Consider the following 144,179-nt stretch of genomic DNA (forward strand, 5'->3'; position numbering starts at 1 on the left):
AGGATTTGAGCACACCCTGGGAAAGCCTACGCAGGCACAAGGGAGCCCCTGGTGCGGACTGCTTCAGGCCATTGGCAGAGCAGGCCAGGGACCTCTTTCCCACTTTCCTGAGGATAGCAGTACGCAAGGCATCCCCACTCAGCATCTCTTGCCTCTCTCTGGATGTGTTCCTTCTCTGAAATCTCTTCCTTCTCCCCCTTGTCACTTGACACCTTGGAGTGCCTGACAGAGGGCCTAGAGATCAAAGAGCAAAGGGGGAAGGCCTCTGGCTCTCCTGCTTGCCCATGGGTAGAGAAGATCTGCTAGTCTATCTGGAAGGTCTAGAGAGTAGCCATTGACTGGGGACCTGCATCACGGGCTGATCCTGGCCAGGTGAAGCTTGCTGACGTGTGGCAGCCTCTCCGGAGACTACTAATTCCGCTCATAACATTGTATGCAAATACCCGGCTGAGTGCCACGGGCAGAAAACATTGACACATACCTGCCAGAGGCCTATCCTGGGTCTGAAGAGTCCACCCTGGTCTCCAGCGACTCATCATCTCAGCACACACTTTGCCTGCACACATGGAATCCGCCTCTCTCCACGAATGCCTTCTCCGGCTAGGAAACACACGATGTCACTCAGCCAAAGGAGAGCACAGGCAAAGTCAACCGAAGCCCCCATCTTCAAGAGTTTGCCCTCTGCTGGGCCACAGCCTCCGCTGGCACAGTGCATGTGTGGCACTTCTCCGAGGATAAGGCCGAAATCCGGGCATCCAGGGCCCCAGCAGTCCAGGGTCTGCGCGTGGCGGCATATGGATCACCTCTTTGCCACGTACAGGAGGGAGGCCTGGGCCCTAGACTGGCTCTGCTAGAGCTCCACGACCTCAGCTATTTTCCCCCACCTTTGGTCCGTGCCCTCGTGACTGTGTGATCCCTAGTGACACTTCTTCTCCGACCACTCTGAATCCGCCACCTGCGGACACTTGAGCATGAAGATGAACATCTGTCACTGCCTGCAGTGTCACAGGTCACTAGGTGTCTAGGCTCAGGCTGACGATGGCTGTCTTCTGCCCAGGCAAGGAGCCTAATCCTTCAAAGGCAATGAGGACATGCGGTCATTGGCCGACATTCTTTCTTTCATCCACACAGCGGTCTAGATGAGGGGAAAGAGGCCAGGTAGGCCAGCTGAAGGCTGAGTGCGGGGCCTAAGGCTTCTTTCCCAATCACCATGGAGACGGCCACCGGAAGGCTGGCCGGAACTTCTCACGGGGACGGGTCACAAACACTGAGCCAATAGGAGAGGTCCAGCCTAACCGGCCAGTTCCGCAGAGCCCTCCATTTCACCCACGGACACACAACGGCCCCTTCTGTTTTGGGCCACAAATTCGAGGCCACCCGGGGAATCACTTCACACTAGGCAGCCCCTCATGTGGACACGTTCGACACACTCGGCCAGCAGGCAGCTACCTCTTTTCCACTTACGCTACCATATCAGTAGGCAAGGCGCCCTTCCTCAGCATCTATGGCCCCTCTCTGGATGTGTTCATTCAGAGAAATCTCTTCCTTCTACCCCTGAGACACATCACAAGTATGAGGGGCCTGAGAGAGAGCCTAGACGTGAAGCGGGGGAGGCTTCTGGCTGTACTGCTTCCCCGTGGGGAGAGAATAGCAGGTAGTCTCTCTGGAAGGTCTTAGCTTCTGTTGCTTGACATGGGCGATACAGTAGGGGCGGACCCTGGCCAGGTGGAGCTTGTGGGCAGACGCAACCTCTCCGGCGACGAATAATTCCGCTGCTGCTTTCTATGCTGAAGACCTCCCCCCGCCGGGTGGGATGGGTAGAGAACATTGACCCACACCTGCCAGGGGCCTTTCCTGGGACTGAAGATCCCAACATGGTCTCAACGTCGTCACCCTCTCAGCACACACCTTTCCTGCACACATAATGCTGCCTTTCTCCGTCAGGGCCTTATCCTACCAGGAAAAAAAGCAAGCCGCTCAAAAAGGCCGATGCCAGGGAAATCGAGGAAACACCGCCATTTTCCAAATGTTTGCTGTCTACATGTCCCCGCCTCCGGGGCAAGGCCGCGTATGCGGCCAGGCTCCGAAGGCAAGGCCGATATCTTGGCAGTCAGGGCCCCAGCAGTCCAATGGTTTATGGACGTGGGGACACGGATGACCTGTTTGCCGCATACAGGAGGGATCCTTGGGCCCTTCACTGCCTCGCCATTCAGCTCCACGACGTCCACTACTGGCCCTGGCCTTTGCTTTGGCTGGTGCCCCAATGAACGTGTGCTCCGCAGCCATCTTTCTCCACCCATCACTATCATTCTGCCACCAGGGGATATGTGAGTGTGGGAGTCACCATTTGTCACTGGCAGCAGTGTCACAAATCACCAGACTTCCAGGTACCAGCTGACCTAGGCTGCCTTCTGCCCCAGGCAAGATCCCGATTCCTATATCCCAGATGCTGACTGACACCTGGGCACTGGGGAACATTCATTTTGATCAACACAGAGGTCTGAGTGAGGGTCAGCGGGCCCGGTAGCTGAAGTCAAGGCCAGGTGGGCGGGGCTGAGGCTTCTCGGCCATCACCATGGAGACAGTCCCCCCACCGGAAGAGTGGGCGGGCCTTATGATGGGCCTGGTGACAAGACTCAGCCAATGGCAGAGATCTGGCCCGCCAGGCAGATGACACAGGGCCCTCCACTGTGACCCATGACACCTAGTGGCCACAGGATTTGAGCACACCCTGGGAAAGCCTACGCAGGCACAAGGGAGCCCCTGGTGCGGACTGCTTCAGGCCATTGGCAGAGCAGGCCAGGTACCTCTTTCCCACTTTCCTGAGGATAGCAGTACGCAAGGCATCCCCACTCAGCATCTCTTGCCTCTCTCTGGATGTGTTCCTTCTCTGAAATCTCTTCCTTCTCCCCCTTGTCACTTGACACCTTGGAGTGCCTGACAGAGGGCCTAGAGATCAAAGAGCAAAGGGGGAAGGCCTCTGGATCTCCTGCTTGCCCATGGGTAGAGAAGATCTGCTAGTCTATCTGGAAGGTCTAGAGAGTAGCCATTGACTGGGGACCTGCATCACGGGCTGATCCTGGCCAGGTGAAGCTTGCTGACGTGTGGCAGCCTCTCCGGAGACTACTAATTCCGCTCATAACATTGTATGCAAATACCCGGCTGAGTGCCACGGGCAGAAAACATTGACACATACCTGCCAGAGGCCTATCCTGGGTCTGAAGAGTCCACCCTGGTCTCCAGCGACTCATCATCTCAGCACACACTTTGCCTGCACACATGGAATCCGCCTCTCTCCACGAATGCCTTCTCCGGCTAGGAAACACACGATGTCACTCAGCCAAAGGAGAGCACAGGCAAAGTCAACCGAAGCCCCCATCTTCAAGAGTTTGCCCTCTGCTGGGCCACAGCCTCCGCTGGCACAGTGCATGTGTGGCACTTCTCCGAGGATAAGGCCGAAATCCGGGCATCCAGGGCCCCAGCAGTCCAGGGTCTGCGCGTGGCGGCATATGGATCACCTCTTTGCCACGTACAGGAGGGAGGCCTGGGCCCTAGACTGGCTCTGCTAGAGCTCCACGACCTCAGCTATTTTCCCCCACCTTTGGTCCGTGCCCTCGTGACTGTGTGATCCCTAGTGACACTTCTTCTCCGACCACTCTGAATCCGCCACCTGCGGATACTTGAGCATGAAGATGAACATCTGTCACTGCCTGCAGTGTCACAGGTCACTAGGTGTCTAGGCTCAGGCTGACGATGGCTGTCTTCTGCCCAGGCAAGGAGCCTAATCCTTCAAAGGCAATGAGGACATGCGGTCATTGGCCGACATTCTTTCTTTCATCCACACAGCGGTCTAGATGAGGGGAAAGAGGCCAGGTAGGCCAGCTGAAGGCTGAGTGCGGGGCCTAAGGCTTCTTTCCCAATCACCATGGAGACGGCCACCGGAAGGCTGGCCGGAACTTCTCACGGGGACGGGTCACAAACACTGAGCCAATAGGAGAGGTCCAGCCTAACCGGCCAGTTCCGCAGAGCCCTCCATTTCACCCACGGACACACAACGGCCCCTTCTGTTTTGGGCCACAAATTCGAGGCCACCCGGGGAATCACTTCACACTAGGCAGCCCCTCATGTGGACACGTTCGACACACTCGGCCAGCAGGCAGCTACCTCTTTTCCACTTACGCTACCATATCAGTAGGCAAGGCGCCCTTCCTCAGCATCTATGGCCCCTCTCTGGATGTGTTCATTCAGAGAAATCTCTTCCTTCTACCCCTGAGACACATCACAAGTATGAGGGGCCTGAGAGAGAGCCTAGACGTGAAGCGGGGGAGGCTTCTGGCTGTACTGCTTCCCCGTGGGGAGAGAATAGCAGGTAGTCTCTCTGGAAGGTCTTAGCTTCTGTTGCTTGACATGGGCGATACAGTAGGGGCGGACCCTGGCCAGGTGGAGCTTGTGGGCAGACGCAACCTCTCCGGCGACGAATAATTCCGCTGCTGCTTTCTATGCTGAAGACCTCCCCCCGCCGGGTGGGATGGGTAGAGAACATTGACCCACACCTGCCAGGGGCCTTTCCCGGGACTGAAGATCCCAACATGGTCTCAACGTCGTCACCCTCTCAGCACACACCTTTCCTGCACACATAATGCTGCCTTTCTCCGTCAGGGCCTTATCCTACCAGGAAAAAAAGCAAGCCGCTCAAAAAGGCCGATGCCAGGGAAATCGAGGAAACACCGCCATTTTCCAAATGTTTGCTGTCTACATGTCCCCGCCTCCGGGGCAAGGCCGCGTATGCGGCCAGGCTCCGAAGGCAAGGCCGATATCTTGGCAGTCAGGGCCCCAGCAGTCCAATGGTTTATGGACGTGGGGACACGGATGACCTGTTTGCCGCATACAGGAGGGATCCTTGGGCCCTTCACTGCCTCGCCATTCAGCTCCACGACGTCCACTACTGGCCCTGGCCTTTGCTTTGGCTGGTGCCCCAATGAACGTGTGCTCCGCAGCCATCTTTCTCCACCCATCACTATCATTCTGCCACCAGGGGATATGTGAGTGTGGGAGTCACCATTTGTCACTGGCAGCAGTGTCACAAATCACCAGACTTCCAGGTACCAGCTGACCTAGGCTGCCTTCTGCCCCAGGCAAGATCCCGATTCCTATATCCCAGATGCTGACTGACACCTGGGCACTGGGGAACATTCATTTTGATCAACACAGAGGTCTGAGTGAGGGTCAGCGGGCCCGGTAGCTGAAGTCAAGGCCAGGTGGGCGGGGCTGAGGCTTCTCGGCCATCACCATGGAGACAGTCCCCCCACCGGAAGAGTGGGCGGGCCTTATGATGGGCCTGGTGACAAGACTCAGCCAATGGCAGAGATCTGGCCCGCCAGGCAGATGACACAGGGCCCTCCACTGTGACCCATGACACCTAGTGGCCACAGGATTTGAGCACACCCTGGGAAAGCCTACGCAGGCACAAGGGAGCCCCTGGTGCGGACTGCTTCAGGCCATTGGCAGAGCAGGCCAGGTACCTCTTTCCCACTTTCCTGAGGATAGCAGTACGCAAGGCATCCCCACTCAGCATCTCTTGCCTCTCTCTGGATGTGTTCCTTCTCTGAAATCTCTTCCTTCTCCCCCTTGTCACTTGACACCTTGGAGTGCCTGACAGAGGGCCTAGAGATGAAAGAGCAAAGGGGGAAGGCCTCTGGCTCTCCTGCTTGCCCATGGGTAGAGAAGATCTGCTAGTCTATCTGGAAGGTCTAGAGAGTAGCCATTGACTGGGGACCTGCATCACGGGCTGATCCTGGCCAGGTCAAGCTTGCTGCCGTGTGGCAGCCTCTCCGGAGACTACTAATTCCGCTCATAACATTGTATGCAAATACCCGGCTGAGTGCCACGGGCAGAAAACATTGACACATACCTGCCAGAGGCCTATCCTGGGTCTGAAGAGTCCACCCTGGTCTCCAGCGACTCATCATCTCAGCACACACTTTGCCTGCACACATGGAATCCGCCTCTCTCCACGAATGCCTTCTCCGGCTAGGAAACACACGATGTCACTCAGCCAAAGGAGAGCACAGGCAAAGTCAACCGAAGCCCCCATCTTCAAGAGTTTGCCCTCTGCTGGGCCACAGCCTCCGCTGGCACAGTGCATGTGTGGCACTTCTCCGAGGATAAGGCCGAAATCCGGGCATCCAGGGCCCCAGCAGTCCAGGGTCTGCGCGTGGCGGCATATGGATCACCTCTTTGCCACGTACAGGAGGGAGGCCTGGGCCCTAGACTGGCTCTGCTAGAGCTCCACGACCTCAGCTATTTTCCCCCACCTTTGGTCCGTGCCCTCGTGACTGTGTGATCCCTAGTGACACTTCTTCTCCGACCACTCTGAATCCGCCACCTGCGGACACTTGAGCATGAAGATGAACATCTGTCACTGCCTGCAGTGTCACAGGTCACTAGGTGTCTAGGCTCAGGCTGACGATGGCTGTCTTCTGCCCAGGCAAGGAGCCTAATCCTTCAAAGGCAATGAGGACATGCGGTCATTGGCCGACATTCTTTCTTTCATCCACACAGCGGTCTAGATGAGGGGAAAGAGGCCAGGTAGGCCAGCTGAAGGCTGAGTGCGGGGCCTAAGGCTTCTTTCCCAATCACCATGGAGACGGCCACCGGAAGGCTGGCCGGAACTTCTCACGGGGACGGGTCACAAACACTGAGCCAATAGGAGAGGTCCAGCCTAACCGGCCAGTTCCGCAGAGCCCTCCATTTCACCCACGGACACACAACGGCCCCTTCTGTTTTGGGCCACAAATTCGAGGCCACCCGGGGAATCACTTCACACTAGGCAGCCCCTCATGTGGACACGTTCGACACACTCGGCCAGCAGGCAGCTACCTCTTTTCCACTTACGCTACCATATCAGTAGGCAAGGCGCCCTTCCTCAGCATCTATGGCCCCTCTCTGGATGTGTTCATTCAGAGAAATCTCTTCCTTCTACCCCTGAGACACATCACAAGTATGAGGGGCCTGAGAGAGAGCCTAGACGTGAAGCGGGGGAGGCTTCTGGCTGTACTGCTTCCCCGTGGGGAGAGAATAGCAGGTAGTCTCTCTGGAAGGTCTTAGCTTCTGTTGCTTGACATGGGCGATACAGTAGGGGCGGACCCTGGCCAGGTGGAGCTTGTGGGCAGACGCAACCTCTCCGGCGACGAATAATTCCGCTGCTGCTTTCTATGCTGAAGACCTCCCCCCGCCGGGTGGGATGGGTAGAGAACATTGACCCACACCTGCCAGGGGCCTTTCCTGGGACTGAAGATCCCAACATGGTCTCAACGTCGTCACCCTCTCAGCACACACCTTTCCTGCACACATAATGCTGCCTTTCTCCGTCAGGGCCTTATCCTACCAGGAAAAAAAGCAAGCCGCTCAAAAAGGCCGATGCCAGGGAAATCGAGGAAACACCGCCATTTTCCAAATGTTTGCTGTCTACATGTCCCCGCCTCCGGGGCAAGGCCGCGTATGCGGCCAGGCTCCGAAGGCAAGGCCGATATCTTGGCAGTCAGGGCCCCAGCAGTCCAATGGTTTATGGACGTGGGGACACGGATGACCTGTTTGCCGCATACAGGAGGGATCCTTGGGCCCTTCACTGCCTCGCCATTCAGCTCCACGACGTCCACTACTGGCCCTGGCCTTTGCTTTGGCTGGTGCCCCAATGAACGTGTGCTCCGCAGCCATCTTTCTCCACCCATCACTATCATTCTGCCACCAGGGGATATGTGAGTGTGGGAGTCACCATTTGTCACTGGCAGCAGTGTCACAAATCACCAGACTTCCAGGTACCAGCTGACCTAGGCTGCCTTCTGCCCCAGGCAAGATCCCGATTCCTATATCCCAGATGCTGACTGACACCTGGGCACTGGGGAACATTCATTTTGATCAACACAGAGGTCTGAGTGAGGGTCAGCGGGCCCGGTAGCTGAAGTCAAGGCCAGGTGGGCGGGGCTGAGGCTTCTCGGCCATCACCATGGAGACAGTCCCCCCACCGGAAGAGTGGGCGGGCCTTATGATGGGCCTGGTGACAAGACTCAGCCAATGGCAGAGATCTGGCCCGCCAGGCAGATGACACAGGGCCCTCCACTGTGACCCATGACACCTAGTGGCCACAGGATTTGAGCACACCCTGGGAAAGCCTACGCAGGCACAAGGGAGCCCCTGGTGCGGACTGCTTCAGGCCATTGGCAGAGCAGGCCAGGTACCTCTTTCCCACTTTCCTGAGGATAGCAGTACGCAAGGCATCCCCACTCAGCATCTCTTGCCTCTCTCTGGATGTGTTCCTTCTCTGAAATCTCTTCCTTCTCCCCCTTGTCACTTGACACCTTGGAGTGCCTGACAGAGGGCATAGAGATCAAAGAGCAAAGGGGGAAGGCCTCTGGCTCTCCTGCTTGCCCATGGGTAGAGAAGATCTGCTAGTCTATCTGGAAGGTCTAGAGAGTAGCCATTGACTGGGGACCTGCATCACGGGCTGATCCTGGCCAGGTCAAGCTTGCTGACGTGTGGCAGCCTCTCCGGAGACTACTTCCGCTCATAACATTGTATGCAAATACCCGGCTGAGTGCCACGGGCAGAAAACATTGACACATACCTGCCAGAGGCCTATCCTGGGTCTGAAGAGTCCACCCTGGTCTCCAGCGACTCATCATCTCAGCACACACTTTGCCTGCACACATGGAATCCGCCTCTCTCCACGAATGCCTTCTCCGGCTAGGAAACACACGATGTCACTCAGCCAAAGGAGAGCACAGGCAAAGTCAACCGAAGCCCCCATCTTCAAGAGTTTGCCCTCTGCTGGGCCACAGCCTCCGCTGGCACAGTGCATGTGTGGCACTTCTCCGAGGATAAGGCCGAAATCCGGGCATCCAGGGCCCCAGCAGTCCAGGGTCTGCGCGTGGCGGCATATGGATCACCTCTTTGCCACGTACAGGAGGGAGGCCTGGGCCCTAGACTGGCTCTGCTAGAGCTCCACGACCTCAGCTATTTTCCCCCACCTTTGGTCCGTGCCCTCGTGACTGTGTGATCCCTAGTGACACTTCTTCTCCGACCACTCTGAATCCGCCACCTGCGGATACTTGAGCATGAAGATGAACATCTGTCACTGCCTGCAGTGTCACAGGTCACTAGGTGTCTAGGCTCAGGCTGACGATGGCTGTCTTCTGCCCAGGCAAGGAGCCTAATCCTTCAAAGGCAATGAGGACATGCGGTCATTGGCCGACATTCTTTCTTTCATCCACACAGCGGTCTAGATGAGGGGAAAGAGGCCAGGTAGGCCAGCTGAAGGCTGAGTGCGGGGCCTAAGGCTTCTTTCCCAATCACCATGGAGACGGCCACCGGAAGGCTGGCCGGAACTTCTCACGGGGACGGGTCACAAACACTGAGCCAATAGGAGAGGTCCAGCCTAACCGGCCAGTTCCGCAGAGCCCTCCATTTCACCCACGGACACACAACGGCCCCTTCTGTTTTGGGCCACAAATTCGAGGCCACCCGGGGAATCACTTCACACTAGGCAGCCCCTCATGTGGACACGTTCGACACACTCGGCCAGCAGGCAGCTACCTCTTTTCCACTTACGCTACCATATCAGTAGGCAAGGCGCCCTTCCTCAGCATCTATGGCCCCTCTCTGGATGTGTTCATTCAGAGAAATCTCTTCCTTCTACCCCTGAGACACATCACAAGTATGAGGGCCTAAGAGAGAGCCTAGACATGAAGCGGGGGAGGCTTCTGGCTGTACTGCTTCCCCGTGGGGAGAGAATAGCAGGTAGTCTCTCTGGAAGGTCTTAGCTTCTGTTGCTTGACATGGGCGATACAGTAGGGGCGGACCCTGGCCAGGTGGAGCTTGTGGGCAGACGCAACCTCTCCGGCGACGAATAATTCCGCTGCTGCTTTCTATGCTGAAGACCTCCCCCCGCCGGGTGGGATGGGTAGAGAACATTGACCCACACCGGCCAGGGGCCTTTCCTGGGACTGAAGATCCCAACATGGTCTCAACGTCGTCACCCTCTCAGCACACACCTTTCCTGCACACATAATGCTGCCTTTCTCCGTCAGGGCCTTATCCTACCAGGAAAAAAAGCAAGCCGCTCAAAAAGGCCGATGCCAGGGAAATCGAGGAAACACCGCCATTTTCCAAATGTTTGCTGTCTACATGTCCCCGCCTCCGGGGCAAGGCCGCGTATGCGGCCAGGCTCCGAAGGCAAGGCCGATATCTTGGCAGTCAGGGCCCCAGCAGTCCAATGGTTTATGGACGTGGGGACACGGATGACCTGTTTGCCGCATACAGGAGGGATCCTTGGGCCCTTCACTGCCTCGCCATTCAGCTCCACGACGTCCACTACTGGCCCTGGCCTTTGCTTTGGCTGGTGCCCCAATGAACGTGTGCTCCGCAGCCATCTTTCTCCACCCATCACTATCATTCTGCCACCAGGGGATATGTGAGTGTGGGAGTCACCATTTGTCACTGGCAGCAGTGTCACAAATCACCAGACTTCCAGGTACCAGCTGACCTAGGCTGCCTTCTGCCCCAGGCAAGATCCCGATTCCTATATCCCAGATGCTGACTGACACCTGGGCACTGGGGAACATTCATTTTGATCAACACAGAGGTCTGAGTGAGGGTCAGCGGGCCCGGTAGCTGAAGTCAAGGCCAGGTGGGCGGGGCTGAGGCTTCTCGGCCATCACCATGGAGACAGTCCCCCCACCGGAAGAGTGGGCGGGCCTTATGATGGGCCTGGTGACAAGACTCAGCCAATGGCAGAGATCTGGCCCGCCAGGCAGATGACACAGGGCCCTCCACTGTGACCCATGACACCTAGTGGCCACAGGATTTGAGCACACCCTGGGAAAGCCTACGCAGGCACAAGGGAGCCCCTGGTGCGGACTGCTTCAGGCCATTGGCAGAGCAGGCCAGGGACCTCTTTCCCACTTTCCTGAGGATAGCAGTACGCAAGGCATCCCCACTCAGCATCTCTTGCCTCTCTCTGGATGTGTTCCTTCTCTGAAATCTCTTCCTTCTCCCCCTTGTCACTTGACACCTTGGAGTGCCTGACAGAGGGCCTAGAGATGAAAGAGCAAAGGGGGAAGGCCTCTGGCTCTCCTGCTTGCCCATGGGTAGAGAAGATCTGCTAGTCTATCTGGAAGGTCTAGAGAGTAGCCATTGACTGGGGACCTGCATCACGGGCTGATCCTGGCCAGGTGAAGCTTGCTGACGTGTGGCAGCCTCTCCGGAGACTACTAATTCCGCTCATAACATTGTATGCAAATACCCGGCTGAGTGCCACGGGCAGAAAACATTGACACATACCTGCCAGAGGCCTATCCTGGGTCTGAAGAGTCCACCCTGGTCTCCAGCGACTCATCATCTCAGCACACACTTTGCCTGCACACATGGAATCCGCCTCTCTCCACGAATGCCTTCTCCGGCTAGGAAACACACGATGTCACTCAGCCAAAGGAGAGCACAGGCAAAGTCAACCGAAGCCCCCATCTTCAAGAGTTTGCCCTCTGCTGGGCCACAGCCTCCGCTGGCACAGTGCATGTGTGGCACTTCTCCGAGGATAAGGCCGAAATCCGGGCATCCAGGGCCCCAGCAGTCCAGGGTCTGCGCGTGGCGGCATATGGATCACCTCTTTGCCACGTACAGGAGGGAGGCCTGGGCCCTAGACTGGCTCTGCTAGAGCTCCACGACCTCAGCTATTTTCCCCCACCTTTGGTCCGTGCCCTCGTGACTGTGTGATCCCTAGTGACACTTCTTCTCCGACCACTCTGAATCCGCCACCTGCGGACACTTGAGCATGAAGATGAACATCTGTCACTGCCTGCAGTGTCACAGGTCACTAGGTGTCTAGGCTCAGGCTGACGATGGCTGTCTTCTGCCCAGGCAAGGAGCCTAATCCTTCAAAGGCAATGAGGACATGCGGTCATTGGCCGACATTCTTTCTTTCATCCACACAGCGGTCTAGATGAGGGGAAAGAGGCCAGGTAGGCCAGCTGAAGGCTGAGTGCGGGGCCTAAGGCTTCTTTCCCAATCACCATGGAGACGGCCACCGGAAGGCTGGCCGGAACTTCTCACGGGGACGGGTCACAAACACTGAGCCAATAGGAGAGGTCCAGCCTAACCGGCCAGTTCCGCAGAGCCCTCCATTTCACCCACGGACACACAACGGCCCCTTCTGTTTTGGGCCACAAATTCGAGGCCACCCGGGGAATCACTTCACACTAGGCAGCCCCTCATGTGGACACGTTCGACACACTCGGCCAGCAGGCAGCTACCTCTTTTCCACTTACGCTACCATATCAGTAGGCAAGGCGCCCTTCCTCAGCATCTATGGCCCCTCTCTGGATGTGTTCATTCAGAGAAATCTCTTCCTTCTACCCCTGAGACACATCACAAGTATGAGGGGCCTGAGAGAGAGCCTAGACGTGAAGCGGGGGAGGCTTCTGGCTGTACTGCTTCCCCGTGGGGAGAGAATAGCAGGTAGTCTCTCTGGAAGGTCTTAGCTTCTGTTGCTTGACATGGGCGATACAGTAGGGGCGGACCCTGGCCAGGTGGAGCTTGTGGGCAGACGCAACCTCTCCGGCGACGAATAATTCCGCTGCTGCTTTCTATGCTGAAGACCTCCCCCCGCCGGGTGGGATGGGTAGAGAACATTGACCCACACCTGCCAGGGGCCTTTCCTGGGACTGAAGATCCCAACATGGTCTCAACGTCGTCACCCTCTCAGCACACACCTTTCCTGCACACATAATGCTGCCTTTCTCCGTCAGGGCCTTATCCTACCAGGAAAAAAAGCAAGCCGCTCAAAAAGGCCGATGCCAGGGAAATCGAGGAAACACCGCCATTTTCCAAATGTTTGCTGTCTACATGTCCCCGCCTCCGGGGCAAGGCCGCGTATGCGGCCAGGCTCCGAAGGCAAGGCCGATATCTTGGCAGTCAGGGCCCCAGCAGTCCAATGGTTTATGGACGTGGGGACACGGATGACCTGTTTGCCGCATACAGGAGGGATCCTTGGGCCCTTCACTGCCTCGCCATTCAGCTCCACGACGTCCACTACTGGCCCTGGCCTTTGCTTTGGCTGGTGCCCCAATGAACGTGTGCTCCGCAGCCATCTTTCTCCACCCATCACTATCATTCTGCCACCAGGGGATATGTGAGTGTGGGAGTCACCATTTGTCACTGGCAGCAGTGTCACAAATCACCAGACTTCCAGGTACCAGCTGACCTAGGCTGCCTTCTGCCCCAGGCAAGATCCCGATTCCTATATCCCAGATGCTGACTGACACCTGGGCACTGGGGAACATTCATTTTGATCAACACAGAGGTCTGAGTGAGGGTCAGCGGGCCCGGTAGCTGAAGTCAAGGCCAGGTGGGCGGGGCTGAGGCTTCTCGGCCATCACCATGGAGACAGTCCCCCCACCGGAAGAGTGGGCGGGCCTTATGATGGGCCTGGTGACAAGACTCAGCCAATGGCAGAGATCTGGCCCGCAAGGCAGATGACACAGGGCCCTCCACTGTGACCCATGACACCTAGTGGCCACAGGATTTGAGCACACCCTGGGAAAGCCTACGCAGGCACAAGGGAGCCCCTGGTGCGGACTGCTTCAGGCCATTGGCAGAGCAGGCCAGGTACCTCTTTCCCACTTTCCTGAGGATAGCAGTACGCAAGGCATCCCCACTCAGCATCTCTTGCCTCTCTCTGGATGTGTTCCTTCTCTGAAATCTCTTCCTTCTCCCCCTTGTCACTTGACACCTTGGAGTGCCTGACAGAGGGCCTAGAGATGAAAGAGCAAAGGGGGAAGGCCTCTGGCTCTCCTGCTTGCCCATGGGTAGAGAAGATCTGCTAGTCTATCTGGAAGGTCTAGAGAGTAGCCATTGACTGGGGACCTGCATCACGGGCTGATCCTGGCCAGGTGAAGCTTGCTGACGTGTGGCAGCCTCTCCGGAGACTACTAATTCCGCTCATAACATTGTATGCAAATACCCGGCTGAGTGCCACGGGCAGAAAACATTGACACATACCTGCCAGAGGCCTATCCTGGGTCTGAAGAGTCCACCCTGGTCTCCAGCGACTCATCATCTCAGCACACACTTTGCCTGCACACATGGAATCCGCCTCTCTCCACGAATGCCTTCTCCGGCTAGGAAACACACGATGTCACTCAGCCAAAGGAGAGCACAGGCAAAGTCAACCGAAGCCCCCATCTTCAAGAGTTTGCCCTCTGCTGGGCCACAGCCTCCGCTGGCACAGTGCATGTGTGGCACTTCTCCGAGGATAAGGCCGAAATCCGGGCATCCAGGGCCCCAGCAGTCCAGGTTCTGCGCGTGGCGGCATATGGATCACCTCTTTGCCACGTACAGGAGGGAGGCCTGGGCCCTAGACTGGCTCTGCTAGAGCTCCACGACCTCAGCTATTTTCCCCCACCTTTGGTCCGTGCCCTCGTGACTGTGTGATCCCTAGTGACACTTCTTCTCCGACCACTCTGAATCCGCCACCTGCGGACACTTGAGCATGAAGATGAACATCTGTCACTGCCTGCAGTGTCACAGGTCACTAGGTGTCTAGGCTCAGGCTGACGATGGCTGTCTTCTGCCCAGGCAAGGAGCCTAATCCTTCAAAGGCAATGAGGACATGCGGTCATTGGCCGACATTCTTTCTTTCATCCACACAGCGGTCTAGATGAGGGGAAAGAGGCCAGGTAGGCCAGCTGAAGGCTGAGTGCGGGGCCTAAGGCTTCTTTCCCAATCACCATGGAGACGGCCACCGGAAGGCTGGCCGGAACTTCTCACGGGGACGGGTCACAAACACTGAGCCAATAGGAGAGGTCCAGCCTAACCGGCCAGTTCCGCAGAGCCCTCCATTTCACCCACGGACACACAACGGCCCCTTCTGTTTTGGGCCACAAATTCGAGGCCACCCGGGGAATCACTTCACACTAGGCAGCCCCTCATGTGGACACGTTCGACACACTCGGCCAGCAGGCAGCTACCTCTTTTCCACTTACGCTACCATATCAGTAGGCAAGGCGCCCTTCCTCAGCATCTATGGCCCCTCTCTGGATGTGTTCATTCAGAGAAATCTCTTCCTTCTACCCCTGAGACACATCACAAGTATGAGGGGCCTGAGAGAGAGCCTAGACGTGAAGCGGGGGAGGCTTCTGGCTGTACTGCTTCCCCGTGGGGAGAGAATAGCAGGTAGTCTCTCTGGAAGGTCTTAGCTTCTGTTGCTTGACATGGGCGATACAGTAGGGGCGGACCCTGGCCAGGTGGAGCTTGTGGGCAGACGCAACCTCTCCGGCGACGAATAATTCCGCTGCTGCTTTCTATGCTGAAGACCTCCCCCCGCCGGGTGGGATGGGTAGAGAACATTGACCCACACCGGCCAGGGGCCTTTCCTGGGACTGAAGATCCCAACATGGTCTCAACGTCGTCACCCTCTCAGCACACACCTTTCCTGCACACATAATGCTGCCTTTCTCCGTCAGGGCCTTATCCTACCAGGAAAAAAAGCAAGCCGCTCAAAAAGGCCGATGCCAGGGAAATCGAGGAAACACCGCCATTTTCCAAATGTTTGCTGTCTACATGTCCCCGCCTCCGGGGCAAGGCCGCGTATGCGGCCAGGCTCCGAAGGCAAGGCCGATATCTTGGCAGTCAGGGCCCCAGCAGTCCAATGGTTTATGGACGTGGGGACACGGATGACCTGTTTGCCGCATACAGGAGGGATCCTTGGGCCCTTCACTGCCTCGCCATTCAGCTCCACGACGTCCACTACTGGCCCTGGCCTTTGCTTTGGCTGGTGCCCCAATGAACGTGTGCTCCGCAGCCATCTTTCTCCACCCATCACTATCATTCTGCCACCAGGGGATATGTGAGTGTGGGAGTCACCATTTGTCACTGGCAGCAGTGTCACAAATCACCAGACTTCCAGGTACCAGCTGACCTAGGCTGCCTTCTGCCCCAGGCAAGATCCCGATTCCTATATCCCAGATGCTGACTGACACCTGGGCACTGGGGAACATTCATTTTGATCAACACAGAGGTCTGAGTGAGGGTCAGCGGGCCCGGTAGCTGAAGTCAAGGCCAGGTGGGCGGGGCTGAGGCTTCTCGGCCATCACCATGGAGACAGTCCCCCCACCGGAAGAGTGGGCGGGCCTTATGATGGGCCTGGTGACAAGACTCAGCCAATGGCAGAGATCTGGCCCACCAGGCAGATGACACAGGGCCCTCCACTGTGACCCATGACACCTAGTGGCCACAGGATTTGAGCACACCCTGGGAAAGCCTACGCAGGCACAAGGGAGCCCCTGGTGCGGACTGCTTCAGGCCATTGGCAGAGCAGGCCAGGGACCTCTTTCCCACTTTCCTGAGGATAGCAGTACGCAAGGCATCCCCACTCAGCATCTCTTGCCTCTCTCTGGATGTGTTCCTTCTCTGAAATCTCTTCCTTCTCCCCCTTGTCACTTGACACCTTGGAGTGTCTGACAGAGGGCCTAGAGATGAAAGAGCAAAGGGGGAAGGCCTCTGGCTCTCCTGCTTGCCCATGGGTAGAGAAGATCTGCTAGTCTATCTGGAAGGTCTAGAGAGTAGCCATTGACTGGGGACCTGCATCACGGGCTGATCCTGGCCAGGTGAAGCTTGCTGACGTGTGGCAGCCTCTCCGGAGACTACTAATTCCGCTCATAACATTGTATGCAAATACCCGGCTGAGTGCCACGGGCAGAAAACATTGACACATACCTGCCAGAGGCCTATCCTGGGTCTGAAGAGTCCACCCTGGTCTCCAGCGACTCATCATCTCAGCACACACTTTGCCTGCACACATGGAATCCGCCTCTCTCCACGAATGCCTTCTCCGGCTAGGAAACACACGATGTCACTCAGCCAAAGGAGAGCACAGGCAAAGTCAACCGAAGCCCCCATCTTCAAGAGTTTGCCCTCTGCTGGGCCACAGCCTCCGCTGGCACAGTGCATGTGTGGCACTTCTCCGAGGATAAGGCCGAAATCCGGGCATCCAGGGCCCCAGCAGTCCAGGGTCTGCGCGTGGCGGCATATGGATCACCTCTTTGCCACGTACAGGAGGGAGGCCTGGGCCCTAGACTGGCTCTGCTAGAGCTCCACGACCTCAGCTATTTTCCCCCACCTTTGGTCCGTGCCCTCGTGACTGTGTGATCCCTAGTGACACTTCTTCTCCGACCACTCTGAATCCGCCACCTGCGGATACTTGAGCATGAAGATGAACATCTGTCACTGCCTGCAGTGTCACAGGTCACTAGGTGTCTAGGCTCAGGCTGACGATGGCTGTCTTCTGCCCAGGCAAGGAGCCTAATCCTTCAAAGGCAATGAGGACATGCGGTCATTGGCCGACATTCTTTCTTTCATCCACACAGCGGTCTAGATGAGGGGAAAGAGGCCAGGTAGGCCAGCTGAAGGCTGAGTGCGGGGCCTAAGGCTTCTTTCCCAATCACCATGGAGACGGCCACCGGAAGGCTGGCCGGAACTTCTCACGGGGACGGGTCACAAACACTGAGCCAATAGGAGAGGTCCAGCCTAACCGGCCAGTTCCGCAGAGCCCTCCATTTCACCCACGGACACACAACGGCCCCTTCTGTTTTGGGCCACAAATTCGAGGCCACCCGGGGAATCACTTCACACTAGGCAGCCCCTCATGTGGACACGTTCGACACACTCGGCCAGCAGGCAGCTACCTCTTTTCCACTTACGCTACCATATCAGTAGGCAAGGCGCCCTTCCTCAGCATCTATGGCCCCTCTCTGGATGTGTTCATTCAGAGAAATCTCTTCCTTCTACCCCTGAGACACATCACAAGTATGAGGGGCCTGAGAGAGAGCCTAGACGTGAAGCGGGGGAGGCTTCTGGCTGTACTGCTTCCCCGTGGGGAGAGAATAGCAGGTAGTCTCTCTGGAAGGTCTTAGCTTCTGTTGCTTGACATGGGCGATACAGTAGGGGCGGACCCTGGCCAGGTGGAGCTTGTGGGCAGACGCAACCTCTCCGGCGACGAATAATTCCGCTGCTGCTTTCTATGCTGAAGACCTCCCCCCGCCGGGTGGGATGGGTAGAGAACATTGACCCACACCTGCCAGGGGCCTTTCCTGGGACTGAAGATCCCAACATGGTCTCAACGTCGTCACCCTCTCAGCACACACCTTTCCTGCACACATAATGCTGCCTTTCTCCGTCAGGGCCTTATCCTACCAGGAAAAAAAGCAAGCCGCTCAAAAAGGCCGATGCCAGGGAAATCGAGGAAACACCGCCATTTTCCAAATGTTTGCTGTCTACATGTCCCCGCCTCCGGGGCAAGGCCGCGTATGCGGCCAGGCTCCGAAGGCAAGGCCGATATCTTGGCAGTCAGGGCCCCAGCAGTCCAATGGTTTATGGACGTGGGGACACGGATGACCTGTTTGCCGCATACAGGAGGGATCCTTGGGCCCTTCACTGCCTCGCCATTCAGCTCCACGACGTCCACTACTGGCCCTGGCCTTTGCTTTGGCTGGTGCCCCAATGAACGTGTGCTCCGCAGCCATCTTTCTCCACCCATCACTATCATTCTGCCACCAGGGGATATGTGAGTGTGGGAGTCACCATTTGTCACTGGCCGCAGTGTCACAAATCACCAGACTTCCAGGTACCAGCTGACCTAGGCTGCCTTCTGCCCCAGGCAAGATCCCGATTCCTATATCCCAGATGCTGACTGACACCTGGGCACTGGGGAACATTCATTTTGATCAACACAGAGGTCTGAGTGAGGGTCAGCGGGCCCGGTAGCTGAAGTCAAGGCCAGGTGGGCGGGGCTGAGGCTTCTCGGCCATCACCATGGAGACAGTCCCCCCACCGGAAGAGTGGGCGGGCCTTATGATGGGCCTGGTGACAAGACTCAGCCAATGGCAGAGATCTGGCCCGCCAGGCAGATGACACAGGGCCCTCCACTGTGACCCATGACACCTAGTGGCCACAGGATTTGAGCACACCCTGGGAAAGCCTACGCAGGCACAAGGGAGCCCCTGGTGCGGACTGCTTCAGGCCATTGGCAGAGCAGGCCAGGTACCTCTTTCCCACTTTCCTGAGGATAGCAGTACGCAAGGCATCCCCACTCAGCATCTCTTGCCTCTCTCTGGATGTGTTCCTTCTCTGAAATCTCTTCCTTCTCCCCCTTGTCACTTGACACCTTGGAGTGCCTGACAGAGGGCCTAGAGATCAAAGAGCAAAGGGGGAAGGCCTCTGGCTCTCCTGCTTGCCCATGGGTAGAGAAGATCTGCTAGTCTATCTGGAAGGTCTAGAGAGTAGCCATTGACTGGGGACCTGCATCACGGGCTGATCCTGGCCAGGTGAAGCTTGCTGACGTGTGGCAGCCTCTCCGGAGACTACTAATTCCGCTCATAACATTGTATGCAAATACCCGGCTGAGTGCCACGGGCAGAAAACATTGACACATACCTGCCAGAGGCCTATCCTGGGTCTGAAGAGTCCACCCTGGTCTCCAGCGACTCATCATCTCAGCACACACTTTGCCTGCACACATGGAATCCGCCTCTCTCCACGAATGCCTTCTCCGGCTAGGAAACACACGATGTCACTCAGCCAAAGGAGAGCACAGGCAAAGTCAACCGAAGCCCCCATCTTCAAGAGTTTGCCCTCTGCTGGGCCACAGCCTCCGCTGGCACAGTGCATGTGTGGCACTTCTCCGAGGATAAGGCCGAAATCCGGGCATCCAGGGCCCCAGCAGTCCAGGGTCTGCGCGTGGCGGCATATGGATCACCTCTTTGCCACGTACAGGAGGGAGGCCTGGGCCCTAGACTGGCTCTGCTAGAGCTCCACGACCTCAGCTATTTTCCCCCACCTTTGGTCCGTGCCCTCGTGACTGTGTGATCCCTAGTGACACTTCTTCTCCGACCACTCTGAATCCGCCACCTGCGGATACTTGAGCATGAAGATGAACATCTGTCACTGCCTGCAGTGTCACAGGTCACTAGGTGTCTAGGCTCAGGCTGACGATGGCTGTCTTCTGCCCAGGCAAGGAGCCTAATCCTTCAAAGGCAATGAGGACATGCGGTCATTGGCCGACATTCTTTCTTTCATCCACACAGCGGTCTAGATGAGGGGAAAGAGGCCAGGTAGGCCAGCTGAAGGCTGAGTGCGGGGCCTAAGGCTTCTTTCCCAATCACCATGGAGACGGCCACCGGAAGGCTGGCCGGAACTTCTCACGGGGACGGGTCACAAACACTGAGCCAATAGGAGAGGTCCAGCCTAACCGGCCAGTTCCGCAGAGCCCTCCATTTCACCCACGGACACACAACGGCCCCTTCTGTTTTGGGCCACAAATTCGAGGCCACCCGGGGAATCACTTCACACTAGGCAGCCCCTCATGTGGACACGTTCGACACACTCGGCCAGCAGGCAGCTACCTCTTTTCCACTTACGCTACCATATCAGTAGGCAAGGCGCCCTTCCTCAGCATCTATGGCCCCTCTCTGGATGTGTTCATTCAGAGAAATCTCTTCCTTCTACCCCTGAGACACATCACAAGTATGAGGGGCCTGAGAGAGAGCCTAGACGTGAAGCGGGGGAGGCTTCTGGCTGTACTGCTTCCCCGTGGGGAGAGAATAGCAGGTAGTCTCTCTGGAAGGTCTTAGCTTCTGTTGCTTGACATGGGCGATACAGTAGGGGCGGACCCTGGCCAGGTGGAGCTTGTGGGCAGACGCAACCTCTCCGGCGACGAATAATTCCGCTGCTGCTTTCTATGCTGAAGACCTCCCCCCGCCGGGTGGGATGGGTAGAGAACATTGACCCACACCTGCCAGGGGCCTTTCCTGGGACTGAAGATCCCAACATGGTCTCAACGTCGTCACCCTCTCAGCACACACCTTTCCTGCACACATAATGCTGCCTTTCTCCGTCAGGGCCTTATCCTACCAGGAAAAAAAGCAAGCCGCTCAAAAAGGCCGATGCCAGGGAAATCGAGGAAACACCGCCATTTTCCAAATGTTTGCTGTCTACATGTCCCCGCCTCCGGGGCAAGGCCGCGTATGCGGCCAGGCTCCGAAGGCAAGGCCGATATCTTGGCAGTCAGGGCCCCAGCAGTCCAATGGTTTATGGACGTGGGGACACGGATGACCTGTTTGCCGCATACAGGAGGGATCCTTGGGCCCTTCACTGCCTCGCCATTCAGCTCCACGACGTCCACTACTGGCCCTGGCCTTTGCTTTGGCTGGTGCCCCAATGAACGTGTGCTCCGCAGCCATCTTTCTCCACCCATCACTATCATTCTGCCACCAGGGGATATGTGAGTGTGGGAGTCACCATTTGTCACTGGCAGCAGTGTCACAAATCACCAGACTTCCAGGTACCAGCTGACCTAGGCTGCCTTCTGCCCCAGGCAAGATCCCGATTCCTATATCCCAGATGCTGACTGACACCTGGGCACTGGGGAACATTCATTTTGATCAACACAGAGGTCTGAGTGAGGGTCAGCGGGCCCGGTAGCTGAAGTCAAGGCCAGGTGGGCGGGGCTGAGGCTTCTCGGCCATCACCATGGAGACAGTCCCCCCACCGGAAGAGTGGGCGGGCCTTATGATGGGCCTGGTGACAAGACTCAGCCAATGGCAGAGATCTGGCCCGCCAGGCAGATGACACAGGGCCCTCCACTGTGACCCATGACACCTAGTGGCCACAGGATTTGAGCACACCCTGGGAAAGCCTACGCAGGCACAAGGGAGCCCCTGGTGCGGACTGCTTCAGGCCATTGGCAGAGCAGGCCAGGTACCTCTTTCCCACTTTCCTGAGGATAGCAGTACGCAAGGCATCCCCACTCAGCATCTCTTGCCTCTCTCTGGATGTGTTCCTTCTCTGAAATCTCTTCCTTCTCCCCCTTGTCACTTGACACCTTGGAGTGCCTGACAGAGGGCCTAGAGATCAAAGAGCAAAGGGGGAAGGCCTCTGGCTCTCCTGCTTGCCCATGGGTAGAGAAGATCTGCTAGTCTATCTGGAAGGTCTAGAGAGTAGCCATTGACTGGGGACCTGCATCACGGGCTGATCCTGGCCAGGTCAAGCTTGCTGACGTGTGGCAGCCTCTCCGGAGACTACTAATTCCGCTCATAACATTGTATGCAAATACCCGGCTGAGTGCCACGGGCAGAAAACATTGACACATACCTGCCAGAGGCCTATCCTGGGTCTGAAGAGTCCACCCTGGTCTCCAGCGACTCATCATCTCAGCACACACTTTGCCTGCACACATGGAATCCGCCTCTCTCCACGAATGCCTTCTCCGGCTAGGAAACACACGATGTCACTCAGCCAAAGGAGAGCACAGGCAAAGTCAACCGAAGCCCCCATCTTCAAGAGTTTGCCCTCTGCTGGGCCACAGCCTCCGCTGGCACAGTGCATGTGTGGCACTTCTCCGAGGATAAGGCCGAAATCCGGGCATCCAGGGCCCCAGCAGTCCAGGGTCTGCGCGTGGCGGCATATGGATCACCTCTTTGCCACGTACAGGAGGGAGGCCTGGGCCCTAGACTGGCTCTGCTAGAGCTCCACGACCTCAGCTATTTTCCCCCACCTTTGGTCCGTGCCCTCGTGACTGTGTGATCCCTAGTGACACTTCTTCTCCGACCACTCTGAATCCGCCACCTGCGGATACTTGAGCATGAAGATGAACATCTGTCACTGCCTGCAGTGTCACAGGTCACTAGGTGTCTAGGCTCAGGCTGACGATGGCTGTCTTCTGCCCAGGCAAGGAGCCTAATCCTTCAAAGGCAATGAGGACATGCGGTCATTGGCCGACATTCTTTCTTTCATCCACACAGCGGTCTAGATGAGGGGAAAGAGGCCAGGTAGGCCAGCTGAAGGCTGAGTGCGGGGCCTAAGGCTTCTTTCCCAATCACCATGGAGACGGCCACCGGAAGGCTGGCCGGAACTTCTCACGGGGACGGGTCACAAACACTGAGCCAATAGGAGAGGTCCAGCCTAACCGGCCAGTTCCGCAGAGCCCTCCATTTCACCCACGGACACACAACGGCCCCTTCTGTTTTGGGCCACAAATTCGAGGCCACCCGGGGAATCACTTCACACTAGGCAGCCCCTCATGTGGACACGTTCGACACACTCGGCCAGCAGGCAGCTACCTCTTTTCCACTTACGCTACCATATCAGTAGGCAAGGCGCCCTTCCTCAGCATCTATGGCCCCTCTCTGGATGTGTTCATTCAGAGAAATCTCTTCCTTCTACCCCTGAGACACATCACAAGTATGAGGGGCCTGAGAGAGAGCCTAGACGTGAAGCGGGGGAGGCTTCTGGCTGTACTGCTTCCCCGTGGGGAGAGAATAGCAGGTAGTCTCTCTGGAAGGTCTTAGCTTCTGTTGCTTGACATGGGCGATACAGTAGGGGCGGACCCTGGCCAGGTGGAGCTTGTGGGCAGACGCAACCTCTCCGGCGACGAATAATTCCGCTGCTGCTTTCTATGCTGAAGACCTCCCCCCGCCGGGTGGGATGGGTAGAGAACATTGACCCACACCGGCCAGGGGCCTTTCCTGGGACTGAAGATCCCAACATGGTCTCAACGTCGTCACCCTCTCAGCACACACCTTTCCTGCACACATAATGCTGCCTTTCTCCGTCAGGGCCTTATCCTACCAGGAAAAAAAGCAAGCCGCTCAAAAAGGCCGATGCCAGGGAAATCGAGGAAACACCGCCATTTTCCAAATGTTTGCTGTCTACATGTCCCCGCCTCCGGGGCAAGGCCGCGTATGCGGCCAGGCTCCGAAGGCAAGGCCGATATCTTGGCAGTCAGGGCCCCAGCAGTCCAATGGTTTATGGACGTGGGGACACGGATGACCTGTTTGCCGCATACAGGAGGGATCCTTGGGCCCTTCACTGCCTCGCCATTCAGCTCCACGACGTCCACTACTGGCCCTGGCCTTTGCTTTGGCTGGTGCCCCAATGAACGTGTGCTCCGCAGCCATCTTTCTCCACCCATCACTATCATTCTGCCACCAGGGGATATGTGAGTGTGGGAGTCACCATTTGTCACTGGCAGCAGTGTCACAAATCACCAGACTTCCAGGTACCAGCTGACCTAGGCTGCCTTCTGCCCCAGGCAAGATCCCGATTCCTATATCCCAGATGCTGACTGACACCTGGGCACTGGGGAACATTCATTTTGATCAACACAGAGGTCTGAGTGAGGGTCAGCGGGCCCGGTAGCTGAAGTCAAGGCCAGGTGGGCGGGGCTGAGGCTTCTCGGCCATCACCATGGAGACAGTCCCCCCACCGGAAGAGTGGGCGGGCCTTATGATGGGCCTGGTGACAAGACTCAGCCAATGGCAGAGATCTGGCCCGCCAGGCAGATGACACAGGGCCCTCCACTGTGACCCATGACACCTAGTGGCCACAGGATTTGAGCACACCCTGGGAAAGCCTACGCAGGCACAAGGGAGCCCCTGGTGCGGACTGCTTCAGGCCATTGGCAGAGCAGGCCAGGTACCTCTTTCCCACTTTCCTGAGGATAGCAGTACGCAAGGCATCCCCACTCAGCATCTCTTGCCTCTCTCTGGATGTGTTCCTTCTCTGAAATCTCTTCCTTCTCCCCCTTGTCACTTGACACCTTGGAGTGCCTGACAGAGGGCCTAGAGATCAAAGAGCAAAGGGGGAAGGCCTCTGGCTCTCCTGCTTGCCCATGGGTAGAGAAGATCTGCTAGTCTATCTGGAAGGTCTAGAGAGTAGCCATTGACTGGGGACCTGCATCACGGGCTGATCCTGGCCAGGTCAAGCTTGCTGACGTGTGGCAGCCTCTCCGGAGACTACTAATTCCGCTCATAACATTCTATGCAAATACCCGGCTGAGTGCCACGGGCAGAAAACATTGACACATACCTGCCAGAGGCCTATCCTGGGTCTGAAGAGTCCACCCTGGTCTCCAGCGACTCATCATCTCAGCACACACTTTGCCTGCACACATGGAATCCGCCTCTCTCCACGAATGCCTTCTCCGGCTAGGAAACACACGATGTCACTCAGCCAAAGGAGAGCACAGGCAAAGTCAACCGAAGCCCCCATCTTCAAGAGTTTGCCCTCTGCTGGGCCACAGCCTCCGCTGGCACAGTGCATGTGTGGCACTTCTCCGAGGATAAGGCCGAAATCCGGGCATCCAGGGCCCCAGCAGTCCAGGGTCTGCGCGTGGCGGCATATGGATCACCTCTTTGCCACGTACAGGAGGGAGGCCTGGGCCCTAGACTGGCTCTGCTAGAGCTCCACGACCTCAGCTATTTTCCCCCACCTTTGGTCCGTGCCCTCGTGACTGTGTGATCCCTAGTGACACTTCTTCTCCGACCACTCTGAATCCGCCACCTGCGGATACTTGAGCATGAAGATGAACATCTGTCACTGCCTGCAGTGTCACAGGTCACTAGGTGTCTAGGCTCAGGCTGACGATGGCTGTCTTCTGCCCAGGCAAGGAGCCTAATCCTTCAAAGGCAATGAGGACATGCGGTCATTGGCCGACATTCTTTCTTTCATCCACACAGCGGTCTAGATGAGGGGAAAGAGGCCAGGTAGGCCAGCTGAAGGCTGAGTGCGGGGCCTAAGGCTTCTTTCCCAATCACCATGGAGACGGCCACCGGAAGGCTGGCCGGAACTTCTCACGGGGACGGGTCACAAACACTGAGCCAATAGGAGAGGTCCAGCCTAACCGGCCAGTTCCGCAGAGCCCTCCATTTCACCCACGGACACACAACGGCCCCTTCTGTTTTGGGCCACAAATTCGAGGCCACCCGGGGAATCACTTCACACTAGGCAGCCCCTCATGTGGACACGTTCGACACACTCGGCCAGCAGGCAGCTACCTCTTTTCCACTTACGCTACCATATCAGTAGGCAAGGCGCCCTTCCTCAGCATCTATGGCCCCTCTCTGGATGTGTTCATTCAGAGAAATCTCTTCCTTCTACCCCTGAGACACATCACAAGTATGAGGGGCCTGAGAGAGAGCCTAGACGTGAAGCGGGGGAGGCTTCTGGCTGTACTGCTTCCCCGTGGGGAGAGAATAGCAGGTAGTCTCTCTGGAAGGTCTTAGCTTCTGTTGCTTGACATGGGCGATACAGTAGGGGCGGACCCTGGCCAGGTGGAGCTTGTGGGCAGACGCAACCTCTCCGGCGACGAATAATTCCGCTGCTGCTTTCTATGCTGAAGACCTCCCCCCGCCGGGTGGGATGGGTAGAGAACATTGACCCACACCTGCCAGGGGCCTTTCCTGGGACTGAAGATCCCAACATGGTCTCAACGTCGTCACCCTCTCAGCACACACCTTTCCTGCACACATAATGCTGCCTTTCTCCGTCAGGGCCTTATCCTACCAGGAAAAAAAGCAAGCCGCTCAAAAAGGCCGATGCCAGGGAAATCGAGGAAACACCGCCATTTTCCAAATGTTTGCTGTCTACATGTCCCCGCCTCCGGGGCAAGGCCGCGTATGCGGCCAGGCTCCGAAGGCAAGGCCGATATCTTGGCAGTCAGGGCCCCAGCAGTCCAATGGTTTATGGACGTGGGGACACGGATGACCTGTTTGCCGCATACAGGAGGGATCCTTGGGCCCTTCACTGCCTCGCCATTCAGCTCCACGACGTCCACTACTGGCCCTGGCCTTTGCTTTGGCTGGTGCCCCAATGAACGTGTGCTCCGCAGCCATCTTTCTCCACCCATCACTATCATTCTGCCACCAGGGGATATGTGAGTGTGGGAGTCACCATTTGTCACTGGCAGCAGTGTCACAAATCACCAGACTTCCAGGTACCAGCTGACCTAGGCTGCCTTCTGCCCCAGGCAAGATCCCGATTCCTATATCCCAGATGCTGACTGACACCTGGGCACTGGGGAACATTCATTTTGATCAACACAGAGGTCTGAGTGAGGGTCAGCGGGCCCGGTAGCTGAAGTCAAGGCCAGGTGGGCGGGGCTGAGGCTTCTCGGCCATCACCATGGAGACAGTCCCCCCACCGGAAGAGTGGGCGGGCCTTATGATGGGCCTGGTGACAAGACTCAGCCAATGGCAGAGATCTGGCCCGCCAGGCAGATGACACAGGGCCCTCCACTGTGACCCATGACACCTAGTGGCCACAGGATTTGAGCACACCCTGGGAAAGCCTACGCAGGCACAAGGGAGCCCCTGGTGCGGACTGCTTCAGGCCATTGGCAGAGCAGGCCAGGGACCTCTTTCCCACTTTCCTGAGGATAGCAGTACGCAAGGCATCCCCACTCAGCATCTCTTGCCTCTCTCTGGATGTGTTCCTTCTCTGAAATCTCTTCCTTCTCCCCCTTGTCACTTGACACCTTGGAGTGTCTGACAGAGGGCCTAGAGATCAAAGAGCAAAGGGGGAAGGCCTCTGGCTCTCCTGCTTGCCCATGGGTAGAGAAGATCTGCTAGTCTATCTGGAAGGTCTAGAGAGTAGCCATTGACTGGGGACCTGCATCACGGGCTGATCCTGGCCAGGTCAAGCTTGCTGACGTGTGGCAGCCTCTCCGGAGACTACTCATTCCGCTCATAACATTCTATGCAAATACCCGGCTGAGTGCCACGGGCAGAAAACATTGACACATACCTGCCAGAGGCCTATCCTGGGTCTGAAGAGTCCACCCTGGTCTCCAGCGACTCATCATCTCAGCACACACTTTGCCTGCACACATGGAATCCGCCTCTCTCCACGAATGCCTTCTCCGGCTAGGAAACACACGATGTCACTCAGCCAAAGGAGAGCACAGGCAAAGTCAACCGAAGCCCCCATCTTCAAGAGTTTGCCCTCTGCTGGGCCACAGCCTCCGCTGGCACAGTGCATGTGTGGCACTTCTCCGAGGATAAGGCCGAAATCCGGGCATCCAGGGCCCCAGCAGTCCAGGTTCTGCGCGTGGCGGCATATGGATCACCTCTTTGCCACGTACAGGAGGGAGGCCTGGGCCCTAGACTGGCTCTGCTAGAGCTCCACGACCTCAGCTATTTTCCCCCACCTTTGGTCCGTGCCCTCGTGACTGTGTGATCCCTAGTGACACTTCTTCTCCGACCACTCTGAATCCGCCACCTGCGGATACTTGAGCATGAAGATGAACATCTGTCACTGCCTGCAGTGTCACAGGTCACTAGGTGTCTAGGCTCAGGCTGACGATGGCTGTCTTCTGCCCAGGCAAGGAGCCTAATCCTTCAAAGGCAATGAGGACATGCGGTCATTGGCCGACATTCTTTCTTTCATCCACACAGCGGTCTAGATGAGGGGAAAGAGGCCAGGTAGGCCAGCTGAAGGCTGAGTGCGGGGCCTAAGGCTTCTTTCCCAATCACCATGGAGACGGCCACCGGAAGGCTGGCCGGAACTTCTCACGGGGACGGGTCACAAACACTGAGCCAATAGGAGAGGTCCAGCCTAACCGGCCAGTTCCGCAGAGCCCTCCATTTCACCCACGGACACACAACGGCCCCTTCTGTTTTGGGCCACAAATTCGAGGCCACCCGGGGAATCACTTCACACTAGGCAGCCCCTCATGTGGACACGTTCGACACACTCGGCCAGCAGGCAGCTACCTCTTTTCCACTTACGCTACCATATCAGTAGGCAAGGCGCCCTTCCTCAGCATCTATGGCCCCTCTCTGGATGTGTTCATTCAGAGAAATCTCTTCCTTCTACCCCTGAGACACATCACAAGTATGAGGGGCCTGAGAGAGAGCCTAGACGTGAAGCGGGGGAGGCTTCTGGCTGTACTGCTTCCCCGTGGGGAGAGAATAGCAGGTAGTCTCTCTGGAAGGTCTTAGCTTCTGTTGCTTGACATGGGCGATACAGTAGGGGCGGACCCTGGCCAGGTGGAGCTTGTGGGCAGACGCAACCTCTCCGGCGACGAATAATTCCGCTGCTGCTTTCTATGCTGAAGACCTCCCCCCGCCGGGTGGGATGGGTAGAGAACATTGACCCACACCTGCCAGGGGCCTTTCCTGGGACTGAAGATCCCAACATGGTCTCAACGTCGTCACCCTCTCAGCACACACCTTTCCTGCACACATAATGCTGCCTTTCTCCGTCAGGGCCTTATCCTACCAGGAAAAAAAGCAAGCCGCTCAAAAAGGCCGATGCCAGGGAAATCGAGGAAACACCGCCATTTTCCAAATGTTTGCTGTCTACATGTCCCCGCCTCCGGGGCAAGGCCGCGTATGCGGCCAGGCTCCGAAGGCAAGGCCGACATCTTGGCAGTCAGGGCCCCAGCAGTCCAATGGTTTATGGACGTGGGGACACGGATGACCTGTTTGCCGCATACAGGAGGGATCCTTGGGCCCTTCACTGCCTCGCCATTCAGCTCCACGACGTCCACTACTGGCCCTGGCCTTTGCTTTGGCTGGTGCCCCAATGAACGTGTGCTCCGCAGCCATCTTTCTCCACCCATCACTATCATTCTGCCACCAGGGGATATGTGAGTGTGGGAGTCACCATTTGTCACTGGCAGCAGTGTCACAAATCACCAGACTTCCAGGTACCAGCTGACCTAGGCTGCCTTCTGCCCCAGGCAAGATCCCGATTCCTATATCCCAGATGCTGACTGACACCTGGGCACTGGGGAACATTCATTTTGATCAACACAGAGGTCTGAGTGAGGGTCAGCGGGCCCGGTAGCTGAAGTCAAGGCCAGGTGGGCGGGGCTGAGGCTTCTCGGCCATCACCATGGAGACAGTAGTCCCCCCACCGGAAGAGCGGGCGGGCCTTATGATGGGCCTGGTGACAAGACTCAGCCAATGGCAGAGATCTGGCCCGCCAGGCAGATGACACAGGGCCCTCCACTGTGACCCATGACACCTAGTGGCCACAGGATTTGAGCACACCCTGGGAAAGCCTACGCAGGCACAAGGGAGCCCCTGGTGCGGACTGCTTCAGGCCATTGGCAGAGCAGGCCAGGTACCTCTTTCCCACTTTCCTGAGGATAGCAGTACGCAAGGCATCCCCACTCAGCATCTCTTGCCTCTCTCTGGATGTGTTCCTTCTCTGAAATCTCTTCCTTCTCCCCCTTGTCACTTGACACCTTGGAGTGCCTGACAGAGGGCCTAGAGATGAAAGAGCAAAGGGGGAAGGCCTCTGGCTCTCCTGCTTGCCCATGGGTAGAGAAGATCTGCTAGTCTATCTGGAAGGTCTAGAGAGTAGCCATTGACTGGGGACCTGCATCACGGGCTGATCCTGGCCAGGTCAAGCTTGCTGACGTGTGGCAGCCTCTCCGGAGACTACTAATTCCGCTCATAACATTCTATGCAAATACCCGGCTGAGTGCCACGGGCAGAAAACATTGACACATACCTGCCAGAGGCCTATCCTGGGTCTGAAGAGTCCACCCTGGTCTCCAGCGACTCATCATCTCAGCACACACTTTGCCTGCACACATGGAATCCGCCTCTCTCCACGAATGCCTTCTCCGGCTAGGAAACACACGATGTCACTCAGCCAAAGGAGAGCACAGGCAAAGTCAACCGAAGCCCCCATCTTCAAGAGTTTGCCCTCTGCTGGGCCACAGCCTCCGCTGGCACAGTGCATGTGTGGCACTTCTCCGAGGATAAGGCCGAAATCCGGGCATCCAGGGCCCCAGCAGTCCAGGTTCTGCGCGTGGCGGCATATGGATCACCTCTTTGCCACGTACAGGAGGGAGGCCTGGGCCCTAGACTGGCTCTGCTAGAGCTCCACGACCTCAGCTATTTTCCCCCACCTTTGGTCCGTGCCCTCGTGACTGTGTGATCCCTAGTGACACTTCTTCTCCGACCACTCTGAATCCGCCACCTGCGGATACTTGAGCATGAAGATGAACATCTGTCACTGCCTGCAGTGTCACAGGTCACTAGGTGTCTAGGCTCAGGCTGACGATGGCTGTCTTCTGCCCAGGCAAGGAGCCTAATCCTTCAAAGGCAATGAGGACATGCGGTCATTGGCCGACATTCTTTCTTTCATCCACACAGCGGTCTAGATGAGGGGAAAGAGGCCAGGTAGGCCAGCTGAAGGCTGAGTGCGGGGCCTAAGGCTTCTTTCCCAATCACCATGGAGACGGCCACCGGAAGGCTGGCCGGAACTTCTCACGGGGACGGGTCACAAACACTGAGCCAATAGGAGAGGTCCAGCCTAACCGGCCAGTTCCGCAGAGCCCTCCATTTCACCCACGGACACACAACGGCCCCTTCTGTTTTGGGCCACAAATTCGAGGCCACCCGGGGAATCACTTCACACTAGGCAGCCCCTCATGTGGACACGTTCGACACACTCGGCCAGCAGGCAGCTACCTCTTTTCCACTTACGCTACCATATCAGTAGGCAAGGCGCCCTTCCTCAGCATCTATGGCCCCTCTCTGGATGTGTTCATTCAGAGAAATCTCTTCCTTCTACCCCTGAGACACATCACAAGTATGAGGGGCCTGAGAGAGAGCCTAGACGTGAAGCGGGGGAGGCTTCTGGCTGTACTGCTTCCCCGTGGGGAGAGAATAGCAGGTAGTCTCTCTGGAAGGTCTTAGCTTCTGTTGCTTGACATGGGCGATACAGTAGGGGCGGACCCTGGCCAGGTGGAGCTTGTGGGCAGACGCAACCTCTCCGGCGACGAATAATTCCGCTGCTGCTTTCTATGCTGAAGACCTCCCCCCGCCGGGTGGGATGGGTAGAGAACATTGACCCACACCTGCCAGGGGCCTTTCCTGGGACTGAAGATCCCAACATGGTCTCAACGTCGTCACCCTCTCAGCACACACCTTTCCTGCACACATAATGCTGCCTTTCTCCGTCAGGGCCTTATCCTACCAGGAAAAAAAGCAAGCCGCTCAAAAAGGCCGATGCCAGGGAAATCGAGGAAACACCGCCATTTTCCAAATGTTTGCTGTCTACATGTCCCCGCCTCCGGGGCAAGGCCGCGTATGCGGCCAGGCTCCGAAGGCAAGGCCGACATCTTGGCAGTCAGGGCCCCAGCAGTCCAATGGTTTATGGACGTGGGGACACGGATGACCTGTTTGCCGCATACAGGAGGGATCCTTGGGCCCTTCACTGCCTCGCCATTCAGCTCCACGACGTCCACTACTGGCCCTGGCCTTTGCTTTGGCTGGTGCCCCAATGAACGTGTGCTCCGCAGCCATCTTTCTCCACCCATCACTATCATTCTGCCACCAGGGGATATGTGAGTGTGGGAGTCACCATTTGTCACTGGCAGCAGTGTCACAAATCACCAGACTTCCAGGTACCAGCTGACCTAGGCTGCCTTCTGCCCCAGGCAAGATCCCGATTCCTATATCCCAGATGCTGACTGACACCTGGGCACTGGGGAACATTCATTTTGATCAACACAGAGGTCTGAGTGAGGGTCAGCGGGCCCGGTAGCTGAAGTCAAGGCCAGGTGGGCGGGGCTGAGGCTTCTCGGCCATCACCATGGAGACAGTAGTCCCCCCACCGGAAGAGCGGGCGGGCCTTATGATGGGCCTGGTGACAAGACTCAGCCAATGGCAGAGATCTGGCCCGCCAGGCAGATGACACAGGGCCCTCCACTGTGACCCATGACACCTAGTGGCCACAGGATTTGAGCACACCCTGGGAAAGCCTACGCAGGCACAAGGGAGCCCCTGGTGCGGACTGCTTCAGGCCATTGGCAGAGCAGGCCAGGTACCTCTTTCCCACTTTCCTGAGGATAGCAGTACGCAAGGCATCCCCACTCAGCATCTCTTGCCTCTCTCTGGATGTGTTCCTTCTCTGAAATCTCTTCCTTCTCCCCCTTGTCACTTGACACCTTGGAGTGCCTGACAGAGGGCCTAGAGATGAAAGAGCAAAGGGGGAAGGCCTCTGGCTCTCCTGCTTGCCCATGGGTAGAGAAGATCTGCTAGTCTATCTGGAAGGTCTAGAGAGTAGCCATTGACTGGGGACCTGCATCACGGGCTGATCCTGGCCAGGTCAAGCTTGCTGACGTGTGGCAGCCTCTCCGGAGACTACTAATTCCGCTCATAACATTGTATGCAAATACCCGGCTGAGTGCCACGGGCAGAAAACATTGACACATACCTGCCAGAGGCCTATCCTGGGTCTGAAGAGTCCACCCTGGTCTCCAGCGACTCATCATCTCAGCACACACTTTGCCTGCACACATGGAATCCGCCTCTCTCCACGAATGCCTTCTCCGGCTAGGAAACACACGATGTCACTCAGCCAAAGGAGAGCACAGGCAAAGTCAACCGAAGCCCCCATCTTCAAGAGTTTGCCCTCTGCTGGGCCACAGCCTCCGCTGGCACAGTGCATGTGTGGCACTTCTCCGAGGATAAGGCCGAAATCCGGGCATCCAGGGCCCCAGCAGTCCAGGGTCTGCGCGTGGCGGCATATGGATCACCTCTTTGCCACGTACAGGAGGGAGGCCTGGGCCCTAGACTGGCTCTGCTAGAGCTCCACGACCTCAGCTATTTTCCCCCACCTTTGGTCCGTGCCCTCGTGACTGTGTGATCCCTAGTGACACTTCTTCTCCGACCACTCTGAATCCGCCACCTGCGGATACTTGAGCATGAAGATGAACATCTGTCACTGCCTGCAGTGTCACAGGTCACTAGGTGTCTAGGCTCAGGCTGACGATGGCTGTCTTCTGCCCAGGCAAGGAGCCTAATCCTTCAAAGGCAATGAGGACATGCGGTCATTGGCCGACATTCTTTCTTTCATCCACACAGCGGTCTAGATGAGGGGAAAGAGGCCAGGTAGGCCAGTTGAAGGCTGAGTGCGGGGCCTAAGGCTTCTTTCCCAATCACCATGGAGACGGCCACCGGAAGGCTGGCCGGAACTTCTCACGGGGACGGGTCACAAACACTGAGCCAATAGGAGAGGTCCAGCCTAACCGGCCAGTTCCGCAGAGCCCTCCATTTCACCCACGGACACACAACGGCCCCTTCTGTTTTGGGCCACAAATTCGAGGCCACCCGGGGAATCACTTCACACTAGGCAGCCCCTCATGTGGACACGTTCGACACACTCGGCCAGCAGGCAGCTACCTCTTTTCCACTTACGCTACCATATCAGTAGGCAAGGCGCCCTTCCTCAGCATCTATGGCCCCTCTCTGGATGTGTTCATTCAGAGAAATCTCTTCCTTCTACCCCTGAGACACATCACAAGTATGAGGGGCCTGAGAGAGAGCCTAGACGTGAAGCGGGGGAGGCTTCTGGCTGTACTGCTTCCCCGTGGGGAGAGAATAGCAGGTAGTCTCTCTGGAAGGTCTTAGCTTCTGTTGCTTGACATGGGCGATACAGTAGGGGCGGACCCTGGCCAGGTGGAGCTTGTGGGCAGACGCAACCTCTCCGGCGACGAATAATTCCGCTGCTGCTTTCTATGCTGAAGACCTCCCCCCGCCGGGTGGGATGGGTAGAGAACATTGACCCACACCTGCCAGGGGCCTTTCCTGGGACTGAAGATCCCAACATGGTCTCAACGTCGTCACCCTCTCAGCACACACCTTTCCTGCACACATAATGCTGCCTTTCTCCGTCAGGGCCTTATCCTACCAGGAAAAAAAGCAAGCCGCTCAAAAAGGCCGATGCCAGGGAAATCGAGGAAACACCGCCATTTTCCAAATGTTTGCTGTCTACATGTCCCCGCCTCCGGGGCAAGGCCGCGTATGCGGCCAGGCTCCGAAGGCAAGGCCGACATCTTGGCAGTCAGGGCCCCAGCAGTCCAATGGTTTATGGACGTGGGGACACGGATGACCTGTTTGCCGCATACAGGAGGGATCCTTGGGCCCTTCACTGCCTCGCCATTCAGCTCCACGACGTCCACTACTGGCCCTGGCCTTTGCTTTGGCTGGTGCCCCAATGAACGTGTGCTCCGCAGCCATCTTTCTCCACCCATCACTATCATTCTGCCACCAGGGGATATGTGAGTGTGGGAGTCACCATTTGTCACTGGCAGCAGTGTCACAAATCACCAGACTTCCAGGTACCAGCTGACCTAGGCTGCCTTCTGCCCCAGGCAAGATCCCGATTCCTATATCCCAGATGCTGACTGACACCTGGGCACTGGGGAACATTCATTTTGATCAACACAGAGGTCTGAGTGAGGGTCAGCGGGCCCGGTAGCTGAAGTCAAGGCCAGGTGGGCGGGGCTGAGGCTTCTCGGCCATCACCATGGAGACAGTCCCCCCACCGGAAGAGTGGGCGGGCCTTATGATGGGCCTGGTGACAAGACTCAGCCAATGGCAGAGATCTGGCCCGCCAGGCAGATGACACAGGGCCCTCCACTGTGACCCATGACACCTAGTGGCCACAGGATTTGAGCACACCCTGGGAAAGCCTACGCAGGCACAAGGGAGCCCCTGGTGCGGACTGCTTCAGGCCATTGGCAGAGCAGGCCAGGTACCTCTTTCCCACTTTCCTGAGGATAGCAGTACGCAAGGCATCCCCACTCAGCATCTCTTGCCTCTCTCTGGATGTGTTCCTTCTCTGAAATCTCTTCCTTCTCCCCCTTGTCACTTGACACCTTGGAGTGCCTGACAGAGGGCCTAGAGATGAAAGAGCAAAGGGGGAAGGCCTCTGGCTCTCCTGCTTGCCCATGGGTAGAGAAGATCTGCTAGTCTATCTGGAAGGTCTAGAGAGTAGCCATTGACTGGGGACCTGCATCACGGGCTGATCCTGGCCAGGTCAAGCTTGCTGACGTGTGGCAGCCTCTCCGGAGACTACTAATTCCGCTCATAACATTGTATGCAAATACCCGGCTGAGTGCCACGGGCAGAAAACATTGACACATACCTGCCAGAGGCCTATCCTGGGTCTGAAGAGTCCACCCTGGTCTCCAGCGACTCATCATCTCAGCACACACTTTGCCTGCACACATGGAATCCGCCTCTCTCCACGAATGCCTTCTCCGGCTAGGAAACACACGATGTCACTCAGCCAAAGGAGAGCACAGGCAAAGTCAACCGAAGCCCCCATCTTCAAGAGTTTGCCCTCTGCTGGGCCACAGCCTCCGCTGGCACAGTGCATGTGTGGCACTTCTCCGAGGATAAGGCCGAAATCCGGGCATCCAGGGCCCCAGCAGTCCAGGGTCTGCGCGTGGCGGCATATGGATCACCTCTTTGCCACGTACAGGAGGGAGGCCTGGGCCCTAGACTGGCTCTGCTAGAGCTCCACGACCTCAGCTATTTTCCCCCACCTTTGGTCCGTGCCCTCGTGACTGTGTGATCCCTAGTGACACTTCTTCTCCGACCACTCTGAATCCGCCACCTGCGGATACTTGAGCATGAAGATGAACATCTGTCACTGCCTGCAGTGTCACAGGTCACTAGGTGTCTAGGCTCAGGCTGACGATGGCTGTCTTCTGCCCAGGCAAGGAGCCTAATCCTTCAAAGGCAATGAGGACATGCGGTCATTGGCCGACATTCTTTCTTTCATCCACACAGCGGTCTAGATGAGGGGAAAGAGGCCAGGTAGGCCAGTTGAAGGCTGAGTGCGGGGCCTAAGGCTTCTTTCCCAATCACCATGGAGACGGCCACCGGAAGGCTGGCCGGAACTTCTCACGGGGACGGGTCACAAACACTGAGCCAATAGGAGAGGTCCAGCCTAACCGGCCAGTTCCGCAGAGCCCTCCATTTCACCCACGGACACACAACGGCCCCTTCTGTTTTGGGCCACAAATTCGAGGCCACCCGGGGAATCACTTCACACTAGGCAGCCCCTCATGTGGACACGTTCGACACACTCGGCCAGCAGGCAGCTACCTCTTTTCCACTTACGCTACCATATCAGTAGGCAAGGCGCCCTTCCTCAGCATCTATGGCCCCTCTCTGGATGTGTTCATTCAGAGAAATCTCTTCCTTCTACCCCTGAGACACATCACAAGTATGAGGGGCCTGAGAGAGAGCCTAGACGTGAAGCGGGGGAGGCTTCTGGCTGTACTGCTTCCCCGTGGGGAGAGAATAGCAGGTAGTCTCTCTGGAAGGTCTTAGCTTCTGTTGCTTGACATGGGCGATACAGTAGGGGCGGACCCTGGCCAGGTGGAGCTTGTGGGCAGACGCAACCTCTCCGGCGACGAATAATTCCGCTGCTGCTTTCTATGCTGAAGACCTCCCCCCGCCGGGTGGGATGGGTAGAGAACATTGACCCACACCGGCCAGGGGCCTTTCCTGGGACTGAAGATCCCAACATGGTCTCAACGTCGTCACCCTCTCAGCACACACCTTTCCTGCACACATAATGCTGCCTTTCTCCGTCAGGGCCTTATCCTACCAGGAAAAAAAGCAAGCCGCTCAAAAAGGCCGATGCCAGGGAAATCGAGGAAACACCGCCATTTTCCAAATGTTTGCTGTCTACATGTCCCCGCCTCCGGGGCAAGGCCGCGTATGCGGCCAGGCTCCGAAGGCAAGGCCGACATCTTGGCAGTCATGGCCCCAGCAGTCCAATGGTTTATGGACGTGGGGACACGGATGACCTGTTTGCCGCATACAGGAGGGATCCTTGGGCCCTTCACTGCCTCGCCATTCAGCTCCACGACGTCCACTACTGGCCCTGGCCTTTGCTTTGGCTGGTGCCCCAATGAACGTGTGCTCCGCAGCCATCTTTCTCCACCCATCACTATCATTCTGCCACCAGGGGATATGTGAGTGTGGGAGTCACCATTTGTCACTGGCAGCAGTGTCACAAATCACCAGACTTCCAGGTACCAGCTGACCTAGGCTGCCTTCTGCCCCAGGCAAGATCCCGATTCCTATATCCCAGATGCTGACTGACACCTGGGCACTGGGGAACATTCATTTTGATCAACACAGAGGTCTGAGTGAGGGTCAGCGGGCCCGGTAGCTGAAGTCAAGGCCAGGTGGGCGGGGCTGAGGCTTCTCGGCCATCACCATGGAGACAGTAGTCCCCCCACCGGAAGAGCGGGCGGGCCTTATGATGGGCCTGGTGACAAGACTCAGCCAATGGCAGAGATCTGGCCCGCCAGGCAGATGACACAGGGCCCTCCACTGTGACCCATGACACCTAGTGGCCACAGGATTTGAGCACACCCTGGGAAAGCCTACGCAGGCACAAGGGAGCCCCTGGTGCGGACTGCTTCAGGCCATTGGCAGAGCAGGCCAGGTACCTCTTTCCCACTTTCCTGAGGATAGCAGTACGCAAGGCATCCCCACTCAGCATCTCTTGCCTCTCTCTGGATGTGTTCCTTCTCTGAAATCTCTTCCTTCTCCCCCTTGTCACTTGACACCTTGGAGTGCCTGACAGAGGGCCTAGAGATCAAAGAGCAAAGGGGGAAGGCCTCTGGCTCTCCTGCTTGCCCATGGGTAGAGAAGATCTGCTAGTCTATCTGGAAGGTCTAGAGAGTAGCCATTGACTGGGGACCTGCATCACGGGCTGATCCTGGCCAGGTCAAGCTTGCTGACGTGTGGCAGCCTCTCCGGAGACTACTAATTCCGCTCATAACATTGTATGCAAATACCCGGCTGAGTGCCACGGGCAGAAAACATTGACACATACCTGCCAGAGGCCTATCCTGGGTCTGAAGAGTCCACCCTGGTCTCCAGCGACTCATCATCTCAGCACACACTTTGCCTGCACACATGGAATCCGCCTCTCTCCACGAATGCCTTCTCCGGCTAGGAAACACACGATGTCACTCAGCCAAAGGAGAGCACAGGCAAAGTCAACCGAAGCCCCCATCTTCAAGAGTTTGCCCTCTGCTGGGCCACAGCCTCCGCTGGCACAGTGCATGTGTGGCACTTCTCCGAGGATAAGGCCGAAATCCGGGCATCCAGGGCCCCAGCAGTCCAGGGTCTGCGCGTGGCGGCATATGGATCACCTCTTTGCCACGTACAGGAGGGAGGCCTGGGCCCTAGACTGGCTCTGCTAGAGCTCCACGACCTCAGCTATTTTCCCCCACCTTTGGTCCGTGCCCTCGTGACTGTGTGATCCCTAGTGACACTTCTTCTCCGACCACTCTGAATCCGCCACCTGCGGATACTTGAGCATGAAGATGAACATCTGTCACTGCCTGCAGTGTCACAGGTCACTAGGTGTCTAGGCTCAGGCTGACGATGGCTGTCTTCTGCCCAGGCAAGGAGCCTAATCCTTCAAAGGCAATGAGGACATGCGGTCATTGGCCGACATTCTTTCTTTCATCCACACAGCGGTCTAGATGAGGGGAAAGAGGCCAGGTAGGCCAGCTGAAGGCTGAGTGCGGGGCCTAAGGCTTCTTTCCCAATCACCATGGAGACGGCCACCGGAAGGCTGGCCGGAACTTCTCACGGGGACGGGTCACAAACACTGAGCCAATAGGAGAGGTCCAGCCTAACCGGCCAGTTCCGCAGAGCCCTCCATTTCACCCACGGACACACAACGGCCCCTTCTGTTTTGGGCCACAAATTCGAGGCCACCCGGGGAATCACTTCACACTAGGCAGCCCCTCATGTGGACACGTTCGACACACTCGGCCAGCAGGCAGCTACCTCTTTTCCACTTACGCTACCATATCAGTAGGCAAGGCGCCCTTCCTCAGCATCTATGGCCCCTCTCTGGATGTGTTCATTCAGAGAAATCTCTTCCTTCTACCCCTGAGACACATCACAAGTACGAGGGGCCTGAGAGAGAGCCTAGACGTGAAGCGGGGGAGGCTTCTGGCTGTACTGCTTCCCCGTGGGGAGAGAATAGCAGGTAGTCTCTCTGGAAGGTCTTAGCTTCTGTTGCTTGACATGGGCGATACAGTAGGGGCGGACCCTGGCCAGGTGGAGCTTGTGGGCAGACGCAACCTCTCCGGCGACGAATAATTCCGCTGCTGCTTTCTATGCTGAAGACCTCCCCCCGCCGGGTGGGATGGGTAGAGAACATTGACCCACACCGGCCAGGGGCCTTTCCTGGGACTGAAGATCCCAACATGGTCTCAACGTCGTCACCCTCTCAGCACACACCTTTCCTGCACACATAATGCTGCCTTTCTCCGTCAGGGCCTTATCCTACCAGGAAAAAAAGCAAGCCGCTCAAAAAGGCCGATGCCAGGGAAATCGAGGAAACACCGCCATTTTCCAAATGTTTGCTGTCTACATGTCCCCGCCTCCGGGGCAAGGCCGCGTATGCGGCCAGGCTCCGAAGGCAAGGCCGACATCTTGGCAGTCAGGGCCCCAGCAGTCCAATGGTTTATGGACGTGGGGACACGGATGACCTGTTTGCCGCATACAGGAGGGATCCTTGGGCCCTTCACTGCCTCGCCATTCAGCTCCACGACGTCCACTACTGGCCCTGGCCTTTGCTTTGGCTGGTGCCCCAATGAACGTGTGCTCCGCAGCCATCTTTCTCCACCCATCACTATCATTCTGCCACCAGGGGATATGTGAGTGTGGGAGTCACCATTTGTCACTGGCAGCAGTGTCACAAATCACCAGACTTCCAGGTACCAGCTGACCTAGGCTGCCTTCTGCCCCAGGCAAGATCCCGATTCCTATATCCCAGATGCTGACTGACACCTGGGCACTGGGGAACATTCATTTTGATCAACACAGAGGTCTGAGTGAGGGTCAGCGGGCCCGGTAGCTGAAGTCAAGGCCAGGTGGGCGGGGCTGAGGCTTCTCGGCCATCACCATGGAGACAGTAGTCCCCCCACCGGAAGAGCGGGCGGGCCTTATGATGGGCCTGGTGACAAGACTCAGCCAATGGCAGAGATCTGGCCCGCCAGGCAGAGGACACAGGGCCCTCCACTGTGACCCATGACACCTAGTGGCCACAGGATTTGAGCACACCCTGGGAAAGCCTACGCAGGCACAAGGGAGCCCCTGGTGCGGACTGCTTCAGGCCATTGGCAGAGCAGGCCAGGTACCTCTTTCCCACTTTCCTGAGGATAGCAGTACGCAAGGCATCCCCACTCAGCATCTCTTGCCTCTCTCTGGATGTGTTCCTTCTCTGAAATCTCTTCCTTCTCCCCCTTGTCACTTGACACCTTGGAGTGCCTGACAGAGGGCCTAGAGATGAAAGAGCAAAGGGGGAAGGCCTCTGGCTCTCCTGCTTGCCCATGGGTAGAGAAGATCTGCTAGTCTATCTGGAAGGTCTAGAGAGTAGCCATTGACTGGGGACCTGCATCACGGGCTGATCCTGGCCAGGTCAAGCTTGCTGACGTGTGGCAGCCTCTCCGGAGACTACTAATTCCGCTCATAACATTCTATGCAAATACCCGGCTGAGTGCCACGGGCAGAAAACATTGACACATACCTGCCAGAGGCCTATCCTGGGTCTGAAGAGTCCACCCTGGTCTCCAGCGACTCATCATCTCAGCACACACTTTGCCTGCACACATGGAATCCGCCTCTCTCCACGAATGCCTTCTCCGGCTAGGAAACACACGATGTCACTCAGCCAAAGGAGAGCACAGGCAAAGTCAACCGAAGCCCCCATCTTCAAGAGTTTGCCCTCTGCTGGGCCACAGCCTCCGCTGGCACAGTGCATGTGTGGCACTTCTCCGAGGATAAGGCCGAAATCCGGGCATCCAGGGCCCCAGCAGTCCAGGTTCTGCGCGTGGCGGCATATGGATCACCTCTTTGCCACGTACAGGAGGGAGGCCTGGGCCCTAGACTGGCTCTGCTAGAGCTCCACGACCTCAGCTATTTTCCCCCACCTTTGGTCCGTGCCCTCGTGACTGTGTGATCCCTAGTGACACTTCTTCTCCGACCACTCTGAATCCGCCACCTGCGGATACTTGAGCATGAAGATGAACATCTGTCACTGCCTGCAGTGTCACAGGTCACTAGGTGTCTAGGCTCAGGCTGACGATGGCTGTCTTCTGCCCAGGCAAGGAGCCTAATCCTTCAAAGGCAATGAGGACATGCGGTCATTGGCCGACATTCTTTCTTTCATCCACACAGCGGTCTAGATGAGGGGAAAGAGGCCAGGTAGGCCAGCTGAAGGCTGAGTGCGGGGCCTAAGGCTTCTTTCCCAATCACCATGGAGACGGCCACCGGAAGGCTGGCCGGAACTTCTCACGGGGACGGGTCACAAACACTGAGCCAATAGGAGAGGTCCAGCCTAACCGGCCAGTTCCGCAGAGCCCTCCATTTCACCCACGGACACACAACGGCCCCTTCTGTTTTGGGCCACAAATTCGAGGCCACCCGGGGAATCACTTCACACTAGGCAGCCCCTCATGTGGACACGTTCGACACACTCGGCCAGCAGGCAGCTACCTCTTTTCCACTTACGCTACCATATCAGTAGGCAAGGCGCCCTTCCTCAGCATCTATGGCCCCTCTCTGGATGTGTTCATTCAGAGAAATCTCTTCCTTCTACCCCTGAGACACATCACAAGTACGAGGGGCCTGAGAGAGAGCCTAGACGTGAAGCGGGGGAGGCTTCTGGCTGTACTGCTTCCCCGTGGGGAGAGAATAGCAGGTAGTCTCTCTGGAAGGTCTTAGCTTCTGTTGCTTGACATGGGCGATACAGTAGGGGCGGACCCTGGCCAGGTGGAGCTTGTGGGCAGACGCAACCTCTCCGGCGACGAATAATTCCGCTGCTGCTTTCTATGCTGAAGACCTCCCCCCGCCGGGTGGGATGGGTAGAGAACATTGACCCACACCTGCCAGGGGCCTTTCCTGGGACTGAAGATCCCAACATGGTCTCAACGTCGTCACCCTCTCAGCACACACCTTTCCTGCACACATAATGCTGCCTTTCTCCGTCAGGGCCTTATCCTACCAGGAAAAAAAGCAAGCCGCTCAAAAAGGCCGATGCCAGGGAAATCGAGGAAACACCGCCATTTTCCAAATGTTTGCTGTCTACATGTCCCCGCCTCCGGGGCAAGGCCGCGTATGCGGCCAGGCTCCGAAGGCAAGGCCGACATCTTGGCAGTCAGGGCCCCAGCAGTCCAATGGTTTATGGACGTGGGGACACGGATGACCTGTTTGCCGCATACAGGAGGGATCCTTGGGCCCTTCACTGCCTCGCCATTCAGCTCCACGACGTCCACTACTGGCCCTGGCCTTTGCTTTGGCTGGTGCCCCAATGAACGTGTGCTCCGCAGCCATCTTTCTCCACCCATCACTATCATTCTGCCACCAGGGGATATGTGAGTGTGGGAGTCACCATTTGTCACTGGCAGCAGTGTCACAAATCACCAGACTTCCAGGTACCAGCTGACCTAGGCTGCCTTCTGCCCCAGGCAAGATCCCGATTCCTATATCCCAGATGCTGACTGACACCTGGGCACTGGGGAACATTCATTTTGATCAACACAGAGGTCTGAGTGAGGGTCAGCGGGCCCGGTAGCTGAAGTCAAGGCCAGGTGGGCGGGGCTGAGGCTTCTCGGCCATCACCATGGAGACAGTAGTCCCCCCACCGGAAGAGCGGGCGGGCCTTATGATGGGCCTGGTGACAAGACTCAGCCAATGGCAGAGATCTGGCCCGCCAGGCAGAGGACACAGGGCCCTCCACTGTGACCCATGACACCTAGTGGCCACAGGATTTGAGCACACCCTGGGAAAGCCTACGCAGGCACAAGGGAGCCCCTGGTGCGGACTGCTTCAGGCCATTGGCAGAGCAGGCCAGGTACCTCTTTCCCACTTTCCTGAGGATAGCAGTACGCAAGGCATCCCCACTCAGCATCTCTTGCCTCTCTCTGGATGTGTTCCTTCTCTGAAATCTCTTCCTTCTCCCCCTTGTCACTTGACACCTTGGAGTGCCTGACAGAGGGCCTAGAGATCAAAGAGCAAAGGGGGAAGGCCTCTGGCTCTCCTGCTTGCCCATGGGTAGAGAAGATCTGCTAGTCTATCTGGAAGGTCTAGAGAGTAGCCATTGACTGGGGACCTGCATCACGGGCTGATCCTGGCCAGGTCAAGCTTGCTGACGTGTGGCAGCCTCTCCGGAGACTACTAATTCCGCTCATAACATTCTATGCAAATACCCGGCTGAGTGCCACGGGCAGAAAACATTGACACATACCTGCCAGAGGCCTATCCTGGGTCTGAAGAGTCCACCCTGGTCTCCAGCGACTCATCATCTCAGCACACACTTTGCCTGCACACATGGAATCCGCCTCTCTCCACGAATGCCTTCTCCGGCTAGGAAACACACGATGTCACTCAGCCAAAGGAGAGCACAGGCAAAGTCAACCGAAGCCCCCATCTTCAAGAGTTTGCCCTCTGCTGGGCCACAGCCTCCGCTGGCACAGTGCATGTGTGGCACTTCTCCGAGGATAAGGCCGAAATCCGGGCATCCAGGGCCCCAGCAGTCCAGGTTCTGCGCGTGGCGGCATATGGATCACCTCTTTGCCACGTACAGGAGGGAGGCCTGGGCCCTAGACTGGCTCTGCTAGAGCTCCACGACCTCAGCTATTTTCCCCCACCTTTGGTCCGTGCCCTCGTGACTGTGTGATCCCTAGTGACACTTCTTCTCCGACCACTCTGAATCCGCCACCTGCGGATACTTGAGCATGAAGATGAACATCTGTCACTGCCTGCAGTGTCACAGGTCACTAGGTGTCTAGGCTCAGGCTGACGATGGCTGTCTTCTGCCCAGGCAAGGAGCCTAATCCTTCAAAGGCAATGAGGACATGCGGTCATTGGCCGACATTCTTTCTTTCATCCACACAGCGGTCTAGATGAGGGGAAAGAGGCCAGGTAGGCCAGCTGAAGGCTGAGTGCGGGGCCTAAGGCTTCTTTCCCAATCACCATGGAGACGGCCACCGGAAGGCTGGCCGGAACTTCTCACGGGGACGGGTCACAAACACTGAGCCAATAGGAGAGGTCCAGCCTAACCGGCCAGTTCCGCAGAGCCCTCCATTTCACCCACGGACACACAACGGCCCCTTCTGTTTTGGGCCACAAATTCGAGGCCACCCGGGGAATCACTTCACACTAGGCAGCCCCTCATGTGGACACGTTCGACACACTCGGCCAGCAGGCAGCTACCTCTTTTCCACTTACGCTACCATATCAGTAGGCAAGGCGCCCTTCCTCAGCATCTATGGCCCCTCTCTGGATGTGTTCATTCAGAGAAATCTCTTCCTTCTACCCCTGAGACACATCACAAGTATGAGGGGCCTGAGAGAGAGCCTAGACGTGAAGCGGGGGAGGCTTCTGGCTGTACTGCTTCCCCGTGGGGAGAGAATAGCAGGTAGTCTCTCTGGAAGGTCTTAGCTTCTGTTGCTTGACATGGGCGATACAGTAGGGGCGGACCCTGGCCAGGTGGAGCTTGTGGGCAGACGCAACCTCTCCGGCGACGAATAATTCCGCTGCTGCTTTCTATGCTGAAGACCTCCCCCCGCCGGGTGGGATGGGTAGAGAACATTGACCCACACCTGCCAGGGGCCTTTCCTGGGACTGAAGATCCCAACATGGTCTCAACGTCGTCACCCTCTCAGCACACACCTTTCCTGCACACATAATGCTGCCTTTCTCCGTCAGGGCCTTATCCTACCAGGAAAAAAAGCAAGCCGCTCAAAAAGGCCGATGCCAGGGAAATCGAGGAAACACCGCCATTTTCCAAATGTTTGCTGTCTACATGTCCCCGCCTCCGGGGCAAGGCCGCGTATGCGGCCAGGCTCCGAAGGCAAGGCCGACATCTTGGCAGTCAGGGCCCCAGCAGTCCAATGGTTTATGGACGTGGGGACACGGATGACCTGTTTGCCGCATACAGGAGGGATCCTTGGGCCCTTCACTGCCTCGCCATTCAGCTCCACGACGTCCACTACTGGCCCTGGCCTTTGCTTTGGCTGGTGCCCCAATGAACGTGTGCTCCGCAGCCATCTTTCTCCACCCATCACTATCATTCTGCCACCAGGGGATATGTGAGTGTGGGAGTCACCATTTGTCACTGGCAGCAGTGTCACAAATCACCAGACTTCCAGGTACCAGCTGACCTAGGCTGCCTTCTGCCCCAGGCAAGATCCCGATTCCTATATCCCAGATGCTGACTGACACCTGGGCACTGGGGAACATTCATTTTGATCAACACAGAGGTCTGAGTGAGGGTCAGCGGGCCCGGTAGCTGAAGTCAAGGCCAGGTGGGCGGGGCTGAGGCTTCTCGGCCATCACCATGGAGACAGTAGTCCCCCCACCGGAAGAGCGGGCGGGCCTTATGATGGGCCTGGTGACAAGACTCAGCCAATGGCAGAGATCTGGCCCGCCAGGCAGATGACACAGGGCCCTCCACTGTGACCCATGACACCTAGTGGCCACAGGATTTGAGCACACCCTGGGAAAGCCTACGCAGGCACAAGGGAGCCCCTGGTGCGGACTGCTTCAGGCCATTGGCAGAGCAGGCCAGGTACCTCTTTCCCACTTTCCTGAGGATAGCAGTACGCAAGGCATCCCCACTCAGCATCTCTTGCCTCTCTCTGGATGTGTTCCTTCTCTGAAATCTCTTCCTTCTCCCCCTTGTCACTTGACACCTTGGAGTGCCTGACAGAGGGCCTAGAGATGAAAGAGCAAAGGGGGAAGGCCTCTGGCTCTCCTGCTTGCCCATGGGTAGAGAAGATCTGCTAGTCTATCTGGAAGGTCTAGAGAGTAGCCATTGACTGGGGACCTGCATCACGGGCTGATCCTGGCCAGGTCAAGCTTGCTGACGTGTGGCAGCCTCTCCGGAGACTACTAATTCCGCTCATAACATTGTATGCAAATACCCGGCTGAGTGCCACGGGCAGAAAACATTGACACATACCTGCCAGAGGCCTATCCTGGGTCTGAAGAGTCCACCCTGGTCTCCAGCGACTCATCATCTCAGCACACACTTTGCCTGCACACATGGAATCCGCCTCTCTCCACGAATGCCTTCTCCGGCTAGGAAACACACGATGTCACTCAGCCAAAGGAGAGCACAGGCAAAGTCAACCGAAGCCCCCATCTTCAAGAGTTTGCCCTCTGCTGGGCCACAGCCTCCGCTGGCACAGTGCATGTGTGGCACTTCTCCGAGGATAAGGCCGAAATCCGGGCATCCAGGGCCCCAGCAGTCCAGGTTCTGCGCGTGGCGGCATATGGATCACCTCTTTGCCACGTACAGGAGGGAGGCCTGGGCCCTAGACTGGCTCTGCTAGAGCTCCACGACCTCAGCTATTTTCCCCCACCTTTGGTCCGTGCCCTCGTGACTGTGTGATCCCTAGTGACACTTCTTCTCCGACCACTCTGAATCCGCCACCTGCGGATACTTGAGCATGAAGATGAACATCTGTCACTGCCTGCAGTGTCACAGGTCACTAGGTGTCTAGGCTCAGGCTGACGATGGCTGTCTTCTGCCCAGGCAAGGAGCCTAATCCTTCAAAGGCAATGAGGACATGCGGTCATTGGCCGACATTCTTTCTTTCATCCACACAGCGGTCTAGATGAGGGGAAAGAGGCCAGGTAGGCCAGCTGAAGGCTGAGTGCGGGGCCTAAGGCTTCTTTCCCAATCACCATGGAGACGGCCACCGGAAGGCTGGCCGGAACTTCTCACGGGGACGGGTCACAAACACTGAGCCAATAGGAGAGGTCCAGCCTAACCGGCCAGTTCCGCAGAGCCCTCCATTTCACCCACGGACACACAACGGCCCCTTCTGTTTTGGGCCACAAATTCGAGGCCACCCGGGGAATCACTTCACACTAGGCAGCCCCTCATGTGGACACGTTCGACACACTCGGCCAGCAGGCAGCTACCTCTTTTCCACTTACGCTACCATATCAGTAGGCAAGGCGCCCTTCCTCAGCATCTATGGCCCCTCTCTGGATGTGTTCATTCAGAGAAATCTCTTCCTTCTACCCCTGAGACACATCACAAGTATGAGGGGCCTGAGAGAGAGCCTAGACGTGAAGCGGGGGAGGCTTCTGGCTGTACTGCTTCCCCGTGGGGAGAGAATAGCAGGTAGTCTCTCTGGAAGGTCTTAGCTTCTGTTGCTTGACATGGGCGATACAGTAGGGGCGGACCCTGGCCAGGTGGAGCTTGTGGGCAGACGCAACCTCTCCGGCGACGAATAATTCCGCTGCTGCTTTCTATGCTGAAGACCTCCCCCCGCCGGGTGGGATGGGTAGAGAACATTGACCCACACCTGCCAGGGGCCTTTCCTGGGACTGAAGATCCCAACATGGTCTCAACGTCGTCACCCTCTCAGCACACACCTTTCCTGCACACATAATGCTGCCTTTCTCCGTCAGGGCCTTATCCTACCAGGAAAAAAAGCAAGCCGCTCAAAAAGGCCGATGCCAGGGAAATCGAGGAAACACCGCCATTTTCCAAATGTTTGCTGTCTACATGTCCCCGCCTCCGGGGCAAGGCCGCGTATGCGGCCAGGCTCCGAAGGCAAGGCCGACATCTTGGCAGTCAGGGCCCCAGCAGTCCAATGGTTTATGGACGTGGGGACACGGATGACCTGTTTGCCGCATACAGGAGGGATCCTTGGGCCCTTCACTGCCTCGCCATTCAGCTCCACGACGTCCACTACTGGCCCTGGCCTTTGCTTTGGCTGGTGCCCCAATGAACGTGTGCTCCGCAGCCATCTTTCTCCACCCATCACTATCATTCTGCCACCAGGGGATATGTGAGTGTGGGAGTCACCATTTGTCACTGGCAGCAGTGTCACAAATCACCAGACTTCCAGGTACCAGCTGACCTAGGCTGCCTTCTGCCCCAGGCAAGATCCCGATTCCTATATCCCAGATGCTGACTGACACCTGGGCACTGGGGAACATTCATTTTGATCAACACAGAGGTCTGAGTGAGGGTCAGCGGGCCCGGTAGCTGAAGTCAAGGCCAGGTGGGCGGGGCTGAGGCTTCTCGGCCATCACCATGGAGACAGTCCCCCCACCGGAAGAGTGGGCGGGCCTTATGATGGGCCTGGTGACAAGACTCAGCCAATGGCAGAGATCTGGCCCGCCAGGCAGATGACACAGGGCCCTCCACTGTGACCCATGACACCTAGTGGCCACAGGATTTGAGCACACCCTGGGAAAGCCTACGCAGGCACAAGGGAGCCCCTGGTGCGGACTGCTTCAGGCCATTGGCAGAGCAGGCCAGGTACCTCTTTCCCACTTTCCTGAGGATAGCAGTACGCAAGGCATCCCCACTCAGCATCTCTTGCCTCTCTCTGGATGTGTTCCTTCTCTGAAATCTCTTCCTTCTCCCCCTTGTCACTTGACACCTTGGAGTGCCTGACAGAGGGCCTAGAGATCAAAGAGCAAAGGGGGAAGGCCTCTGGCTCTCCTGCTTGCCCATGGGTAGAGAAGATCTGCTAGTCTATCTGGAAGGTCTAGAGAGTAGCCATTGACTGGGGACCTGCATCACGGGCTGATCCTGGCCAGGTCAAGCTTGCTGACGTGTGGCAGCCTCTCCGGAGACTACTAATTCCGCTCATAACATTCTATGCAAATACCCGGCTGAGTGCCACGGGCAGAAAACATTGACACATACCTGCCAGAGGCCTATCCTGGGTCTGAAGAGTCCACCCTGGTCTCCAGCGACTCATCATCTCAGCACACACTTTGCCTGCACACATGGAATCCGCCTCTCTCCACGAATGCCTTCTCCGGCTAGGAAACACACGATGTCACTCAGCCAAAGGAGAGCACAGGCAAAGTCAACCGAAGCCCCCATCTTCAAGAGTTTGCCCTCTGCTGGGCCACAGCCTCCGCTGGCACAGTGCATGTGTGGCACTTCTCCGAGGATAAGGCCGAAATCCGGGCATCCAGGGCCCCAGCAGTCCAGGGTCTGCGCGTGGCGGCATATGGATCACCTCTTTGCCACGTACAGGAGGGAGGCCTGGGCCCTAGACTGGCTCTGCTAGAGCTCCACGACCTCAGCTATTTTCCCCCACCTTTGGTCCGTGCCCTCGTGACTGTGTGATCCCTAGTGACACTTCTTCTCCGACCACTCTGAATCCGCCACCTGCGGATACTTGAGCATGAAGATGAACATCTGTCACTGCCTGCAGTGTCACAGGTCACTAGGTGTCTAGGCTCAGGCTGACGATGGCTGTCTTCTGCCCAGGCAAGGAGCCTAATCCTTCAAAGGCAATGAGGACATGCGGTCATTGGCCGACATTCTTTCTTTCATCCACACAGCGGTCTAGATGAGGGGAAAGAGGCCAGGTAGGCCAGTTGAAGGCTGAGTGCGGGGCCTAAGGCTTCTTTCCCAATCACCATGGAGACGGCCACCGGAAGGCTGGCCGGAACTTCTCACGGGGACGGGTCACAAACACTGAGCCAATAGGAGAGGTCCAGCCTAACCGGCCAGTTCCGCAGAGCCCTCCATTTCACCCACGGACACACAACGGCCCCTTCTGTTTTGGGCCACAAATTCGAGGCCACCCGGGGAATCACTTCACACTAGGCAGCCCCTCATGTGGACACGTTCGACACACTCGGCCAGCAGGCAGCTACCTCTTTTCCACTTACGCTACCATATCAGTAGGCAAGGCGCCCTTCCTCAGCATCTATGGCCCCTCTCTGGATGTGTTCATTCAGAGAAATCTCTTCCTTCTACCCCTGAGACACATCACAAGTATGAGGGGCCTGAGAGAGAGCCTAGACGTGAAGCGGGGGAGGCTTCTGGCTGTACTGCTTCCCCGTGGGGAGAGAATAGCAGGTAGTCTCTCTGGAAGGTCTTAGCTTCTGTTGCTTGACATGGGCGATACAGTAGGGGCGGACCCTGGCCAGGTGGAGCTTGTGGGCAGACGCAACCTCTCCGGCGACGAATAATTCCGCTGCTGCTTTCTATGCTGAAGACCTCCCCCCGCCGGGTGGGATGGGTAGAGAACATTGACCCACACCGGCCAGGGGCCTTTCCTGGGACTGAAGATCCCAACATGGTCTCAACGTCGTCACCCTCTCAGCACACACCTTTCCTGCACACATAATGCTGCCTTTCTCCGTCAGGGCCTTATCCTACCAGGAAAAAAAGCAAGCCGCTCAAAAAGGCCGATGCCAGGGAAATCGAGGAAACACCGCCATTTTCCAAATGTTTGCTGTCTACATGTCCCCGCCTCCGGGGCAAGGCCGCGTATGCGGCCAGGCTCCGAAGGCAAGGCCGACATCTTGGCAGTCATGGCCCCAGCAGTCCAATGGTTTATGGACGTGGGGACACGGATGACCTGTTTGCCGCATACAGGAGGGATCCTTGGGCCCTTCACTGCCTCGCCATTCAGCTCCACGACGTCCACTACTGGCCCTGGCCTTTGCTTTGGCTGGTGCCCCAATGAACGTGTGCTCCGCAGCCATCTTTCTCCACCCATCACTATCATTCTGCCACCAGGGGATATGTGAGTGTGGGAGTCACCATTTGTCACTGGCAGCAGTGTCACAAATCACCAGACTTCCAGGTACCAGCTGACCTAGGCTGCCTTCTGCCCCAGGCAAGATCCCGATTCCTATATCCCAGATGCTGACTGACACCTGGGCACTGGGGAACATTCATTTTGATCAACACAGAGGTCTGAGTGAGGGTCAGCGGGCCCGGTAGCTGAAGTCAAGGCCAGGTGGGCGGGGCTGAGGCTTCTCGGCCATCACCATGGAGACAGTAGTCCCCCCACCGGAAGAGCGGGCGGGCCTTATGATGGGCCTGGTGACAAGACTCAGCCAATGGCAGAGATCTGGCCCGCCAGGCAGATGACACAGGGCCCTCCACTGTGACCCATGACACCTAGTGGCCACAGGATTTGAGCACACCCTGGGAAAGCCTACGCAGGCACAAGGGAGCCCCTGGTGCGGACTGCTTCAGGCCATTGGCAGAGCAGGCCAGGTACCTCTTTCCCACTTTCCTGAGGATAGCAGTACGCAAGGCATCCCCACTCAGCATCTCTTGCCTCTCTCTGGATGTGTTCCTTCTCTGAAATCTCTTCCTTCTCCCCCTTGTCACTTGACACCTTGGAGTGCCTGACAGAGGGCCTAGAGATGAAAGAGCAAAGGGGGAAGGCCTCTGGCTCTCCTGCTTGCCCATGGGTAGAGAAGATCTGCTAGTCTATCTGGAAGGTCTAGAGAGTAGCCATTGACTGGGGACCTGCATCACGGGCTGATCCTGGCCAGGTCAAGCTTGCTGACGTGTGGCAGCCTCTCCGGAGACTACTAATTCCGCTCATAACATTGTATGCAAATACCCGGCTGAGTGCCACGGGCAGAAAACATTGACACATACCTGCCAGAGGCCTATCCTGGGTCTGAAGAGTCCACCCTGGTCTCCAGCGACTCATCATCTCAGCACACACTTTGCCTGCACACATGGAATCCGCCTCTCTCCACGAATGCCTTCTCCGGCTAGGAAACACACGATGTCACTCAGCCAAAGGAGAGCCCAGGCAAAGTCAACCGAAGCCCCCATCTTCAAGTGTTTGCCCTCTGCTGGGCCACAGCCTCCGCTGGCACAGTGCATGTGTGGCACTTCTCCGAGGATAAGGCCGAAATCCGGGCATCCAGGGCCCCAGCAGTCCAGGGTCTGCGCGTGGCGGCATATGGATCACCTCTTTGCCACGTACAGGAGGGAGGCCTGGGCCCTAGACTGGCTCTGCTAGAGCTCCACGACCTCAGCTATTTTCCCCCACCTTTGGTCCGTGCCCTCGTGACTGTGTGATCCCTAGTGACACTTCTTCTCCGACCACTCTGAATCCGCCACCTGCGGATACTTGAGCATGAAGATGAACATCTGTCACTGCCTGCAGTGTCACAGGTCACTAGGTGTCTAGGCTCAGGCTGACGATGGCTGTCTTCTGCCCAGGCAAGGAGCCTAATCCTTCAAAGGCAATGAGGACATGCGGTCATTGGCCGACATTCTTTCTTTCATCCACACAGCGGTCTAGATGAGGGGAAAGAGGCCAGGTAGGCCAGCTGAAGGCTGAGTGCGGGGCCTAAGGCTTCTTTCCCAATCACCATGGAGACGGCCACCGGAAGGCTGGCCGGAACTTCTCACGGGGACGGGTCACAAACACTGAGCCAATAGGAGAGGTCCAGCCTAACCGGCCAGTTCCGCAGAGCCCTCCATTTCACCCACGGACACACAACGGCCCCTTCTGTTTTGGGCCACAAATTCGAGGCCACCCGGGGAATCACTTCACACTAGGCAGCCCCTCATGTGGACACGTTCGACACACTCGGCCAGCAGGCAGCTACCTCTTTTCCACTTACGCTACCATATCAGTAGGCAAGGCGCCCTTCCTCAGCATCTATGGCCCCTCTCTGGATGTGTTCATTCAGAGAAATCTCTTCCTTCTACCCCTGAGACACATCACAAGTATGAGGGGCCTGAGAGAGAGCCTAGACGTGAAGCGGGGGAGGCTTCTGGCTGTACTGCTTCCCCGTGGGGAGAGAATAGCAGGTAGTCTCTCTGGAAGGTCTTAGCTTCTGTTGCTTGACATGGGCGATACAGTAGGGGCGGACCCTGGCCAGGTGGAGCTTGTGGGCAGACGCAACCTCTCCGGCGACGAATAATTCCGCTGCTGCTTTCTATGCTGAAGACCTCCCCCCGCCGGGTGGGATGGGTAGAGAACATTGACCCACACCGGCCAGGGGCCTTTCCTGGGACTGAAGATCCCAACATGGTCTCAACGTCGTCACCCTCTCAGCACACACCTTTCCTGCACACATAATGCTGCCTTTCTCCGTCAGGGCCTTATCCTACCAGGAAAAAAAGCAAGCCGCTCAAAAAGGCCGATGCCAGGGAAATCGAGGAAACACCGCCATTTTCCAAATGTTTGCTGTCTACATGTCCCCGCCTCCGGGGCAAGGCCGCGTATGCGGCCAGGCTCCGAAGGCAAGGCCGACATCTTGGCAGTCAGGGCCCCAGCAGTCCAATGGTTTATGGACGTGGGGACACGGATGACCTGTTTGCCGCATACAGGAGGGATCCTTGGGCCCTTCACTGCCTCGCCATTCAGCTCCACGACGTCCACTACTGGCCCTGGCCTTTGCTTTGGCTGGTGCCCCAATGAACGTGTGCTCCGCAGCCATCTTTCTCCACCCATCACTATCATTCTGCCACCAGGGGATATGTGAGTGTGGGAGTCACCATTTGTCACTGGCCGCAGTGTCACAAATCACCAGACTTCCAGGTACCAGCTGACCTAGGCTGCCTTCTGCCCCAGGCAAGATCCCGATTCCTATATCCCAGATGCTGACTGACACCTGGGCACTGGGGAACATTCATTTTGATCAACACAGAGGTCTGAGTGAGGGTCAGCGGGCCCGGTAGCTGAAGTCAAGGCCAGGTGGGCGGGGCTGAGGCTTCTCGGCCATCACCATGGAGACAGTAGTCCCCCCACCGGAAGAGCGGGCGGGCCTTATGATGGGCCTGGTGACAAGACTCAGCCAATGGCAGAGATCTGGCCCGCCAGGCAGATGACACAGGGCCCTCCACTGTGACCCATGACACCTAGTGGCCACAGGATTTGAGCACACCCTGGGAAAGCCTACGCAGGCACAAGGGAGCCCCTGGTGCGGACTGCTTCAGGCCATTGGCAGAGCAGGCCAGGTACCTCTTTCCCACTTTCCTGAGGATAGCAGTACGCAAGGCATCCCCACTCAGCATCTCTTGCCTCTCTCTGGATGTGTTCCTTCTCTGAAATCTCTTCCTTCTCCCCCTTGTCACTTGACACCTTGGAGTGCCTGACAGAGGGCCTAGAGATGAAAGAGCAAAGGGGGAAGGCCTCTGGCTCTCCTGCTTGCCCATGGGTAGAGAAGATCTGCTAGTCTATCTGGAAGGTCTAGAGAGTAGCCATTGACTGGGGACCTGCATCACGGGCTGATCCTGGCCAGGTCAAGCTTGCTGACGTGTGGCAGCCTCTCCGGAGACTACTAATTCCGCTCATAACATTCTATGCAAATACCCGGCTGAGTGCCACGGGCAGAAAACATTGACACATACCTGCCAGAGGCCTATCCTGGGTCTGAAGAGTCCACCCTGGTCTCCAGCGACTCATCATCTCAGCACACACTTTGCCTGCACACATGGAATCCGCCTCTCTCCACGAATGCCTTCTCCGGCTAGGAAACACACGATGTCACTCAGCCAAAGGAGAGCACAGGCAAAGTCAACCGAAGCCCCCATCTTCAAGAGTTTGCCCTCTGCTGGGCCACAGCCTCCGCTGGCACAGTGCATGTGTGGCACTTCTCCGAGGATAAGGCCGAAATCCGGGCATCCAGGGCCCCAGCAGTCCAGGGTCTGCGCGTGGCGGCATATGGATCACCTCTTTGCCACGTACAGGAGGGAGGCCTGGGCCCTAGACTGGCTCTGCTAGAGCTCCACGACCTCAGCTATTTTCCCCCACCTTTGGTCCGTGCCCTCGTGACTGTGTGATCCCTAGTGACACTTCTTCTCCGACCACTCTGAATCCGCCACCTGCGGATACTTGAGCATGAAGATGAACATCTGTCACTGCCTGCAGTGTCACAGGTCACTAGGTGTCTAGGCTCAGGCTGACGATGGCTGTCTTCTGCCCAGGCAAGGAGCCTAATCCTTCAAAGGCAATGAGGACATGCGGTCATTGGCCGACATTCTTTCTTTCATCCACACAGCGGTCTAGATGAGGGGAAAGAGGCCAGGTAGGCCAGCTGAAGGCTGAGTGCGGGGCCTAAGGCTTCTTTCCCAATCACCATGGAGACGGCCACCGGAAGGCTGGCCGGAACTTCTCACGGGGACGGGTCACAAACACTGAGCCAATAGGAGAGGTCCAGCCTAACCGGCCAGTTCCGCAGAGCCCTCCATTTCACCCACGGACACACAACGGCCCCTTCTGTTTTGGGCCACAAATTCGAGGCCACCCGGGGAATCACTTCACACTAGGCAGCCCCTCATGTGGACACGTTCGACACACTCGGCCAGCAGGCAGCTACCTCTTTTCCACTTACGCTACCATATCAGTAGGCAAGGCGCCCTTCCTCAGCATCTATGGCCCCTCTCTGGATGTGTTCATTCAGAGAAATCTCTTCCTTCTACCCCTGAGACACATCACAAGTATGAGGGGCCTGAGAGAGAGCCTAGACGTGAAGCGGGGGAGGCTTCTGGCTGTACTGCTTCCCCGTGGGGAGAGAATAGCAGGTAGTCTCTCTGGAAGGTCTTAGCTTCTGTTGCTTGACATGGGCGATACAGTAGGGGCGGACCCTGGCCAGGTGGAGCTTGTGGGCAGACGCAACCTCTCCGGCGACGAATAATTCCGCTGCTGCTTTCTATGCTGAAGACCTCCCCCCGCCGGGTGGGATGGGTAGAGAACATTGACCCACACCGGCCAGGGGCCTTTCCTGGGACTGAAGATCCCAACATGGTCTCAACGTCGTCACCCTCTCAGCACACACCTTTCCTGCACACATAATGCTGCCTTTCTCCGTCAGGGCCTTATCCTACCAGGAAAAAAAGCAAGCCGCTCAAAAAGGCCGATGCCAGGGAAATCGAGGAAACACCGCCATTTTCCAAATGTTTGCTGTCTACATGTCCCCGCCTCCGGGGCAAGGCCGCGTATGCGGCCAGGCTCCGAAGGCAAGGCCGACATCTTGGCAGTCAGGGCCCCAGCAGTCCAATGGTTTATGGACGTGGGGACACGGATGACCTGTTTGCCGCATACAGGAGGGATCCTTGGGCCCTTCACTGCCTCGCCATTCAGCTCCACGACGTCCACTACTGGCCCTGGCCTTTGCTTTGGCTGGTGCCCCAATGAACGTGTGCTCCGCAGCCATCTTTCTCCACCCATCACTATCATTCTGCCACCAGGGGATATGTGAGTGTGGGAGTCACCATTTGTCACTGGCCGCAGTGTCACAAATCACCAGACTTCCAGGTACCAGCTGACCTAGGCTGCCTTCTGCCCCAGGCAAGATCCCGATTCCTATATCCCAGATGCTGACTGACACCTGGGCACTGGGGAACATTCATTTTGATCAACACAGAGGTCTGAGTGAGGGTCAGCGGGCCCGGTAGCTGAAGTCAAGGCCAGGTGGGCGGGGCTGAGGCTTCTCGGCCATCACCATGGAGACAGTAGTCCCCCCACCGGAAGAGCGGGCGGGCCTTATGATGGGCCTGGTGACAAGACTCAGCCAATGGCAGAGATCTGGCCCGCCAGGCAGATGACACAGGGCCCTCCACTGTGACCCATGACACCTAGTGGCCACAGGATTTGAGCACACCCTGGGAAAGCCTACGCAGGCACAAGGGAGCCCCTGGTGCGGACTGCTTCAGGCCATTGGCAGAGCAGGCCAGGTACCTCTTTCCCACTTTCCTGAGGATAGCAGTACGCAAGGCATCCCCACTCAGCATCTCTTGCCTCTCTCTGGATGTGTTCCTTCTCTGAAATCTCTTCCTTCTCCCCCTTGTCACTTGACACCTTGGAGTGCCTGACAGAGGGCATAGAGATCAAAGAGCAAAGGGGGAAGGCCTCTGGCTCTCCTGCTTGCCCATGGGTAGAGAAGATCTGCTAGTCTATCTGGAAGGTCTAGAGAGTAGCCATTGACTGGGGACCTGCATCACGGGCTGATCCTGGCCAGGTCAAGCTTGCTGACGTGTGGCAGCCTCTCCGGAGACTACTAATTCCGCTCATAACATTCTATGCAAATACCCGGCTGAGTGCCACGGGCAGAAAACATTGACACATACCTGCCAGAGGCCTATCCTGGGTCTGAAGAGTCCACCCTGGTCTCCAGCGACTCATCATCTCAGCACACACTTTGCCTGCACACATGGAATCCGCCTCTCTCCACGAATGCCTTCTCCGGCTAGGAAACACACGATGTCACTCAGCCAAAGGAGAGCACAGGCAAAGTCAACCGAAGCCCCCATCTTCAAGAGTTTGCCCTCTGCTGGGCCACAGCCTCCGCTGGCACAGTGCATGTGTGGCACTTCTCCGAGGATAAGGCCGAAATCCGGGCATCCAGGGCCCCAGCAGTCCAGGGTCTGCGCGTGGCGGCATATGGATCACCTCTTTGCCACGTACAGGAGGGAGGCCTGGGCCCTAGACTGGCTCTGCTAGAGCTCCACGACCTCAGCTATTTTCCCCCACCTTTGGTCCGTGCCCTCGTGACTGTGTGATCCCTAGTGACACTTCTTCTCCGACCACTCTGAATCCGCCACCTGCGGATACTTGAGCATGAAGATGAACATCTGTCACTGCCTGCAGTGTCACAGGTCACTAGGTGTCTAGGCTCAGGCTGACGATGGCTGTCTTCTGCCCAGGCAAGGAGCCTAATCCTTCAAAGGCAATGAGGACATGCGGTCATTGGCCGACATTCTTTCTTTCATCCACACAGCGGTCTAGATGAGGGGAAAGAGGCCAGGTAGGCCAGCTGAAGGCTGAGTGCGGGGCCTAAGGCTTCTTTCCCAATCACCATGGAGACGGCCACCGGAAGGCTGGCCGGAACTTCTCACGGGGACGGGTCACAAACACTGAGCCAATAGGAGAGGTCCAGCCTAACCGGCCAGTTCCGCAGAGCCCTCCATTTCACCCACGGACACACAACGGCCCCTTCTGTTTTGGGCCACAAATTCGAGGCCACCCGGGGAATCACTTCACACTAGGCAGCCCCTCATGTGGACACGTTCGACACACTCGGCCAGCAGGCAGCTACCTCTTTTCCACTTACGCTACCATATCAGTAGGCAAGGCGCCCTTCCTCAGCATCTATGGCCCCTCTCTGGATGTGTTCATTCAGAGAAATCTCTTCCTTCTACCCCTGAGACACATCACAAGTATGAGGGGCCTGAGAGAGAGCCTAGACGTGAAGCGGGGGAGGCTTCTGGCTGTACTGCTTCCCCGTGGGGAGAGAATAGCAGGTAGTCTCTCTGGAAGGTCTTAGCTTCTGTTGCTTGACATGGGCGATACAGTAGGGGCGGACCCTGGCCAGGTGGAGCTTGTGGGCAGACGCAACCTCTCCGGCGACGAATAATTCCGCTGCTGCTTTCTATGCTGAAGACCTCCCCCCGCCGGGTGGGATGGGTAGAGAACATTGACCCACACCGGCCAGGGGCCTTTCCTGGGACTGAAGATCCCAACATGGTCTCAACGTCGTCACCCTCTCAGCACACACCTTTCCTGCACACATAATGCTGCCTTTCTCCGTCAGGGCCTTATCCTACCAGGAAAAAAAGCAAGCCGCTCAAAAAGGCCGATGCCAGGGAAATCGAGGAAACACCGCCATTTTCCAAATGTTTGCTGTCTACATGTCCCCGCCTCCGGGGCAAGGCCGCGTATGCGGCCAGGCTCCGAAGGCAAGGCCGACATCTTGGCAGTCAGGGCCCCAGCAGTCCAATGGTTTATGGACGTGGGGACACGGATGACCTGTTTGCCGCATACAGGAGGGATCCTTGGGCCCTTCACTGCCTCGCCATTCAGCTCCACGACGTCCACTACTGGCCCTGGCCTTTGCTTTGGCTGGTGCCCCAATGAACGTGTGCTCCGCAGCCATCTTTCTCCACCCATCACTATCATTCTGCCACCAGGGGATATGTGAGTGTGGGAGTCACCATTTGTCACTGGCCGCAGTGTCACAAATCACCAGACTTCCAGGTACCAGCTGACCTAGGCTGCCTTCTGCCCCAGGCAAGATCCCGATTCCTATATCCCAGATGCTGACTGACACCTGGGCACTGGGGAACATTCATTTTGATCAACACAGAGGTCTGAGTGAGGGTCAGCGGGCCCGGTAGCTGAAGTCAAGGCCAGGTGGGCGGGGCTGAGGCTTCTCGGCCATCACCATGGAGACAGTAGTCCCCCCACCGGAAGAGCGGGCGGGCCTTATGATGGGCCTGGTGACAAGACTCAGCCAATGGCAGAGATCTGGCCCGCCAGGCAGATGACACAGGGCCCTCCACTGTGACCCATGACACCTAGTGGCCACAGGATTTGAGCACACCCTGGGAAAGCCTACGCAGGCACAAGGGAGCCCCTGGTGCGGACTGCTTCAGGCCATTGGCAGAGCAGGCCAGGTACCTCTTTCCCACTTTCCTGAGGATAGCAGTACGCAAGGCATCCCCACTCAGCATCTCTTGCCTCTCTCTGGATGTGTTCCTTCTCTGAAATCTCTTCCTTCTCCCCCTTGTCACTTGACACCTTGGAGTGCCTGACAGAGGGCCTAGAGATGAAAGAGCAAAGGGGGAAGGCCTCTGGCTCTCCTGCTTGCCCATGGGTAGAGAAGATCTGCTAGTCTATCTGGAAGGTCTAGAGAGTAGCCATTGACTGGGGACCTGCATCACGGGCTGATCCTGGCCAGGTCAAGCTTGCTGACGTGTGGCAGCCTCTCCGGAGACTACTAATTCCGCTCATAACATTCTATGCAAATACCCGGCTGAGTGCCACGGGCAGAAAACATTGACACATACCTGCCAGAGGCCTATCCTGGGTCTGAAGAGTCCACCCTGGTCTCCAGCGACTCATCATCTCAGCACACACTTTGCCTGCACACATGGAATCCGCCTCTCTCCACGAATGCCTTCTCCGGCTAGGAAACACACGATGTCACTCAGCCAAAGGAGAGCACAGGCAAAGTCAACCGAAGCCCCCATCTTCAAGAGTTTGCCCTCTGCTGGGCCACAGCCTCCGCTGGCACAGTGCATGTGTGGCACTTCTCCGAGGATAAGGCCGAAATCCGGGCATCCAGGGCCCCAGCAGTCCAGGGTCTGCGCGTGGCCGCATATGGATCACCTCTTTGCCACGTACAGGAGGGAGGCCTGGGCCCTAGACTGGCTCTGCTAGAGCTCCACGACCTCAGCTATTTTCCCCCACCTTTGGTCCGTGCCCTCGTGACTGTGTGATCCCTAGTGACACTTCTTCTCCGACCACTCTGAATCCGCCACCTGCGGATACTTGAGCATGAAGATGAACATCTGTCACTGCCTGCAGTGTCACAGGTCACTAGGTGTCTAGGCTCAGGCTGACGATGGCTGTCTTCTGCCCAGGCAAGGAGCCTAATCCTTCAAAGGCAATGAGGACATGCGGTCATTGGCCGACATTCTTTCTTTCATCCACACAGCGGTCTAGATGAGGGGAAAGAGGCCAGGTAGGCCAGCTGAAGGCTGAGTGCGGGGCCTAAGGCTTCTTTCCCAATCACCATGGAGACGGCCACCGGAAGGCTGGCCGGAACTTCTCACGGGGACGGGTCACAAACACTGAGCCAATAGGAGAGGTCCAGCCTAACCGGCCAGTTCCGCAGAGCCCTCCATTTCACCCACGGACACACAACGGCCCCTTCTGTTTTGGGCCACAAATTCGAGGCCACCCGGGGAATCACTTCACACTAGGCAGCCCCTCATGTGGACACGTTCGACACACTCGGCCAGCAGGCAGCTACCTCTTTTCCACTTACGCTACCATATCAGTAGGCAAGGCGCCCTTCCTCAGCATCTATGGCCCCTCTCTGGATGTGTTCATTCAGAGAAATCTCTTCCTTCTACCCCTGAGACACATCACAAGTATGAGGGGCCTGAGAGAGAGCCTAGACGTGAAGCGGGGGAGGCTTCTGGCTGTACTGCTTCCCCGTGGGGAGAGAATAGCAGGTAGTCTCTCTGGAAGGTCTTAGCTTCTGTTGCTTGACATGGGCGATACAGTAGGGGCGGACCCTGGCCAGGTGGAGCTTGTGGGCAGACGCAACCTCTCCGGCGACGAATAATTCCGCTGCTGCTTTCTATGCTGAAGACCTCCCCCCGCCGGGTGGGATGGGTAGAGAACATTGACCCACACCTGCCAGGGGCCTTTCCTGGGACTGAAGATCCCAACATGGTCTCAACGTCGTCACCCTCTCAGCACACACCTTTCCTGCACACATAATGCTGCCTTTCTCCGTCAGGGCCTTATCCTACCAGGAAAAAAAGCAAGCCGCTCAAAAAGGCCGATGCCAGGGAAATCGAGGAAACACCGCCATTTTCCAAATGTTTGCTGTCTACATGTCCCCGCCTCCGGGGCAAGGCCGCGTATGCGGCCAGGCTCCGAAGGCAAGGCCGACATCTTGGCAGTCAGGGCCCCAGCAGTCCAATGGTTTATGGACGTGGGGACACGGATGACCTGTTTGCCGCATACAGGAGGGATCCTTGGGCCCTTCACTGCCTCGCCATTCAGCTCCACGACGTCCACTACTGGCCCTGGCCTTTGCTTTGGCTGGTGCCCCAATGAACGTGTGCTCCGCAGCCATCTTTCTCCACCCATCACTATCATTCTGCCACCAGGGGATATGTGAGTGTGGGAGTCACCATTTGTCACTGGCAGCAGTGTCACAAATCACCAGACTTCCAGGTACCAGCTGACCTAGGCTGCCTTCTGCCCCAGGCAAGATCCCGATTCCTATATCCCAGATGCTGACTGACACCTGGGCACTGGGGAACATTCATTTTGATCAACACAGAGGTCTGAGTGAGGGTCAGCGGGCCCGGTAGCTGAAGTCAAGGCCAGGTGGGCGGGGCTGAGGCTTCTCGGCCATCACCATGGAGACAGTCCCCCCACCGGAAGAGTGGGCGGGCCTTATGATGGGCCTGGTGACAAGACTCAGCCAATGGCAGAGATCTGGCCCGCCAGGCAGATGACACAGGGCCCTCCACTGTGACCCATGACACCTAGTGGCCACAGGATTTGAGCACACCCTGGGAAAGCCTACGCAGGCACAAGGGAGCCCCTGGTGCGGACTGCTTCAGGCCATTGGCAGAGCAGGCCAGGTACCTCTTTCCCACTTTCCTGAGGATAGCAGTACGCAAGGCATCCCCACTCAGCATCTCTTGCCTCTCTCTGGATGTGTTCCTTCTCTGAAATCTCTTCCTTCTCCCCCTTGTCACTTGACACCTTGGAGTGCCTGACAGAGGGCCTAGAGATGAAAGAGCAAAGGGGGAAGGCCTCTGGCTCTCCTGCTTGCCCATGGGTAGAGAAGATCTGCTAGTCTATCTGGAAGGTCTAGAGAGTAGCCATTGACTGGGGACCTGCATCACGGGCTGATCCTGGCCAGGTCAAGCTTGCTGACGTGTGGCAGCCTCTCCGGAGACTACTAATTCCGCTCATAACATTCTATGCAAATACCCGGCTGAGTGCCACGGGCAGAAAACATTGACACATACCTGCCAGAGGCCTATCCTGGGTCTGAAGAGTCCACCCTGGTCTCCAGCGACTCATCATCTCAGCACACACTTTGCCTGCACACATGGAATCCGCCTCTCTCCACGAATGCCTTCTCCGGCTAGGAAACACACGATGTCACTCAGCCAAAGGAGAGCACAGGCAAAGTCAACCGAAGCCCCCATCTTCAAGAGTTTGCCCTCTGCTGGGCCACAGCCTCCGCTGGCACAGTGCATGTGTGGCACTTCTCCGAGGATAAGGCCGAAATCCGGGCATCCAGGGCCCCAGCAGTCCAGGTTCTGCGCGTGGCGGCATATGGATCACCTCTTTGCCACGTACAGGAGGGAGGCCTGGGCCCTAGACTGGCTCTGCTAGAGCTCCACGACCTCAGCTATTTTCCCCCACCTTTGGTCCGTGCCCTCGTGACTGTGTGATCCCTAGTGACACTTCTTCTCCGACCACTCTGAATCCGCCACCTGCGGATACTTGAGCATGAAGATGAACATCTGTCACTGCCTGCAGTGTCACAGGTCACTAGGTGTCTAGGCTCAGGCTGACGATGGCTGTCTTCTGCCCAGGCAAGGAGCCTAATCCTTCAAAGGCAATGAGGACATGCGGTCATTGGCCGACATTCTTTCTTTCATCCACACAGCGGTCTAGATGAGGGGAAAGAGGCCAGGTAGGCCAGCTGAAGGCTGAGTGCGGGACCTAAGGCTTCTTTCCCAATCACCATGGAGACGGCCACCGGAAGGCTGGCCGGAACTTCTCACGGGGACGGGTCACAAACACTGAGCCAATAGGAGAGGTCCAGCCTAACCGGCCAGTTCCGCAGAGCCCTCCATTTCACCCACGGACACACAACGGCCCCTTCTGTTTTGGGCCACAAATTCGAGGCCACCCGGGGAATCACTTCACACTAGGCAGCCCCTCATGTGGACACGTTCGACACACTCGGCCAGCAGGCAGCTACCTCTTTTCCACTTACGCTACCATATCAGTAGGCAAGGCGCCCTTCCTCAGCATCTATGGCCCCTCTCTGGATGTGTTCATTCAGAGAAATCTCTTCCTTCTACCCCTGAGACACATCACAAGTATGAGGGGCCTGAGAGAGAGCCTAGACATGAAGCGGGGGAGGCTTCTGGCTGTACTGCTTCCCCGTGGGGAGAGAATAGCAGGTAGTCTCTCTGGAAGGTCTCAGCTTCTGTTGCTTGACATGGGCGATACAGTAGGGGCGGACCCTGGCCAGGTGGAGCTTGTGGGCAGACGCAACCTCTCCGGCGACGAATAATTCCGCTGCTGCTTTCTATGCTGAAGACCTCCCCCCGCCGGGTGGGATGGGTAGAGAACATTGACCCACACCTGCCAGGGGCCTTTCCTGGGACTGAAGATCCCAACATGGTCTCAACGTCGTCACCCTCTCAGCACACACCTTTCCTGCACACATAATGCTGCCTTTCTCCGTCAGGGCCTTATCCTACCAGGAAAAAAAGCAAGCCGCTCAAAAAGGCCGATGCCAGGGAAATCGAGGAAACACCGCCATTTTCCAAATGTTTGCTGTCTACATGTCCCCGCCTCCGGGGCAAGGCCGCGTATGCGGCCAGGCTCCGAAGGCAAGGCCGACATCTTGGCAGTCAGGGCCCCAGCAGTCCAATGGTTTATGGACGTGGGGACACGGATGACCTGTTTGCCGCATACAGGAGGGATCCTTGGGCCCTTCACTGCCTCGCCATTCAGCTCCACGACGTCCACTACTGGCCCTGGCCTTTGCTTTGGCTGGTGCCCCAATGAACGTGTGCTCCGCAGCCATCTTTCTCCACCCATCACTATCATTCTGCCACCAGGGGATATGTGAGTGTGGGAGTCACCATTTGTCACTGGCCGCAGTGTCACAAATCACCAGACTTCCAGGTACCAGCTGACCTAGGCTGCCTTCTGCCCCAGGCAAGATCCCGATTCCTATATCCCAGATGCTGACTGACACCTGGGCACTGGGGAACATTCATTTTGATCAACACAGAGGTCTGAGTGAGGGTCAGCGGGCCCGGTAGCTGAAGTCAAGGCCAGGTGGGCGGGGCTGAGGCTTCTCGGCCATCACCATGGAGACAGTAGTCCCCCCACCGGAAGAGCGGGCGGGCCTTATGATGGGCCTGGTGACAAGACTCAGCCAATGGCAGAGATCTGGCCCGCCAGGCAGATGACACAGGGCCCTCCACTGTGACCCATGACACCTAGTGGCCACAGGATTTGAGCACACCCTGGGAAAGCCTACGCAGGCACAAGGGAGCCCCTGGTGCGGACTGCTTCAGGCCATTGGCAGAGCAGGCCAGGTACCTCTTTCCCACTTTCCTGAGGATAGCAGTACGCAAGGCATCCCCACTCAGCATCTCTTGCCTCTCTCTGGATGTGTTCCTTCTCTGAAATCTCTTCCTTCTCCCCCTTGTCACTTGACACCTTGGAGTGCCTGACAGAGGGCCTAGAGATCAAAGAGCAAAGGGGGAAGGCCTCTGGCTCTCCTGCTTGCCCATGGGTAGAGAAGATCTGCTAGTCTATCTGGAAGGTCTAGAGAGTAGCCATTGACTGGGGACCTGCATCACGGGCTGATCCTGGCCAGGTCAAGCTTGCTGACGTGTGGCAGCCTCTCCGGAGACTACTAATTCCGCTCATAACATTCTATGCAAATACCCGGCTGAGTGCCACGGGCAGAAAACATTGACACATACCTGCCAGAGGCCTATCCTGGGTCTGAAGAGTCCACCCTGGTCTCCAGCGACTCATCATCTCAGCACACACTTTGCCTGCACACATGGAATCCGCCTCTCTCCACGAATGCCTTCTCCGGCTAGGAAACACACGATGTCACTCAGCCAAAGGAGAGCACAGGCAAAGTCAACCGAAGCCCCCATCTTCAAGAGTTTGCCCTCTGCTGGGCCACAGCCTCCGCTGGCACAGTGCATGTGTGGCACTTCTCCGAGGATAAGGCCGAAATCCGGGCATCCAGGGCCCCAGCAGTCCAGGTTCTGCGCGTGGCGGCATATGGATCACCTCTTTGCCACGTACAGGAGGGAGGCCTGGGCCCTAGACTGGCTCTGCTAGAGCTCCACGACCTCAGCTATTTTCCCCCACCTTTGGTCCGTGCCCTCGTGACTGTGTGATCCCTAGTGACACTTCTTCTCCGACCACTCTGAATCCGCCACCTGCGGATACTTGAGCATGAAGATGAACATCTGTCACTGCCTGCAGTGTCACAGGTCACTAGGTGTCTAGGCTCAGGCTGACGATGGCTGTCTTCTGCCCAGGCAAGGAGCCTAATCCTTCAAAGGCAATGAGGACATGCGGTCATTGGCCGACATTCTTTCTTTCATCCACACAGCGGTCTAGATGAGGGGAAAGAGGCCAGGTAGGCCAGCTGAAGGCTGAGTGCGGGACCTAAGGCTTCTTTCCCAATCACCATGGAGACGGCCACCGGAAGGCTGGCCGGAACTTCTCACGGGGACGGGTCACAAACACTGAGCCAATAGGAGAGGTCCAGCCTAACCGGCCAGTTCCGCAGAGCCCTCCATTTCACCCACGGACACACAACGGCCCCTTCTGTTTTGGGCCACAAATTCGAGGCCACCCGGGGAATCACTTCACACTAGGCAGCCCCTCATGTGGACACGTTCGACACACTCGGCCAGCAGGCAGCTACCTCTTTTCCACTTACGCTACCATATCAGTAGGCAAGGCGCCCTTCCTCAGCATCTATGGCCCCTCTCTGGATGTGTTCATTCAGAGAAATCTCTTCCTTCTACCCCTGAGACACATCACAAGTATGAGGGGCCTGAGAGAGAGCCTAGACATGAAGCGGGGGAGGCTTCTGGCTGTACTGCTTCCCCGTGGGGAGAGAATAGCAGGTAGTCTCTCTGGAAGGTCTCAGCTTCTGTTGCTTGACATGGGCGATACAGTAGGGGCGGACCCTGGCCAGGTGGAGCTTGTGGGCAGACGCAACCTCTCCGGCGACGAATAATTCCGCTGCTGCTTTCTATGCTGAAGACCTCCCCCCGCCGGGTGGGATGGGTAGAGAACATTGACCCACACCGGCCAGGGGCCTTTCCTGGGACTGAAGATCCCAACATGGTCTCAACGTCGTCACCCTCTCAGCACACACCTTTCCTGCACACATAATGCTGCCTTTCTCCGTCAGGGCCTTATCCTACCAGGAAAAAAAGCAAGCCGCTCAAAAAGGCCGATGCCAGGGAAATCGAGGAAACACCGCCATTTTCCAAATGTTTGCTGTCTACATGTCCCCGCCTCCGGGGCAAGGCCGCGTATGCGGCCAGGCTCCGAAGGCAAGGCCGACATCTTGGCAGTCAGGGCCCCAGCAGTCCAATGGTTTATGGACGTGGGGACACGGATGACCTGTTTGCCGCATACAGGAGGGATCCTTGGGCCCTTCACTGCCTCGCCATTCAGCTCCACGACGTCCACTACTGGCCCTGGCCTTTGCTTTGGCTGGTGCCCCAATGAACGTGTGCTCCGCAGCCATCTTTCTCCACCCATCACTATCATTCTGCCACCAGGGGATATGTGAGTGTGGGAGTCACCATTTGTCACTGGCCGCAGTGTCACAAATCACCAGACTTCCAGGTACCAGCTGACCTAGGCTGCCTTCTGCCCCAGGCAAGATCCCGATTCCTATATCCCAGATGCTGACTGACACCTGGGCACTGGGGAACATTCATTTTGATCAACACAGAGGTCTGAGTGAGGGTCAGCGGGCCCGGTAGCTGAAGTCAAGGCCAGGTGGGCGGGGCTGAGGCTTCTCGGCCATCACCATGGAGACAGTAGTCCCCCCACCGGAAGAGCGGGCGGGCCTTATGATGGGCCTGGTGACAAGACTCAGCCAATGGCAGAGATCTGGCCCGCCAGGCAGATGACACAGGGCCCTCCACTGTGACCCATGACACCTAGTGGCCACAGGATTTGAGCACACCCTGGGAAAGCCTACGCAGGCACAAGGGAGCCCCTGGTGCGGACTGCTTCAGGCCATTGGCAGAGCAGGCCAGGTACCTCTTTCCCACTTTCCTGAGGATAGCAGTACGCAAGGCATCCCCACTCAGCATCTCTTGCCTCTCTCTGGATGTGTTCCTTCTCTGAAATCTCTTCCTTCTCCCCCTTGTCACTTGACACCTTGGAGTGCCTGACAGAGGGCCTAGAGATGAAAGAGCAAAGGGGGAAGGCCTCTGGCTCTCCTGCTTGCCCATGGGTAGAGAAGATCTGCTAGTCTATCTGGAAGGTCTAGAGAGTAGCCATTGACTGGGGACCTGCATCACGGGCTGATCCTGGCCAGGTCAAGCTTGCTGACGTGTGGCAGCCTCTCCGGAGACTACTAATTCCGCTCATAACATTGTATGCAAATACCCGGCTGAGTGCCACGGGCAGAAAACATTGACACATACCTGCCAGAGGCCTATCCTGGGTCTGAAGAGTCCACCCTGGTCTCCAGCGACTCATCATCTCAGCACACACTTTGCCTGCACACATGGAATCCGCCTCTCTCCACGAATGCCTTCTCCGGCTAGGAAACACACGATGTCACTCAGCCAAAGGAGAGCACAGGCAAAGTCAACCGAAGCCCCCATCTTCAAGAGTTTGCCCTCTGCTGGGCCACAGCCTCCACTGGCACAGTGCATGTGTGGCACTTCTCCGAGGATAAGGCCGAAATCCGGGCATCCAGGGCCCCAGCAGTCCAGGGTCTGCGCGTGGCGGCATATGGATCACCTCTTTGCCACGTACAGGAGGGAGGCCTGGGCCCTAGACTGGCTCTGCTAGAGCTCCACGACCTCAGCTATTTTCCCCCACCTTTGGTCCGTGCCCTCGTGACTGTGTGATCCCTAGTGACACTTCTTCTCCGACCACTCTGAATCCGCCACCTGCGGATACTTGAGCATGAAGATGAACATCTGTCACTGCCTGCAGTGTCACAGGTCACTAGGTGTCTAGGCTCAGGCTGACGATGGCTGTCTTCTGCCCAGGCAAGGAGCCTAATCCTTCAAAGGCAATGAGGACATGCGGTCATTGGCCGACATTCTTTCTTTCATCCACACAGCGGTCTAGATGAGGGGAAAGAGGCCAGGTAGGCCAGCTGAAGGCTGAGTGCGGGACCTAAGGCTTCTTTCCCAATCACCATGGAGACGGCCACCGGAAGGCTGGCCGGAACTTCTCACGGGGACGGGTCACAAACACTGAGCCAATAGGAGAGGTCCAGCCTAACCGGCCAGTTCCGCAGAGCCCTCCATTTCACCCACGGACACACAACGGCCCCTTCTGTTTTGGGCCACAAATTCGAGGCCACCCGGGGAATCACTTCACACTAGGCAGCCCCTCATGTGGACACGTTCGACACACTCGGCCAGCAGGCAGCTACCTCTTTTCCACTTACGCTACCATATCAGTAGGCAAGGCGCCCTTCCTCAGCATCTATGGCCCCTCTCTGGATGTGTTCATTCAGAGAAATCTCTTCCTTCTACCCCTGAGACACATCACAAGTATGAGGGGCCTGAGAGAGAGCCTAGACGTGAAGCGGGGGAGGCTTCTGGCTGTACTGCTTCCCCGTGGGGAGAGAATAGCAGGTAGTCTCTCTGGAAGGTCTTAGCTTCTGTTGCTTGACATGGGCGATACAGTAGGGGCGGACCCTGGCCAGGTGGAGCTTGTGGGCAGACGCAACCTCTCCGGCGACGAATAATTCCGCTGCTGCTTTCTATGCTGAAGACCTCCCCCCGCCGGGTGGGATGGGTAGAGAACATTGACCCACACCGGCCAGGGGCCTTTCCTGGGACTGAAGATCCCAACATGGTCTCAACGTCGTCACCCTCTCAGCACACACCTTTCCTGCACACATAATGCTGCCTTTCTCCGTCAGGGCCTTATCCTACCAGGAAAAAAAGCAAGCCGCTCAAAAAGGCCGATGCCAGGGAAATCGAGGAAACACCGCCATTTTCCAAATGTTTGCTGTCTACATGTCCCCGCCTCCGGGGCAAGGCCGCGTATGCGGCCAGGCTCCGAAGGCAAGGCCGACATCTTGGCAGTCAGGGCCCCAGCAGTCCAATGGTTTATGGACGTGGGGACACGGATGACCTGTTTGCCGCATACAGGAGGGATCCTTGGGCCCTTCACTGCCTCGCCATTCAGCTCCACGACGTCCACTACTGGCCCTGGCCTTTGCTTTGGCTGGTGCCCCAATGAACGTGTGCTCCGCAGCCATCTTTCTCCACCCATCACTATCATTCTGCCACCAGGGGATATGTGAGTGTGGGAGTCACCATTTGTCACTGGCCGCAGTGTCACAAATCACCAGACTTCCAGGTACCAGCTGACCTAGGCTGCCTTCTGCCCCAGGCAAGATCCCGATTCCTATATCCCAGATGCTGACTGACACCTGGGCACTGGGGAACATTCATTTTGATCAACACAGAGGTCTGAGTGAGGGTCAGCGGGCCCGGTAGCTGAAGTCAAGGCCAGGTGGGCGGGGCTGAGGCTTCTCGGCCATCACCATGGAGACAGTAGTCCCCCCACCGGAAGAGCGGGCGGGCCTTATGATGGGCCTGGTGACAAGACTCAGCCAATGGCAGAGATCTGGCCCGCCAGGCAGATGACACAGGGCCCTCCACTGTGACCCATGACACCTAGTGGCCACAGGATTTGAGCACACCCTGGGAAAGCCTACGCAGGCACAAGGGAGCCCCTGGTGCGGACTGCTTCAGGCCATTGGCAGAGCAGGCCAGGTACCTCTTTCCCACTTTCCTGAGGATAGCAGTACGCAAGGCATCCCCACTCAGCATCTCTTGCCTCTCTCTGGATGTGTTCCTTCTCTGAAATCTCTTCCTTCTCCCCCTTGTCACTTGACACCTTGGAGTGCCTGACAGAGGGCCTAGAGATCAAAGAGCAAAGGGGGAAGGCCTCTGGCTCTCCTGCTTGCCCATGGGTAGAGAAGATCTGCTAGTCTATCTGGAAGGTCTAGAGAGTAGCCATTGACTGGGGACCTGCATCACGGGCTGATCCTGGCCAGGTCAAGCTTGCTGACGTGTGGCAGCCTCTCCGGAGACTACTCATTCCGCTCATAACATTCTATGCAAATACCCGGCTGAGTGCCACGGGCAGAAAACATTGACACATACCTGCCAGAGGCCTATCCTGGGTCTGAAGAGTCCACCCTGGTCTCCAGCGACTCATCATCTCAGCACACACTTTGCCTGCACACATGGAATCCGCCTCTCTCCACGAATGCCTTCTCCGGCTAGGAAACACACGATGTCACTCAGCCAAAGGAGAGCACAGGCAAAGTCAACCGAAGCCCCCATCTTCAAGAGTTTGCCCTCTGCTGGGCCACAGCCTCCGCTGGCACAGTGCATGTGTGGCACTTCTCCGAGGATAAGGCCGAAATCCGGGCATCCAGGGCCCCAGCAGTCCAGGGTCTGCGCGTGGCGGCATATGGATCACCTCTTTGCCACGTACAGGAGGGAGGCCTGGGCCCTAGACTGGCTCTGCTAGAGCTCCACGACCTCAGCTATTTTCCCCCACCTTTGGTCCGTGCCCTCGTGACTGTGTGATCCCTAGTGACACTTCTTCTCCGACCACTCTGAATCCGCCACCTGCGGATACTTGAGCATGAAGATGAACATCTGTCACTGCCTGCAGTGTCACAGGTCACTAGGTGTCTAGGCTCAGGCTGACGATGGCTGTCTTCTGCCCAGGCAAGGAGCCTAATCCTTCAAAGGCAATGAGGACATGCGGTCATTGGCCGACATTCTTTCTTTCATCCACACAGCGGTCTAGATGAGGGGAAAGAGGCCAGGTAGGCCAGCTGAAGGCTGAGTGCGGGGCCTAAGGCTTCTTTCCCAATCACCATGGAGACGGCCACCGGAAGGCTGGCCGGAACTTCTCACGGGGACGGGTCACAAACACTGAGCCAATAGGAGAGGTCCAGCCTAACCGGCCAGTTCCGCAGAGCCCTCCATTTCACCCACGGACACACAACGGCCCCTTCTGTTTTGGGCCACAAATTCGAGGCCACCCGGGGAATCACTTCACACTAGGCAGCCCCTCATGTGGACACGTTCGACACACTCGGCCAGCAGGCAGCTACCTCTTTTCCACTTACGCTACCATATCAGTAGGCAAGGCGCCCTTCCTCAGCATCTATGGCCCCTCTCTGGATGTGTTCATTCAGAGAAATCTCTTCCTTCTACCCCTGAGACACATCACAAGTATGAGGGGCCTGAGAAAGAGCCTAGACGTGAAGCGGGGGAGGCTTCTGGCTGTACTGCTTCCCCGTGGGGAGAGAATAGCAGGTAGTCTCTCTGGAAGGTCTTAGCTTCTGTTGCTTGACATGGGCGATACAGTAGGGGCGGACCCTGGCCAGGTGGAGCTTGTGGGCAGACGCAACCTCTCCGGCGACGAATAATTCCGCTGCTGCTTTCTATGCTGAAGACCTCCCCCCGCCGGGTGGGATGGGTAGAGAACATTGACCCACACCGGCCAGGGGCCTTTCCTGGGACTGAAGATCCCAACATGGTCTCAACGTCGTCACCCTCTCAGCACACACCTTTCCTGCACACATAATGCTGCCTTTCTCCGTCAGGGCCTTATCCTACCAGGAAAAAAAGCAAGCCGCTCAAAAAGGCCGATGCCAGGGAAATCGAGGAAACACCGCCATTTTCCAAATGTTTGCTGTCTACATGTCCCCGCCTCCGGGGCAAGGCCGCGTATGCGGCCAGGCTCCGAAGGCAAGGCCGACATCTTGGCAGTCAGGGCCCCAGCAGTCCAATGGTTTATGGACGTGGGGACACGGATGACCTGTTTGCCGCATACAGGAGGGATCCTTGGGCCCTTCACTGCCTCGCCATTCAGCTCCACGACGTCCACTACTGGCCCTGGCCTTTGCTTTGGCTGGTGCCCCAATGAACGTGTGCTCCGCAGCCATCTTTCTCCACCCATCACTATCATTCTGCCACCAGGGGATATGTGAGTGTGGGAGTCACCATTTGTCACTGGCCGCAGTGTCACAAATCACCAGACTTCCAGGTACCAGCTGACCTAGGCTGCCTTCTGCCCCAGGCAAGATCCCGATTCCTATATCCCAGATGCTGACTGACACCTGGGCACTGGGGAACATTCATTTTGATCAACACAGAGGTCTGAGTGAGGGTCAGCGGGCCCGGTAGCTGAAGTCAAGGCCAGGTGGGCGGGGCTGAGGCTTCTCGGCCATCACCATGGAGACAGTAGTCCCCCCACCGGAAGAGCGGGCGGGCCTTATGATGGGCCTGGTGACAAGACTCAGCCAATGGCAGAGATCTGGCCCGCCAGGCAGATGACACAGGGCCCTCCACTGTGACCCATGACACCTAGTGGCCACAGGATTTGAGCACACCCTGGGAAAGCCTACGCAGGCACAAGGGAGCCCCTGGTGCGGACTGCTTCAGGCCATTGGCAGAGCAGGCCAGGTACCTCTTTCCCACTTTCCTGAGGATAGCAGTACGCAAGGCATCCCCACTCAGCATCTCTTGCCTCTCTCTGGATGTGTTCCTTCTCTGAAATCTCTTCCTTCTCCCCCTTGTCACTTGACACCTTGGAGTGCCTGACAGAGGGCCTAGAGATGAAAGAGCAAAGGGGGAAGGCCTCTGGCTCTCCTGCTTGCCCATGGGTAGAGAAGATCTGCTAGTCTATCTGGAAGGTCTAGAGAGTAGCCATTGACTGGGGACCTGCATCACGGGCTGATCCTGGCCAGGTCAAGCTTGCTGACGTGTGGCAGCCTCTCCGGAGACTACTAATTCCGCTCATAACATTGTATGCAAATACCCGGCTGAGTGCCACGGGCAGAAAACATTGACACATACCTGCCAGAGGCCTATCCTGGGTCTGAAGAGTCCACCCTGGTCTCCAGCGACTCATCATCTCAGCACACACTTTGCCTGCACACATGGAATCCGCCTCTCTCCACGAATGCCTTCTCCGGCTAGGAAACACACGATGTCACTCAGCCAAAGGAGAGCACAGGCAAAGTCAACCGAAGCCCCCATCTTCAAGAGTTTGCCCTCTGCTGGGCCACAGCCTCCGCTGGCACAGTGCATGTGTGGCACTTCTCCGAGGATAAGGCCGAAATCCGGGCATCCAGGGCCCCAGCAGTCCAGGGTCTGCGCGTGGCGGCATATGGATCACCTCTTTGCCACGTACAGGAGGGAGGCCTGGGCCCTAGACTGGCTCTGCTAGAGCTCCACGACCTCAGCTATTTTCCCCCACCTTTGGTCCGTGCCCTCGTGACTGTGTGATCCCTAGTGACACTTCTTCTCCGACCACTCTGAATCCGCCACCTGCGGATACTTGAGCATGAAGATGAACATCTGTCACTGCCTGCAGTGTCACAGGTCACTAGGTGTCTAGGCTCAGGCTGACGATGGCTGTCTTCTGCCCAGGCAAGGAGCCTAATCCTTCAAAGGCAATGAGGACATGCGGTCATTGGCCGACATTCTTTCTTTCATCCACACAGCGGTCTAGATGAGGGGAAAGAGGCCAGGTAGGCCAGCTGAAGGCTGAGTGCGGGGCCTAAGGCTTCTTTCCCAATCACCATGGAGACGGCCACCGGAAGGCTGGCCGGAACTTCTCACGGGGACGGGTCACAAACACTGAGCCAATAGGAGAGGTCCAGCCTAACCGGCCAGTTCCGCAGAGCCCTCCATTTCACCCACGGACACACAACGGCCCCTTCTGTTTTGGGCCACAAATTCGAGGCCACCCGGGGAATCACTTCACACTAGGCAGCCCCTCATGTGGACACGTTCGACACACTCGGCCAGCAGGCAGCTACCTCTTTTCCACTTACGCTACCATATCAGTAGGCAAGGCGCCCTTCCTCAGCATCTATGGCCCCTCTCTGGATGTGTTCATTCAGAGAAATCTCTTCCTTCTACCCCTGAGACACATCACAAGTATGAGGGGCCTGAGAAAGAGCCTAGACGTGAAGCGGGGGAGGCTTCTGGCTGTACTGCTTCCCCGTGGGGAGAGAATAGCAGGTAGTCTCTCTGGAAGGTCTTAGCTTCTGTTGCTTGACATGGGCGATACAGTAGGGGCGGACCCTGGCCAGGTGGAGCTTGTGGGCAGACGCAACCTCTCCGGCGACGAATAATTCCGCTGCTGCTTTCTATGCTGAAGACCTCCCCCCGCCGGGTGGGATGGGTAGAGAACATTGACCCACACCGGCCAGGGGCCTTTCCTGGGACTGAAGATCCCAACATGGTCTCAACGTCGTCACCCTCTCAGCACACACCTTTCCTGCACACATAATGCTGCCTTTCTCCGTCAGGGCCTTATCCTACCAGGAAAAAAAGCAAGCCGCTCAAAAAGGCCGATGCCAGGGAAATCGAGGAAACACCGCCATTTTCCAAATGTTTGCTGTCTACATGTCCCCGCCTCCGGGGCAAGGCCGCGTATGCGGCCAGGCTCCGAAGGCAAGGCCGACATCTTGGCAGTCAGGGCCCCAGCAGTCCAATGGTTTATGGACGTGGGGACACGGATGACCTGTTTGCCGCATACAGGAGGGATCCTTGGGCCCTTCACTGCCTCGCCATTCAGCTCCACGACGTCCACTACTGGCCCTGGCCTTTGCTTTGGCTGGTGCCCCAATGAACGTGTGCTCCGCAGCCATCTTTCTCCACCCATCACTATCATTCTGCCACCAGGGGATATGTGAGTGTGGGAGTCACCATTTGTCACTGGCCGCAGTGTCACAAATCACCAGACTTCCAGGTACCAGCTGACCTAGGCTGCCTTCTGCCCCAGGCAAGATCCCGATTCCTATATCCCAGATGCTGACTGACACCTGGGCACTGGGGAACATTCATTTTGATCAACACAGAGGTCTGAGTGAGGGTCAGCGGGCCCGGTAGCTGAAGTCAAGGCCAGGTGGGCGGGGCTGAGGCTTCTCGGCCATCACCATGGAGACAGTAGTCCCCCCACCGGAAGAGCGGGCGGGCCTTATGATGGGCCTGGTGACAAGACTCAGCCAATGGCAGAGATCTGGCCCGCCAGGCAGATGACACAGGGCCCTCCACTGTGACCCATGACACCTAGTGGCCACAGGATTTGAGCACACCCTGGGAAAGCCTACGCAGGCACAAGGGAGCCCCTGGTGCGGACTGCTTCAGGCCATTGGCAGAGCAGGCCAGGTACCTCTTTCCCACTTTCCTGAGGATAGCAGTACGCAAGGCATCCCCACTCAGCATCTCTTGCCTCTCTCTGGATGTGTTCCTTCTCTGAAATCTCTTCCTTCTCCCCCTTGTCACTTGACACCTTGGAGTGCCTGACAGAGGGCCTAGAGATGAAAGAGCAAAGGGGGAAGGCCTCTGGCTCTCCTGCTTGCCCATGGGTAGAGAAGATCTGCTAGTCTATCTGGAAGGTCTAGAGAGTAGCCATTGACTGGGGACCTGCATCACGGGCTGATCCTGGCCAGGTCAAGCTTGCTGACGTGTGGCAGCCTCTCCGGAGACTACTAATTCCGCTCATAACATTGTATGCAAATACCCGGCTGAGTGCCACGGGCAGAAAACATTGACACATACCTGCCAGAGGCCTATCCTGGGTCTGAAGAGTCCACCCTGGTCTCCAGCGACTCATCATCTCAGCACACACTTTGCCTGCACACATGGAATCCGCCTCTCTCCACGAATGCCTTCTCCGGCTAGGAAACACACGATGTCACTCAGCCAAAGGAGAGCACAGGCAAAGTCAACCGAAGCCCCCATCTTCAAGAGTTTGCCCTCTGCTGGGCCACAGCCTCCGCTGGCACAGTGCATGTGTGGCACTTCTCCGAGGATAAGGCCGAAATCCGGGCATCCAGGGCCCCAGCAGTCCAGGGTCTGCGCGTGGCGGCATATGGATCACCTCTTTGCCACGTACAGGAGGGAGGCCTGGGCCCTAGACTGGCTCTGCTAGAGCTCCACGACCTCAGCTATTTTCCCCCACCTTTGGTCCGTGCCCTCGTGACTGTGTGATCCCTAGTGACACTTCTTCTCCGACCACTCTGAATCCGCCACCTGCGGATACTTGAGCATGAAGATGAACATCTGTCACTGCCTGCAGTGTCACAGGTCACTAGGTGTCTAGGCTCAGGCTGACGATGGCTGTCTTCTGCCCAGGCAAGGAGCCTAATCCTTCAAAGGCAATGAGGACATGCGGTCATTGGCCGACATTCTTTCTTTCATCCACACAGCGGTCTAGATGAGGGGAAAGAGGCCAGGTAGGCCAGCTGAAGGCTGAGTGCGGGGCCTAAGGCTTCTTTCCCAATCACCATGGAGACGGCCACTGGAAGGCTGGCCGGAACTTCTCACGGGGACGGGTCACAAACACTGAGCCAATAGGAGAGGTCCAGCCTAACCGGCCAGTTCCGCAGAGCCCTCCATTTCACCCACGGACACACAACGGCCCCTTCTGTTTTGGGCCACAAATTCGAGGCCACCCGGGGAATCACTTCACACTAGGCAGCCCCTCATGTGGACACGTTCGACACACTCGGCCAGCAGGCAGCTACCTCTTTTCCACTTACGCTACCATATCAGTAGGCAAGGCGCCCTTCCTCAGCATCTATGGCCCCTCTCTGGATGTGTTCATTCAGAGAAATCTCTTCCTTCTACCCCTGAGACACATCACAAGTATGAGGGGCCTGAGAGAGAGCCTAGACGTGAAGCGGGGGAGGCTTCTGGCTGTACTGCTTCCCCGTGGGGAGAGAATAGCAGGTAGTCTCTCTGGAAGGTCTTAGCTTCTGTTGCTTGACATGGGCGATACAGTAGGGGCGGACCCTGGCCAGGTGGAGCTTGTGGGCAGACGCAACCTCTCCGGCGACGAATAATTCCGCTGCTGCTTTCTATGCTGAAGACCTCCCCCCGCCGGGTGGGATGGGTAGAGAACATTGACCCACACCGGCCAGGGGCCTTTCCTGGGACTGAAGATCCCAACATGGTCTCAACGTCGTCACCCTCTCAGCACACACCTTTCCTGCACACATAATGCTGCCTTTCTCCGTCAGGGCCTTATCCTACCAGGAAAAAAAGCAAGCCGCTCAAAAAGGCCGATGCCAGGGAAATCGAGGAAACACCGCCATTTTCCAAATGTTTGCTGTCTACATGTCCCCGCCTCCGGGGCAAGGCCGCGTATGCGGCCAGGCTCCGAAGGCAAGGCCGATATCTTGGCAGTCAGGGCCCCAGCAGTCCAATGGTTTATGGACGTGGGGACACGGATGACCTGTTTGCCGCATACAGGAGGGATCCTTGGGCCCTTCACTGCCTCGCCATTCAGCTCCACGACGTCCACTACTGGCCCTGGCCTTTGCTTTGGCTGGTGCCCCAATGAACGTGTGCTCCGCAGCCATCTTTCTCCACCCATCACTATCATTCTGCCACCAGGGGATATGTGAGTGTGGGAGTCACCATTTGTCACTGGCAGCAGTGTCACAAATCACCAGACTTCCAGGTACCAGCTGACCTAGGCTGCCTTCTGCCCCAGGCAAGATCCCGATTCCTATATCCCAGATGCTGACTGACACCTGGGCACTGGGGAACATTCATTTTGATCAACACAGAGGTCTGAGTGAGGGTCAGCGGGCCCGGTAGCTGAAGTCAAGGCCAGGTGGGCGGGGCTGAGGCTTCTCGGCCATCACCATGGAGACAGTAGTCCCCCCACCGGAAGAGTGGGCGGGCCTTATGATGGGCCTGGTGACAAGACTCAGCCAATGGCAGAGATCTGGCCCGCCAGGCAGATGACACAGGGCCCTCCACTGTGACCCATGACACCTAGTGGCCACAGGATTTGAGCACACCCTGGGAAAGCCTACGCAGGCACAAGGGAGCCCCTGGTGCGGACTGCTTCAGGCCATTGGCAGAGCAGGCCAGGTACCTCTTTCCCACTTTCCTGAGGATAGCAGTACGCAAGGCATCCCCACTCAGCATCTCTTGCCTCTCTCTGGATGTGTTCCTTCTCTGAAATCTCTTCCTTCTCCCCCTTGTCACTTGACACCTTGGAGTGCCTGACAGAGGGCCTAGAGATCAAAGAGCAAAGGGGGAAGGCCTCTGGCTCTCCTGCTTGCCCATGGGTAGAGAAGATCTGCTAGTCTATCTGGAAGGTCTAGAGAGTAGCCATTGACTGGGGACCTGCATCACGGGCTGATCCTGGCCAGGTCAAGCTTGCTGACGTGTGGCAGCCTCTCCGGAGACTACTAATTCCGCTCATAACATTGTATGCAAATACCCGGCTGAGTGCCACGGGCAGAAAACATTGACACATACCTGCCAGAGGCCTATCCTGGGTCTGAAGAGTCCACCCTGGTCTCCAGCGACTCATCATCTCAGCACACACTTTGCCTGCACACATGGAATCCGCCTCTCTCCACGAATGCCTTCTCCGGCTAGGAAACACACGATGTCACTCAGCCAAAGGAGAGCACAGGCAAAGTCAACCGAAGCCCCCATCTTCAAGAGTTTGCCCTCTGCTGGGCCACAGCCTCCGCTGGCACAGTGCATGTGTGGCACTTCTCCGAGGATAAGGCCGAAATCCGGGCATCCAGGGCCCCAGCAGTCCAGGGTCTGCGCGTGGCGGCATATGGATCACCTCTTTGCCACGTACAGGAGGGAGGCCTGGGCCCTAGACTGGCTCTGCTAGAGCTCCACGACCTCAGCTATTTTCCCCCACCTTTGGTCCGTGCCCTCGTGACTGTGTGATCCCTAGTGACACTTCTTCTCCGACCACTCTGAATCCGCCACCTGCGGATACTTGAGCATGAAGATGAACATCTGTCACTGCCTGCAGTGTCACAGGTCACTAGGTGTCTAGGCTCAGGCTGACGATGGCTGTCTTCTGCCCAGGCAAGGAGCCTAATCCTTCAAAGGCAATGAGGACATGCGGTCATTGGCCGACATTCTTTCTTTCATCCACACAGCGGTCTAGATGAGGGGAAAGAGGCCAGGTAGGCCAGCTGAAGGCTGAGTGCGGGACCTAAGGCTTCTTTCCCAATCACCATGGAGACGGCCACCGGAAGGCTGGCCGGAACTTCTCACGGGGACGGGTCACAAACACTGAGCCAATAGGAGAGGTCCAGCCTAACCGGCCAGTTCCGCAGAGCCCTCCATTTCACCCACGGACACACAACGGCCCCTTCTGTTTTGGGCCACAAATTCGAGGCCACCCGGGGAATCACTTCACACTAGGCAGCCCCTCATGTGGACACGTTCGACACACTCGGCCAGCAGGCAGCTACCTCTTTTCCACTTACGCTACCATATCAGTAGGCAAGGCGCCCTTCCTCAGCATCTATGGCCCCTCTCTGGATGTGTTCATTCAGAGAAATCTCTTCCTTCTACCCCTGAGACACATCACAAGTATGAGGGGCCTGAGAGAGAGCCTAGACGTGAAGCGGGGGAGGCTTCTGGCTGTACTGCTTCCCCGTGGGGAGAGAATAGCAGGTAGTCTCTCTGGAAGGTCTTAGCTTCTGTTGCTTGACATGGGCGATACAGTAGGGGCGGACCCTGGCCAGGTGGAGCTTGTGGGCAGACGCAACCTCTCCGGCGACGAATAATTCCGCTGCTGCTTTCTATGCTGAAGACCTCCCCCCGCCGGGTGGGATGGGTAGAGAACATTGACCCACACCGGCCAGGGGCCTTTCCTGGGACTGAAGATCCCAACATGGTCTCAACGTCGTCACCCTCTCAGCACACACCTTTCCTGCACACATAATGCTGCCTTTCTCCGTCAGGGCCTTATCCTACCAGGAAAAAAAGCAAGCCGCTCAAAAAGGCCGATGCCAGGGAAATCGAGGAAACACCGCCATTTTCCAAATGTTTGCTGTCTACATGTCCCCGCCTCCGGGGCAAGGCCGCGTATGCGGCCAGGCTCCGAAGGCAAGGCCGACATCTTGGCAGTCAGGGCCCCAGCAGTCCAATGGTTTATGGACGTGGGGACACGGATGACCTGTTTGCCGCATACAGGAGGGATCCTTGGGCCCTTCACTGCCTCGCCATTCAGCTCCACGACGTCCACTACTGGCCCTGGCCTTTGCTTTGGCTGGTGCCCCAATGAACGTGTGCTCCGCAGCCATCTTTCTCCACCCATCACTATCATTCTGCCACCAGGGGATATGTGAGTGTGGGAGTCACCATTTGTCACTGGCCGCAGTGTCACAAATCACCAGACTTCCAGGTACCAGCTGACCTAGGCTGCCTTCTGCCCCAGGCAAGATCCCGATTCCTATATCCCAGATGCTGACTGACACCTGGGCACTGGGGAACATTCATTTTGATCAACACAGAGGTCTGAGTGAGGGTCAGCGGGCCCGGTAGCTGAAGTCAAGGCCAGGTGGGCGGGGCTGAGGCTTCTCGGCCATCACCATGGAGACAGTAGTCCCCCCACCGGAAGAGCGGGCGGGCCTTATGATGGGCCTGGTGACAAGACTCAGCCAATGGCAGAGATCTGGCCCGCCAGGCAGATGACACAGGGCCCTCCACTGTGACCCATGACACCTAGTGGCCACAGGATTTGAGCACACCCTGGGAAAGCCTACGCAGGCACAAGGGAGCCCCTGGTGCGGACTGCTTCAGGCCATTGGCAGAGCAGGCCAGGTACCTCTTTCCCACTTTCCTGAGGATAGCAGTACGCAAGGCATCCCCACTCAGCATCTCTTGCCTCTCTCTGGATGTGTTCCTTCTCTGAAATCTCTTCCTTCTCCCCCTTGTCACTTGACACCTTGGAGTGCCTGACAGAGGGCCTAGAGATCAAAGAGCAAAGGGGGAAGGCCTCTGGCTCTCCTGCTTGCCCATGGGTAGAGAAGATCTGCTAGTCTATCTGGAAGGTCTAGAGAGTAGCCATTGACTGGGGACCTGCATCACGGGCTGATCCTGGCCAGGTCAAGCTTGCTGACGTGTGGCAGCCTCTCCGGAGACTACTAATTCCGCTCATAACATTGTATGCAAATACCCGGCTGAGTGCCACGGGCAGAAAACATTGACACATACCTGCCAGAGGCCTATCCTGGGTCTGAAGAGTCCACCCTGGTCTCCAGCGACTCATCATCTCAGCACACACTTTGCCTGCACACATGGAATCCGCCTCTCTCCACGAATGCCTTCTCCGGCTAGGAAACACACGATGTCACTCAGCCAAAGGAGAGCACAGGCAAAGTCAACCGAAGCCCCCATCTTCAAGAGTTTGCCCTCTGCTGGGCCACAGCCTCCGCTGGCACAGTGCATGTGTGGCACTTCTCCGAGGATAAGGCCGAAATCCGGGCATCCAGGGCCCCAGCAGTCCAGGGTCTGCGCGTGGCGGCATATGGATCACCTCTTTGCCACGTACAGGAGGGAGGCCTGGGCCCTAGACTGGCTCTGCTAGAGCTCCACGACCTCAGCTATTTTCCCCCACCTTTGGTCCGTGCCCTCGTGACTGTGTGATCCCTAGTGACACTTCTTCTCCGACCACTCTGAATCCGCCACCTGCGGATACTTGAGCATGAAGATGAACATCTGTCACTGCCTGCAGTGTCACAGGTCACTAGGTGTCTAGGCTCAGGCTGACGATGGCTGTCTTCTGCCCAGGCAAGGAGCCTAATCCTTCAAAGGCAATGAGGACATGCGGTCATTGGCCGACATTCTTTCTTTCATCCACACAGCGGTCTAGATGAGGGGAAAGAGGCCAGGTAGGCCAGCTGAAGGCTGAGTGCGGGGCCTAAGGCTTCTTTCCCAATCACCATGGAGACGGCCACCGGAAGGCTGGCCGGAACTTCTCACGGGGACGGGTCACAAACACTGAGCCAATAGGAGAGGTCCAGCCTAACCGGCCAGTTCCGCAGAGCCCTCCATTTCACCCACGGACACACAACGGCCCCTTCTGTTTTGGGCCACAAATTCGAGGCCACCCGGGGAATCACTTCACACTAGGCAGCCCCTCATGTGGACACGTTCGACACACTCGGCCAGCAGGCAGCTACCTCTTTTCCACTTACGCTACCATATCAGTAGGCAAGGCGCCCTTCCTCAGCATCTATGGCCCCTCTCTGGATGTGTTCATTCAGAGAAATCTCTTCCTTCTACCCCTGAGACACATCACAAGTATGAGGGGCCTGAGAGAGAGCCTAGACGTGAAGCGGGGGAGGCTTCTGGCTGTACTGCTTCCCCGTGGGGAGAGAATAGCAGGTAGTCTCTCTGGAAGGTCTTAGCTTCTGTTGCTTGACATGGGCGATACAGTAGGGGCGGACCCTGGCCAGGTGGAGCTTGTGGGCAGACGCAACCTCTCCGGCGACGAATAATTCCGCTGCTGCTTTCTATGCTGAAGACCTCCCCCCGCCGGGTGGGATGGGTAGAGAACATTGACCCACACCGGCCAGGGGCCTTTCCTGGGACTGAAGATCCCAACATGGTCTCAACGTCGTCACCCTCTCAGCACACACCTTTCCTGCACACATAATGCTGCCTTTCTCCGTCAGGGCCTTATCCTACCAGGAAAAAAAGCAAGCCGCTCAAAAAGGCCGATGCCAGGGAAATCGAGGAAACACCGCCATTTTCCAAATGTTTGCTGTCTACATGTCCCCGCCTCCGGGGCAAGGCCGCGTATGCGGCCAGGCTCCGAAGGCAAGGCCGATATCTTGGCAGTCAGGGCCCCAGCAGTCCAATGGTTTATGGACGTGGGGACACGGATGACCTGTTTGCCGCATACAGGAGGGATCCTTGGGCCCTTCACTGCCTCGCCATTCAGCTCCACGACGTCCACTACTGGCCCTGGCCTTTGCTTTGGCTGGTGCCCCAATGAACGTGTGCTCCGCAGCCATCTTTCTCCACCCATCACTATCATTCTGCCACCAGGGGATATGTGAGTGTGGGAGTCACCATTTGTCACTGGCAGCAGTGTCACAAATCACCAGACTTCCAGGTACCAGCTGACCTAGGCTGCCTTCTGCCCCAGGCAAGATCCCGATTCCTATATCCCAGATGCTGACTGACACCTGGGCACTGGGGAACATTCATTTTGATCAACACAGAGGTCTGAGTGAGGGTCAGCGGGCCCGGTAGCTGAAGTCAAGGCCAGGTGGGCGGGGCTGAGGCTTCTCGGCCATCACCATGGAGACAGTCCCCCCACCGGAAGAGCGGGCGGGCCTTATGATGGGCCTGGTGACAAGACTCAGCCAATGGCAGAGATCTGGCCCGCCAGGCAGATGACACAGGGCCCTCCACTGTGACCCATGACACCTAGTGGCCACAGGATTTGAGCACACCCTGGGAAAGCCTACGCAGGCACAAGGGAGCCCCTGGTGCGGACTGCTTCAGGCCATTGGCAGAGCAGGCCAGGTACCTCTTTCCCACTTTCCTGAGGATAGCAGTACGCAAGGCATCCCCACTCAGCATCTCTTGCCTCTCTCTGGATGTGTTCCTTCTCTGAAATCTCTTCCTTCTCCCCCTTGTCACTTGACACCTTGGAGTGCCTGACAGAGGGCCTAGAGATCAAAGAGCAAAGGGGGAAGGCCTCTGGCTCTCCTGCTTGCCCATGGGTAGAGAAGATCTGCTAGTCTATCTGGAAGGTCTAGAGAGTAGCCATTGACTGGGGACCTGCATCACGGGCTGATCCTGGCCAGGTCAAGCTTGCTGACGTGTGGCAGCCTCTCCGGAGACTACTAATTCCGCTCATAACATTGTATGCAAATACCCGGCTGAGTGCCACGGGCAGAAAACATTGACACATACCTGCCAGAGGCCTATCCTGGGTCTGAAGAGTCCACCCTGGTCTCCAGCGACTCATCATCTCAGCACACACTTTGCCTGCACACATGGAATCCGCCTCTCTCCACGAATGCCTTCTCCGGCTAGGAAACACACGATGTCACTCAGCCAAAGGAGAGCACAGGCAAAGTCAACCGAAGCCCCCATCTTCAAGAGTTTGCCCTCTGCTGGGCCACAGCCTCCGCTGGCACAGTGCATGTGTGGCACTTCTCCGAGGATAAGGCCGAAATCCGGGCATCCAGGGCCCCAGCAGTCCAGGGTCTGCGCGTGGCGGCATATGGATCACCTCTTTGCCACGTACAGGAGGGAGGCCTGGGCCCTAGACTGGCTCTGCTAGAGCTCCACGACCTCAGCTATTTTCCCCCACCTTTGGTCCGTGCCCTCGTGACTGTGTGATCCCTAGTGACACTTCTTCTCCGACCACTCTGAATCCGCCACCTGCGGATACTTGAGCATGAAGATGAACATCTGTCACTGCCTGCAGTGTCACAGGTCACTAGGTGTCTAGGCTCAGGCTGACGATGGCTGTCTTCTGCCCAGGCAAGGAGCCTAATCCTTCAAAGGCAATGAGGACATGCGGTCATTGGCCGACATTCTTTCTTTCATCCACACAGCGGTCTAGATGAGGGGAAAGAGGCCAGGTAGGCCAGCTGAAGGCTGAGTGCGGGGCCTAAGGCTTCTTTCCCAATCACCATGGAGACGGCCACCGGAAGGCTGGCCGGAACTTCTCACGGGGACGGGTCACAAACACTGAGCCAATAGGAGAGGTCCAGCCTAACCGGCCAGTTCCGCAGAGCCCTCCATTTCACCCACGGACACACAACGGCCCCTTCTGTTTTGGGCCACAAATTCGAGGCCACCCGGGGAATCACTTCACACTAGGCAGCCCCTCATGTGGACACGTTCGACACACTCGGCCAGCAGGCAGCTACCTCTTTTCCACTTACGCTACCATATCAGTAGGCAAGGCGCCCTTCCTCAGCATCTATGGCCCCTCTCTGGATGTGTTCATTCAGAGAAATCTCTTCCTTCTACCCCTGAGACACATCACAAGTATGAGGGGCCTGAGAGAGAGCCTAGACGTGAAGCGGGGGAGGCTTCTGGCTGTACTGCTTCCCCGTGGGGAGAGAATAGCAGGTAGTCTCTCTGGAAGGTCTTAGCTTCTGTTGCTTGACATGGGCGATACAGTAGGGGCGGACCCTGGCCAGGTGGAGCTTGTGGGCAGACGCAACCTCTCCGGCGACGAATAATTCCGCTGCTGCTTTCTATGCTGAAGACCTCCCCCCGCCGGGTGGGATGGGTAGAGAACATTGACCCACACCGGCCAGGGGCCTTTCCTGGGACTGAAGATCCCAACATGGTCTCAACGTCGTCACCCTCTCAGCACACACCTTTCCTGCACACATAATGCTGCCTTTCTCCGTCAGGGCCTTATCCTACCAGGAAAAAAAGCAAGCCGCTCAAAAAGGCCGATGCCAGGGAAATCGAGGAAACACCGCCATTTTCCAAATGTTTGCTGTCTACATGTCCCCGCCTCCGGGGCAAGGCCGCGTATGCGGCCAGGCTCCGAAGGCAAGGCCGACATCTTGGCAGTCAGGGCCCCAGCAGTCCAATGGTTTATGGACGTGGGGACACGGATGACCTGTTTGCCGCATACAGGAGGGATCCTTGGGCCCTTCACTGCCTCGCCATTCAGCTCCACGACGTCCACTACTGGCCCTGGCCTTTGCTTTGGCTGGTGCCCCAATGAACGTGTGCTCCGCAGCCATCTTTCTCCACCCATCACTATCATTCTGCCACCAGGGGATATGTGAGTGTGGGAGTCACCATTTGTCACTGGCCGCAGTGTCACAAATCACCAGACTTCCAGGTACCAGCTGACCTAGGCTGCCTTCTGCCCCAGGCAAGATCCCGATTCCTATATCCCAGATGCTGACTGACACCTGGGCACTGGGGAACATTCATTTTGATCAACACAGAGGTCTGAGTGAGGGTCAGCGGGCCCGGTAGCTGAAGTCAAGGCCAGGTGGGCGGGGCTGAGGCTTCTCGGCCATCACCATGGAGACAGCCCCCCCACCGGAAGAGTGGGCGGGCCTTATGATGGGCCTGGTGACAAGACTCAGCCAATGGCAGAGATCTGGCCCGCCAGGCAGATGACACAGGGCCCTCCACTGTGACCCATGACACCTAGTGGCCACAGGATTTGAGCACACCCTGGGAAAGCCTACGCAGGCACAAGGGAGCCCCTGGTGCGGACTGCTTCAGGCCATTGGCAGAGCAGGCCAGGTACCTCTTTCCCACTTTCCTGAGGATAGCAGTACGCAAGGCATCCCCACTCAGCATCTCTTGCCTCTCTCTGGATGTGTTCCTTCTCTGAAATCTCTTCCTTCTCCCCCTTGTCACTTGACACCTTGGAGTGCCTGACAGAGGGCCTAGAGATGAAAGAGCAAAGGGGGAAGGCCTCTGGCTCTCCTGCTTGCCCATGGGTAGAGAAGATCTGCTAGTCTATCTGGAAGGTCTAGAGAGTAGCCATTGACTGGGGACCTGCATCACGGGCTGATCCTGGCCAGGTCAAGCTTGCTGACGTGTGGCAGCCTCTCCGGAGACTACTAATTCCGCTCATAACATTCTATGCAAATACCCGGCTGAGTGCCACGGGCAGAAAACATTGACACATACCTGCCAGAGGCCTATCCTGGGTCTGAAGAGTCCACCCTGGTCTCCAGCGACTCATCATCTCAGCACACACTTTGCCTGCACACATGGAATCCGCCTCTCTCCACGAATGCCTTCTCCGGCTAGGAAACACACGATGTCACTCAGCCAAAGGAGAGCACAGGCAAAGTCAACCGAAGCCCCCATCTTCAAGAGTTTGCCCTCTGCTGGGCCACAGCCTCCGCTGGCACAGTGCATGTGTGGCACTTCTCCGAGGATAAGGCCGAAATCCGGGCATCCAGGGCCCCAGCAGTCCAGGGTCTGCGCGTGGCGGCATATGGATCACCTCTTTGCCACGTACAGGAGGGAGGCCTGGGCCCTAGACTGGCTCTGCTAGAGCTCCACGACCTCAGCTATTTTCCCCCACCTTTGGTCCGTGCCCTCGTGACTGTGTGATCCCTAGTGACACTTCTTCTCCGACCACTCTGAATCCGCCACCTGCGGATACTTGAGCATGAAGATGAACATCTGTCACTGCCTGCAGTGTCACAGGTCACTAGGTGTCTAGGCTCAGGCTGACGATGGCTGTCTTCTGCCCAGGCAAGGAGCCTAATCCTTCAAAGGCAATGAGGACATGCGGTCATTGGCCGACATTCTTTCTTTCATCCACACAGCGGTCTAGATGAGGGGAAAGAGGCCAGGTAGGCCAGCTGAAGGCTGAGTGCGGGGCCTAAGGCTTCTTTCCCAATCACCATGGAGACGGCCACCGGAAGGCTGGCCGGAACTTCTCATGGGGACGGGTCACAAACACTGAGCCAATAGGAGAGGTCCAGCCTAACCGGCCAGTTCCGCAGAGCCCTCCATTTCACCCACGGACACACAACGGCCCCTTCTGTTTTGGGCCACAAATTCGAGGCCACCCGGGGAATCACTTCACACTAGGCAGCCCCTCATGTGGACACGTTCGACACACTCGGCCAGCAGGCAGCTACCTCTTTTCCACTTACGCTACCATATCAGTAGGCAAGGCGCCCTTCCTCAGCATCTATGGCCCCTCTCTGGATGTGTTCATTCAGAGAAATCTCTTCCTTCTACCCCTGAGACACATCACAAGTATGAGGGGCCTGAGAGAGAGCCTAGACGTGAAGCGGGGGAGGCTTCTGGCTGTACTGCTTCCCCGTGGGGAGAGAATAGCAGGTAGTCTCTCTGGAAGGTCTTAGCTTCTGTTGCTTGACATGGGCGATACAGTAGGGGCGGACCCTGGCCAGGTGGAGCTTGTGGGCAGACGCAACCTCTCCGGCGACGAATAATTCCGCTGCTGCTTTCTATGCTGAAGACCTCCCCCCGCCGGGTGGGATGGGTAGAGAACATTGACCCACACCGGCCAGGGGCCTTTCCTGGGACTGAAGATCCCAACATGGTCTCAACGTCGTCACCCTCTCAGCACACACCTTTCCTGCACACATAATGCTGCCTTTCTCCGTCAGGGCCTTATCCTACCAGGAAAAAAAGCAAGCCGCTCAAAAAGGCCGATGCCAGGGAAATCGAGGAAACACCGCCATTTTCCAAATGTTTGCTGTCTACATGTCCCCGCCTCCGGGGCAAGGCCGCGTATGCGGCCAGGCTCCGAAGGCAAGGCCGACATCTTGGCAGTCAGGGCCCCAGCAGTCCAATGGTTTATGGACGTGGGGACACGGATGACCTGTTTGCCGCATACAGGAGGGATCCTTGGGCCCTTCACTGCCTCGCCATTCAGCTCCACGACGTCCACTACTGGCCCTGGCCTTTGCTTTGGCTGGTGCCCCAATGAACGTGTGCTCCGCAGCCATCTTTCTCCACCCATCACTATCATTCTGCCACCAGGGGATATGTGAGTGTGGGAGTCACCATTTGTCACTGGCCGCAGTGTCACAAATCACCAGACTTCCAGGTACCAGCTGACCTAGGCTGCCTTCTGCCCCAGGCAAGATCCCGATTCCTATATCCCAGATGCTGACTGACACCTGGGCACTGGGGAACATTCATTTTGATCAACACAGAGGTCTGAGTGAGGGTCAGCGGGCCCGGTAGCTGAAGTCAAGGCCAGGTGGGCGGGGCTGAGGCTTCTCGGCCATCACCATGGAGACAGTAGTCCCCCCACCGGAAGAGTGGGCGGGCCTTATGATGGGCCTGGTGACAAGACTCAGCCAATGGCAGAGATCTGGCCCGCCAGGCAGATGACACAGGGCCCTCCACTGTGACCCATGACACCTAGTGGCCACAGGATTTGAGCACACCCTGGGAAAGCCTACGCAGGCACAAGGGAGCCCCTGGTGCGGACTGCTTCAGGCCATTGGCAGAGCAGGCCAGGTACCTCTTTCCCACTTTCCTGAGGATAGCAGTACGCAAGGCATCCCCACTCAGCATCTCTTGCCTCTCTCTGGATGTGTTCCTTCTCTGAAATCTCTTCCTTCTCCCCCTTGTCACTTGACACCTTGGAGTGCCTGACAGAGGGCCTAGAGATCAAAGAGCAAAGGGGGAAGGCCTCTGGCTCTCCTGCTTGCCCATGGGTAGAGAAGATCTGCTAGTCTATCTGGAAGGTCTAGAGAGTAGCCATTGACTGGGGACCTGCATCACGGGCTGATCCTGGCCAGGTGAAGCTTGCTGACGTGTGGCAGCCTCTCCGGAGACTACTCATTCCGCTCATAACATTCTATGCAAATACCCGGCTGAGTGCCACGGGCAGAAAACATTGACACATACCTGCCAGAGGCCTATCCTGGGTCTGAAGAGTCCACCCTGGTCTCCAGCGACTCATCATCTCAGCACACACTTTGCCTGCACACATGGAATCCGCCTCTCTCCACGAATGCCTTCTCCGGCTAGGAAACACACGATGTCACTCAGCCAAAGGAGAGCACAGGCAAAGTCAACCGAAGCCCCCATCTTCAAGAGTTTGCCCTCTGCTGGGCCACAGCCTCCGCTGGCACAGTGCATGTGTGGCACTTCTCCGAGGATAAGGCCGAAATCCGGGCATCCAGGGCCCCAGCAGTCCAGGGTCTGCGCGTGGCGGCATATGGATCACCTCTTTGCCACGTACAGGAGGGAGGCCTGGGCCCTAGACTGGCTCTGCTAGAGCTCCACGACCTCAGCTATTTTCCCCCACCTTTGGTCCGTGCCCTCGTGACTGTGTGATCCCTAGTGACACTTCTTCTCCGACCACTCTGAATCCGCCACCTGCGGATACTTGAGCATGAAGATGAACATCTGTCACTGCCTGCAGTGTCACAGGTCACTAGGTGTCTAGGCTCAGGCTGACGATGGCTGTCTTCTGCCCAGGCAAGGAGCCTAATCCTTCAAAGGCAATGAGGACATGCGGTCATTGGCCGACATTCTTTCTTTCATCCACACAGCGGTCTAGATGAGGGGAAAGAGGCCAGGTAGGCCAGCTGAAGGCTGAGTGCGGGGCCTAAGGCTTCTTTCCCAATCACCATGGAGACGGCCACCGGAAGGCTGGCCGGAACTTCTCACGGGGACGGGTCACAAACACTGAGCCAATAGGAGAGGTCCAGCCTAACCGGCCAGTTCCGCAGAGCCCTCCATTTCACCCACGGACACACAACGGCCCCTTCTGTTTTGGGCCACAAATTCGAGGCCACCCGGGGAATCACTTCACACTAGGCAGCCCCTCATGTGGACACGTTCGACACACTCGGCCAGCAGGCAGCTACCTCTTTTCCACTTACGCTACCATATCAGTAGGCAAGGCGCCCTTCCTCAGCATCTATGGCCCCTCTCTGGATGTGTTCATTCAGAGAAATCTCTTCCTTCTACCCCTGAGACACATCACAAGTATGAGGGGCCTGAGAGAGAGCCTAGACGTGAAGCGGGGGAGGCTTCTGGCTGTACTGCTTCCCCGTGGGGAGAGAATAGCAGGTAGTCTCTCTGGAAGGTCTTAGCTTCTGTTGCTTGACATGGGCGATACAGTAGGGGCGGACCCTGGCCAGGTGGAGCTTGTGGGCAGACGCAACCTCTCCGGCGACGAATAATTCCGCTGCTGCTTTCTATGCTGAAGACCTCCCCCCGCCGGGTGGGATGGGTAGAGAACATTGACCCACACCTGCCAGGGGCCTTTCCTGGGACTGAAGATCCCAACATGGTCTCAACGTCGTCACCCTCTCAGCACACACCTTTCCTGCACACATAATGCTGCCTTTCTCCGTCAGGGCCTTATCCTACCAGGAAAAAAAGCAAGCCGCTCAAAAAGGCCGATGCCAGGGAAATCGAGGAAACACCGCCATTTTCCAAATGTTTGCTGTCTACATGTCCCCGCCTCCGGGGCAAGGCCGCGTATGCGGCCAGGCTCCGAAGGCAAGGCCGACATCTTGGCAGTCAGGGCCCCAGCAGTCCAATGGTTTATGGACGTGGGGACACGGATGACCTGTTTGCCGCATACAGGAGGGATCCTTGGGCCCTTCACTGCCTCGCCATTCAGCTCCACGACGTCCACTACTGGCCCTGGCCTTTGCTTTGGCTGGTGCCCCAATGAACGTGTGCTCCGCAGCCATCTTTCTCCACCCATCACTATCATTCTGCCACCAGGGGATATGTGAGTGTGGGAGTCACCATTTGTCACTGGCAGCAGTGTCACAAATCACCAGACTTCCAGGTACCAGCTGACCTAGGCTGCCTTCTGCCCCAGGCAAGATCCCGATTCCTATATCCCAGATGCTGACTGACACCTGGGCACTGGGGAACATTCATTTTGATCAACACAGAGGTCTGAGTGAGGGTCAGCGGGCCCGGTAGCTGAAGTCAAGGCCAGGTGGGCGGGGCTGAGGCTTCTCGGCCATCACCATGGAGACAGTAGTCCCCCCACCGGAAGAGTGGGCGGGCCTTATGATGGGCCTGGTGACAAGACTCAGCCAATGGCAGAGATCTGGCCCGCCAGGCAGATGACACAGGGCCCTCCACTGTGACCCATGACACCTAGTGGCCACAGGATTTGAGCACACCCTGGGAAAGCCTACGCAGGCACAAGGGAGCCCCTGGTGCGGACTGCTTCAGGCCATTGGCAGAGCAGGCCAGGTACCTCTTTCCCACTTTCCTGAGGATAGCAGTACGCAAGGCATCCCCACTCAGCATCTCTTGCCTCTCTCTGGATGTGTTCCTTCTCTGAAATCTCTTCCTTCTCCCCCTTGTCACTTGACACCTTGGAGTGCCTGACAGAGGGCCTAGAGATGAAAGAGCAAAGGGGGAAGGCCTCTGGCTCTCCTGCTTGCCCATGGGTAGAGAAGATCTGCTAGTCTATCTGGAAGGTCTAGAGAGTAGCCATTGACTGGGGACCTGCATCACGGGCTGATCCTGGCCAGGTCAAGCTTGCTGACGTGTGGCAGCCTCTCCGGAGACTACTAATTCCGCTCATAACATTCTATGCAAATACCCGGCTGAGTGCCACGGGCAGAAAACATTGACACATACCTGCCAGAGGCCTATCCTGGGTCTGAAGAGTCCACCCTGGTCTCCAGCGACTCATCATCTCAGCACACACTTTGCCTGCACACATGGAATCCGCCTCTCTCCACGAATGCCTTCTCCGGCTAGGAAACACACGATGTCACTCAGCCAAAGGAGAGCACAGGCAAAGTCAACCGAAGCCCCCATCTTCAAGAGTTTGCCCTCTGCTGGGCCACAGCCTCCGCTGGCACAGTGCATGTGTGGCACTTCTCCGAGGATAAGGCCGAAATCCGGGCATCCAGGGCCCCAGCAGTCCAGGGTCTGCGCGTGGCGGCATATGGATCACCTCTTTGCCACGTACAGGAGGGAGGCCTGGGCCCTAGACTGGCTCTGCTAGAGCTCCACGACCTCAGCTATTTTCCCCCACCTTTGGTCCGTGCCCTCGTGACTGTGTGATCCCTAGTGACACTTCTTCTCCGACCACTCTGAATCCGCCACCTGCGGATACTTGAGCATGAAGATGAACATCTGTCACTGCCTGCAGTGTCACAGGTCACTAGGTGTCTAGGCTCAGGCTGACGATGGCTGTCTTCTGCCCAGGCAAGGAGCCTAATCCTTCAAAGGCAATGAGGACATGCGGTCATTGGCCGACATTCTTTCTTTCATCCACACAGCGGTCTAGATGAGGGGAAAGAGGCCAGGTAGGCCAGCTGAAGGCTGAGTGCGGGGCCTAAGGCTTCTTTCCCAATCACCATGGAGACGGCCACCGGAAGGCTGGCCGGAACTTCTCACGGGGACGGGTCACAAACACTGAGCCAATAGGAGAGGTCCAGCCTAACCGGCCAGTTCCGCAGAGCCCTCCATTTCACCCACGGACACACAACGGCCCCTTCTGTTTTGGGCCACAAATTCGAGGCCACCCGGGGAATCACTTCACACTAGGCAGCCCCTCATGTGGACACGTTCGACACACTCGGCCAGCAGGCAGCTACCTCTTTTCCACTTACGCTACCATATCAGTAGGCAAGGCGCCCTTCCTCAGCATCTATGGCCCCTCTCTGGATGTGTTCATTCAGAGAAATCTCTTCCTTCTACCCCTGAGACACATCACAAGTATGAGGGGCCTGAGAGAGAGCCTAGACGTGAAGCGGGGGAGGCTTCTGGCTGTACTGCTTCCCCGTGGGGAGAGAATAGCAGGTAGTCTCTCTGGAAGGTCTTAGCTTCTGTTGCTTGACATGGGCGATACAGTAGGGGCGGACCCTGGCCAGGTGGAGCTTGTGGGCAGACGCAACCTCTCCGGCGACGAATAATTCCGCTGCTGCTTTCTATGCTGAAGACCTCCCCCCGCCGGGTGGGATGGGTAGAGAACATTGACCCACACCTGCCAGGGGCCTTTCCTGGGACTGAAGATCCCAACATGGTCTCAACGTCGTCACCCTCTCAGCACACACCTTTCCTGCACACATAATGCTGCCTTTCTCCGTCAGGGCCTTATCCTACCAGGAAAAAAAGCAAGCCGCTCAAAAAGGCCGATGCCAGGGAAATCGAGGAAACACCGCCATTTTCCAAATCTTTGCTGTCTACATGTCCCCGCCTCCGGGGCAAGGCCGCGTATGCGGCCAGGCTCCGAAGGCAAGGCCGATATCTTGGCAGTCAGGGCCCCAGCAGTCCAATGGTTTATGGACGTGGGGACACGGATGACCTGTTTGCCGCATACAGGAGGGATCCTTGGGCCCTTCACTGCCTCGCCATTCAGCTCCACGACGTCCACTACTGGCCCTGGCCTTTGCTTTGGCTGGTGCCCCAATGAACGTGTGCTCCGCAGCCATCTTTCTCCACCCATCACTATCATTCTGCCACCAGGGGATATGTGAGTGTGGGAGTCACCATTTGTCACTGGCCGCAGTGTCACAAATCACCAGACTTCCAGGTACCAGCTGACCTAGGCTGCCTTCTGCCCCAGGCAAGATCCCGATTCCTATATCCCAGATGCTGACTGACACCTGGGCACTGGGGAACATTCATTTTGATCAACACAGAGGTCTGAGTGAGGGTCAGCGGGCCCGGTAGCTGAAGTCAAGGCCAGGTGGGCGGGGCTGAGGCTTCTCGGCCATCACCATGGAGACAGTAGTCCCCCCACCGGAAGAGCGGGCGGGCCTTATGATGGGCCTGGTGACAAGACTCAGCCAATGGCAGAGATCTGGCCCGCCAGGCAGATGACACAGGGCCCTCCACTGTGACCCATGACACCTAGTGGCCACAGGATTTGAGCACACCCTGGGAAAGCCTACGCAGGCACAAGGGAGCCCCTGGTGCGGACTGCTTCAGGCCATTGGCAGAGCAGGCCAGGTACCTCTTTCCCACTTTCCTGAGGATAGCAGTACGCAAGGCATCCCCACTCAGCATCTCTTGCCTCTCTCTGGATGTGTTCCTTCTCTGAAATCTCTTCCTTCTCCCCCTTGTCACTTGACACCTTGGAGTGCCTGACAGAGGGCCTAGAGATGAAAGAGCAAAGGGGGAAGGCCTCTGGCTCTCCTGCTTGCCCATGGGTAGAGAAGATCTGCTAGTCTATCTGGAAGGTCTAGAGAGTAGCCATTGACTGGGGACCTGCATCACGGGCTGATCCTGGCCAGGTCAAGCTTGCTGACGTGTGGCAGCCTCTCCGGAGACTACTAATTCCGCTCATAACATTCTATGCAAATACCCGGCTGAGTGCCACGGGCAGAAAACATTGACACATACCTGCCAGAGGCCTATCCTGGGTCTGAAGAGTCCACCCTGGTCTCCAGCGACTCATCATCTCAGCACACACTTTGCCTGCACACATGGAATCCGCCTCTCTCCACGAATGCCTTCTCCGGCTAGGAAACACACGATGTCACTCAGCCAAAGGAGAGCACAGGCAAAGTCAACCGAAGCCCCCATCTTCAAGAGTTTGCCCTCTGCTGGGCCACAGCCTCCGCTGGCACAGTGCATGTGTGGCACTTCTCCGAGGATAAGGCCGAAATCCGGGCATCCAGGGCCCCAGCAGTCCAGGGTCTGCGCGTGGCGGCATATGGATCACCTCTTTGCCACGTACAGGAGGGAGGCCTGGGCCCTAGACTGGCTCTGCTAGAGCTCCACGACCTCAGCTATTTTCCCCCACCTTTGGTCCGTGCCCTCGTGACTGTGTGATCCCTAGTGACACTTCTTCTCCGACCACTCTGAATCCGCCACCTGCGGATACTTGAGCATGAAGATGAACATCTGTCACTGCCTGCAGTGTCACAGGTCACTAGGTGTCTAGGCTCAGGCTGACGATGGCTGTCTTCTGCCCAGGCAAGGAGCCTAATCCTTCAAAGGCAATGAGGACATGCGGTCATTGGCCGACATTCTTTCTTTCATCCACACAGCGGTCTAGATGAGGGGAAAGAGGCCAGGTAGGCCAGCTGAAGGCTGAGTGCGGGGCCTAAGGCTTCTTTCCCAATCACCATGGAGACGGCCACCGGAAGGCTGGCCGGAACTTCTCACGGGGACGGGTCACAAACACTGAGCCAATAGGAGAGGTCCAGCCTAACCGGCCAGTTCCGCAGAGCCCTCCATTTCACCCACGGACACACAACGGCCCCTTCTGTTTTGGGCCACAAATTCGAGGCCACCCGGGGAATCACTTCACACTAGGCAGCCCCTCATGTGGACACGTTCGACACACTCGGCCAGCAGGCAGCTACCTCTTTTCCACTTACGCTACCATATCAGTAGGCAAGGCGCCCTTCCTCAGCATCTATGGCCCCTCTCTGGATGTGTTCATTCAGAGAAATCTCTTCCTTCTACCCCTGAGACACATCACAAGTATGAGGGGCCTGAGAGAGAGCCTAGACGTGAAGCGGGGGAGGCTTCTGGCTGTACTGCTTCCCCGTGGGGAGAGAATAGCAGGTAGTCTCTCTGGAAGGTCTTAGCTTCTGTTGCTTGACATGGGCGATACAGTAGGGGCGGACCCTGGCCAGGTGGAGCTTGTGGGCAGACGCAACCTCTCCGGCGACGAATAATTCCGCTGCTGCTTTCTATGCTGAAGACCTCCCCCCGCCGGGTGGGATGGGTAGAGAACATTGACCCACACCTGCCAGGGGCCTTTCCTGGGACTGAAGATCCCAACATGGTCTCAACGTCGTCACCCTCTCAGCACACACCTTTCCTGCACACATAATGCTGCCTTTCTCCGTCAGGGCCTTATCCTACCAGGAAAAAAAGCAAGCCGCTCAAAAAGGCCGATGCCAGGGAAATCGAGGAAACACCGCCATTTTCCAAATCTTTGCTGTCTACATGTCCCCGCCTCCGGGGCAAGGCCGCGTATGCGGCCAGGCTCCGAAGGCAAGGCCGACATCTTGGCAGTCAGGGCCCCAGCAGTCCAATGGTTTATGGACGTGGGGACACGGATGACCTGTTTGCCGCATACAGGAGGGATCCTTGGGCCCTTCACTGCCTCGCCATTCAGCTCCACGACGTCCACTACTGGCCCTGGCCTTTGCTTTGGCTGGTGCCCCAATGAACGTGTGCTCCGCAGCCATCTTTCTCCACCCATCACTATCATTCTGCCACCAGGGGATATGTGAGTGTGGGAGTCACCATTTGTCACTGGCAGCAGTGTCACAAATCACCAGACTTCCAGGTACCAGCTGACCTAGGCTGCCTTCTGCCCCAGGCAAGATCCCGATTCCTATATCCCAGATGCTGACTGACACCTGGGCACTGGGGAACATTCATTTTGATCAACACAGAGGTCTGAGTGAGGGTCAGCGGGCCCGGTAGCTGAAGTCAAGGCCAGGTGGGCGGGGCTGAGGCTTCTCGGCCATCACCATGGAGACAGTCCCCCCACCGGAAGAGTGGGCGGGCCTTATGATGGGCCTGGTGACAAGACTCAGCCAATGGCAGAGATCTGGCCCGCCAGGCAGATGACACAGGGCCCTCCACTGTGACCCATGACACCTAGTGGCCACAGGATTTGAGCACACCCTGGGAAAGCCTACGCAGGCACAAGGGAGCCCCTGGTGCGGACTGCTTCAGGCCATTGGCAGAGCAGGCCAGGTACCTCTTTCCCACTTTCCTGAGGATAGCAGTACGCAAGGCATCCCCACTCAGCATCTCTTGCCTCTCTCTGGATGTGTTCCTTCTCTGAAATCTCTTCCTTCTCCCCCTTGTCACTTGACACCTTGGAGTGCCTGACAGAGGGCCTAGAGATGAAAGAGCAAAGGGGGAAGGCCTCTGGCTCTCCTGCTTGCCCATGGGTAGAGAAGATCTGCTAGTCTATCTGGAAGGTCTAGAGAGTAGCCATTGACTGGGGACCTGCATCACGGGCTGATCCTGGCCAGGTGAAGCTTGCTGACGTGTGGCAGCCTCTCCGGAGACTACTCATTCCGCTCATAACATTCTATGCAAATACCCGGCTGAGTGCCACGGGCAGAAAACATTGACACATACCTGCCAGAGGCCTATCCTGGGTCTGAAGAGTCCACCCTGGTCTCCAGCGACTCATCATCTCAGCACACACTTTGCCTGCACACATGGAATCCGCCTCTCTCCACGAATGCCTTCTCCGGCTAGGAAACACACGATGTCACTCAGCCAAAGGAGAGCACAGGCAAAGTCAACCGAAGCCCCCATCTTCAAGAGTTTGCCCTCTGCTGGGCCACAGCCTCCGCTGGCACAGTGCATGTGTGGCACTTCTCCGAGGATAAGGCCGAAATCCGGGCATCCAGGGCCCCAGCAGTCCAGGGTCTGCGCGTGGCGGCATATGGATCACCTCTTTGCCACGTACAGGAGGGAGGCCTGGGCCCTAGACTGGCTCTGCTAGAGCTCCACGACCTCAGCTATTTTCCCCCACCTTTGGTCCGTGCCCTCGTGACTGTGTGATCCCTAGTGACACTTCTTCTCCGACCACTCTGAATCCGCCACCTGCGGATACTTGAGCATGAAGATGAACATCTGTCACTGCCTGCAGTGTCACAGGTCACTAGGTGTCTAGGCTCAGGCTGACGATGGCTGTCTTCTGCCCAGGCAAGGAGCCTAATCCTTCAAAGGCAATGAGGACATGCGGTCATTGGCCGACATTCTTTCTTTCATCCACACAGCGGTCTAGATGAGGGGAAAGAGGCCAGGTAGGCCAGCTGAAGGCTGAGTGCGGGGCCTAAGGCTTCTTTCCCAATCACCATGGAGACGGCCACCGGAAGGCTGGCCGGAACTTCTCACGGGGACGGGTCACAAACACTGAGCCAATAGGAGAGGTCCAGCCTAACCGGCCAGTTCCGCAGAGCCCTCCATTTCACCCACGGACACACAACGGCCCCTTCTGTTTTGGGCCACAAATTCGAGGCCACCCGGGGAATCACTTCACACTAGGCAGCCCCTCATGTGGACACGTTCGACACACTCGGCCAGTAGGCAGCTACCTCTTTTCCACTTACGCTACCATATCAGTAGGCAAGGCGCCCTTCCTCAGCATCTATGGCCCCTCTCTGGATGTGTTCATTCAGAGAAATCTCTTCCTTCTACCCCTGAGACACATCACAAGTATGAGGGGCCTGAGAGAGAGCCTAGACGTGAAGCGGGGGAGGCTTCTGGCTGTACTGCTTCCCCGTGGGGAGAGAATAGCAGGTAGTCTCTCTGGAAGGTCTTAGCTTCTGTTGCTTGACATGGGCGATACAGTAGTGGCGGACCCTGGCCAGGTGGAGCTTGTGGGCAGACGCAACCTCTCCGGCGACGAATAATTCCGCTGCTGCTTTCTATGCTGAAGACCTCCCCCCGCCGGGTGGGATGGGTAGAGAACATTGACCCACACCTGCCAGGGGCCTTTCCTGGGACTGAAGATCCCAACATGGTCTCAACGTCGTCACCCTCTCAGCACACACCTTTCCTGCACACATAATGCTGCCTTTCTCCGTCAGGGCCTTATCCTACCAGGAAAAAAAGCAAGCCGCTCAAAAAGGCCGATGCCAGGGAAATCGAGGAAACACCGCCATTTTCCAAATCTTTGCTGTCTACATGTCCCCGCCTCCGGGGCAAGGCCGCGTATGCGGCCAGGCTCCGAAGGCAAGGCCGATATCTTGGCAGTCAGGGCCCCAGCAGTCCAATGGTTTATGGACGTGGGGACACGGATGACCTGTTTGCCGCATACAGGAGGGATCCTTGGGCCCTTCACTGCCTCGCCATTCAGCTCCACGACGTCCACTACTGGCCCTGGCCTTTGCTTTGGCTGGTGCCCCAATGAACGTGTGCTCCGCAGCCATCTTTCTCCACCCATCACTATCATTCTGCCACCAGGGGATATGTGAGTGTGGGAGTCACCATTTGTCACTGGCCGCAGTGTCACAAATCACCAGACTTCCAGGTACCAGCTGACCTAGGCTGCCTTCTGCCCCAGGCAAGATCCCGATTCCTATATCCCAGATGCTGACTGACACCTGGGCACTGGGGAACATTCATTTTGATCAACACAGAGGTCTGAGTGAGGGTCAGCGGGCCCGGTAGCTGAAGTCAAGGCCAGGTGGGCGGGGCTGAGGCTTCTCGGCCATCACCATGGAGACAGTAGTCCCCCCACCGGAAGAGCGGGCGGGCCTTATGATGGGCCTGGTGACAAGACTCAGCCAATGGCAGAGATCTGGCCCGCCAGGCAGATGACACAGGGCCCTCCACTGTGACCCATGACACCTAGTGGCCACAGGATTTGAGCACACCCTGGGAAAGCCTACGCAGGCACAAGGGAGCCCCTGGTGCGGACTGCTTCAGGCCATTGGCAGAGCAGGCCAGGTACCTCTTTCCCACTTTCCTGAGGATAGCAGTACGCAAGGCATCCCCACTCAGCATCTCTTGCCTCTCTCTGGATGTGTTCCTTCTCTGAAATCTCTTCCTTCTCCCCCTTGTCACTTGACACCTTGGAGTGCCTGACAGAGGGCCTAGAGATCAAAGAGCAAAGGGGGAAGGCCTCTGGCTCTCCTGCTTGCCCATGGGTAGAGAAGATCTGCTAGTCTATCTGGAAGGTCTAGAGAGTAGCCATTGACTGGGGACCTGCATCACGGGCTGATCCTGGCCAGGTCAAGCTTGCTGACGTGTGGCAGCCTCTCCGGAGACTACTAATTCCGCTCATAACATTCTATGCAAATACCCGGCTGAGTGCCACGGGCAGAAAACATTGACACATACCTGCCAGAGGCCTATCCTGGGTCTGAAGAGTCCACCCTGGTCTCCAGCGACTCATCATCTCAGCACACACTTTGCCTGCACACATGGAATCCGCCTCTCTCCACGAATGCCTTCTCCGGCTAGGAAACACACGATGTCACTCAGCCAAAGGAGAGCACAGGCAAAGTCAACCGAAGCCCCCATCTTCAAGAGTTTGCCCTCTGCTGGGCCACAGCCTCCGCTGGCACAGTGCATGTGTGGCACTTCTCCGAGGATAAGGCCGAAATCCGGGCATCCAGGGCCCCAGCAGTCCAGGGTCTGCGCGTGGCGGCATATGGATCACCTCTTTGCCACGTACAGGAGGGAGGCCTGGGCCCTAGACTGGCTCTGCTAGAGCTCCACGACCTCAGCTATTTTCCCCCACCTTTGGTCCGTGCCCTCGTGACTGTGTGATCCCTAGTGACACTTCTTCTCCGACCACTCTGAATCCGCCACCTGCGGATACTTGAGCATGAAGATGAACATCTGTCACTGCCTGCAGTGTCACAGGTCACTAGGTGTCTAGGCTCAGGCTGACGATGGCTGTCTTCTGCCCAGGCAAGGAGCCTAATCCTTCAAAGGCAATGAGGACATGCGGTCATTGGCCGACATTCTTTCTTTCATCCACACAGCGGTCTAGATGAGGGGAAAGAGGCCAGGTAGGCCAGCTGAAGGCTGAGTGCGGGGCCTAAGGCTTCTTTCCCAATCACCATGGAGACGGCCACCGGAAGGCTGGCCGGAACTTCTCACGGGGACGGGTCACAAACACTGAGCCAATAGGAGAGGTCCAGCCTAACCGGCCAGTTCCGCAGAGCCCTCCATTTCACCCACGGACACACAACGGCCCCTTCTGTTTTGGGCCACAAATTCGAGGCCACCCGGGGAATCACTTCACACTAGGCAGCCCCTCATGTGGACACGTTCGACACACTCGGCCAGCAGGCAGCTACCTCTTTTCCACTTACGCTACCATATCAGTAGGCAAGGCGCCCTTCCTCAGCATCTATGGCCCCTCTCTGGATGTGTTCATTCAGAGAAATCTCTTCCTTCTACCCCTGAGACACATCACAAGTATGAGGGGCCTGAGAGAGAGCCTAGACGTGAAGCGGGGGAGGCTTCTGGCTGTACTGCTTCCCCGTGGGGAGAGAATAGCAGGTAGTCTCTCTGGAAGGTCTTAGCTTCTGTTGCTTGACATGGGCGATACAGTAGGGGCGGACCCTGGCCAGGTGGAGCTTGTGGGCAGACGCAACCTCTCCGGCGACGAATAATTCCGCTGCTGCTTTCTATGCTGAAGACCTCCCCCCGCCGGGTGGGATGGGTAGAGAACATTGACCCACACCTGCCAGGGGCCTTTCCTGGGACTGAAGATCCCAACATGGTCTCAACGTCGTCACCCTCTCAGCACACACCTTTCCTGCACACATAATGCTGCCTTTCTCCGTCAGGGCCTTATCCTACCAGGAAAAAAAGCAAGCCGCTCAAAAAGGCCGATGCCAGGGAAATCGAGGAAACACCGCCATTTTCCAAATCTTTGCTGTCTACATGTCCCCGCCTCCGGGGCAAGGCCGCGTATGCGGCCAGGCTCCGAAGGCAAGGCCGACATCTTGGCAGTCAGGGCCCCAGCAGTCCAATGGTTTATGGACGTGGGGACACGGATGACCTGTTTGCCGCATACAGGAGGGATCCTTGGGCCCTTCACTGCCTCGCCATTCAGCTCCACGACGTCCACTACTGGCCCTGGCCTTTGCTTTGGCTGGTGCCCCAATGAACGTGTGCTCCGCAGCCATCTTTCTCCACCCATCACTATCATTCTGCCACCAGGGGATATGTGAGTGTGGGAGTCACCATTTGTCACTGGCAGCAGTGTCACAAATCACCAGACTTCCAGGTACCAGCTGACCTAGGCTGCCTTCTGCCCCAGGCAAGATCCCGATTCCTATATCCCAGATGCTGACTGACACCTGGGCACTGGGGAACATTCATTTTGATCAACACAGAGGTCTGAGTGAGGGTCAGCGGGCCCGGTAGCTGAAGTCAAGGCCAGGTGGGCGGGGCTGAGGCTTCTCGGCCATCACCATGGAGACAGTCCCCCCACCGGAAGAGTGGGCGGGCCTTATGATGGGCCTGGTGACAAGACTCAGCCAATGGCAGAGATCTGGCCCGCCAGGCAGATGACACAGGGCCCTCCACTGTGACCCATGACACCTAGTGGCCACAGGATTTGAGCACACCCTGGGAAAGCCTACGCAGGCACAAGGGAGCCCCTGGTGCGGACTGCTTCAGGCCATTGGCAGAGCAGGCCAGGTACCTCTTTCCCACTTTCCTGAGGATAGCAGTACGCAAGGCATCCCCACTCAGCATCTCTTGCCTCTCTCTGGATGTGTTCCTTCTCTGAAATCTCTTCCTTCTCCCCCTTGTCACTTGACACCTTGGAGTGCCTGACAGAGGGCCTAGAGATGAAAGAGCAAAGGGGGAAGGCCTCTGGCTCTCCTGCTTGCCCATGGGTAGAGAAGATCTGCTAGTCTATCTGGAAGGTCTAGAGAGTAGCCATTGACTGGGGACCTGCATCACGGGCTGATCCTGGCCAGGTCAAGCTTGCTGACGTGTGGCAGCCTCTCCGGAGACTACTCATTCCGCTCATAACATTCTATGCAAATACCCGGCTGAGTGCCACGGGCAGAAAACATTGACACATACCTGCCAGAGGCCTATCCTGGGTCTGAAGAGTCCACCCTGGTCTCCAGCGACTCATCATCTCAGCACACACTTTGCCTGCACACATGGAATCCGCCTCTCTCCACGAATGCCTTCTCCGGCTAGGAAACACACGATGTCACTCAGCCAAAGGAGAGCACAGGCAAAGTCAACCGAAGCCCCCATCTTCAAGAGTTTGCCCTCTGCTGGGCCACAGCCTCCGCTGGCACAGTGCATGTGTGGCACTTCTCCGAGGATAAGGCCGAAATCCGGGCATCCAGGGCCCCAGCAGTCCAGGGTCTGCGCGTGGCGGCATATGGATCACCTCTTTGCCACGTACAGGAGGGAGGCCTGGGCCCTAGACTGGCTCTGCTAGAGCTCCACGACCTCAGCTATTTTCCCCCACCTTTGGTCCGTGCCCTCGTGACTGTGTGATCCCTAGTGACACTTCTTCTCCGACCACTCTGAATCCGCCACCTGCGGATACTTGAGCATGAAGATGAACATCTGTCACTGCCTGCAGTGTCACAGGTCACTAGGTGTCTAGGCTCAGGCTGACGATGGCTGTCTTCTGCCCAGGCAAGGAGCCTAATCCTTCAAAGGCAATGAGGACATGCGGTCATTGGCCGACATTCTTTCTTTCATCCACACAGCGGTCTAGATGAGGGGAAAGAGGCCAGGTAGGCCAGCTGAAGGCTGAGTGCGGGGCCCAAGGCTTCTTTCCCAATCACCATGGAGACGGCCACCGGAAGGCTGGCCGGAACTTCTCACGGGGACGGGTCACAAACACTGAGCCAATAGGAGAGGTCCAGCCTAACCGGCCAGTTCCGCAGAGCCCTCCATTTCACCCACGGACACACAACGGCCCCTTCTGTTTTGGGCCACAAATTCGAGGCCACCCGGGGAATCACTTCACACTAGGCAGCCCCTCATGTGGACACGTTCGACACACTCGGCCAGCAGGCAGCTACCTCTTTTCCACTTACGCTACCATATCAGTAGGCAAGGCGCCCTTCCTCAGCATCTATGGCCCCTCTCTGGATGTGTTCATTCAGAGAAATCTCTTCCTTCTACCCCTGAGACACATCACAAGTATGAGGGGCCTGAGAGAGAGCCTAGACGTGAAGCGGGGGAGGCTTCTGGCTGTACTGCTTCCCCGTGGGGAGAGAATAGCAGGTAGTCTCTCTGGAAGGTCTTAGCTTCTGTTGCTTGACATGGGCGATACAGTAGGGGCGGACCCTGGCCAGGTGGAGCTTGTGGGCAGACGCAACCTCTCCGGCGACGAATAATTCCGCTGCTGCTTTCTATGCTGAAGACCTCCCCCCGCCGGGTGGGATGGGTAGAGAACATTGACCCACACCTGCCAGGGGCCTTTCCTGGGACTGAAGATCCCAACATGGTCTCAACGTCGTCACCCTCTCAGCACACACCTTTCCTGCACACATAATGCTGCCTTTCTCCGTCAGGGCCTTATCCTACCAGGAAAAAAAGCAAGCCGCTCAAAAAGGCCGATGCCAGGGAAATCGAGGAAACACCGCCATTTTCCAAATCTTTGCTGTCTACATGTCCCCGCCTCCGGGGCAAGGCCGCGTATGCGGCCAGGCTCCGAAGGCAAGGCCGATATCTTGGCAGTCAGGGCCCCAGCAGTCCAATGGTTTATGGACGTGGGGACACGGATGACCTGTTTGCCGCATACAGGAGGGATCCTTGGGCCCTTCACTGCCTCGCCATTCAGCTCCACGACGTCCACTACTGGCCCTGGCCTTTGCTTTGGCTGGTGCCCCAATGAACGTGTGCTCCGCAGCCATCTTTCTCCACCCATCACTATCATTCTGCCACCAGGGGATATGTGAGTGTGGGAGTCACCATTTGTCACTGGCAGCAGTGTCACAAATCACCAGACTTCCAGGTACCAGCTGACCTAGGCTGCCTTCTGCCCCAGGCAAGATCCCGATTCCTATATCCCAGATGCTGACTGACACCTGGGCACTGGGGAACATTCATTTTGATCAACACAGAGGTCTGAGTGAGGGTCAGCGGGCCCGGTAGCTGAAGTCAAGGCCAGGTGGGCGGGGCTGAGGCTTCTCGGCCATCACCATGGAGACAGTAGTCCCCCCACCGGAAGAGCGGGCGGGCCTTATGATGGGCCTGGTGACAAGACTCAGCCAATGGCAGAGATCTGGCCCGCCAGGCAGATGACACAGGGCCCTCCACTGTGACCCATGACACCTAGTGGCCACAGGATTTGAGCACACCCTGGGAAAGCCTACGCAGGCACAAGGGAGCCCCTGGTGCGGACTGCTTCAGGCCATTGGCAGAGCAGGCCAGGTACCTCTTTCCCACTTTCCTGAGGATAGCAGTACGCAAGGCATCCCCACTCAGCATCTCTTGCCTCTCTCTGGATGTGTTCCTTCTCTGAAATCTCTTCCTTCTCCCCCTTGTCACTTGACACCTTGGAGTGCCTGACAGAGGGCCTAGAGATCAAAGAGCAAAGGGGGAAGGCCTCTGGCTCTCCTGCTTGCCCATGGGTAGAGAAGATCTGCTAGTCTATCTGGAAGGTCTAGAGAGTAGCCATTGACTGGGGACCTGCATCACGGGCTGATCCTGGCCAGGTCAAGCTTGCTGACGTGTGGCAGCCTCTCCGGAGACTACTAATTCCGCTCATAACATTCTATGCAAATACCCGGCTGAGTGCCACGGGCAGAAAACATTGACACATACCTGCCAGAGGCCTATCCTGGGTCTGAAGAGTCCACCCTGGTCTCCAGCGACTCATCATCTCAGCACACACTTTGCCTGCACACATGGAATCCGCCTCTCTCCACGAATGCCTTCTCCGGCTAGGAAACACACGATGTCACTCAGCCAAAGGAGAGCACAGGCAAAGTCAACCGAAGCCCCCATCTTCAAGAGTTTGCCCTCTGCTGGGCCACAGCCTCCGCTGGCACAGTGCATGTGTGGCACTTCTCCGAGGATAAGGCCGAAATCCGGGCATCCAGGGCCCCAGCAGTCCAGGGTCTGCGCGTGGCGGCATATGGATCACCTCTTTGCCACGTACAGGAGGGAGGCCTGGGCCCTAGACTGGCTCTGCTAGAGCTCCACGACCTCAGCTATTTTCCCCCACCTTTGGTCCGTGCCCTCGTGACTGTGTGATCCCTAGTGACACTTCTTCTCCGACCACTCTGAATCCGCCACCTGCGGATACTTGAGCATGAAGATGAACATCTGTCACTGCCTGCAGTGTCACAGGTCACTAGGTGTCTAGGCTCAGGCTGACGATGGCTGTCTTCTGCCCAGGCAAGGAGCCTAATCCTTCAAAGGCAATGAGGACATGCGGTCATTGGCCGACATTCTTTCTTTCATCCACACAGCGGTCTAGATGAGGGGAAAGAGGCCAGGTAGGCCAGCTGAAGGCTGAGTGCGGGGCCTAAGGCTTCTTTCCCAATCACCATGGAGACGGCCACCGGAAGGCTGGCCGGAACTTCTCACGGGGACGGGTCACAAACACTGAGCCAATAGGAGAGGTCCAGCCTAACCGGCCAGTTCCGCAGAGCCCTCCATTTCACCCACGGACACACAACGGCCCCTTCTGTTTTGGGCCACAAATTCGAGGCCACCCGGGGAATCACTTCACACTAGGCAGCCCCTCATGTGGACACGTTCGACACACTCGGCCAGCAGGCAGCTACCTCTTTTCCACTTACGCTACCATATCAGTAGGCAAGGCGCCCTTCCTCAGCATCTATGGCCCCTCTCTGGATGTGTTCATTCAGAGAAATCTCTTCCTTCTACCCCTGAGACACATCACAAGTATGAGGGGCCTGAGAGAGAGCCTAGACGTGAAGCGGGGGAGGCTTCTGGCTGTACTGCTTCCCCGTGGGGAGAGAATAGCAGGTAGTCTCTCTGGAAGGTCTTAGCTTCTGTTGCTTGACATGGGCGATACAGTAGGGGCGGACCCTGGCCAGGTGGAGCTTGTGGGCAGACGCAACCTCTCCGGCGACGAATAATTCCGCTGCTGCTTTCTATGCTGAAGACCTCCCCCCGCCGGGTGGGATGGGTAGAGAACATTGACCCACACCGGCCAGGGGCCTTTCCTGGGACTGAAGATCCCAACATGGTCTCAACGTCGTCACCCTCTCAGCACACACCTTTCCTGCACACATAATGCTGCCTTTCTCCGTCAGGGCCTTATCCTACCAGGAAAAAAAGCAAGCCGCTCAAAAAGGCCGATGCCAGGGAAATCGAGGAAACACCGCCATTTTCCAAATCTTTGCTGTCTACATGTCCCCGCCTCCGGGGCAAGGCCGCGTATGCGGCCAGGCTCCGAAGGCAAGGCCGACATCTTGGCAGTCAGGGCCCCAGCAGTCCAATGGTTTATGGACGTGGGGACACGGATGACCTGTTTGCCGCATACAGGAGGGATCCTTGGGCCCTTCACTGCCTCGCCATTCAGCTCCACGACGTCCACTACTGGCCCTGGCCTTTGCTTTGGCTGGTGCCCCAATGAACGTGTGCTCCGCAGCCATCTTTCTCCACCCATCACTATCATTCTGCCACCAGGGGATATGTGAGTGTGGGAGTCACCATTTGTCACTGGCAGCAGTGTCACAAATCACCAGACTTCCAGGTACCAGCTGACCTAGGCTGCCTTCTGCCCCAGGCAAGATCCCGATTCCTATATCCCAGATGCTGACTGACACCTGGGCACTGGGGAACATTCATTTTGATCAACACAGAGGTCTGAGTGAGGGTCAGCGGGCCCGGTAGCTGAAGTCAAGGCCAGGTGGGCGGGGCTGAGGCTTCTCGGCCATCACCATGGAGACAGTCCCCCCACCGGAAGAGTGGGCGGGCCTTATGATGGGCCTGGTGACAAGACTCAGCCAATGGCAGAGATCTGGCCCGCCAGGCAGATGACACAGGGCCCTCCACTGTGACCCATGACACCTAGTGGCCACAGGATTTGAGCACACCCTGGGAAAGCCTACGCAGGCACAAGGGAGCCCCTGGTGCGGACTGCTTCAGGCCATTGGCAGAGCAGGCCAGGTACCTCTTTCCCACTTTCCTGAGGATAGCAGTACGCAAGGCATCCCCACTCAGCAACTCTTGCCTCTCTCTGGATGTGTTCCTTCTCTGAAATCTCTTCCTTCTCCCCCTTGTCACTTGACACCTTGGAGTGCCTGACAGAGGGCCTAGAGATGAAAGAGCAAAGGGGGAAGGCCTCTGGCTCTCCTGCTTGCCCATGGGTAGAGAAGATCTGCTAGTCTATCTGGAAGGTCTAGAGAGTAGCCATTGACTGGGGACCTGCATCACGGGCTGATCCTGGCCAGGTCAAGCTTGCTGACGTGTGGCAGCCTCTCCGGAGACTACTCATTCCGCTCATAACATTCTATGCAAATACCCGGCTGAGTGCCACGGGCAGAAAACATTGACACATACCTGCCAGAGGCCTATCCTGGGTCTGAAGAGTCCACCCTGGTCTCCAGCGACTCATCATCTCAGCACACACTTTGCCTGCACACATGGAATCCGCCTCTCTCCACGAATGCCTTCTCCGGCTAGGAAACACACGATGTCACTCAGCCAAAGGAGAGCACAGGCAAAGTCAACCGAAGCCCCCATCTTCAAGAGTTTGCCCTCTGCTGGGCCACAGCCTCCGCTGGCACAGTGCATGTGTGGCACTTCTCCGAGGATAAGGCCGAAATCCGGGCATCCAGGGCCCCAGCAGTCCAGGGTCTGCGCGTGGCGGCATATGGATCACCTCTTTGCCACGTACAGGAGGGAGGCCTGGGCCCTAGACTGGCTCTGCTAGAGCTCCACGACCTCAGCTATTTTCCCCCACCTTTGGTCCGTGCCCTCGTGACTGTGTGATCCCTAGTGACACTTCTTCTCCGACCACTCTGAATCCGCCACCTGCGGATACTTGAGCATGAAGATGAACATCTGTCACTGCCTGCAGTGTCACAGGTCACTAGGTGTCTAGGCTCAGGCTGACGATGGCTGTCTTCTGCCCAGGCAAGGAGCCTAATCCTTCAAAGGCAATGAGGACATGCGGTCATTGGCCGACATTCTTTCTTTCATCCACACAGCGGTCTAGATGAGGGGAAAGAGGCCAGGTAGGCCAGCTGAAGGCTGAGTGCGGGGCCCAAGGCTTCTTTCCCAATCACCATGGAGACGGCCACCGGAAGGCTGGCCGGAACTTCTCACGGGGACGGGTCACAAACACTGAGCCAATAGGAGAGGTCCAGCCTAACCGGCCAGTTCCGCAGAGCCCTCCATTTCACCCACGGACACACAACGGCCCCTTCTGTTTTGGGCCACAAATTCGAGGCCACCCGGGGAATCACTTCACACTAGGCAGCCCCTCATGTGGACACGTTCGACACACTCGGCCAGCAGGCAGCTACCTCTTTTCCACTTACGCTACCATATCAGTAGGCAAGGCGCCCTTCCTCAGCATCTATGGCCCCTCTCTGGATGTGTTCATTCAGAGAAATCTCTTCCTTCTACCCCTGAGACACATCACAAGTATGAGGGGCCTGAGAGAGAGCCTAGACGTGAAGCGGGGGAGGCTTCTGGCTGTACTGCTTCCCCGTGGGGAGAGAATAGCAGGTAGTCTCTCTGGAAGGTCTTAGCTTCTGTTGCTTGACATGGGCGATACAGTAGGGGCGGACCCTGGCCAGGTGGAGCTTGTGGGCAGACGCAACCTCTCCGGCGACGAATAATTCCGCTGCTGCTTTCTATGCTGAAGACCTCCCCCCGCCGGGTGGGATGGGTAGAGAACATTGACCCACACCTGCCAGGGGCCTTTCCTGGGACTGAAGATCCCAACATGGTCTCAACGTCGTCACCCTCTCAGCACACACCTTTCCTGCACACATAATGCTGCCTTTCTCCGTCAGGGCCTTATCCTACCAGGAAAAAAAGCAAGCCGCTCAAAAAGGCCGATGCCAGGGAAATCGAGGAAACACCGCCATTTTCCAAATCTTTGCTGTCTACATGTCCCCGCCTCCGGGGCAAGGCCGCGTATGCGGCCAGGCTCCGAAGGCAAGGCCGATATCTTGGCAGTCAGGGCCCCAGCAGTCCAATGGTTTATGGACGTGGGGACACGGATGACCTGTTTGCCGCATACAGGAGGGATCCTTGGGCCCTTCACTGCCTCGCCATTCAGCTCCACGACGTCCACTACTGGCCCTGGCCTTTGCTTTGGCTGGTGCCCCAATGAACGTGTGCTCCGCAGCCATCTTTCTCCACCCATCACTATCATTCTGCCACCAGGGGATATGTGAGTGTGGGAGTCACCATTTGTCACTGGCAGCAGTGTCACAAATCACCAGACTTCCAGGTACCAGCTGACCTAGGCTGCCTTCTGCCCCAGGCAAGATCCCGATTCCTATATCCCAGATGCTGACTGACACCTGGGCACTGGGGAACATTCATTTTGATCAACACAGAGGTCTGAGTGAGGGTCAGCGGGCCCGGTAGCTGAAGTCAAGGCCAGGTGGGCGGGGCTGAGGCTTCTCGGCCATCACCATGGAGACAGTAGTCCCCCCACCGGAAGAGCGGGCGGGCCTTATGATGGGCCTGGTGACAAGACTCAGCCAATGGCAGAGATCTGGCCCGCCAGGCAGATGACACAGGGCCCTCCACTGTGACCCATGACACCTAGTGGCCACAGGATTTGAGCACACCCTGGGAAAGCCTACGCAGGCACAAGGGAGCCCCTGGTGCGGACTGCTTCAGGCCATTGGCAGAGCAGGCCAGGTACCTCTTTCCCACTTTCCTGAGGATAGCAGTACGCAAGGCATCCCCACTCAGCATCTCTTGCCTCTCTCTGGATGTGTTCCTTCTCTGAAATCTCTTCCTTCTCCCCCTTGTCACTTGACACCTTGGAGTGCCTGACAGAGGGCCTAGAGATCAAAGAGCAAAGGGGGAAGGCCTCTGGCTCTCCTGCTTGCCCATGGGTAGAGAAGATCTGCTAGTCTATCTGGAAGGTCTAGAGAGTAGCCATTGACTGGGGACCTGCATCACGGGCTGATCCTGGCCAGGTCAAGCTTGCTGACGTGTGGCAGCCTCTCCGGAGACTACTAATTCCGCTCATAACATTCTATGCAAATACCCGGCTGAGTGCCACGGGCAGAAAACATTGACACATACCTGCCAGAGGCCTATCCTGGGTCTGAAGAGTCCACCCTGGTCTCCAGCGACTCATCATCTCAGCACACACTTTGCCTGCACACATGGAATCCGCCTCTCTCCACGAATGCCTTCTCCGGCTAGGAAACACACGATGTCACTCAGCCAAAGGAGAGCACAGGCAAAGTCAACCGAAGCCCCCATCTTCAAGAGTTTGCCCTCTGCTGGGCCACAGCCTCCGCTGGCACAGTGCATGTGTGGCACTTCTCCGAGGATAAGGCCGAAATCCGGGCATCCAGGGCCCCAGCAGTCCAGGGTCTGCGCGTGGCGGCATATGGATCACCTCTTTGCCACGTACAGGAGGGAGGCCTGGGCCCTAGACTGGCTCTGCTAGAGCTCCACGACCTCAGCTATTTTCCCCCACCTTTGGTCCGTGCCCTCGTGACTGTGTGATCCCTAGTGACACTTCTTCTCCGACCACTCTGAATCCGCCACCTGCGGATACTTGAGCATGAAGATGAACATCTGTCACTGCCTGCAGTGTCACAGGTCACTAGGTGTCTAGGCTCAGGCTGACGATGGCTGTCTTCTGCCCAGGCAAGGAGCCTAATCCTTCAAAGGCAATGAGGACATGCGGTCATTGGCCGACATTCTTTCTTTCATCCACACAGCGGTCTAGATGAGGGGAAAGAGGCCAGGTAGGCCAGCTGAAGGCTGAGTGCGGGGCCTAAGGCTTCTTTCCCAATCACCATGGAGACGGCCACCGGAAGGCTGGCCGGAACTTCTCACGGGGACGGGTCACAAACACTGAGCCAATAGGAGAGGTCCAGCCTAACCGGCCAGTTCCGCAGAGCCCTCCATTTCACCCACGGACACACAACGGCCCCTTCTGTTTTGGGCCACAAATTCGAGGCCACCCGGGGAATCACTTCACACTAGGCAGCCCCTCATGTGGACACGTTCGACACACTCGGCCAGCAGGCAGCTACCTCTTTTCCACTTACGCTACCATATCAGTAGGCAAGGCGCCCTTCCTCAGCATCTATGGCCCCTCTCTGGATGTGTTCATTCAGAGAAATCTCTTCCTTCTACCCCTGAGACACATCACAAGTATGAGGGGCCTGAGAGAGAGCCTAGACGTGAAGCGGGGGAGGCTTCTGGCTGTACTGCTTCCCCGTGGGGAGAGAATAGCAGGTAGTCTCTCTGGAAGGTCTTAGCTTCTGTTGCTTGACATGGGCGATACAGTAGGGGCGGACCCTGGCCAGGTGGAGCTTGTGGGCAGACGCAACCTCTCCGGCGACGAATAATTCCGCTGCTGCTTTCTATGCTGAAGACCTCCCCCCGCCGGGTGGGATGGGTAGAGAACATTGACCCACACCGGCCAGGGGCCTTTCCTGGGACTGAAGATCCCAACATGGTCTCAACGTCGTCACCCTCTCAGCACACACCTTTCCTGCACACATAATGCTGCCTTTCTCCGTCAGGGCCTTATCCTACCAGGAAAAAAAGCAAGCCGCTCAAAAAGGCCGATGCCAGGGAAATCGAGGAAACACCGCCATTTTCCAAATGTTTGCTGTCTACATGTCCCCGCCTCCGGGGCAAGGCCGCGTATGCGGCCAGGCTCCGAAGGCAAGGCCGACATCTTGGCAGTCAGGGCCCCAGCAGTCCAATGGTTTATGGACGTGGGGACACGGATGACCTGTTTGCCGCATACAGGAGGGATCCTTGGGCCCTTCACTGCCTCGCCATTCAGCTCCACGACGTCCACTACTGGCCCTGGCCTTTGCTTTGGCTGGTGCCCCAATGAACGTGTGCTCCGCAGCCATCTTTCTCCACCCATCACTATCATTCTGCCACCAGGGGATATGTGAGTGTGGGAGTCACCATTTGTCACTGGCCGCAGTGTCACAAATCACCAGACTTCCAGGTACCAGCTGACCTAGGCTGCCTTCTGCCCCAGGCAAGATCCCGATTCCTATATCCCAGATGCTGACTGACACCTGGGCACTGGGGAACATTCATTTTGATCAACACAGAGGTCTGAGTGAGGGTCAGCGGGCCCGGTAGCTGAAGTCAAGGCCAGGTGGGCGGGGCTGAGGCTTCTCGGCCATCACCATGGAGACAGTCCCCCCACCGGAAGAGTGGGCGGGCCTTATGATGGGCCTGGTGACAAGACTCAGCCAATGGCAGAGATCTGGCCCGCCAGGCAGATGACACAGGGCCCTCCACTGTGACCCATGACACCTAGTGGCCACAGGATTTGAGCACACCCTGGGAAAGCCTACGCAGGCACAAGGGAGCCCCTGGTGCGGACTGCTTCAGGCCATTGGCAGAGCAGGCCAGGTACCTCTTTCCCACTTTCCTGAGGATAGCAGTACGCAAGGCATCCCCACTCAGCATCTCTTGCCTCTCTCTGGATGTGTTCCTTCTCTGAAATCTCTTCCTTCTCCCCCTTGTCACTTGACACCTTGGAGTGCCTGACAGAGGGCCTAGAGATCAAAGAGCAAAGGGGGAAGGCCTCTGGCTCTCCTGCTTGCCCATGGGTAGAGAAGATCTGCTAGTCTATCTGGAAGGTCTAGAGAGTAGCCATTGACTGGGGACCTGCATCACGGGCTGATCCTGGCCAGGTCAAGCTTGCTGACGTGTGGCAGCCTCTCCGGAGACTACTCATTCCGCTCATAACATTCTATGCAAATACCCGGCTGAGTGCCACGGGCAGAAAACATTGACACATACCTGCCAGAGGCCTATCCTGGGTCTGAAGAGTCCACCCTGGTCTCCAGCGACTCATCATCTCAGCACACACTTTGCCTGCACACATGGAATCCGCCTCTCTCCACGAATGCCTTCTCCGGCTAGGAAACACACGATGTCACTCAGCCAAAGGAGAGCACAGGCAAAGTCAACCGAAGCCCCCATCTTCAAGAGTTTGCCCTCTGCTGGGCCACAGCCTCCGCTGGCACAGTGCATGTGTGGCACTTCTCCGAGGATAAGGCCGAAATCCGGGCATCCAGGGCCCCAGCAGTCCAGGGTCTGCGCGTGGCGGCATATGGATCACCTCTTTGCCACGTACAGGAGGGAGGCCTGGGCCCTAGACTGGCTCTGCTAGAGCTCCACGACCTCAGCTATTTTCCCCCACCTTTGGTCCGTGCCCTCGTGACTGTGTGATCCCTAGTGACACTTCTTCTCCGACCACTCTGAATCCGCCACCTGCGGATACTTGAGCATGAAGATGAACATCTGTCACTGCCTGCAGTGTCACAGGTCACTAGGTGTCTAGGCTCAGGCTGACGATGGCTGTCTTCTGCCCAGGCAAGGAGCCTAATCCTTCAAAGGCAATGAGGACATGCGGTCATTGGCCGACATTCTTTCTTTCATCCACACAGCGGTCTAGATGAGGGGAAAGAGGCCAGGTAGGCCAGCTGAAGGCTGAGTGCGGGGCCTAAGGCTTCTTTCCCAATCACCATGGAGACGGCCACCGGAAGGCTGGCCGGAACTTCTCACGGGGACGGGTCACAAACACTGAGCCAATAGGAGAGGTCCAGCCTAACCGGCCAGTTCCGCAGAGCCCTCCATTTCACCCACGGACACACAACGGCCCCTTCTGTTTTGGGCCACAAATTCGAGGCCACCCGGGGAATCACTTCACACTAGGCAGCCCCTCATGTGGACACGTTCGACACACTCGGCCAGCAGGCAGCTACCTCTTTTCCACTTACGCTACCATATCAGTAGGCAAGGCGCCCTTCCTCAGCATCTATGGCCCCTCTCTGGATGTGTTCATTCAGAGAAATCTCTTCCTTCTACCCCTGAGACACATCACAAGTATGAGGGGCCTGAGAGAGAGCCTAGACGTGAAGCGGGGGAGGCTTCTGGCTGTACTGCTTCCCCGTGGGGAGAGAATAGCAGGTAGTCTCTCTGGAAGGTCTTAGCTTCTGTTGCTTGACATGGGCGATACAGTAGGGGCGGACCCTGGCCAGGTGGAGCTTGTGGGCAGACGCAACCTCTCCGGCGACGAATAATTCCGCTGCTGCTTTCTATGCTGAAGACCTCCCCCCGCCGGGTGGGATGGGTAGAGAACATTGACCCACACCGGCCAGGGGCCTTTCCTGGGACTGAAGATCCCAACATGGTCTCAACGTCGTCACCCTCTCAGCACACACCTTTCCTGCACACATAATGCTGCCTTTCTCCGTCAGGGCCTTATCCTACCAGGAAAAAAAGCAAGCCGCTCAAAAAGGCCGATGCCAGGGAAATCGAGGAAACACCGCCATTTTCCAAATGTTTGCTGTCTACATGTCCCCGCCTCCGGGGCAAGGCCGCGTATGCGGCCAGGCTCCGAAGGCAAGGCCGACATCTTGGCAGTCAGGGCCCCAGCAGTCCAATGGTTTATGGACGTGGGGACACGGATGACCTGTTTGCCGCATACAGGAGGGATCCTTGGGCCCTTCACTGCCTCGCCATTCAGCTCCACGACGTCCACTACTGGCCCTGGCCTTTGCTTTGGCTGGTGCCCCAATGAACGTGTGCTCCGCAGCCATCTTTCTCCACCCATCACTATCATTCTGCCACCAGGGGATATGTGAGTGTGGGAGTCACCATTTGTCACTGGCCGCAGTGTCACAAATCACCAGACTTCCAGGTACCAGCTGACCTAGGCTGCCTTCTGCCCCAGGCAAGATCCCGATTCCTATATCCCAGATGCTGACTGACACCTGGGCACTGGGGAACATTCATTTTGATCAACACAGAGGTCTGAGTGAGGGTCAGCGGGCCCGGTAGCTGAAGTCAAGGCCAGGTGGGCGGGGCTGAGGCTTCTCGGCCATCACCATGGAGACAGTCCCCCCACCGGAAGAGTGGGCGGGCCTTATGATGGGCCTGGTGACAAGACTCAGCCAATGGCAGAGATCTGGCCCGCCAGGCAGATGACACAGGGCCCTCCACTGTGACCCATGACACCTAGTGGCCACAGGATTTGAGCACACCCTGGGAAAGCCTACGCAGGCACAAGGGAGCCCCTGGTGCGGACTGCTTCAGGCCATTGGCAGAGCAGGCCAGGTACCTCTTTCCCACTTTCCTGAGGATAGCAGTACGCAAGGCATCCCCACTCAGCATCTCTTGCCTCTCTCTGGATGTGTTCCTTCTCTGAAATCTCTTCCTTCTCCCCCTTGTCACTTGACACCTTGGAGTGCCTGACAGAGGGCCTAGAGATCAAAGAGCAAAGGGGGAAGGCCTCTGGCTCTCCTGCTTGCCCATGGGTAGAGAAGATCTGCTAGTCTATCTGGAAGGTCTAGAGAGTAGCCATTGACTGGGGACCTGCATCACGGGCTGATCCTGGCCAGGTCAAGCTTGCTGACGTGTGGCAGCCTCTCCGGAGACTACTCATTCCGCTCATAACATTCTATGCAAATACCCGGCTGAGTGCCACGGGCAGAAAACATTGACACATACCTGCCAGAGGCCTATCCTGGGTCTGAAGAGTCCACCCTGGTCTCCAGCGACTCATCATCTCAGCACACACTTTGCCTGCACACATGGAATCCGCCTCTCTCCACGAATGCCTTCTCCGGCTAGGAAACACACGATGTCACTCAGCCAAAGGAGAGCACAGGCAAAGTCAACCGAAGCCCCCATCTTCAAGAGTTTGCCCTCTGCTGGGCCACAGCCTCCGCTGGCACAGTGCATGTGTGGCACTTCTCCGAGGATAAGGCCGAAATCCGGGCATCCAGGGCCCCAGCAGTCCAGGGTCTGCGCGTGGCGGCATATGGATCACCTCTTTGCCACGTACAGGAGGGAGGCCTGGGCCCTAGACTGGCTCTGCTAGAGCTCCACGACCTCAGCTATTTTCCCCCACCTTTGGTCCGTGCCCTCGTGACTGTGTGATCCCTAGTGACACTTCTTCTCCGACCACTCTGAATCCGCCACCTGCGGATACTTGAGCATGAAGATGAACATCTGTCACTGCCTGCAGTGTCACAGGTCACTAGGTGTCTAGGCTCAGGCTGACGATGGCTGTCTTCTGCCCAGGCAAGGAGCCTAATCCTTCAAAGGCAATGAGGACATGCGGTCATTGGCCGACATTCTTTCTTTCATCCACACAGCGGTCTAGATGAGGGGAAAGAGGCCAGGTAGGCCAGCTGAAGGCTGAGTGCGGGGCCTAAGGCTTCTTTCCCAATCACCATGGAGACGGCCACCGGAAGGCTGGCCGGAACTTCTCACGGGGACGGGTCACAAACACTGAGCCAATAGGAGAGGTCCAGCCTAACCGGCCAGTTCCGCAGAGCCCTCCATTTCACCCACGGACACACAACGGCCCCTTCTGTTTTGGGCCACAAATTCGAGGCCACCCGGGGAATCACTTCACACTAGGCAGCCCCTCATGTGGACACGTTCGACACACTCGGCCAGCAGGCAGCTACCTCTTTTCCACTTACGCTACCATATCAGTAGGCAAGGCGCCCTTCCTCAGCATCTATGGCCCCTCTCTGGATGTGTTCATTCAGAGAAATCTCTTCCTTCTACCCCTGAGACACATCACAAGTATGAGGGGCCTGAGAGAGAGCCTAGACGTGAAGCGGGGGAGGCTTCTGGCTGTACTGCTTCCCCGTGGGGAGAGAATAGCAGGTAGTCTCTCTGGAAGGTCTTAGCTTCTGTTGCTTGACATGGGCGATACAGTAGGGGCGGACCCTGGCCAGGTGGAGCTTGTGGGCAGACGCAACCTCTCCGGCGACGAATAATTCCGCTGCTGCTTTCTATGCTGAAGACCTCCCCCCGCCGGGTGGGATGGGTAGAGAACATTGACCCACACCGGCCAGGGGCCTTTCCTGGGACTGAAGATCCCAACATGGTCTCAACGTCGTCACCCTCTCAGCACACACCTTTCCTGCACACATAATGCTGCCTTTCTCCGTCAGGGCCTTATCCTACCAGGAAAAAAAGCAAGCCGCTCAAAAAGGCCGATGCCAGGGAAATCGAGGAAACACCGCCATTTTCCAAATGTTTGCTGTCTACATGTCCCCGCCTCCGGGGCAAGGCCGCGTATGCGGCCAGGCTCCGAAGGCAAGGCCGACATCTTGGCAGTCAGGGCCCCAGCAGTCCAATGGTTTATGGACGTGGGGACACGGATGACCTGTTTGCCGCATACAGGAGGGATCCTTGGGCCCTTCACTGCCTCGCCATTCAGCTCCACGACGTCCACTACTGGCCCTGGCCTTTGCTTTGGCTGGTGCCCCAATGAACGTGTGCTCCGCAGCCATCTTTCTCCACCCATCACTATCATTCTGCCACCAGGGGATATGTGAGTGTGGGAGTCACCATTTGTCACTGGCCGCAGTGTCACAAATCACCAGACTTCCAGGTACCAGCTGACCTAGGCTGCCTTCTGCCCCAGGCAAGATCCCGATTCCTATATCCCAGATGCTGACTGACACCTGGGCACTGGGGAACATTCATTTTGATCAACACAGAGGTCTGAGTGAGGGTCAGCGGGCCCGGTAGCTGAAGTCAAGGCCAGGTGGGCGGGGCTGAGGCTTCTCGGCCATCACCATGGAGACAGTCCCCCCACCGGAAGAGTGGGCGGGCCTTATGATGGGCCTGGTGACAAGACTCAGCCAATGGCAGAGATCTGGCCCGCCAGGCAGATGACACAGGGCCCTCCACTGTGACCCATGACACCTAGTGGCCACAGGATTTGAGCACACCCTGGGAAAGCCTACGCAGGCACAAGGGAGCCCCTGGTGCGGACTGCTTCAGGCCATTGGCAGAGCAGGCCAGGTACCTCTTTCCCACTTTCCTGAGGATAGCAGTACGCAAGGCATCCCCACTCAGCATCTCTTGCCTCTCTCTGGATGTGTTCCTTCTCTGAAATCTCTTCCTTCTCCCCCTTGTCACTTGACACCTTGGAGTGCCTGACAGAGGGCCTAGAGATGAAAGAGCAAAGGGGGAAGGCCTCTGGCTCTCCTGCTTGCCCATGGGTAGAGAAGATCTGCTAGTCTATCTGGAAGGTCTAGAGAGTAGCCATTGACTGGGGACCTGCATCACGGGCTGATCCTGGCCAGGTCAAGCTTGCTGACGTGTGGCAGCCTCTCCGGAGACTACTCATTCCGCTCATAACATTCTATGCAAATACCCGGCTGAGTGCCACGGGCAGAAAACATTGACACATACCTGCCAGAGGCCTATCCTGGGTCTGAAGAGTCCACCCTGGTCTCCAGCGACTCATCATCTCAGCACACACTTTGCCTGCACACATGGAATCCGCCTCTCTCCACGAATGCCTTCTCCGGCTAGGAAACACACGATGTCACTCAGCCAAAGGAGAGCACAGGCAAAGTCAACCGAAGCCCCCATCTTCAAGAGTTTGCCCTCTGCTGGGCCACAGCCTCCGCTGGCACAGTGCATGTGTGGCACTTCTCCGAGGATAAGGCCGAAATCCGGGCATCCAGGGCCCCAGCAGTCCAGGGTCTGCGCGTGGCGGCATATGGATCACCTCTTTGCCACGTACAGGAGGGAGGCCTGGGCCCTAGACTGGCTCTGCTAGAGCTCCACGACCTCAGCTATTTTCCCCCACCTTTGGTCCGTGCCCTCGTGACTGTGTGATCCCTAGTGACACTTCTTCTCCGACCACTCTGAATCCGCCACCTGCGGATACTTGAGCATGAAGATGAACATCTGTCACTGCCTGCAGTGTCACAGGTCACTAGGTGTCTAGGCTCAGGCTGACGATGGCTGTCTTCTGCCCAGGCAAGGAGCCTAATCCTTCAAAGGCAATGAGGACATGCGGTCATTGGCCGACATTCTTTCTTTCATCCACACAGCGGTCTAGATGAGGGGAAAGAGGCCAGGTAGGCCAGCTGAAGGCTGAGTGCGGGGCCCAAGGCTTCTTTCCCAATCACCATGGAGACGGCCACCGGAAGGCTGGCCGGAACTTCTCACGGGGACGGGTCACAAACACTGAGCCAATAGGAGAGGTCCAGCCTAACCGGCCAGTTCCGCAGAGCCCTCCATTTCACCCACGGACACACAACGGCCCCTTCTGTTTTGGGCCACAAATTCGAGGCCACCCGGGGAATCACTTCACACTAGGCAGCCCCTCATGTGGACACGTTCGACACACTCGGCCAGCAGGCAGCTACCTCTTTTCCACTTACGCTACCATATCAGTAGGCAAGGCGCCCTTCCTCAGCATCTATGGCCCCTCTCTGGATGTGTTCATTCAGAGAAATCTCTTCCTTCTACCCCTGAGACACATCACAAGTATGAGGGGCCTGAGAGAGAGCCTAGACGTGAAGCGGGGGAGGCTTCTGGCTGTACTGCTTCCCCGTGGGGAGAGAATAGCAGGTAGTCTCTCTGGAAGGTCTTAGCTTCTGTTGCTTGACATGGGCGATACAGTAGGGGCGGACCCTGGCCAGGTGGAGCTTGTGGGCAGACGCAACCTCTCCGGCGACGAATAATTCCGCTGCTGCTTTCTATGCTGAAGACCTCCCCCCGCCGGGTGGGATGGGTAGAGAACATTGACCCACACCTGCCAGGGGCCTTTCCTGGGACTGAAGATCCCAACATGGTCTCAACGTCGTCACCCTCTCAGCACACACCTTTCCTGCACACATAATGCTGCCTTTCTCCGTCAGGGCCTTATCCTACCAGGAAAAAAAGCAAGCCGCTCAAAAAGGCCGATGCCAGGGAAATCGAGGAAACACCGCCATTTTCCAAATCTTTGCTGTCTACATGTCCCCGCCTCCGGGGCAAGGCCGCGTATGCGGCCAGGCTCCGAAGGCAAGGCCGATATCTTGGCAGTCAGGGCCCCAGCAGTCCAATGGTTTATGGACGTGGGGACACGGATGACCTGTTTGCCGCATACAGGAGGGATCCTTGGGCCCTTCACTGCCTCGCCATTCAGCTCCACGACGTCCACTACTGGCCCTGGCCTTTGCTTTGGCTGGTGCCCCAATGAACGTGTGCTCCGCAGCCATCTTTCTCCACCCATCACTATCATTCTGCCACCAGGGGATATGTGAGTGTGGGAGTCACCATTTGTCACTGGCAGCAGTGTCACAAATCACCAGACTTCCAGGTACCAGCTGACCTAGGCTGCCTTCTGCCCCAGGCAAGATCCCGATTCCTATATCCCAGATGCTGACTGACACCTGGGCACTGGGGAACATTCATTTTGATCAACACAGAGGTCTGAGTGAGGGTCAGCGGGCCCGGTAGCTGAAGTCAAGGCCAGGTGGGCGGGGCTGAGGCTTCTCGGCCATCACCATGGAGACAGTAGTCCCCCCACCGGAAGAGCGGGCGGGCCTTATGATGGGCCTGGTGACAAGACTCAGCCAATGGCAGAGATCTGGCCCGCCAGGCAGATGACACAGGGCCCTCCACTGTGACCCATGACACCTAGTGGCCACAGGATTTGAGCACACCCTGGGAAAGCCTACGCAGGCACAAGGGAGCCCCTGGTGCGGACTGCTTCAGGCCATTGGCAGAGCAGGCCAGGTACCTCTTTCCCACTTTCCTGAGGATAGCAGTACGCAAGGCATCCCCACTCAGCATCTCTTGCCTCTCTCTGGATGTGTTCCTTCTCTGAAATCTCTTCCTTCTCCCCCTTGTCACTTGACACCTTGGAGTGCCTGACAGAGGGCCTAGAGATCAAAGAGCAAAGGGGGAAGGCCTCTGGCTCTCCTGCTTGCCCATGGGTAGAGAAGATCTGCTAGTCTATCTGGAAGGTCTAGAGAGTAGCCATTGACTGGGGACCTGCATCACGGGCTGATCCTGGCCAGGTCAAGCTTGCTGACGTGTGGCAGCCTCTCCGGAGACTACTAATTCCGCTCATAACATTCTATGCAAATACCCGGCTGAGTGCCACGGGCAGAAAACATTGACACATACCTGCCAGAGGCCTATCCTGGGTCTGAAGAGTCCACCCTGGTCTCCAGCGACTCATCATCTCAGCACACACTTTGCCTGCACACATGGAATCCGCCTCTCTCCACGAATGCCTTCTCCGGCTAGGAAACACACGATGTCACTCAGCCAAAGGAGAGCACAGGCAAAGTCAACCGAAGCCCCCATCTTCAAGAGTTTGCCCTCTGCTGGGCCACAGCCTCCGCTGGCACAGTGCATGTGTGGCACTTCTCCGAGGATAAGGCCGAAATCCGGGCATCCAGGGCCCCAGCAGTCCAGGGTCTGCGCGTGGCGGCATATGGATCACCTCTTTGCCACGTACAGGAGGGAGGCCTGGGCCCTAGACTGGCTCTGCTAGAGCTCCACGACCTCAGCTATTTTCCCCCACCTTTGGTCCGTGCCCTCGTGACTGTGTGATCCCTAGTGACACTTCTTCTCCGACCACTCTGAATCCGCCACCTGCGGATACTTGAGCATGAAGATGAACATCTGTCACTGCCTGCAGTGTCACAGGTCACTAGGTGTCTAGGCTCAGGCTGACGATGGCTGTCTTCTGCCCAGGCAAGGAGCCTAATCCTTCAAAGGCAATGAGGACATGCGGTCATTGGCCGACATTCTTTCTTTCATCCACACAGCGGTCTAGATGAGGGGAAAGAGGCCAGGTAGGCCAGCTGAAGGCTGAGTGCGGGGCCTAAGGCTTCTTTCCCAATCACCATGGAGACGGCCACCGGAAGGCTGGCCGGAACTTCTCACGGGGACGGGTCACAAACACTGAGCCAATAGGAGAGGTCCAGCCTAACCGGCCAGTTCCGCAGAGCCCTCCATTTCACCCACGGACACACAACGGCCCCTTCTGTTTTGGGCCACAAATTCGAGGCCACCCGGGGAATCACTTCACACTAGGCAGCCCCTCATGTGGACACGTTCGACACACTCGGCCAGCAGGCAGCTACCTCTTTTCCACTTACGCTACCATATCAGTAGGCAAGGCGCCCTTCCTCAGCATCTATGGCCCCTCTCTGGATGTGTTCATTCAGAGAAATCTCTTCCTTCTACCCCTGAGACACATCACAAGTATGAGGGGCCTGAGAGAGAGCCTAGACGTGAAGCGGGGGAGGCTTCTGGCTGTACTGCTTCCCCGTGGGGAGAGAATAGCAGGTAGTCTCTCTGGAAGGTCTTAGCTTCTGTTGCTTGACATGGGCGATACAGTAGGGGCGGACCCTGGCCAGGTGGAGCTTGTGGGCAGACGCAACCTCTCCGGCGACGAATAATTCCGCTGCTGCTTTCTATGCTGAAGACCTCCCCCCGCCGGGTGGGATGGGTAGAGAACATTGACCCACACCGGCCAGGGGCCTTTCCTGGGACTGAAGATCCCAACATGGTCTCAACGTCGTCACCCTCTCAGCACACACCTTTCCTGCACACATAATGCTGCCTTTCTCCGTCAGGGCCTTATCCTACCAGGAAAAAAAGCAAGCCGCTCAAAAAGGCCGATGCCAGGGAAATCGAGGAAACACCGCCATTTTCCAAATGTTTGCTGTCTACATGTCCCCGCCTCCGGGGCAAGGCCGCGTATGCGGCCAGGCTCCGAAGGCAAGGCCGACATCTTGGCAGTCAGGGCCCCAGCAGTCCAATGGTTTATGGACGTGGGGACACGGATGACCTGTTTGCCGCATACAGGAGGGATCCTTGGGCCCTTCACTGCCTCGCCATTCAGCTCCACGACGTCCACTACTGGCCCTGGCCTTTGCTTTGGCTGGTGCCCCAATGAACGTGTGCTCCGCAGCCATCTTTCTCCACCCATCACTATCATTCTGCCACCAGGGGATATGTGAGTGTGGGAGTCACCATTTGTCACTGGCCGCAGTGTCACAAATCACCAGACTTCCAGGTACCAGCTGACCTAGGCTGCCTTCTGCCCCAGGCAAGATCCCGATTCCTATATCCCAGATGCTGACTGACACCTGGGCACTGGGGAACATTCATTTTGATCAACACAGAGGTCTGAGTGAGGGTCAGCGGGCCCGGTAGCTGAAGTCAAGGCCAGGTGGGCGGGGCTGAGGCTTCTCGGCCATCACCATGGAGACAGTCCCCCCACCGGAAGAGTGGGCGGGCCTTATGATGGGCCTGGTGACAAGACTCAGCCAATGGCAGAGATCTGGCCCGCCAGGCAGATGACACAGGGCCCTCCACTGTGACCCATGACACCTAGTGGCCACAGGATTTGAGCACACCCTGGGAAAGCCTACGCAGGCACAAGGGAGCCCCTGGTGCGGACTGCTTCAGGCCATTGGCAGAGCAGGCCAGGTACCTCTTTCCCACTTTCCTGAGGATAGCAGTACGCAAGGCATCCCCACTCAGCATCTCTTGCCTCTCTCTGGATGTGTTCCTTCTCTGAAATCTCTTCCTTCTCCCCCTTGTCACTTGACACCTTGGAGTGCCTGACAGAGGGCCTAGAGATCAAAGAGCAAAGGGGGAAGGCCTCTGGCTCTCCTGCTTGCCCATGGGTAGAGAAGATCTGCTAGTCTATCTGGAAGGTCTAGAGAGTAGCCATTGACTGGGGACCTGCATCACGGGCTGATCCTGGCCAGGTCAAGCTTGCTGACGTGTGGCAGCCTCTCCGGAGACTACTCATTCCGCTCATAACATTCTATGCAAATACCCGGCTGAGTGCCACGGGCAGAAAACATTGACACATACCTGCCAGAGGCCTATCCTGGGTCTGAAGAGTCCACCCTGGTCTCCAGCGACTCATCATCTCAGCACACACTTTGCCTGCACACATGGAATCCGCCTCTCTCCACGAATGCCTTCTCCGGCTAGGAAACACACGATGTCACTCAGCCAAAGGAGAGCACAGGCAAAGTCAACCGAAGCCCCCATCTTCAAGAGTTTGCCCTCTGCTGGGCCACAGCCTCCGCTGGCACAGTGCATGTGTGGCACTTCTCCGAGGATAAGGCCGAAATCCGGGCATCCAGGGCCCCAGCAGTCCAGGGTCTGCGCGTGGCGGCATATGGATCACCTCTTTGCCACGTACAGGAGGGAGGCCTGGGCCCTAGACTGGCTCTGCTAGAGCTCCACGACCTCAGCTATTTTCCCCCACCTTTGGTCCGTGCCCTCGTGACTGTGTGATCCCTAGTGACACTTCTTCTCCGACCACTCTGAATCCGCCACCTGCGGATACTTGAGCATGAAGATGAACATCTGTCACTGCCTGCAGTGTCACAGGTCACTAGGTGTCTAGGCTCAGGCTGACGATGGCTGTCTTCTGCCCAGGCAAGGAGCCTAATCCTTCAAAGGCAATGAGGACATGCGGTCATTGGCCGACATTCTTTCTTTCATCCACACAGCGGTCTAGATGAGGGGAAAGAGGCCAGGTAGGCCAGCTGAAGGCTGAGTGCGGGGCCTAAGGCTTCTTTCCCAATCACCATGGAGACGGCCACCGGAAGGCTGGCCGGAACTTCTCACGGGGACGGGTCACAAACACTGAGCCAATAGGAGAGGTCCAGCCTAACCGGCCAGTTCCGCAGAGCCCTCCATTTCACCCACGGACACACAACGGCCCCTTCTGTTTTGGGCCACAAATTCGAGGCCACCCGGGGAATCACTTCACACTAGGCAGCCCCTCATGTGGACACGTTCGACACACTCGGCCAGCAGGCAGCTACCTCTTTTCCACTTACGCTACCATATCAGTAGGCAAGGCGCCCTTCCTCAGCATCTATGGCCCCTCTCTGGATGTGTTCATTCAGAGAAATCTCTTCCTTCTACCCCTGAGACACATCACAAGTATGAGGGGCCTGAGAGAGAGCCTAGACGTGAAGCGGGGGAGGCTTCTGGCTGTACTGCTTCCCCGTGGGGAGAGAATAGCAGGTAGTCTCTCTGGAAGGTCTTAGCTTCTGTTGCTTGACATGGGCGATACAGTAGGGGCGGACCCTGGCCAGGTGGAGCTTGTGGGCAGACGCAACCTCTCCGGCGACGAATAATTCCGCTGCTGCTTTCTATGCTGAAGACCTCCCCCCGCCGGGTGGGATGGGTAGAGAACATTGACCCACACCGGCCAGGGGCCTTTCCTGGGACTGAAGATCCCAACATGGTCTCAACGTCGTCACCCTCTCAGCACACACCTTTCCTGCACACATAATGCTGCCTTTCTCCGTCAGGGCCTTATCCTACCAGGAAAAAAAGCAAGCCGCTCAAAAAGGCCGATGCCAGGGAAATCGAGGAAACACCGCCATTTTCCAAATCTTTGCTGTCTACATGTCCCCGCCTCCGGGGCAAGGCCGCGTATGCGGCCAGGCTCCGAAGGCAAGGCCGACATCTTGGCAGTCAGGGCCCCAGCAGTCCAATGGTTTATGGACGTGGGGACACGGATGACCTGTTTGCCGCATACAGGAGGGATCCTTGGGCCCTTCACTGCCTCGCCATTCAGCTCCACGACGTCCACTACTGGCCCTGGCCTTTGCTTTGGCTGGTGCCCCAATGAACGTGTGCTCCGCAGCCATCTTTCTCCACCCATCACTATCATTCTGCCACCAGGGGATATGTGAGTGTGGGAGTCACCATTTGTCACTGGCCGCAGTGTCACAAATCACCAGACTTCCAGGTACCAGCTGACCTAGGCTGCCTTCTGCCCCAGGCAAGATCCCGATTCCTATATCCCAGATGCTGACTGACACCTGGGCACTGGGGAACATTCATTTTGATCAACACAGAGGTCTGAGTGAGGGTCAGCGGGCCCGGTAGCTGAAGTCAAGGCCAGGTGGGCGGGGCTGAGGCTTCTCGGCCATCACCATGGAGACAGTAGTCCCCCCACCGGAAGAGTGGGCGGGCCTTATGATGGGCCTGGTGACAAGACTCAGCCAATGGCAGAGATCTGGCCCGCCAGGCAGATGACACAGGGCCCTCCACTGTGACCCATGACACCTAGTGGCCACAGGATTTGAGCACACCCTGGGAAAGCCTACGCAGGCACAAGGGAGCCCCTGGTGCGGACTGCTTCAGGCCATTGGCAGAGCAGGCCAGGTACCTCTTTCCCACTTTCCTGAGGATAGCAGTACGCAAGGCATCCCCACTCAGCATCTCTTGCCTCTCTCTGGATGTGTTCCTTCTCTGAAATCTCTTCCTTCTCCCCCTTGTCACTTGACACCTTGGAGTGCCTGACAGAGGGCCTAGAGATCAAAGAGCAAAGGGGGAAGGCCTCTGGCTCTCCTGCTTGCCCATGGGTAGAGAAGATCTGCTAGTCTATCTGGAAGGTCTAGAGAGTAGCCATTGACTGGGGACCTGCATCACGGGCTGATCCTGGCCAGGTCAAGCTTGCTGACGTGTGGCAGCCTCTCCGGAGACTACTCATTCCGCTCATAACATTCTATGCAAATACCCGGCTGAGTGCCACGGGCAGAAAACATTGACACATACCTGCCAGAGGCCTATCCTGGGTCTGAAGAGTCCACCCTGGTCTCCAGCGACTCATCATCTCAGCACACACTTTGCCTGCACACATGGAATCCGCCTCTCTCCACGAATGCCTTCTCCGGCTAGGAAACACACGATGTCACTCAGCCAAAGGAGAGCACAGGCAAAGTCAACCGAAGCCCCCATCTTCAAGAGTTTGCCCTCTGCTGGGCCACAGCCTCCGCTGGCACAGTGCATGTGTGGCACTTCTCCGAGGATAAGGCCGAAATCCGGGCATCCAGGGCCCCAGCAGTCCAGGGTCTGCGCGTGGCGGCATATGGATCACCTCTTTGCCACGTACAGGAGGGAGGCCTGGGCCCTAGACTGGCTCTGCTAGAGCTCCACGACCTCAGCTATTTTCCCCCACCTTTGGTCCGTGCCCTCGTGACTGTGTGATCCCTAGTGACACTTCTTCTCCGACCACTCTGAATCCGCCACCTGCGGATACTTGAGCATGAAGATGAACATCTGTCACTGCCTGCAGTGTCACAGGTCACTAGGTGTCTAGGCTCAGGCTGACGATGGCTGTCTTCTGCCCAGGCAAGGAGCCTAATCCTTCAAAGGCAATGAGGACATGCGGTCATTGGCCGACATTCTTTCTTTCATCCACACAGCGGTCTAGATGAGGGGAAAGAGGCCAGGTAGGCCAGCTGAAGGCTGAGTGCGGGGCCCAAGGCTTCTTTCCCAATCACCATGGAGACGGCCACCGGAAGGCTGGCCGGAACTTCTCACGGGGACGGGTCACAAACACTGAGCCAATAGGAGAGGTCCAGCCTAACCGGCCAGTTCCGCAGAGCCCTCCATTTCACCCACGGACACACAACGGCCCCTTCTGTTTTGGGCCACAAATTCGAGGCCACCCGGGGAATCACTTCACACTAGGCAGCCCCTCATGTGGACACGTTCGACACACTCGGCCAGCAGGCAGCTACCTCTTTTCCACTTACGCTACCATATCAGTAGGCAAGGCGCCCTTCCTCAGCATCTATGGCCCCTCTCTGGATGTGTTCATTCAGAGAAATCTCTTCCTTCTACCCCTGAGACACATCACAAGTATGAGGGGCCTGAGAGAGAGCCTAGACGTGAAGCGGGGGAGGCTTCTGGCTGTACTGCTTCCCCGTGGGGAGAGAATAGCAGGTAGTCTCTCTGGAAGGTCTTAGCTTCTGTTGCTTGACATGGGCGATATAGTAGGGGCGGACCCTGGCCAGGTGGAGCTTGTGGGCAGACGCAACCTCTCCGGCGACGAATAATTCCGCTGCTGCTTTCTATGCTGAAGACCTCCCCCCGCCGGGTGGGATGGGTAGAGAACATTGACCCACACCGGCCAGGGGCCTTTCCTGGGACTGAAGATCCCAACATGGTCTCAACGTCGTCACCCTCTCAGCACACACCTTTCCTGCACACATAATGCTGCCTTTCTCCGTCAGGGCCTTATCCTACCAGGAAAAAAAGCAAGCCGCTCAAAAAGGCCGATGCCAGGGAAATCGAGGAAACACCGCCATTTTCCAAATCTTTGCTGTCTACATGTCCCCGCCTCCGGGGCAAGGCCGCGTATGCGGCCAGGCTCCGAAGGCAAGGCCGACATCTTGGCAGTCAGGGCCCCAGCAGTCCAATGGTTTATGGACGTGGGGACACGGATGACCTGTTTGCCGCATACAGGAGGGATCCTTGGGCCCTTCACTGCCTCGCCATTCAGCTCCACGACGTCCACTACTGGCCCTGGCCTTTGCTTTGGCTGGTGCCCCAATGAACGTGTGCTCCGCAGCCATCTTTCTCCACCCATCACTATCATTCTGCCACCAGGGGATATGTGAGTGTGGGAGTCACCATTTGTCACTGGCCGCAGTGTCACAAATCACCAGACTTCCAGGTACCAGCTGACCTAGGCTGCCTTCTGCCCCAGGCAAGATCCCGATTCCTATATCCCAGATGCTGACTGACACCTGGGCACTGGGGAACATTCATTTTGATCAACACAGAGGTCTGAGTGAGGGTCAGCGGGCCCGGTAGCTGAAGTCAAGGCCAGGTGGGCGGGGCTGAGGCTTCTCGGCCATCACCATGGAGACAGTCCCCCCACCGGAAGAGTGGGCGGGCCTTATGATGGGCCTGGTGACAAGACTCAGCCAATGGCAGAGATCTGGCCCGCCAGGCAGATGACACAGGGCCCTCCACTGTGACCCATGACACCTAGTGGCCACAGGATTTGAGCACACCCTGGGAAAGCCTACGCAGGCACAAGGGAGCCCCTGGTGCGGACTGCTTCAGGCCATTGGCAGAGCAGGCCAGGTACCTCTTTCCCACTTTCCTGAGGATAGCAGTACGCAAGGCATCCCCACTCAGCATCTCTTGCCTCTCTCTGGATGTGTTCCTTCTCTGAAATCTCTTCCTTCTCCCCCTTGTCACTTGACACCTTGGAGTGCCTGACAGAGGGCCTAGAGATCAAAGAGCAAAGGGGGAAGGCCTCTGGCTCTCCTGCTTGCCCATGGGTAGAGAAGATCTGCTAGTCTATCTGGAAGGTCTAGAGAGTAGCCATTGACTGGGGACCTGCATCACGGGCTGATCCTGGCCAGGTCAAGCTTGCTGACGTGTGGCAGCCTCTCCGGAGACTACTAATTCCGCTCATAACATTGTATGCAAATACCCGGCTGAGTGCCACGGGCAGAAAACATTGACACATACCTGCCAGAGGCCTATCCTGGGTCTGAAGAGTCCACCCTGGTCTCCAGCGACTCATCATCTCAGCACACACTTTGCCTGCACACATGGAATCCGCCTCTCTCCACGAATGCCTTCTCCGGCTAGGAAACACACGATGTCACTCAGCCAAAGGAGAGCACAGGCAAAGTCAACCGAAGCCCCCATCTTCAAGAGTTTGCCCTCTGCTGGGCCACAGCCTCCGCTGGCACAGTGCATGTGTGGCACTTCTCCGAGGATAAGGCCGAAATCCGGGCATCCAGGGCCCCAGCAGTCCAGGGTCTGCGCGTGGCGGCATATGGATCACCTCTTTGCCACGTACAGGAGGGAGGCCTGGGCCCTAGACTGGCTCTGCTAGAGCTCCACGACCTCAGCTATTTTCCCCCACCTTTGGTCCGTGCCCTCGTGACTGTGTGATCCCTAGTGACACTTCTTCTCCGACCACTCTGAATCCGCCACCTGCGGATACTTGAGCATGAAGATGAACATCTGTCACTGCCTGCAGTGTCACAGGTCACTAGGTGTCTAGGCTCAGGCTGACGATGGCTGTCTTCTGCCCAGGCAAGGAGCCTAATCCTTCAAAGGCAATGAGGACATGCGGTCATTGGCCGACATTCTTTCTTTCATCCACACAGCGGTCTAGATGAGGGGAAAGAGGCCAGGTAGGCCAGCTGAAGGCTGAGTGCGGGGCCCAAGGCTTCTTTCCCAATCACCATGGAGACGGCCACCGGAAGGCTGGCCGGAACTTCTCACGGGGACGGGTCACAAACACTGAGCCAATAGGAGAGGTCCAGCCTAACCGGCCAGTTCCGCAGAGCCCTCCATTTCACCCACGGACACACAACGGCCCCTTCTGTTTTGGGCCACAAATTCGAGGCCACCCGGGGAATCACTTCACACTAGGCAGCCCCTCACGTGGACACGTTCGACACACTCGGCCAGCAGGCAGCTACCTCTTTTCCACTTACGCTACCATATCAGTAGGCAAGGCGCCCTTCCTCAGCATCTATGGCCCCTCTCTGGATGTGTTCATTCAGAGAAATCTCTTCCTTCTACCCCTGAGACACATCACAAGTATGAGGGGCCTGAGAGAGAGCCTAGACGTGAAGCGGGGGAGGCTTCTGGCTGTACTGCTTCCCCGTGGGGAGAGAATAGCAGGTAGTCTCTCTGGAAGGTCTTAGCTTCTGTTGCTTGACATGGGCGATACAGTAGGGGCGGACCCTGGCCAGGTGGAGCTTGTGGGCAGACGCAACCTCTCCGGCGACGAATAATTCCGCTGCTGCTTTCTATGCTGAAGACCTCCCCCCGCCGGGTGGGATGGGTAGAGAACATTGACCCACACCGGCCAGGGGCCTTTCCTGGGACTGAAGATCCCAACATGGTCTCAACGTCGTCACCCTCTCAGCACACACCTTTCCTGCACACATAATGCTGCCTTTCTCCGTCAGGGCCTTATCCTACCAGGAAAAAAAGCAAGCCGCTCAAAAAGGCCGATGCCAGGGAAATCGAGGAAACACCGCCATTTTCCAAATGTTTGCTGTCTACATGTCCCCGCCTCCGGGGCAAGGCCGCGTATGCGGCCAGGCTCCGAAGGCAAGGCCGATATCTTGGCAGTCAGGGCCCCAGCAGTCCAATGGTTTATGGACGTGGGGACACGGATGACCTGTTTGCCGCATACAGGAGGGATCCTTGGGCCCTTCACTGCCTCGCCATTCAGCTCCACGACGTCCACTACTGGCCCTGGCCTTTGCTTTGGCTGGTGCCCCAATGAACGTGTGCTCCGCAGCCATCTTTCTCCACCCATCACTATCATTCTGCCACCAGGGGATATGTGAGTGTGGGAGTCACCATTTGTCACTGGCCGCAGTGTCACAAATCACCAGACTTCCAGGTACCAGCTGACCTAGGCTGCCTTCTGCCCCAGGCAAGATCCCGATTCCTATATCCCAGATGCTGACTGACACCTGGGCACTGGGGAACATTCATTTTGATCAACACAGAGGTCTGAGTGAGGGTCAGCGGGCCCGGTAGCTGAAGTCAAGGCCAGGTGGGCGGGGCTGAGGCTTCTCGGCCATCACCATGGAGACAGTAGTCCCCCCACCGGAAGAGCGGGCGGGTCTTATGATGGGCCTGGTGACAAGACTCAGCCAATGGCAGAGATCTGGCCCGCCAGGCAGATGACACAGGGCCCTCCACTGTGACCCATGACACCTAGTGGCCACAGGATTTGAGCACACCCTGGGAAAGCCTACGCAGGCACAAGGGAGCCCCTGGTGCGGACTGCTTCAGGCCATTGGCAGAGCAGGCCAGGTACCTCTTTCCCACTTTCCTGAGGATAGCAGTACGCAAGGCATCCCCACTCAGCATCTCTTGCCTCTCTCTGGATGTGTTCCTTCTCTGAAATCTCTTCCTTCTCCCCCTTGTCACTTGACACCTTGGAGTGCCTGACAGAGGGCCTAGAGATCAAAGAGCAAAGGGGGAAGGCCTCTGGCTCTCCTGCTTGCCCATGGGTAGAGAAGATCTGCTAGTCTATCTGGAAGGTCTAGAGAGTAGCCATTGACTGGGGACCTGCATCACGGGCTGATCCTGGCCAGGTCAAGCTTGCTGACGTGTGGCAGCCTCTCCGGAGACTACTAATTCCGCTCATAACATTGTATGCAAATACCCGGCTGAGTGCCACGGGCAGAAAACATTGACACATACCTGCCAGAGGCCTATCCTGGGTCTGAAGAGTCCACCCTGGTCTCCAGCGACTCATCATCTCAGCACACACTTTGCCTGCACACATGGAATCCGCCTCTCTCCACGAATGCCTTCTCCGGCTAGGAAACACACGATGTCACTCAGCCAAAGGAGAGCACAGGCAAAGTCAACCGAAGCCCCCATCTTCAAGAGTTTGCCCTCTGCTGGGCCACAGCCTCCGCTGGCACAGTGCATGTGTGGCACTTCTCCGAGGATAAGGCCGAAATCCGGGCATCCAGGGCCCCAGCAGTCCAGGGTCTGCGCGTGGCGGCATATGGATCACCTCTTTGCCACGTACAGGAGGGAGGCCTGGGCCCTAGACTGGCTCTGCTAGAGCTCCACGACCTCAGCTATTTTCCCCCACCTTTGGTCCGTGCCCTCGTGACTGTGTGATCCCTAGTGACACTTCTTCTCCGACCACTCTGAATCCGCCACCTGCGGATACTTGAGCATGAAGATGAACATCTGTCACTGCCTGCAGTGTCACAGGTCACTAGGTGTCTAGGCTCAGGCTGACGATGGCTGTCTTCTGCCCAGGCAAGGAGCCTAATCCTTCAAAGGCAATGAGGACATGCGGTCATTGGCCGACATTCTTTCTTTCATCCACACAGCGGTCTAGATGAGGGGAAAGAGGCCAGGTAGGCCAGCTGAAGGCTGAGTGCGGGGCCTAAGGCTTCTTTCCCAATCACCATGGAGACGGCCACCGGAAGGCTGGCCGGAACTTCTCACGGGGACGGGTCACAAACACTGAGCCAATAGGAGAGGTCCAGCCTAACCGGCCAGTTCCGCAGAGCCCTCCATTTCACCCACGGACACACAACGGCCCCTTCTGTTTTGGGCCACAAATTCGAGGCCACCCGGGGAATCACTTCACACTAGGCAGCCCCTCATGTGGACACGTTCGACACACTCGGCCAGCAGGCAGCTACCTCTTTTCCACTTACGCTACCATATCAGTAGGCAAGGCGCCCTTCCTCAGCATCTATGGCCCCTCTCTGGATGTGTTCATTCAGAGAAATCTCTTCCTTCTACCCCTGAGACACATCACAAGTATGAGGGGCCTGAGAGAGAGCCTAGACGTGAAGCGGGGGAGGCTTCTGGCTGTACTGCTTCCCCGTGGGGAGAGAATAGCAGGTAGTCTCTCTGGAAGGTCTTAGCTTCTGTTGCTTGACATGGGCGATACAGTAGGGGCGGACCCTGGCCAGGTGGAGCTTGTGGGCAGACGCAACCTCTCCGGCGACGAATAATTCCGCTGCTGCTTTCTATGCTGAAGACCTCCCCCCGCCGGGTGGGATGGGTAGAGAACATTGACCCACACCGGCCAGGGGCCTTTCCTGGGACTGAAGATCCCAACATGGTCTCAACGTCGTCACCCTCTCAGCACACACCTTTCCTGCACACATAATGCTGCCTTTCTCCGTCAGGGCCTTATCCTACCAGGAAAAAAAGCAAGCCGCTCAAAAAGGCCGATGCCAGGGAAATCGAGGAAACACCGCCATTTTCCAAATGTTTGCTGTCTACATGTCCCCGCCTCCGGGGCAAGGCCGCGTATGCGGCCAGGCTCCGAAGGCAAGGCCGACATCTTGGCAGTCAGGGCCCCAGCAGTCCAATGGTTTATGGACGTGGGGACACGGATGACCTGTTTGCCGCATACAGGAGGGATCCTTGGGCCCTTCACTGCCTCGCCATTCAGCTCCACGACGTCCACTACTGGCCCTGGCCTTTGCTTTGGCTGGTGCCCCAATGAACGTGTGCTCCGCAGCCATCTTTCTCCACCCATCACTATCATTCTGCCACCAGGGGATATGTGAGTGTGGGAGTCACCATTTGTCACTGGCCGCAGTGTCACAAATCACCAGACTTCCAGGTACCAGCTGACCTAGGCTGCCTTCTGCCCCAGGCAAGATCCCGATTCCTATATCCCAGATGCTGACTGACACCTGGGCACTGGGGAACATTCATTTTGATCAACACAGAGGTCTGAGTGAGGGTCAGCGGGCCCGGTAGCTGAAGTCAAGGCCAGGTGGGCGGGGCTGAGGCTTCTCGGCCATCACCATGGAGACAGTAGTCCCCCCACCGGAAGAGCGGGCGGGCCTTATGATGGGCCTGGTGACAAGACTCAGCCAATGGCAGAGATCTGGCCCGCCAGGCAGATGACACAGGGCCCTCCACTGTGACCCATGACACCTAGTGGCCACAGGATTTGAGCACACCCTGGGAAAGCCTACGCAGGCACAAGGGAGCCCCTGGTGCGGACTGCTTCAGGCCATTGGCGGAGCAGGCCAGGTACCTCTTTCCCACTTTCCTGAGGATAGCAGTACGCAAGGCATCCCCACTCAGCATCTCTTGCCTCTCTCTGGATGTGTTCCTTCTCTGAAATCTCTTCCTTCTCCCCCTTGTCACTTGACACCTTGGAGTGCCTGACAGAGGGCCTAGAGATCAAAGAGCAAAGGGGGAAGGCCTCTGGCTCTCCTGCTTGCCCATGGGTAGAGAAGATCTGCTAGTCTATCTGGAAGGTCTAGAGAGTAGCCATTGACTGGGGACCTGCATCACGGGCTGATCCTGGCCAGGTCAAGCTTGCTGACGTGTGGCAGCCTCTCCGGAGACTACTCATTCCGCTCATAACATTCTATGCAAATACCCGGCTGAGTGCCACGGGCAGAAAACATTGACACATACCTGCCAGAGGCCTATCCTGGGTCTGAAGAGTCCACCCTGGTCTCCAGCGACTCATCATCTCAGCACACACTTTGCCTGCACACATGGAATCCGCCTCTCTCCACGAATGCCTTCTCCGGCTAGGAAACACACGATGTCACTCAGCCAAAGGAGAGCACAGGCAAAGTCAACCGAAGCCCCCATCTTCAAGAGTTTGCCCTCTGCTGGGCCACAGCCTCCGCTGGCACAGTGCATGTGTGGCACTTCTCCGAGGATAAGGCCGAAATCCGGGCATCCAGGGCCCCAGCAGTCCAGGGTCTGCGCGTGGCGGCATATGGATCACCTCTTTGCCACGTACAGGAGGGAGGCCTGGGCCCTAGACTGGCTCTGCTAGAGCTCCACGACCTCAGCTATTTTCCCTCACCTTTGGTCCGTGCCCTCGTGACTGTGTGATCCCTAGTGACACTTCTTCTCCGACCACTCTGAATCCGCCACCTGCGGATACTTGAGCATGAAGATGAACATCTGTCACTGCCTGCAGTGTCACAGGTCACTAGGTGTCTAGGCTCAGGCTGACGATGGCTGTCTTCTGCCCAGGCAAGGAGCCTAATCCTTCAAAGGCAATGAGGACATGCGGTCATTGGCCGACATTCTTTCTTTCATCTACACAGCGGTCTAGATGAGGGGAAAGAGGCCAGGTAGGCCAGCTGAAGGCTGAGTGCGGGGCCCAAGGCTTCTTTCCCAATCACCATGGAGACGGCCACCGGAAGGCTGGCCGGAACTTCTCACGGGGACGGGTCACAAACACTGAGCCAATAGGAGAGGTCCAGCCTAACCGGCCAGTTCCGCAGAGCCCTCCATTTCACCCACGGACACACAACGGCCCCTTCTGTTTTGGGCCACAAATTCGAGGCCACCCGGGGAATCACTTCACACTAGGCAGCCCCTCATGTGGACACGTTCGACACACTCGGCCAGCAGGCAGCTACCTCTTTTCCACTTACGCTACCATATCAGTAGGCAAGGCGCCCTTCCTCAGCATCTATGGCCCCTCTCTGGATGTGTTCATTCAGAGAAATCTCTTCCTTCTACCCCTGAGACACATCACAAGTATGAGGGGCCTGAGAGAGAGCCTAGACGTGAAGCGGGGGAGGCTTCTGGCTGTACTGCTTCCCCGTGGGGAGAGAATAGCAGGTAGTCTCTCTGGAAGGTCTTAGCTTCTCTTGCTTGACATGGGCGATACAGTAGGGGCGGACCCTGGCCAGGTGGAGCTTGTGGGCAGACGCAACCTCTCCGGCGACGAATAATTCCGCTGCTGCTTTCTATGCTGAAGACCTCCCCCCGCCGGGTGGGATGGGTAGAGAACATTGACCCACACCTGCCAGGGGCCTTTCCTGGGACTGAAGATCCCAACATGGTCTCAACGTCGTCACCCTCTCAGCACACACCTTTCCTGCACACATAATGCTGCCTTTCTCCGTCAGGGCCTTATCCTACCAGGAAAAAAAGCAAGCCGCTCAAAAAGGCCGATGCCAGGGAAATCGAGGAAACACCGCCATTTTCCAAATCTTTGCTGTCTACATGTCCCCGCCTCCGGGGCAAGGCCGCGTATGCGGCCAGGCTCCGAAGGCAAGGCCGATATCTTGGCAGTCAGGGCCCCAGCAGTCCAATGGTTTATGGACGTGGGGACACGGATGACCTGTTTGCCGCATACAGGAGGGATCCTTGGGCCCTTCACTGCCTCGCCATTCAGCTCCACGACGTCCACTACTGGCCCTGGCCTTTGCTTTGGCTGGTGCCCCAATGAACGTGTGCTCCGCAGCCATCTTTCTCCACCCATCACTATCATTCTGCCACCAGGGGATATGTGAGTGTGGGAGTCACCATTTGTCACTGGCAGCAGTGTCACAAATCACCAGACTTCCAGGTACCAGCTGACCTAGGCTGCCTTCTGCCCCAGGCAAGATCCCGATTCCTATATCCCAGATGCTGACTGACACCTGGGCACTGGGGAACATTCATTTTGATCAACACAGAGGTCTGAGTGAGGGTCAGCGGGCCCGGTAGCTGAAGTCAAGGCCAGGTGGGCGGGGCTGAGGCTTCTCGGCCATCACCATGGAGACAGTAGTCCCCCCACCGGAAGAGCGGGCGGGCCTTATGATGGGCCTGGTGACAAGACTCAGCCAATGGCAGAGATCTGGCCCGCCAGGCAGATGACACAGGGCCCTCCACTGTGACCCATGACACCTAGTGGCCACAGGATTTGAGCACACCCTGGGAAAGCCTACGCAGGCACAAGGGAGCCCCTGGTGCGGACTGCTTCAGGCCATTGGCAGAGCAGGCCAGGTACCTCTTTCCCACTTTCCTGAGGATAGCAGTACGCAAGGCATCCCCACTCAGCATCTCTTGCCTCTCTCTGGATGTGTTCCTTCTCTGAAATCTCTTCCTTCTCCCCCTTGTCACTTGACACCTTGGAGTGCCTGACAGAGGGCCTAGAGATGAAAGAGCAAAGGGGGAAGGCCTCTGGCTCTCCTGCTTGCCCATGGGTAGAGAAGATCTGCTAGTCTATCTGGAAGGTCTAGAGAGTAGCCATTGACTGGGGACCTGCATCACGGGCTGATCCTGGCCAGGTGAAGCTTGCTGACGTGTGGCAGCCTCTCCGGAGACTACTAATTCCGCTCATAACATTGTATGCAAATACCCGGCTGAGTGCCACGGGCAGAAAACATTGACACATACCTGCCAGAGGCCTATCCTGGGTCTGAAGAGTCCACCCTGGTCTCCAGCGACTCATCATCTCAGCACACACTTTGCCTGCACACATGGAATCCGCCTCTCTCCACGAATGCCTTCTCCGGCTAGGAAACACACGATGTCACTCAGCCAAAGGAGAGCACAGGCAAAGTCAACCGAAGCCCCCATCTTCAAGAGTTTGCCCTCTGCTGGGCCACAGCCTCCGCTGGCACAGTGCATGTGTGGCACTTCTCCGAGGATAAGGCCGAAATCCGGGCATCCAGGGCCCCAGCAGTCCAGGGTCTGCGCGTGGCGGCATATGGATCACCTCTTTGCCACGTACAGGAGGGAGGCCTGGGCCCTAGACTGGCTCTGCTAGAGCTCCACGACCTCAGCTATTTTCCCCCACCTTTGGTCCGTGCCCTCGTGACTGTGTGATCCCTAGTGACACTTCTTCTCCGACCACTCTGAATCCGCCACCTGCGGATACTTGAGCATGAAGATGAACATCTGTCACTGCCTGCAGTGTCACAGGTCACTAGGTGTCTAGGCTCAGGCTGACGATGGCTGTCTTCTGCCCAGGCAAGGAGCCTAATCCTTCAAAGGCAATGAGGACATGCGGTCATTGGCCGACATTCTTTCTTTCATCCACACAGCGGTCTAGATGAGGGGAAAGAGGCCAGGTAGGCCAGCTGAAGGCTGAGTGCGGGGCCTAAGGCTTCTTTCCCAATCACCATGGAGACGGCCACCGGAAGGCTGGCCGGAACTTCTCACGGGGACGGGTCACAAACACTGAGCCAATAGGAGAGGTCCAGCCTAACCGGCCAGTTCCGCAGAGCCCTCCATTTCACCCACGGACACACAACGGCCCCTTCTGTTTTGGGCCACAAATTCGAGGCCACCCGGGGAATCACTTCACACTAGGCAGCCCCTCATGTGGACACGTTCGACACACTCGGCCAGCAGGCAGCTACCTCTTTTCCACTTACGCTACCATATCAGTAGGCAAGGCGCCCTTCCTCAGCATCTATGGCCCCTCTCTGGATGTGTTCATTCAGAGAAATCTCTTCCTTCTACCCCTGAGACACATCACAAGTATGAGGGGCCTGAGAGAGAGCCTAGACATGAAACGGGGGAGGCTTCTGGCTGTACTGCTTCCCCGTGGGGAGAGAATAGCAGGTAGTCTCTCTGGAAGGTCTTAGCTTCTGTTGCTTGACATGGGCGATACAGTAGGGGCGGACCCTGGCCAGGTGGAGCTTGTGGGCAGACGCAACCTCTCCGGCGACGAATAATTCCGCTGCTGCTTTCTATGCTGAAGACCTCCCCCCGCCGGGTGGGATGGGTAGAGAACATTGACCCACACCTGCCAGGGGCCTTTCCTGGGACTGAAGATCCCAACATGGTCTCAACGTCGTCACCCTCTCAGCACACACCTTTCCTGCACACATAATGCTGCCTTTCTCCGTCAGGGCCTTATCCTACCAGGAAAAAAAGCAAGCCGCTCAAAAAGGCCGATGCCAGGGAAATCGAGGAAACACCGCCATTTTCCAAATCTTTGCTGTCTACATGTCCCCGCCTCCGGGGCAAGGCCGCGTATGCGGCCAGGCTCCGAAGGCAAGGCCGATATCTTGGCAGTCAGGGCCCCAGCAGTCCAATGGTTTATGGACGTGGGGACACGGATGACCTGTTTGCCGCATACAGGAGGGATCCTTGGGCCCTTCACTGCCTCGCCATTCAGCTCCACGACGTCCACTACTGGCCCTGGCCTTTGCTTTGGCTGGTGCCCCATTGAACGTGTGCTCCGCAGCCATCTTTCTCCACCCATCACTATCATTCTGCCACCAGGGGATATGTGAGTGTGGGAGTCACCATCTGTCACTGGCCGCAGTGTCACAAATCACCAGACTTCCAGGTACCAGCTGACCTAGGCTGCCTTCTGCCCCAGGCAAGATCCCGATTCCTATATCCCAGATGCTGACTGACACCTGGGCACTGGGGAACATTCATTTTGATCAACACAGAGGTCTGAGTGAGGGTCAGCGGGCCCGGTAGCTGAAGTCAAGGCCAGGTGGGCGGGGCTGAGGCTTCTCGGCCATCACCATGGAGACAGTCCCCCCACCGGAAGAGTGGGCGGGCCTTATGATGGGCCTGGTGACAAGACTCAGCCAATGGCAGAGATCTGGCCCGCCAGGCAGATGACACAGGGCCCTCCACTGTGACCCATGACACCTAGTGGCCACAGGATTTGAGCACACCCTGGGAAAGCCTACGCAGGCACAAGGGAGCCCCTGGTGCGGACTGCTTCAGGCCATTGGCAGAGCAGGCCAGGTACCTCTTTCCCACTTTCCTGAGGATAGCAGTACGCAAGGCATCCCCACTCAGCATCTCTTGCCTCTCTCTGGATGTGTTCCTTCTCTGAAATCTCTTCCTTCTCCCCCTTGTCATTTGACACCTTGGAGTGCCTGACAGAGGGCCTAGAGATGAAAGAGCAAAGGGGGAAGGCCTCTGGCTCTCCTGCTTGCCCATGGGTAGAGAAGATCTGCTAGTCTATCTGGAAGGTCTAGAGAGTAGCCATTGACTGGGGACCTGCATCACGGGCTGATCCTGGCCAGGTGAAGCTTGCTGACGTGTGGCAGCCTCTCCGGAGACTACTAATTCCGCTCATAACATTGTATGCAAATACCCGGCTGAGTGCCACGGGCAGAAAACATTGACACATACCTGCCAGAGGCCTATCCTGGGTCTGAAGAGTCCACCCTGGTCTCCAGCGACTCATCATCTCAGCACACACTTTGCCTGCACACATGGAATCCGCCTCTCTCCACGAATGCCTTCTCCGGCTAGGAAACACACGATGTCACTCAGCCAAAGGAGAGCACAGGCAAAGTCAACCGAAGCCCCCATCTTCAAGAGTTTGCCCTCTGCTGGGCCACAGCCTCCGCTGGCACAGTGCATGTGTGGCACTTCTCCGAGGATAAGGCCGAAATCCGGGCATCCAGGGCCCCAGCAGTCCAGGGTCTGCGCGTGGCGGCATATGGATCACCTCTTTGCCACGTACAGGAGGGAGGCCTGGGCCCTAGACTGGCTCTGCTAGAGCTCCACGACCTCAGCTATTTTCCCCCACCTTTGGTCCGTGCCCTCGTGACTGTGTGATCCCTAGTGACACTTCTTCTCCGACCACTCTGAATCCGCCACCTGCGGATACTTGAGCATGAAGATGAACATCTGTCACTGCCTGCAGTGTCACAGGTCACTAGGTGTCTAGGCTCAGGCTGACGATGGCTGTCTTCTGCCCAGGCAAGGAGCCTAATCCTTCAAAGGCAATGAGGACATGCGGTCATTGGCCGACATTCTTTCTTTCATCCACACAGCGGTCTAGATGAGGGGAAAGAGGCCAGGTAGGCCAGCTGAAGGCTGAGTGCGGGGCCTAAGGCTTCTTTCCCAATCACCATGGAGACGGCCACCGGAAGGCTGGCCGGAACTTCTCACGGGGACGGGTCACAAACACTGAGCCAATAGGAGAGGTCCAGCCTAACCGGCCAGTTCCGCAGAGCCCTCCATTTCACCCACGGACACACAACGGCCCCTTCTGTTTTGGGCCACAAATTCGAGGCCACCCGGGGAATCACTTCACACTAGGCAGCCCCTCATGTGGACACGTTCGACACACTCGGCCAGCAGGCAGCTACCTCTTTTCCACTTACGCTACCATATCAGTAGGCAAGGCGCCCTTCCTCAGCATCTATGGCCCCTCTCTGGATGTGTTCATTCAGAGAAATCTCTTCCTTCTACCCCTGAGACACATCACAAGTATGAGGGGCCTGAGAGAGAGCCTAGACATGAAGCGGGGGAGGCTTCTGGCTGTACTGCTTCCCCGTGGGGAGAGAATAGCAGGTAGTCTCTCTGGAAGGTCTCAGCTTCTGTTGCTTGACATGGGCGATACAGTAGGGGCGGACCCTGGCCAGGTGGAGCTTGTGGGCAGACGCAACCTCTCCGGCGACGAATAATTCCGCTGCTGCTTTCTATGCTGAAGACCTCCCCCCGCCGGGTGGGATGGGTAGAGAACATTGACCCACACCTGCCAGGGGCCTTTCCTGGGACTGAAGATCCCAACATGGTCTCAACGTCGTCACCCTCTCAGCACACACCTTTCCTGCACACATAATGCTGCCTTTCTCCGTCAGGGCCTTATCCTACCAGGAAAAAAAGCAAGCCGCTCAAAAAGGCCGATGCCAGGGAAATCGAGGAAACACCGCCATTTTCCAAATCTTTGCTGTCTACATGTCCCCGCCTCCGGGGCAAGGCCGCGTATGCGGCCAGGCTCCGAAGGCAAGGCCGATATCTTGGCAGTCAGGGCCCCAGCAGTCCAATGGTTTATGGACGTGGGGACACGGATGACCTGTTTGCCGCATACAGGAGGGATCCTTGGGCCCTTCACTGCCTCGCCATTCAGCTCCACGACGTCCACTACTGGCCCTGGCCTTTGCTTTGGCTGGTGCCCCATTGAACGTGTGCTCCGCAGCCATCTTTCTCCACCCATCACTATCATTCTGCCACCAGGGGATATGTGAGTGTGGGAGTCACCATCTGTCACTGGCCGCAGTGTCACAAATCACCAGACTTCCAGGTACCAGCTGACCTAGGCTGCCTTCTGCCCCAGGCAAGATCCCGATTCCTATATCCCAGATGCTGACTGACACCTGGGCACTGGGGAACATTCATTTTGATCAACACAGAGGTCTGAGTGAGGGTCAGCGGGCCCGGTAGCTGAAGTCAAGGCCAGGTGGGCGGGGCTGAGGCTTCTCGGCCATCACCATGGAGACAGTCCCCCCACCGGAAGAGTGGGCGGGCCTTATGATGGGCCTGGTGACAAGACTCAGCCAATGGCAGAGATCTGGCCCGCCAGGCAGATGACACAGGGCCCTCCACTGTGACCCATGACACCTAGTGGCCACAGGATTTGAGCACACCCTGGGAAAGCCTACGCAGGCACAAGGGAGCCCCTGGTGCGGACTGCTTCAGGCCATTGGCAGAGCAGGCCAGGTACCTCTTTCCCACTTTCCTGAGGATAGCAGTACGCAAGGCATCCCCACTCAGCATCTCTTGCCTCTCTCTGGATGTGTTCCTTCTCTGAAATCTCTTCCTTCTCCCCCTTGTCA

The sequence above is a fragment of the Elephas maximus genome, chromosome 16 (assembly GCF_024166365.1).
Source record: "Elephas maximus indicus isolate mEleMax1 chromosome 16, mEleMax1 primary haplotype, whole genome shotgun sequence".
Lineage (NCBI taxonomy): Eukaryota > Metazoa > Chordata > Mammalia > Proboscidea > Elephantidae > Elephas > Elephas maximus.